Source organism: Muscardinus avellanarius (genome assembly GCF_963383645.1).
Source record: "Muscardinus avellanarius genome assembly, chromosome: 3".
In the NCBI taxonomy this organism is placed as follows: Eukaryota; Metazoa; Chordata; class Mammalia; order Rodentia; family Gliridae; genus Muscardinus; species Muscardinus avellanarius.
Window position 1 is genome coordinate 139,925,361 of NC_137788.1, and position 121,896 is coordinate 140,047,256.

At 47.7% G+C, this 121,896-nt stretch overlaps 3 protein-coding genes across 4 annotated transcripts; 1 reads left to right on the forward strand and 2 right to left on the reverse strand.

Moving 5' to 3' along the window:
* Positions 1 to 38,475: 38,475 nt before the first annotated feature.
* Positions 38,476 to 43,627, forward strand: NEIL1 (nei like DNA glycosylase 1; the record flags this gene model as incomplete). The annotated part of the gene is made up of 9 exons (XM_080691662.1): positions 38,476 to 38,909; positions 41,441 to 41,560; positions 41,642 to 41,705; positions 41,932 to 42,031; positions 42,388 to 42,515; positions 42,885 to 42,912; positions 43,084 to 43,145; positions 43,321 to 43,486; positions 43,584 to 43,627. 9 exons carry the CDS (start codon positions 38,476 to 38,478, stop codon positions 43,625 to 43,627), a joined length of 1,146 nt encoding a protein of 381 aa, XP_080547788.1.
* A 1,028-nt stretch (positions 43,628 to 44,655) lies between these two features.
* Positions 44,656 to 58,263, reverse strand: MAN2C1 (mannosidase alpha class 2C member 1; the record flags this gene model as incomplete). Its single annotated transcript, XM_080691663.1, has 25 exons — positions 44,656 to 44,782; positions 44,857 to 45,196; positions 45,303 to 45,382; positions 45,476 to 45,585; positions 45,943 to 46,086; positions 46,164 to 46,320; positions 46,402 to 46,506; positions 46,658 to 46,752; positions 46,914 to 47,011; positions 47,146 to 47,301; positions 47,400 to 47,485; positions 47,587 to 47,708; positions 48,021 to 48,144; positions 48,461 to 48,606; positions 48,706 to 48,801; positions 49,002 to 49,118; positions 49,229 to 49,321; positions 49,693 to 49,803; positions 49,967 to 50,073; positions 51,914 to 52,103; positions 52,526 to 52,703; positions 55,734 to 55,804; positions 57,264 to 57,387; positions 57,765 to 57,890; positions 58,157 to 58,263. 25 exons carry the CDS (start codon positions 58,261 to 58,263, stop codon positions 44,656 to 44,658), a joined length of 3,210 nt encoding a protein of 1,069 aa, XP_080547789.1.
* Positions 58,264 to 61,320: 3,057 nt separating this feature from the next.
* On the reverse strand, positions 61,321 to 121,626 carry SIN3A (SIN3 transcription regulator family member A; the record flags this gene model as incomplete). Of its 2 annotated transcripts, none has more annotated exons than XM_080691257.1 (20): positions 61,321 to 61,551; positions 65,872 to 66,079; positions 69,053 to 69,147; positions 70,733 to 70,825; positions 72,737 to 72,910; positions 77,622 to 77,791; positions 80,570 to 81,143; positions 83,572 to 83,755; positions 86,402 to 86,640; positions 90,870 to 90,986; positions 91,401 to 91,611; positions 92,619 to 92,737; positions 96,221 to 96,310; positions 100,389 to 100,547; positions 100,663 to 100,815; positions 101,360 to 101,611; positions 103,904 to 104,186; positions 106,197 to 106,303; positions 115,173 to 115,349; positions 121,423 to 121,626. In XM_080691257.1, 20 exons carry the CDS (start codon positions 121,609 to 121,611, stop codon positions 61,321 to 61,323), a joined length of 3,825 nt encoding a protein of 1,274 aa, XP_080547383.1. The 2 variants fall into 2 exon arrangements, with proteins under 2 accessions (XP_080547383.1, XP_080547382.1); XM_080691256.1 differs by having other exon boundaries at positions 70,724 to 70,825; positions 121,423 to 121,611.
* Between the last annotated feature and the right edge of the window lie 270 nt (positions 121,627 to 121,896).

Here is a 121,896-nt window from a genome sequence, read left to right on the forward strand (position 1 = left end):
CCCAGGCAGCAGTGGACTCACCCCCAGCAGTGAGGCTGTTCTCCTCCAGGAGCAGATCCCCCACCAGCCCCCTCCAGGCCTTCACCTTGCGGTACAAAGTCCAGAGCACGGCCTGGGCAGTGGGCACCGGAGCCCGGCCCCCAAACACAAGGGAAGCGTTCACGACTGCAGAGCCAGGCCTGCGGGGGGCGGGGGGTGAGTCCTCACTGGGGCCCTGGGGCCAGCCGTGTCCTGAGGGAGGGACCGCTATAGGGTAAGTCACAGGCTGCACAGAAAAGAGCCTCCCTGTGCAACTCGGAGCCGCTGACGTCACACCGCGGCCTCGGCGGCCTCCTTGGACAAACAGGGAGGACGAGCCCTTTCCTGGAGGGTTATTTTAAGGCCAGGAGAGCACAAAGCAGGTGATCAGTGAGAAGCTCCATCGGACAACCCAACAAGCTGGCTCTTGGGGACACCGGGAATCTGCCCAGAGCTTATACCTCCAGGCTGCGGCTGGCCGTGGACCCTCAGGGTGCTGGTCCGCCTGACACTGGGGTAAGTATGCTCAGTTGCGTCACGAGGAGCAGGGGCTCTGGAGACAGGGAGGTGACGGGCCTGAGAAATTTCTCAAAGCTTGTGGAGGGTGGCCATGAGCTATGGAGGTGGCCTGACCTTAGATCCAAGGAGCTTTCAGGGACGCGCCTCGAAACAAGAAGGCTGGGGACCCACAAGAATCCTTGTCCTTCCCTGAACATTCCAGGGGTGGGAAGAAAATGTCTATTCAGACCCAGAGCTGGGAAGTCATAGAGGTAGACTGCAGTTCATTAAATGGGTAAACTTTCTTTCTTTTTCTTTTTTCTTTTTTTTGTGGTACTGGGGATGGAACCCAGAGGCATTCTACCTCCGAGCTACACCCCTAGCCCTATTTCTTATTCTTTATTTTGTTTTTGTTTTTTGTTTTTGGTGGTACTGGGGTTCCTGAAAACCCTTCTACTTCCAGGCTACACTCCCAGACTTTTTTTTTTTTATTGGAAACAGGGTCTCTTAAGCCAGTGAGGCTGGCTTCTAACCTGCGCGATCTTCCTGTCTCCACCTCCCAAGCGCGGGGATTACAAGCCTGCGCCACCACACCCGGCTTATTCTTTATTTTGAAACAGGGTCTCGCTGAGTTGCAAAGGGCCTCACTAAGTAGTAGCTGAAGCTGTCCTTGAACCGTGATCCTCCTGTCTCAGTGTCCCAAATGCTGGGATTACAAGCGTGTGTCACCGCACCTGGCAAATGGGTAAACTTTCTGACCAGCTGGGACCGTGGCCTGAATAGATAGTGAGTCCCACATCACTGGGGGTATTCGAGCCTCTAAACTCCTGTACTGGGAGGAAGTGACCTACAGGATTCCCCCTAAGCTCACTAGTCAAGCAACGCTGTGATGACTTGACCCTTCGACCTCTCTCATGAAACTGCAGAGCTGATGTCCACTGGCAAATCTGGGCATCAGCTTCCCGGCATCCTCTTCCCCCTGAGGCTCAGAACCAGGAAGAGCCTGACCCCAGGGGAGTGGCATCTATTTATATGTCCCTGTCCCAGGAAGAGGTGGCTTGACGATCTTGCTGCCTGCCCCTACTGTCCCCCAAGCACTCAGGCAGTGGCCAGTAACCCTGTCTGAATCCTGCTGCGGGAATCATGCTCAGAGCAGGCAGACGGTCATCTGAGGTCACACGGCACAGCTAGTGGGCCCCTGTCCCCGAGGGGCTCTGGACATGGTGGGCACACGTCAGGCTGGGCCGCCGGGGATGCTGCTCTGTGGCTGAGAAGCCGCGGGTCAGCTGGGGTGGGGCGCGAGAGCGCGCACACTCACGTGAATGCTAGGACGCCGACGCCCTCGAAGCTGGGGAAGGCCTCGCGGTAGACGGGCTGCAGCTGGGGACAGGCAGACACACAGAGGCTGGCACAGCCCTCCCTGCCTCCCATCACCCCGGCCTGGCCTCCGCAGGGGTCTCCTCGCTGACTGGCCACACTGCCAGCCCTTCCAGAGACCTTCCCAGCACCCTCTGCCGGAACCTCAAGGTGGACCCGCTGTCTTCAGCCTTTCCTCTCTGCTGTTTGTTGTCTTGAAAATCACTCTCCGTCCCAACCCTCCTTGCTCTTACCCTGGTTGCCACTTCAACCTCTCTGGCCTGGATTATAGTCCCTTCTCTGTCTGTCTGTCTGTCTGTCTATCTGCCTGCCTGTCTCTCTGTCTCTCTCTCTGTGTCTCTCTCTCTCTGTTACTGGGGATTGAACCCAGGAGCATTGTACCTCTGAGCTATACCCCCAGCCCTTTTAGTTTGGAAACAGGGTCTCTAAGTTCCTGGCACTGGCCTGGAACCAGAGCACTGGGATCACAGGCGTGCACCGCCACTCCAGCTCAGCCCCTTCCCCTCACCATTCTCCCCTTCAGCCTCTGCCACCCCCGCCCCAAACCCCTCTCCGTAGCGCTCCTCTCCCCGCGCGCCCTGCCCACCCGGCTCCCTTTCCCTCAAGTCCTTGGGCATACTGCTCCTCTGCCTGGGAGGCCCCTGCCTGCTCCACCTGGGGACCTTCTCTCTACCCAAGTGGAAATCTTCTCTCAGAAAGGTGTTCTCTGACCCTGCCTAGCCTGCCCGCTCTCCTCCGCATGGCCACCATGGGCCGTAACCACATCTGTCTTAGTCTGGGCGTTCCCTCTGCCTGTCTGTCCCTGCAGACTGAAGGCTCCCTGAGAGCAGGACCCCGCTCATTTGTGCTTACTGCTTTGCCAGCACTTAGCACGAACAAGTTGGAAACAGAAATGAACTAGTTGAATGAAAAGAGTGAACCAAGGAGCTTGTAAACAGACTCGGAGGCCCTGGGGTGACAGGCAAGAACCGGCGCTCCCATGGTCCCAGAACTGAGGCAGGAGGCGGGCTGTGCTTGGGGCTCAGGTACGAGCCCCACTTCCTAGGTAGGAAAGCCTGTTGGTAAAAACAGCCAGCCCAGAGGTCCTGCTCTGGTCTCTGGTGGGTCAGCTCTCCACTCCTGGCAGGACTGTCTCTCCACCCGCGTCTGCTCCCCAGAGGTGTTCTGCCTGGGCTCTCCTTTTTTTTTTTTTTTTTTTTTTTTTTTTGTGGTACTGGGGGGTGGAATCCAGGGACTTTCAACCTTTGTGCTACACCCCCAGCCCTATTTTTAAATATAATTTATTTGGAAACAGGGTCTTAATAAGTTGCTGAGATCCTCACTAAGTAGCTGAGGCTGGCTTTGAACTTATGCGATCCTCCTGTCTCAGTCTCCGAAGCGCTGGGATTACAAGTGTGCACCACCACGCCTGCCCGGCTGGGCTCCCCTTCTTGCTCCTTCTCCTCCCAGTTCTTCACTTCCTAGGTTCCCGCCTCCCGCACCCAGGGAAGAACAGGGCTGCGCTTATCCATTCCCTGGACGTTCCAGGAGCCCTGGGGGTGCAGCTCTGGGCCCAGCTGCCCTCATGGAACTCGTGGCCTGGACAGAGAGCCCCACACTGGTCCTGGACCCCGTGCTTAGGGGTGGGGGCCCACACCTGGTGGCGGATGTGCTCACTCAGCAGCTGGTGCTCCCGGGACATGGGGTTCCAGAGTGCGGATAAGAAGGCTTTGCTGGCGATCCTGAAGGTCAAGGTCATGGAATGGGTCACGTGATTGGATTCCAGGGAGACTGAGTCCTGGGAAGAAACAGCCTGGCCAGGATGAGGCAGGGCAGAAGACAGGGTGGGGTCAGCAACCCCAGGGACCCTCCGGGAGCCAGAGCCAGTGGGGAGGGAGGGAAGGCCAGGGGAGCCCTGGAAGGAGAGCCCAGCCGTGGGGGTGGGGCTGGCAGGGACCCCTGGCCCAGGCTGCACCCTCTCCTGAAGTGTGGCTGGCTTTGAAACCACCATGGGGGGCAGGGCAGGTGGCGGGCCTGAGGTGCTGAGGACAGGGTCTGTGGCTAAGGGCATGGATGCGGACATGGAGCCGGCAGAAGGGCTTCTGGCTCTGGAGGTGACAGAGGAGAGTGGGGCCAGGAGCAGGGATGGTGATGTTGATGGTGGCAGGGAAAAGGACAGCAATAAAGATGTTGGCGGCAGGGAGGAGTGCAGGGGCCGCACTGCTGAGGACCGTGGAGAGGAGGACCGCGAGGGTGGCCATGAAGATGGCACTATTGAGGACGGCAGCACCGTAGCACCACTGGGCCCCTGGCCCCAAACCACAGCAGGGCTGGGTGGCCCTGAGCCCACCGTGGGGCCAGGGGAGTCCAGCCCCCACCACCCTGGAGCTGTGGGGGCAGGGGGCTCTGTGGCTGCCAGCATGTTAGCCATCGATACTAACTCAGGTCGGCCTGGGGACACTGAGGACTCCACCCTCCCCCGGCCCCTTGGGGCCAATGTCAGAGGCCAGGAGGCTTCTGACCCCAAGAGGCCAGCCCCTGGTGTAGACGGCCTCTGGGTGGGAGGACTGAACGTGTGTCTGGCCAAGAGCCAGGCCAGCAGTTGTGGGAGTCCAAATCTGGATGTAGTGGAGGCCAGGGCCTCTCGGGCTGACTGCTGGGTTGGTCTGGAGGCGACAGACGTCCTCCGGGTCGCAGAGGCAGGAGCGAAGGCTGTCACGGATACCCCAGGGAACTTGCTGCACTTCTCAGACCCATAGACAGGAGATGCCTGTGATGGCGAAGACGCAGCAATCTCCAGAGATCCAGGTGCAGGTCCAGCCACCGAGGATGCCAGCCGGGACCTGGGCAGTGCTGACAGGGCTGGGCCAGGAGTTTCCAAGGGTGCTGGCTGGGGTGGGCGTGGGTCCAACGACAAGATGTGGGAAGCCCCCTGGCTCCTGGCTGCCTCTGGAGAAAGGGATTCTGCGCCCATCCTGGAGGCCTTCGACTCCCCATCAAGCAAAGACAAGACTTCGTCAGTGGTCTTGGTCAAGACCCTCCATGCCGAGACTGGCTGCTGACTGCTGCCTCGCATCGGAGGTGCGCCAGGGCCTGAGGGGGACCGGCCGGGGTCCTTGTGAGCAGAGGGACGGGACAGGGCGGACGCTGATACCGCCAGGAAAGCTGTAAACCATGAGAGGCTGCTGTGCCGGCACCCCAGGCCCCACTCCCTGGCCCCCTCACTAGGAGCCCCGAGGAGATCCAGACCCAAGCCACTGAACCACCCTCTAGGTAAGCTCCTCTGCCTCTAGCCAGCTAGTGACGGAAGCTCTGCACACCTCTCTGGAAGGGACACAGGAGGGAGGCTGAGGGGCTCACCCTAGGGGTCCCCCCCCCCTGCCTCCTGTGGTCATCCACCCCAAGGGGAGATTCCTGGGTCCCAAGCACTCCTTGCAAAATGGGAACTGGGGTCCTAGGCTGGTCTGTTCAAACGACCTGTGAGGTCCAGGCCAGCCCAAGGGTGTTAGAGGTGCAGCCCGGTCCTCCATCACGGTCTTAACATGTCTCTAGCACTCAGCGTGCTTGGGAATGGTGTGTATACACGGGGGTTTTCTACCTATGAGCGTGCACCGAGCCCCACGGAGCCCACCCTGTGCCAGCTTGAGATGAGCCAGCCCAGGTGAGCAGAAGGGAAGGGACGAGGTCCCTTGGGCCAGCCTGCTCCTTCCCTACTCCCTTACCTGCCAGCAAAACTCCAGAAGCCAGAAACCATGGCTTGCCCATTGTGCAGACTCCTGCCCAGGCTGCCAAGGCCTGGTATAGACGTGAAGTCCCCTCTCAGACCTCTGCAAGAAAGGCTTATTTTTTTTTTCTTTTTTTGCAGTACTGGGGATGAAACCCAAGGGCATTCTACCTCTGAGCTACACCCCCAAACCTATTTTTTATTCTTTATTTTGAAACAGGGGCTCGCTAAGTTGCAAAGGGCCTCACTAAATAGCTGAGGCTGTCCACGAACCGTGATCCTCCTGTCTCAGCCTCCCAAATGCTGGGATTACAAGTGTGTGCCACCATGCTCAGGCTACCTGCAACCTTTTTTTTTTTTTTCTTTTCATTTTTAAACAGGGCCTCACACAGAATGCGGTACAGGGTCCTCCCGTTCCATCCCTGCTGCAGTCTGCATGGACCCCCCTGCTTCAGCCAGCCCCCCTCCTCCCCAGTCAAGGAGGAAGCCAGGGCTGACCCAAGAAGCTTCCTGCTGCTCCCGGAGGGCCAGCTAGGAGCCAGCTAGGGCCCATGCAGGATCCCCCTCCACACCCTGCTGGGGCAGGAAATGTGTTTTGGTTTTGTACTGGGGTTTGAACCCTGGGGTACTCTAGCACTGAACTACATTCCCAACTCTCTATTTATTATTTTAAATTTAAATTTAATTTTAATTTATTTGGTACCAGGGATTGAACCCAGGGGTATTTTACCTCTGAGGTACAATCCCAGCCCTTATTATTTTTTGAGGTACTAGGGATTGAACCCAGGGGCAATCTACCTCCGAGCTACACCCCCAGCCTGATTTTTTATTCTTTATTTTGAAACAGGGTCTCACTGAGTTGCAAAGGGCCTCACTAAGTAGCTGAGGCTGTCTGTGAACCATGATCCTCCTGTCTCAGCCTCTCAAATGCTGGGATTACAAGCATGCGCCACCATACCTGGCTTTATTTTTTATTTTGAAATAGGGTCTTACTAAGTTGCATGAGGCTGACCTTGAACCCGAAATACTCCTATCTCAGCTTCTCAAGTACTGGGATTATCGGCGTGCACCACCACACCTGGCTCCTTTTTATTGTTTTATTTTGAAGCAGGGTCTCACTATGTTGCCCAGGCTGGCCTCAAACTTGGGGTCCACCTGTCTCAGGCTCAGGAGTCCCTGGGATCACAGGCCTGTGCCACCTCCCCCGGCCCTGCAGGAACTTTTCAAAGCATCTTCCACCAAGGCTTAGTCACTGGCCTTGAGGGCTGGACTTGTGCAGGTCACCAGAGCTCCCTCCATGGGGAGATAATCACTAGGAACCACGAAATAGGGTCTGTGTTAGGGATCAGGCCCACAGAGCACCCCAGCCCCTGAGCCCCACCAGGCTCCATCCACCCAGACGCATCCCTTCCCCAATTATTTAAGGGGGAATAAACATCCTGCATAGCTGCCCCCACCCCAGTGATTCCAGGATCATAGAAGCCTCCCTCCCAGTCCTCCTCCTGAGGCTTACCCAGAGCCACCATCCCTGGCCCTCTGCCCCAATGGTGGGTGGGTGCTTGGGGCAGGCGCCCTTCAAGGAGGGAGGGAAGTTTTGGCCTCTAACTCCAGTCCTGGTCTCATTGTCCCGTTTTCCCATGAACTCCCCGCCCACCTGTGCCCACAACCTGTCCCCGAAGCCAGCTCACCCACTTTGGCACCCCTTTTCTTCCTGCCTTGCCTGTGCCCCCAAGGATGCTCGGGTCTTACCTGGTGGCCCTGGTCCTCTGACCTCCAAGCCTTTGTCCCCAGAGGCGCTGGCGTCCTGCTGAGGAGGCGTGAGGTTAGTATGAGCACCCTCTGCCACACCCCTGCCGGGCCTGGGGGCCCCAGGAGGATCTGGTTTCCGATGGCTCAGGCCCAGGAGAGGCTGCCCACACCCTAGATGCTGGCTCCTTATCTCCTGACACCTCCAGAGCCCTCCAGGCCAGGCCTGGGCTAGAGCCAGAGCTGAGGGTCGAGCCAGACCTCGGCTGCAGACCCTGGGAAGGCAGGAGTGACCTGAGATGTGTCAAGAAAGAAGGGACAAAGCAAGGATTGGCCGCTCCACACCATCAGATGGATGGCGCGGGTCACACTCCACAGCCCCCGGGGAAGCAGGCAGGGTGCTCTGCTCCCTCCCACCCACCCTCCGGACCACACAGTGCTAGGGAAGACTCAGCCAAGGCGGGTGTGCTGGTGCCTCCCTGTAACCCCAGGCTGGGCATGGGGATGTAGGCTGGAGTTCGAATGCCCCTGGAAAGCACAGCATGGTGGAGCACACTTGTAATCCCAGCATTTGGTTGGCTGAGACAGGAGGATCGTGGTTCTTGGACAGCCCCAGCTACTTAGTGAGGCCCTCCGCAACTCAGCGAGAATGAAAAATAGGGCTGGGGGTGTAGCTCGGAGGTAGAATGCCCCTGGGTTCCATCCCCAATACCGCAAAATAAATAAATAAATAAGTAAAAATAAAAATAGTAGAGATCAGGGCTCAGCCTGTGTCCAGGATCAGGATTCATTCTGTGTGTGTGTGTGTGTGTGTGTGTGTGTGTGTGTGTGTGTAGTGCTAGGGATTGAACCCAGGGGCATTCTACCTCTGAGCTACACCCTCAGCCTTTTTTATTTTGAGATAGCATCCTGCTGAATTGCCAAAGGCTGGCCTTGATCTCGTGATCCTCCTGTCTCAGCCTCCCAAATACTGGGATTACTGGTGTGCACCACTTGCCCAGTTTAAGGTTCGGTCTGTTTATGAGGTGGGCTCCCGTTCTAGGGCGCAGACCATGGCCAGGTTCAGTGCTCACTCTGTGACAGGAGTCGGGGCTCCCTGTGCAGCCGGGGGTGCGGCAAGGCTGGGATAAGAACCTAAGCTGTGCTCACTCGCTATTCACCTACCTGGCCCCTCAGAGGCTGACCATGACCGGAAACCACCCGCTCTAATACCTGGAATAAATTAAGTGGGAATTCTGGCCTCAGAGGAAGAGGATTTCAACAGAAAAAGTGTTTTTGTTTTGTTTTTATGGTTTACGCCACCACGCCCTGCTTCAAAAGAAGTTTTAATTAACGAATTTATTTATTATTAATTAATTAATGTGTGTGTGTGTGTGTGTGTGCGCGCGCGCGCGCAGTACTGGGGATGGAACCCAGAGGTTCCATTCTACCGCAGAGCTATACCCTCGGCCCTAGTTTTATTCTTTATTTTTGAAACCAAGGTCTCATTGAGTTGCAAAGGACCTCACTAAGTAGCTGAGGCTGGCTGAGAGCCATGATCCTCCTGAATGCTGGGATTACAAACATGTGCCACCACGCCCGGCTCCCAGTTTTATTTCTTATTTGAAAACAGGGTCTCACTAGGTTGATGAGAGTCTCACTCCTTGCTGAGGCTGTCCTCAAACCTGCAATCCTCCTGTCTCAGCCTCCCAAGTACAGGATTTACAAGCCTGCACCACCACACCCCGCTAAAAGAAGTTTTAAAATACACGCAACCTCTGGGACAGGACGGGGTCCAGCCCAAGGGTTTGTTGATATGCTTGCAATGGGCCAGCTCCAGCACTGCAGCAAGGACCTCTGAGCTTCTAACTGTGGCGAGGTCCCTTCTCCTTTGGGCTCCATGGCCCTGTCAGGCCTGGCTCCCTACACAGCTGAGTGCAGAGGGGCGCCTCTGCCCCCTACCGCTGGAGCCCGGTGTCCACTGGAGCCCAGCGTGCACGTGTTGTCCCTGCTTGGTGCCCTGGGCGGGAGAAAGGTCACACTGGGCTCACCCTGGGTCTCTGGCCAGAGAGAGAGGAGAATATGAGCACATTCAAAGGGTCCAGAGAGCTGGGTGAGGTGGAACGTGCCTCTAATCTCAGAGCACGGGAGGCTGAGACAGAAGGATGGTGCAGGTTCAAAGCCAGCCTCAGCTACTTAGTGAGGCTCTCAGCAACTTAGTGAGACCCTGTTTCCAAATAAAATATAAAGTAGGTCTGGGAGTGTAGATCCGAGGTAAAAAGCCCCTGGATTCCATCCCCAGTACCACAGGGGGGAAAAAAAAATGCTGGGGATATTGCTCAGAGGTAGAATGTCCGGGGTTAAATCCCCAGTATCACACACAAAAAACATACAAAAACCAAAGGGTCCTGAGAGCAGGCTGGCAGGGGGGCCTCTGTGGCGGAGGAAACAGCTCATCCTGAGGAAGCCACGTGGACATTTGCCTAGACACACGGGAGAGGGCCCAGCGGACGCTCTGCCTAAGCACTTCGGCCTCAGTGATCAGGCACGGAGCTGGGCCCCCTTCCGGCCCCTCTCCCTGGCTCCCAGGCCACGCTCCAGTGGGGGAAGGGTGGCATGGCTTCCGCTCCCCATGCCACCCTTGGCAAGTTCCTGCCAGACCCGGACCTTAATTTCCGTCCTTTACCTTCCTCGTCAGGAGGGCGCTGTGATGGTCTGAAGGTCAGGCCACCTGAGCAGGACAGAACAGGCAACTCACAGGACGGCCAGGAGGGAAAGGCAGGGGTCTGAGAGCCTGCAAGCTTCCTGGATTCTACACGGGGCATCCAAGTCCTGACTTGTGGCTCAGGCCGGCGCCAGCCAGGCTCCCTTCCCGGGCGCTGTCACCACCTCCCCAGATGGGCTCTGAGGAGGGACAGAAGAGAGGACACCCAACACCTTCTCTCTTCCTTGTTTCCAGAACAGGAGTGGTCCAGGCCCAGGGAAGGTGAAGGGTGAGAGACAGAGGCAGCTGGGGCCCAGCCCAGGCTGCCGAGCCTCCCCCAGGGGCTTGGTTATAGTCCTGTCTGCCTCGTTATCATCCAGACAGGGCCAGGATCACCCCGTGAGCCCCCGTCAAGAGCAAGGGCAAGTGACGACCCAGTGAACTTGGAAATGGCCTGCCTCAGCCACTGTCCCCTACCTGGCCTCAGCCCCATGGTGGCCCTACTCCCTGAGAACCTGGCCCCAAGCCCAAGGCCTGCCTTTTCTCTCCAAAGGCTACCATTTCCTCTTCTGCTCCCTCTTCTTCTTCCTGGGCTTTCCTGCCAGAATCATGTCGGTCCTGCTGGATCTTCCGCTAACCCAGCCAAGCTGTGTGCAGTGCTGAAAGATAATTTTATTTTTTGGGGATGGAACTCAGGGGCATTTGACCTCCGAGCTACACTCCCTGCCTTATTTTGTATTTTTATTTTGAAACAGGGTCTCACTAAGTTGCAGAGGGCCTCACTAAGTAGCTGAGGCTGCAAACGATGATCCTCCGGTCTCAGCCTCCCGAATGCTGGGATTACAAGCGTGCGCCACCACGCCTGGCTTAAAAGATCATTTTAAAAAGAAGAAAGGAAAGAAAAGAAAAATCATGACTCTCGTGTAGATAATAAATGAATACGTTAAAGACTGTGGTCAACCGGGCGTGGTGGCGCACACTTGTAATCCCAGCATTTGGGAGGCTGAGACCGGAGGATTGCGGTTCGCGGACAGCCTCTGCTACTTAGTGAAGCCCTCTGCAACTTAGTGAGACCCTGTTTCAAAATAAAGAATAAAAAATTGGCCAGGGGGTGTAGCTCAGAGGTCAAATGCCTCTGGGTTCCATCCCCAAACCCGCAAAAAAAAAAAAAAAAAAAAAAAAGACTGTGGTCAAAGTTAATGAGGCAGCCTGGTAGATATTACACAATGAATTCAAAGGAGTCAAAGAAACATTTAGAAGGAGCAAAGGAAAGTTGAGATAAATTATTTTCTTAATTAATTTATTTATTTTGCGTGTCGAACTGGGAATTGAACCCAGAGGTGTTCTACCTTCAAGCTACACTGCCGTATTAATTTTATTTCTTATTTGGAAACAGGGTCTCCCTAGGTTGATGAGAGTCTTACTACTTGCTGAGGCTGTCCTAGAATCTGCTTGTAGGATTACAAGCCTCCACCACCACACCCCCCAAATATTTACATATAAATATAAAAGTGGAATTTTTGCCCTTCAATTTGACACCCACGGGGAAATTTATTTGCATGATGATCATAGACCTTTGTGGTTTTGCATTGCTATTTGTCATCTACAATGTACAGACTTGTAAAATAACTCACAGGTCAGAAAAGCCTAGAATCTCTAAGGGTGTGCCCTAATCAAAATAATGCATAGAAGCTGGGTGTGTTGGCACTTGCTTGTAATCCCAGTACTTGGGAGGCTGAGACAAAAAGACTACAGGTTCCAGGACAGCCTCCGCAATTTAATGAGAGCCTGTCACAAAATAAAATATCCAGCTATACCACTCCTGGTTTCCCTTGTAATCCCCGTGCTTGGGAGGCAGAGATAAGAGGATCGAGCAGGTTCGAAGCCAGCTGTGCTGGCTTAAGAGACTCTGTTTCCAAAAATAAAAAAATATAAAATAGGTCTGGGAGTGTAGCCCAGAGATAGAAGGGCTTCCAGAAACCCCAATACCACCAAAAAAAAAAAAAGGAAGAAAGAAAGAAAATTACAGCAACATATGCATATGCATGTTCATAGCAGCGTAATTCACAATAGCCAAATTATAAATCCAACCCAGGTGTCCATCCACAGATGTGATAGGTCAGGTGCCTCCCCTCCCCCATGTGACCCCTCGGCGGGGGCAGGAGGCGGAACCCTGAAAGCTAAAAGCAGAGATACCGCGAGAATCCAGGCATCTGGCTCCTGACATCGCTAGAGGATCCGCGTTCCCACGCTTAGCCCTGCCCCAAACCCCCTTAAAAGCAGGGGCACTTCCACCCTGCCACGTGGGTGACTGCCGGCCCATCAGGACTACTGCGACTCTCCAGACGCGGCTCGTCGTCCCTCCCCCCACCAGGCTGACTTTGCTGAACCCCAAAGGTGCCGAGTTCTTTCTGATTAAAGCAGGTTTTTCTGATACCTCGGTTGGTGCTTTCCTCCTTCGCAATTTCCCCAAACTCTATTTTTATTCATTCAGAATGGATTACAAAATTATGGGAAATACACACAATGGAATTCTACTCAGCAATAAAGAAGAACAAAATTATGTCATTTTCAGGAAAATGGATGGACGTGGAGAACATTATGTTAAGTGAGATTAGCCAGTCCCAGAGGGTGAAGGGTCGTGATTTCTCTCATGTGCAGAAAGAAGCTGGGGAGTGATCAGGACGCCAGTGGGACTTCAGATAATGAAGAGAAATGTCAGGGATCAGGGGAGCCAGGGAGGTGGTCAGGGGATGAGGCAGGGGTGGCGAAGGTCAGTGAGGGGGTCACTTCCACTGACATGCTATGCATATGTGAGGATATCAATGGCAATCTCAATACTCTGTCTGGGGAGGGGACTGAGGGAAAGCCCAAGTGCAGTGTGCACACATATCACTGGAACTGTGAACTACATTGTGATGTGTGACTATAATGCACCAATAAAAGTGTAAAAACAAAGTCAGGCGTGGCGGTACACGTCTGCCATCCCAGTGCTTGGGAGGCTGAGACAGGAGGATCACAGGTTCAAAGTCAGCCTCAGCAACTTAGGGAGGCTCTCAGCAACTTAGACAATGTTTCCAAGCAAAAAATAGGGCTGGGGTGTAGCTCAGAGGTAGAATGCCCATGAGTTCAATCCCCAGTATTGCAAAAACAAACAAATACACACAAAAAACAAAACAAAAACCCACAAAAACAAACAAACAAGCAAACAAAAAACAAAACACCCAAGAAAAGCTGGGTGTGGTGGTGCACGCTTGTATTCCCAGCGCTTGGGAGGCTGAGACAGGAGGATCACACAGGTTTGAAGCCAGCCTCAGCTACTGAGTGAGGCTCTCAGCAACTTAGTGAGACCCTGTTTCCAAATAAAGTATAAAATAGGTCTGGGAGTGTAGCCTGGAGGTAGAAAAGCCCCTGAGTCCACCCCCAGTATCACCAAAAAAATAAAAAAAGAAAAGAAAAAAAGAAAAGAAAAGAAAAGAAATGTCAGTCTAGGGATGTAGGGATGTAGGGATGTAGATTGGAGGTTGAATGCCCTTGTGTGAATCCCCAGCACCATACTAAAATGAAATGCAATAAGCCAGGTGTGCTGGTTCATGCTTGTAATCCTAATGCTTGGGATAATGAGAAAGGAGGACCCCATGTTCCAGGCCAGCCTCAGTAACTAGTGAGACCCTGTTTCAAAATAAAGAATAAAAAATAGAGCTGGGGGTGTAGCTCGAAGGCAAAATGCCCCTGGGTTCAATCCTAGGTCTGCCAAAAAAAAAAAAAAAATTCATTAATTAAACGAGGGCTGGAGATGTAGCTTAGAGATAAAATGTCCTTGAGTTAAATTTCCAGTACCACACTCATAAACACACAAAAAAAGCATTAGAGATTCAAAGAAGGTTTCATAGAGGGCAGAGATGACAGGATAGGAGGGGAGGGCACAAAGTAGAGACCACTAGCTGTCTCTCAATCCTTCCATAGGCCCAGAGCTGGGCTGGGGGTGGGCGACCGGGCCTGTTCCCGGGAAGGCAACCCGGGCTGGGGGCAGATGGCCTGGTCCGCTACCAGGAAGGCCCGGTGCTGGGCGGGAGGCTGAGGTGCAGGTACCAAGGAACTTAGTGCTGCTGTGCTGCGCCAGGCCATGGTGCGCTTAGAACAGCAGATCCTGCTCTGCATGGTGAGGCTGTGGGACTCCGCTCTTGGAAGGGAGAAAAAATTTATTGCTACTGAGTGCCTGATCCCACAACCTCTTCAAACATACTGTCTTCTCTTATTCCAAAAGAAAGAAAGAAAAGAAAAGAAAGGAAAAAGAAAAAAGAAAGGAAAAAATATTGGAGAGGGGTTAAGATGGCCGTGGCGGCAGCCAGGATTCTGGAGATGCAGACAAAACATCAACTGACCTGGAACTTTTGGAAAAATTCCCCGCAAAGGGAGACTGCTTCTTCCTTACATGCTTAAGAATCCTGGACATCATCTGTAAGGAGGGAGCTCAGCGTAGACCTAGGAGGAAGGCGGTGTTGACAGCGGCGGCCGCGGTGGCAGTGGAGGCTTGTATTTGGGAGAGGCAGAGACCTGATCCAACCCACCCTGATCGTCTGAAGAAATTGCCCCAAAGGTGGAATGCTACCGTAGCGCATGCTCAGGAATACTGGATAACAAGCAGTGTGGGAAAAGAGTTTGGGAAAGAATTGAGATGGTGGAGGCAGCGGCAAGGGCAGCGGCCAGTACTTAGGAGAGGCAGAGATCTGATGCAACACACCTGGATCTTTGTGTGTGTGTGTGTGTGGTACTAGGGGTGGAACCCAGGAGCTTTCTACCTCCGGGCTATACCCCCAGACCTATTTTATATTTTATTTGGGAACAGGGTCTCACTAAGTTGCTGAGAGCTTCTAGATCTTTTGAGGTGGCAGAACACTACCACCGCGCACGCTTGGGAACTTGGGACAACATGCTGTGTGAAGAGGGTGCTCGGATTGAAGCCTTGCCGAGGGGTGAGGCTGGTCCCGGGGCAAGCGAGGCAAGGATTGGAGCCTGCCGTGAGACAAGGCCGGTGCTAGGGCCTCTGAGGCTGGGATCAGAGCCTGCCGAGGGGTTAGGCTGGTGCTGGGGCCAGCGAGGCCAGGATCAGAGCCTGCCGTGAGGCAAGGTCGGGGCTGGGGCCTCTGAGGCTGGGATCAGAGCCTGCCAAGGGCTTAGAACTGTGCCGTGACCAGCAAGGCTGGGATTGGAGCCCACCATGAGGCAAGGCTGGTGCTGGGGCCTCTGAGGCCGGGATCAGAGCCTGCCAAGGGGTGAGGCTGGTGCCAGGGCCAATGAGGCCAGGATCAAAGCCTGCCATGAGGCAAAACCTGTGCTGGGGCTTCCAAGGCCAGGATTGGAGCCTGCTGAGGGGTTAGGCCGGTGCTGGTGCCAGCGAGGCCGGGATTGGAGCCTGCTGTGAGGCAAGGCTGGAGCTGGGGGCTCTGAGGCCGGGATCGGAGCCTGCTGTGAGGCAAAGCCAGTGCTGTGGCTTCCAAGGCTGGGATCGGAGCCTGCCGTGAGGAAAGGCAGGTGCTGGGGCCTCCGAGGCCGGGATCGAAGCCTGCCAAGGGGTGAGGCTGGTGCCGGGGCCAGCAAGGCCAGGATCAGAGTCTGCGGGGTGACCAGGCCAGTGCTGGGGCCGTCAAGAGCGGGATTGGAACATGCAATGTGGCATACACAGAGAAATATCAGAGAAAATAAAAAACCAGATGCTTTCCCTAATATGCAAAAACTAGGAAGAAACAGGTAATAGGAGGAGATCTAGTTGAAGAAAGGGGCCTATAGAGGAGCAATTAAGGTGTAATCAGAGGGGGTGGGATGGGGGAGGATGGAATCTCTTTAAAACTCATGATGTACATAAACAAATGTATCAAAATTAATCACCAATCAAGCATGGGATCGAGGGAGGAGGAGAGAATGGGATGGGGATTGGATAAACGCTAATTGGATGATGTGTGCTTGTATATATAGCCTCACAAGTTTTGTATTCCATTTTGATGTATGACTACAATGCACCAATAAAATATATATATATATATATATATATATATATATATATCCTCTAAAAAAATAATCCTTCCATTTAAGATAATTAACTGGGACCTGAGCACAGTGGCACACACTTGTAATCCTAGGACTTGGGAGGCTGAGACAGGAAGATTGCAGGTTCAAGGTCAGCCTCAGCAACTTAGTAAGGCCTTCCAAAACTTAACAAGATCATAGCAAAATAAAATAAGGCTGGGGATGTAGCTCAGAGGTAGAATGCCTCTGGGTTCCATCCCCAGTAACTTATACACACACACACACACACAAACACACACACACACACACACACACACTGTGGCCAGGGGTCTGCTTGTTTTGGTAGAGAACTTGCCTACAAACCAAAGCATTCACCCTGGGTTTCATGCCTAGCACAACCCCTCTTCCCCTCAAAAAAATTAACCACTGGTTGTCCCTCAAATAATCCTTTTCCCATTAGGCCCTGGAGCGCATGCCTGTGATCTCAATAATAAGATAGGCCTGGGGGTGTAGCTTGGAGGTAGAATGCCTCTGGTTTCAATCCTCAGAACCAGAAGAGAGAGAGAGAGAGAGAGAGAGAGAGAGAGAGAGAGAGAGAGAGAGAGGTGTCAGTCAGTCTCAGGAGGGTGTAGCAGCACACACCTGTAATCCCAGCACTTGGGAGGCTGTGACAGAAGAATCACAGTTTTCAGACCAGCCTCAGCAACATCGTAGCAAGACTCTCTGAACCCTGTTTCAAAACAAAACAGAAAAACCAGGTCCTGTGGTGCACCCCTATAATCCCACTACTTGGGAGGCTGAGAGGAGGAGGACAGCCTCAGCAAGTAGTGAGACTTCATCAACCTAGTGAGACCTTGTTTCAAAATAAAAATAAAATAGGGCTGGGGGTATAACTCAGAGGTAGAATGCCTCTGGGTTCAATCCCTAGTGCCACAAAAAATGGGGGCAGGGGTGTAATTTGGAGGTAGAATGTTCCTGAGTTCACTCCCCAGTACAAAGAAAGGAAAAGAAAGAAACAGGGTCTCACTAGGTTGCTGAGAGTCTTGCTAAATTGCTGAGACTGACTTCAAACCTGCGATCCTCCTCTCTGAGCCTTCTAAATACTGGGATTATCCATCCATGTGCACCGCAGCTGTGCACCAAGCTCTGTGTTTCAATTTATTCTCTTTCTCCTCCCCCTCCTCCCCTCCCTCCTCCCCCTCCTCCCATCCCTCTTCCTCTCCTCCCCTCCCTCCTCCCCCTCCCTCCTTCCCCTCCTCTCATCCCTCCTCCGCTCCTCCCCTCCCTCCTCCCCCTCCCTCCTTCCCCTCCTCTCATCCCTCCTCCGCTCCTCCCCTCCCTCCTCCCCCTCCCTCCTCCCCCTCCCTCCTTCCCCTCCTCTCATCCCTCCTCCGCTCCTCCCCTCCCTCCTCCCCCTCCCTCCTCCCCCTCCCTCCTCCCCCTCCTCCCATCCCTCTTCCTCTCCTCCCCTCCCTCCTCCCCCTCCCTCCTCCCCCTCCTCCCATCCCTCTTCCTCTCCTCCCCTCCCTCCTCCCCCTCCCTCCTTCCCCTCCTCTCATCCCTCCTCCTCTCCTCCCCTCCCTCCCCTCCCTCTTCCTCTTCTCCCTCCTTTTCCTCCTTTCTCAAGGTACTGGGGATTGAACCCAGGAGCATTCTACCACTGGGTCATACCTCCAGCCCTTTTTATGTTTTTGTTTTGAAACAGTGTCTCCCTAAATTGCTAAGGGCCTCACTGAGTGGCCATAGCTGACCTCAAACCCCCAATCCTCCTGTCTCAACACCCCAAAAGAGGCCGGGCGTGGTGGCGCACGCTTGTAATCCCACACATTTAGCGCTTGGGAGGGTGAGACAGGAGGATCGCACGGGTTCGAAACCAGCCTCAGCTACTTAGGCTTTCCACAACTTAGTGAGACCCTGTTTCCAAATAAAATATAAAAAGGGTTTGGAAGTATAGTCCGGAGGTAGAAAGCCTCTGGGTTCCACCCCCAGTACCACCAAAAAAAGAAAAGAAAAGAAAAGAAAAAAAAGAAAGAAAAAACCACCCCCAAGGTGTGTGCCACCACGCCCATTTCAGGAAGCCCTTGCGGCTATCAGAGGCGCCCGCATTTCCTTCCTTCTGCCTCCTCACTCCCCTCCTCTCTCTGCCCCCCTCTCATTATCTCTCTAACTTACTAGGGTCCATGGGTTTGGTCTCAGGCTGTGCTGCTTTGGGCGACTCTGAATCCAGACAGTATAAAAGTGTCTCTAGCTGGCTATGGTGGCGCACACTTGTAATCCTAGAGCTTGGGAGGCTGAGACAGGAGGATCACACAGGTTCGAAGCCAGCCTCAACTACTTAGTGAGGCTCTCAGCAACTTAGTGAGCTCCTGTTTCCAAATAAAGTATAAAATAGGTCTGGAAGTACAGCAAGGCAGTAGAAAGCCTCTGGGTTCCATCCCCAGTACCACACATAGAAAAAGCGGCTCTGGAGGGCAGCCTCCTAGGACAGGGTTCTGGACCCCATGGTCCGGTGGCAACAGGGCAGAACTGACAACCGGGGAAGCGGTGAGCCCCGCGCAGCCCGGGGCAGCAGGGTCCTGAGGCCGCTGGCCCGCCGTGGGCGGGCGCTATGGTGGACGGGCAGGACCAGCCGGCACAGCAGCTCCAGAGCTCAGGTTGTCCACACCTGCTCCCTGGACCGGCACCACTGCACCGCTTGGCCACTTATCAGACACACAGGTTCTCAGCTGGGCAGGGTGACACACGCCTGTAATCCCAGTACTCCGGTGGCTGAGACAGGATCCCAAGGCAAGGACAGGCTTAGAAACTTAGCAAAACCCTCAGCAACTTAGTAAGACTGTTTTTTTGGTGGTTGTTGTTTTAGTAGTAGGTGTTGGGGTGAACTCTCAGCTCAGGAACTCAGGATCTGCAGGGTCCTTGACTAACGTGACAGAATTTCAGCACGTGCCAGTTAAAGACACGGACAGAGGTTTATTTGGGGCAAAGGGGAGAGTCCAGAGTCACACATTCAAGAGAGAATGCGGGCCGGGTGTGGTGGCGCATGCTTGTAATCCCAGCATTCGGGAGGGGAGACCGGAGGACAGCGATTCGCGGATGGCCTCAGCTACTTAGTGAGACTCTTCGCAATTCAGTGAGATCTCATTTCAAAAAAAACTAAAAAAATAGGGCTTGGGGTGTAGCTTGGAGGTAGAATGCCCCTGGGTTCCATCCCTGGTATCACAAAAAGAGAGGAGACGGGGTGGGGGGCACCTCAAGATGAGGAAGGCATTTTGGGGAGTTCAGGGTTCTCTTCTTATAAGGGACTTTCGTGAAGGGTGGGCTAGAGACGGTATGTGAGGATGAGTTCAGTCCGGTAGTCCCAAGGCAGTTTATGGTGGGCAGGTGGTCTGGCAGCCTTAGGGTAGATGAGCTCAGTCCAGCAGTCCCGAGGCGATTCCCGATGGTCTGTGGTCTGGTCAGCCTTAGGGTGGACGATCTCCGGTTGACTGGGGTCCTCATTAGCTGATTGATGGATAAGCTGTATCATCCTAAATTAGAGGTTTTCTTGGAAATATTGTTAACTCTAGGATCTACAGGTTTCCCAGGAATTTTGGGGAGAGTCAGGCCTGGAAAAAAGAACTGGTTTGTGGACTAGAGGCTGAAGCATTTCAGCTCCAGGTTCTTATATTAAAGTTATATTTTACTTTTCCTTCCTGTCTGTCTCCTTTCTACCTACTTCTTTCTTCTATCCTACATCCGTAGGGATGGAAGCCAGGAGCGCTCTCCCACCAAGCTCCAGACTCAGCCCTTTTTCTTTGTTTGTTTTTCTTACTAGGGTTTGAACCCAGGATTGTTCTACTTCTGAGCCACAACCTCAGCCCTGTTTTATTTTATATTTTTGTGGTATGGGGGATTGACCCCAGGGTCATTATTCCTTCAAGTTACACACTGAGCCCCATTTTATTTTGTTTTGAAGTAAGATCTCACTGGGTTGATTAGAGTCTGGCCACTTGTTGAAGTTGCCCTTGAACATGTGATCATCCCGTCTGAGCCTCCTGAGTACTGGGATTACAGGAGCATGACACCATGCCGGCTTTATTTTGTGTTTTGTTTATTTTGCTTGTTTGTTTGTTTGTGGGATTCGGGATTGAACCCAAGGGTATTCTACCTCCAAGCTATACCCCCAGCCCTATTTTATTTTTTATTTTTTGAGACAGGGTCTCACCACGTTGATGAGTCTCACTACTTGCTCTGATTATCCTTGAACCTTCAATCCTTATTTCAGTCTCCCAAATATTGGGATTATTTTGAAACAGGGTTTCATTAAGTTGCTGAGGCTGGCTTTAAACCTGTGATCCTCCTGTCTCAGCCTCCCAAGGACTGGGATTACAGGTGTGAACCACCGAGCCCGGCTTCATGTGTACATTCCAGCAGTGGGCGAGAGTGCTGGGGTCACTGCCAGGTTATGAGTTCTTAGTCTCATACAGTTTCATGTGCACAGCCAGTTCCCCCCGGTGCAACACTCTAAAGTGTTTTCCTGTCGGGCATGGTGGTGTACGCTTGTAAATCCCAGGGTTTGGGAGGTTGAGATAGGATGATTGTCCCTGGAATCCCCTGGCACCCCCACCGCAGCTGTGAGTGGGGAGCAGCCTCAGGTGCTGCAGGCCCAGGAACTGCCCTCTAGCCCCTCAGGGAGACACCGCCCATGCGGGGTGGCCAGCTGCAGGCCAGAGGATGGAAAGGGGAGGTGGGCCTTGGCATCGGAGGCTGGACCCCACCCCGACCTGTGGGAGAAGAATGGGGCCCCCTGCTAGCCTCCAAGTTCTGGGATCTGGCCGGATGCCCTCCAAGGGCTTGGAGACTTGGGCTGCCCCCACCCTCCCTGAACCTCGTTCCATCAGTGCTGGACCCTCAGGACCTCCAGCGCTGACCTCTGCCTTCTTCCCAGGAGTCAGACAGAGGTGACCCCCTCCACTCTTCACACAGCCCCCCTCTTCCCACCTGTAGGGTCGGTGGGGTTGGGGGTGCTCGCTGTGGGTCTCTGATGCCTCTGTCTCAGGTGATGTGGGTCTACTGGCCAGTGCTCCCAGTGGCTGGTCCACAGCCCTCATCCTCCTGTGTGGCCCTGTCTCTGTCTCTGTCTCTGTCTCTATCTAGTGCTGGGGGCTGGGATGTAGCTCAGTCAGTGGTAGAAAGCTTTCTTAGCGTGGAAGAGGCCCTGGGTTCCATCACCAGAACTGCAAAACAAAAAAACAAAAAACAAAACACTCCCCTACCAGTGCTGGTACCCCGATGACGGGGGAGCTGGGGGTTCTGGCCTGGAGGGCTGTGGGGGCTCCCCGGGGTACATCGCTGGGCGTCCTGCCCTCTGTGCATGGAGGTGGCATGGGGACCTTGGGCTCTGGCCTGCCGGAAACAGAGGCTGGTCTCTCTGCAGCAGGTGAAAGAGGGAGAATGGGGTCACGGCTCTGGAAATGAGCCAATGAAAAGGTGACTCCAGGGACATGGAGGGATGATCCAGGGTGGGGCTTGGTTGGGTGGGGGAGGGCAGCTGGGTAAGAACACACCAGGAGGTAGGAAGGGGAGCTCCCTTGTGGGACCAGCTGCCTGGGCTGAAGGCGGGTGGCTGCCTAGAGTCTGGGGTCCCTCTCCTCACAGAGGACAGGCGTGCAGAACAACTGTCCCCTGCCTTCCGGCCGACAGACAGCCTCTACTTCCAAGTCCAGAGACACGGCAACTATCCGAAGCTCTCTAGAGACAGCTGTGTGGCGACAGCCAGGCTGGGCCAGTCTGCTAGGCCCCACCTCACTCTGACCATGCCAGTGGTCACGGGGACTCTAGGGGCACCAGGGAGGCAGCTTGAGCCGACTTCTCGCAGGTGGAGCAGGTGCCGAGGTCTGGCGTTGGGCTGGAGTGGCTGAGGCTATCCTCTGCCCCGGGGCCTGGATCACAGGTAGGGCAACCCCCACCTCTTCTGACCTCAGCTGGGCCCAGGGCACCTCTGATGCCTTCGGAGTCTTAGGGATACTGGGCAGGAAGTAGGGGCTCTGGGCCTGTAAATCACCAAATGGTACAGAAGCACTTTGAGAGATATCTACAGCACACCAGGAAAGGTGTTTTGAAATGTGTGCTGACTTAGAGTCAAAACTTGATCATGTCTAGTAGGGCAAGAAACTTACAATATTTTGGGGTTATCTTTTTTTTCCTTTCCTTCTCTTTAGTACTGGGGATTGAACTCCCTGGTATTCTACCTCCAAGCTACAGCCCCAGGCCTTTTTATTTATTTACTTTAATTTTGAAGCTGGTTTTGCTGAATTGCTGAGGCTGGCCTCCAACCTGTGATCCTCCTGCCTCGGCCTTCCTGTATTAGCATTACGGGTGTGCTCCACCACACCTGGCTAGGGCTTTTTTTCTACTGAACAGAAATCTGGAAATTAACATATAACTTTTAGCTGAATTTTCCAGTAGTAGTTTTCAAGGTGTGGCCCCCAAACTGTATAAATTGTTATCCCGTAGGAACGTGTTGGAAATGCACATTCTCAGCCCCGCAGAAGAGCAGAAGACGTGCTGAAGCCGGGCGCGGTGGCGCACGTTTGTAATCCCAGCATTCAGGAGGCTGAGGCAGGAGGATCGCAGTTCGTAGACAGCCTCAGCTACTTAGTGAGGCCCTCTGCAACCCAGAGACACCCTCTCCCCTCCAAATGATGTGCTTAAACAGACCTCCAAGGCGGTGGGCTCTCTGTGTCTTAATGAGCCCGCGACCAGCCTGCAGGTGCTTCCGTGCACTCCGTGTTACGGGAAGCACTGTTCCAAACAGTCAAATAATCTTAATTTGTGAAACAAATACCTGTGAGACGAGGCTCTGTCTGACTTGAAAAGAACATGCTGCCATCCACCTTTTTGCCTTAGTTCCAAATTTAAATAATTTGTTTGTCTGATGTTACATTTGCGGATTGCTGTTTTGTTTTTCAAATACTCTATCAGCTGTGACAGTTTTCTTCTACTCCTAATTTCCTTTTTTCTATTTATTTTTTCTTTTGCAGAACTATGGGTTGAACCCAGGGCCATTCTACCTCTGAGCTACACTCCCAGACACATCTTTTATTCCTTATTTTGAAACAGTCTCACTAATTTGTAGAGGGCCTCACTAAGTTGCTGAGGCTGGCTGGGAGCCTGCCATCCTCCTGTTTGGGCCTCCCAAGTACTAGGATTACAAGCATGTACCACCATACATGGCTTCCTTTTTTCTGTTGTTGTTGTTGTTGTTGTTGTTGAATAAAAATGATCTACCCACTTTTTTCTCTTTTTAAGCTATCAATTTGATTAAGTACAAATTGAGCCATTTGAACACTTATAAAATAATTTTCTTTTACCAGGCACAGTGGTGCACGGTTGTAATCCCAGCACTTGGGAGACTGAGACAGGAGGATCGCGGTTCGAGGACAGCCTCAGCTACTTAGTGAGGCTATCTTTGCAACTTAGTGAGACCCTGTTTCAAAATAAAGAATAAAATATAGGGCAGGGGGATGTAGCTCGGAGGTAGAATGCCCCTGGGTTCCATCCCCAGTACAGCCAAAAATAATTTTTTCCTTTCTTTTTCATTTGCTTGTGATACTGGGGTTTGAACCCAGCAGTGTTCTGCCTCTGAGCTCCACCCCAGACTGATCTTTATTTTATATTTGAAAATAGGGTCTCATCGCTAGGAGTGGTGGTGCACGCTTGTAATCCCAGCATTTGGGAGGCTGAGACCAGAGGATCGCGGCTCGAGGACAGCCTCAGCTACTTAGTGAGGCCCTTTGCAACTCAGTGAGACTCGGTTTCAAAATAAAGAATAAAAAATAGCCGGGCGTGGTGGCACACGCTTGTAATCCCCGCGCTTGGGAGGCGGAGACAGTAGGATCGCGTAGGTTAAGAGACCCTGTTTCCAAAAAAATAAAATAGGTCTGGGAGTGTAGCCCGGAGGTAGAAGGGCTTCCAGGAACCCCAGTACTACCCCCCCAAAAAAAAAGAATAAAAAATAGGGCAGGGGGTGTAGCTCGGAGGTCGAATGCCCCTGGGTTCTAGCACCACACCCGCAAAAAATAAATAAATAAATAAATAAATTAATTAATTAAATAAAATAGGGTCTCATTAAGTTGTGGAGTGCCTCATTAACCTGCTGAGGCTGACAAGAACCTGTGATCCTCCTGTCTCAGCCTCCCTAGTACTGAGATTAATCTTCTTTAACATGGTATAATATTAACACATTGTTGCCTTCAAGAGGTTAGTGTTTATGGTTTTTATTATTTTATTTTTTGCGGTATTGAGGATTGAATCCAGGGACATTCTACCTTTAAGCTACACTCCTAGCCCTATTTTATTCTTTATTTTGAAACAGGGTCTTACAAAGTTACAAGGGGCCTCACAAGTTGCTGAGGCTGGCCATGAACCTGGGATCCTCTTGTCTCAACCTCCCAAGTACCAGGATTACAAGTGTGCACCACCATTCCCAGCTGTGTTTGTTATTTATTTATTTATTTATTTATTTATTTATTTATTTTGTGGGTCTGGGGATGGAACCCAGGGGCATTCAACCTCTGAGCTATACCCTCTACCCTATTTTTTATTCTTTATTCTGAAACCAGGTCTCACTGAGTTGCAGAGGGCCTCACTAAGTAGCTGAGGCTGTCCATGGATCCCGATCCTCCAGTCTCAGCCTCCTGAATGCTGGGATTACAAGTGTGTGCCACCACTCCCGGCTTGTGTTTTTGGTTTTTTAAAGAAATTATTAGTGGCTATCATGGTGGTGCATGCCTGTAATCCCACCACTTGGGAGGCTGAGACAAGTTCAAGGATTGCAGATTTTATGACAATCTCAGCAAGTACTGAGACTCTCATCAACCTAGCAAGACCATGTCTCAAAACAAAAGATAAAAAGGGCTGGGGCATAGTTGGAGGTAGAATGCTCCTGGGCTCAACACCCCAGCAACACACACACACACACACACACACACACACACACACACACACACACACAGTGAATGGGGTAAATTTTACATGAACTATGACACTTTTCATTTCTTTCTATTTTAGGAAACAGTTTACCTGTCATTGTGTGTGTGTGTGTGTGCATGTGTGTTTTACTGGGGGTTGAACCCAGGGCATTTAACCTGTGAGCTAAACCCCCAGCCCTTTTTATTTTTTGTTTGGAAACAGGGTCTCCTTAGGTTTGCTAAGAGTTTTGCTAAGTTGCTGGGGCTTGTCTCAAACCTGAAATCCTCCTGTCTCAACCTCCCAAGTACTGTGATTACAGGACTGCAACGCATGCCTGGCTATGATATTTCTTCTTCTTTTTCTCTTTAAATAAAGTGCGGGGAGAGCTGGGATGGTGGCGGACGCTTGTAATCCTAGCACTTGGGAGGCTGAGACAGGAGGATGGCAGTTTGTGGACAGCCTCAGCGACTTAGTGAAGCATTTTGCAACTTAGTGACACCCTGTTTCAAAATAAAGAATAAAAAGTAGGGGTGGGTGTAGCTCGGAGATAGAATGCCCCTGGGTTCCATCCCCAGAACTGCAATAAATAAATAAATAAATAAATAAATAAATAAATAAATAAATAAGCAAGCAAAGTGCTGGGGGTGCGACCTGGGCACTGTGCAGGCGAGGTAACTGCTCTGCTGCTCAGCTGCATCCCCAGCCCTCCTCTGCAAGCTTTAACTGCTGCGACAATAAGGCCGGGAGGCCTGGAAGATAGTGTTAGGGTCCAAGAGTCACCCCTTCCCAAATAGCGAAGAACACACCAAGGATGTAAATCACAAGCAGAGTCTTACTGGCAAGCCAGGGTCAAGTCTCCTTCACAAGCCTAGCTGTCATTCAGAGGAATTGTCCAGCAGCTACCAGAGGAATGCTTCCTTCTGGCCGGGCTAACGTTCAGCCTCTTAGACAGCAAGCAAGTGGTCAGAGCTCTACCCTGAGCACAAAACAGACCTTACATTTATAGCCCCAGAAGGGGCGTTCACATTGGGATACAGCCAATAGGTTTACAAAGTAAACAAGTGCAGCCAATCATCTTCATAGCGCTTTGGAAACATTCTTAACAGGTTTCAAACAAGTTCCAGACACTTTGGGAACAGAAGTTCCAGACACTTTGAAAACATTCTTAACAGAAAAACAAGTTTCAAACAAGTTCCAGACACTTTAACTTACTTCTATATCCTGATATTTTAATTTTATAAGGGGAGTGGGATGGCCCTCTCAATACTCTTACAATAGCGGATGGGCACAGAATTGAGGAGCGGTCTCAAACTACTCTCTTTGTCTGTTCTCTAGTGTATTTTCATTGTTTTGGTTTTTTCATCACCCACCCACCCCCCTTTTTGGTACTGGGGATGGAATCCAGGGGCATTCTACCTCTGAGCTTCACCCCCAGCCCTATTTTTTATTCTTTTTTTTTTTTTTGCGGGTCTGGGGATGGAACCCAGGGGCGTTTGACCTCCGGGCTACACCCCCTGCCCTATTTTTTATTCTTTATTTTGAAACCGGGTCTCACTGAGTTGCAGAGGGCCTCACTAAGTAGCTGAGGCTGTCCGCGAACCGCCTCCCGAATGCTGGGATTACAAGCGTGCGCCACCACGCCCGGCCCTATTTTTTATTCTTTATTTTGAAACAGGATCTCACTGAGTTGCAAAGGGCCTCACTAAGTAGCTGAGGCTGGCTGTTAACTGCGATCCTCCGGTGTCAGCCTCCCAAGTAGTGGGATCACAAGCGTGCACCACCATGCCCGGCTATTATCATCATTATTTTTGGTACCTAGGGGAGGGTGCTGAACCCAGGGACACTCATTCTACCTTCGAGTTAAACTCCCTGCCGTTTTTTTTTTCCCTTTCCTTCCTTCTTTCCTTCCTTTCTTTTTTTCTTGTGCTACTGGGGATTGAACCCAAGGGTGTTGTACCTCTGGGCTACACTCCCAGTTCTATTTTTTGTTTTGAAACAGGGTCTTGCTAAGTTGCTGAGGCTGGCCTTGAACTTGCAATCTTCTTGTCTCAGCCTCCCAAGAACTGGAACTGCCGAGCTGGGCTGGGCTCCTCTGAAGCCACGATTGTTTTCTGGGAAGAGTCCTGGGACCCGGAGGCCGCGGCCGCGCAGTCCGGGCTTCCCGCCTCCCCCCGGCGCCGGTCACGTGACGGCGGGATCAGCTGACCCGCGGCGGAAGGAGACGGGCGGGCTCCAGGCGCGATGGTGAGGCCGGGCGGAGGTGCGCGGCGGGGCGGGGCGGGAGGGCTGGCGCGGTGGCCCCGGCCCTTTTGCAGCCGCCCGTGCGGCGGGGGTCGGGAGGGAAGGGCCCCGCCATGCTTCCCAGCTCGCGAGCGGGGGCGGCCGGCAGCTCGGAGCTCGCTCGGCTTCTCCCGGGACCTGGAGGAAGGGTCCTGCAGGCTCCGCACCTGCACGGCCCAGGGCGGCCTCCCCTCCCCGCGATTCGCTCAAGTACTTGCTAAGGTTCCGTCCGTCCTTGCAGACTATTAGGAAGCCTCTCCGCCCTTCCCTGAGCCAGAAAGTAGTTTTGGGGTTGGAACTTCTCAGCCCACCCAGGCATTGACGTGTTCTGAGCGCCGCGGCTGCAGGCCCTGGGACCTCAGCGCAGGGAGGGAGGGAGGACGGGCAGAGGCCAAGCTGCCCAGCGTTAGGGGCCGGCCGGGGGAAGCCGGCGTGTAGCCCGGCTCCGGGGGCCAGCGTGGGGGCCGGGTCTTCAGAGGGAACAGCTTGTGCAGACTCCAGGGAGAGGGCGAAGCTCTCACCTCCCTGGAGAGCGAGCTGGAGGTTGGTGACAGTGGATGAGGCAGGACAAGTAAAGAAAGATCACATCTTAGTTGGCGCGTTAGCACGTGCCTGCAATCCCAGCGCTTGGGAGGCTGAGAAAGGAGGATCTCTGGTTCCAGCCAGGAAGCGATAATATAGGGAGATCCTGTTTCAGAACAAAAAGGGCTAGGGGTATAGCTCGGAGGTAGAGTGCCCCTTGGTTCTATCCCCAGTACCAAAAGGAAAAAAAAAAAAATCAAAATAAAAAACAAACCAAATCTTAGTGGGGTTCGATGGATCACTATGATCAAGTTAATGAATACACTGCCCTCCCCAAATTTTCTTATGCAAAGGGACATTGTAGAGTTTATGATCAGGTGCCGAGCATGGTGGCGCATGCTCACAGCCAGCCTCAGCTACTTAGACTCTGCAACTTAGACCCCGTTTCAAAATAAAAAATAAAAAAGATAGGGCTGGGAGTGTTGGTCGGAAATGGCATGCCCATGGGTTCAATCCCCAGTACTGCAAAAGAAAAAAAGAAGGCCCCAGAGCTCTAAATGAAACGTGAGAACAAGCCACTAAGGTCCTGGAGGGAGCCCGGGGCCTGTGGCTGGTGTGCTGTGGACAGGGAGCCGCGGGGTGGGCCGAGGGGGGGTCCCTGGGGCTGCTGCGCCCCTGCACGGAGGAGGAGGCGCCCGGCTGATGCCTGCCCAGCGGATGAGTGCCTGGAGCAGACGAGGGCGAGGCCACTGGCTGGGCAGCGGGCAGAGGGGGCCGACCTCTGCAGCCTGACTACCTCCCTCACCCCTGGCAGAGGTTCCGGTTCTGTGGCGATTTGGACTGTCCCGACTGGGTCCTGGCAGAGATCAGCACGCTGGCCAAGATTGTTGAGTGCACGGGGTCCACCTGGGGCTGGAGTGGGGGATGGCTGGGGGGGGCGGTGCTCACTTGTGGGCCTCAGTTCTCACCTGCCCGCCCCCCAGTGTGAGGGTGAGGTCTGCAGTCTGGCTGATGTGCGGACTTCCCTTGCAGTCCTCTGTGAAACTGCGTCTGCTGTGCAGCCAGGTGCTGAAGGAGCTTCTGGGACAGGGGATTGATGTGAGTACAGGGCCCAGCACCCACCATCTTGTGACCCCCTGACCCCAGGGACATGGCCGGTCCAGCCTGTTCCTTTCTCGGGTGCAGGTAGGGTGAGGGACTGGGGAGCGGGCTGTGGCACCCATGGCGGGCCTCCTCTCCCCACAGTATGAAAAGATCCTGAAGCTCACTGCTGATGCCAAGTTCGGTGAGTAACCACTGTGTCGGCGGGGCTTGACCCTGGCACTCAGGCCAGTGCCCGGCCCACGCACAGAAACCACACCTGGCTCACCTGCCTGAGGAGGGGCAGGAGGAAGGCCACACCCCACAGTCCTGCGCGGTCTCTGCCAGCGCCTGTGGCTCCGGGGAACCTGAGCCCTGAGCCCCGGTGACACCCTGTCCCGCCCGCGGGTCCCCAGAGGCCGGCGATGTGAAGGCCACGGTGGCGGTGCTGCGTTTCATCCTCTCCAGCGCGGCCAAGCATAGCGTGGACGGCGAGTCCTTGTCCAGTGAACTACAGCAGCTGGGGCTGCCCAAAGGTACAGGTGCGGGCAGGCAGGCAGGGGACCTGGGGCAGGCTGTGTTGCCAAACCTGCCTTCCAGCAGCCCAGTCCCAGCCCCCAATTGCCACCTCAGCTGGCCTCCCTCCGCCCCCAGAGCACGCAGCCAGCCTGTGCCGCTGTTACGAGGAGAAGCAGAGCCCCCTGCAGGAGCACCTTCGGGGCTGCAGCCTGCGTGGTGAGTGTGGGGCTGGCCAGGGCGATCTAGGGTGGCAGAGCAGGGACCTTGCCCTAGGTGTCCCTCTGCTGCCTCCCGGCCTCTTTCTTTTCTGTGAGGCTAGCGTTGGCTACTGGAGTGCTCACTGATGGAGCACCGCCCCATGCCACACCTGGGTCGGTCAGAGGGAGTACTTCCAGGAGGCCACGGCCTGGAGGGGGTGCAGGCTGAGCCAGGATGTGGACTGAGCACCACCCCACCCCACTCTGCAGTCAACAGGCTGGCAGGCGTGGGCTGGCGGGTGGACTACACCCTTAGCTCCAGCCTGCTACGCTCCGTGGAGGAACCCATGGTGCACCTGCGGCTGGAGGTGGCAGCTGCCCCCGGCACCCCGGCCCAGCCCGTGGCCATGGCCCTCTCTGCAGACAAGTTCCAGCTTCTCCTGGCAGGTGAGGCGCGGCTCTGTCCAAGGGGGGGGGGGCCTCCCGGCTGGCCTTCACCACCTCCTACCACCCTCTTCCTTCCCCTGCAGAACTGAAACAAGCCCAGACCCTGATGAGCTCCCTGGGTTGAAGACGGTCCTGGCCTGTGCAGAGCGGCCTGCCTGTGGCCAGGCTGTCCTCCAAACCTCTCTTCAGGGGTGGCCCCCATGCCCGGATGCTGGAGTCTTGGCCTTCAGGTTCTGTGGCTGCCTGGCTTCTCTCTGGAGACCTTAGCGCAGGCTCCTGCGGACCTTTTCCAGCATGGCCTTCCCTCCCCTTGAAGGCACTTGTCAGCTGTCTTCATGAGCAGGAAGAATAAAGGAAGTGTAAAGGAGTGTGTGGGGGTATCTTCTTGAGTTCCGGTCAGGGTTTCTTGAAGAGGGACCAGGTGACATCCCAACCTCCTGGCCTGACACTCATTCCCACAACGAACAGTTGTCCATAGATGGGAAAGCCAGGAGCCAGTGCCCTCGTGATGCACCGGCTCTGCCCTCTGTGCTGGCCTTGTCCCTCTCAGCAAGTGAGTGACCCTGATACCAAAAGCCCTGTGTAGAGAAAGGAGCGAGCCTGCCTGACGCAGGCCTGTAATCCCCATAATGGGGAGGCCGAGATGAGGATCATGGTTTTCAGCCAGCCTCAGCTATTTAGTGAGGCCCTTGGCAACTCAGACCCTTTTTCAAAATAAAGAATAAAAAATAGGGCTGGGGTGTAGCTCAAAGGAATGCCCCTGGGTTCAATCTCCAGTACTGCAAAAAATAAAAATAGGGCTGGAATTTTTAATTTAAGTTAAAAAATTGAAGGTAGAATGCCCCATGGGTTCTATCCCCAGCACCAAAACTAAGTGAGACCCTGTTTAAAAAAAAATAGATCTGGGGGTGTAGCTCACTGGTAGAGTGTTTACACATCAGAGGCTCTGGCATCAATTCTCAGTACCACAAAAAAAAAAAAAAAAGAAAAGAAAAAAGAAAGCAAACTGACTAATCCTAAATCTGCTTTTAGGAAAATGAAGTATTTTCCTATTCTCCCACTAATAACTATGGACGTCATATATAAAGCAAACTGAAGAGGACTCTGAAAGATGGAGAAAAAGACTGGCTGGGATCCTTGGGACCATAGACAGGGAATTCCCCAGAATTTGGACCCCACAGTGCAAAGTGACACATAGAACTAAAAATCATAGACAACCACAGGACTGTACATCACACTACCTGGTATTCATGCCATAAGCGACCCAAAGGGTGAGGAGGAAGAGGTTGGAACAGAAAAAGAACTCAAAGAAATTCAGCCAGGCTTGATGGCACACACCTGTGATCCCAGAACTTGGAAGACTGAAGGTCAGGAGGGTTGCGGTTCAAGGACAGCCTCAGCAAATGGCGAGACTCTCACAACCTAAGCAAGACCTTGTTTCCAAATAAGAAATGAAATCAGTCTGGGGGTGTAGCTTAGAGGTAGAACACCTCTAGGTTCAATTCCCAGTACACACACAACATAAGACAAAAAAAATTTAAAAAGGGGTTGGAGGTGCAGCTTGAAGGTAGAATGCCTTTGGGTTCAATCTCCTCTGTCTGTCTGTCTGTCTGTCTGTCTGTCTGTCTCTCTCTCTCTCTCTCTCTCTCACACACACACACACACACACACACACACACACACACACACACACAAACATGGTTGAAATTTTCCCAGATATGTCAAAAGATATAAACCTAGGGATTTCAGAACAATCCTTCCCAAGCAGGAAAGCCCAAGTTTCAAAATCCATCCTGATGCACACACAGCATGATCAAACTTCTGGAAACCAAAGAAATAAATATTTTTGTGGTACTGGAAATTGAACCCATTCTACCTCTGAGCTACACCCTATTTTATTCTTTTTACTTTGAAACAGGGTCTTAAGTAGCTGAGTCAGGGCCTCACTAAGTAGCTGTGATCCTCCTGTCTCAGCCTCCCAAGTACTGTGATTACAGGCATGCACCACCACGCCCAGCTAAGCTTGGCCTTTTCTTTTTCTTCCCTTTTTCTGGGAATTTATTATTCATTTGTCTCTTTTGGCAGTGGGAATTGAACTCAGGGTGCTGTACACCAGTGTCACCACTGAGCTATATCTCAACCCTATTTATTTTTGAGACAGGTGTCAAGATTTTAGGGTTTCACTTCCTTGAGCAGGTTGGCCTCAAGCTCCTGGGCTGGAGCCATCCTCCTACTCCAGCCTCCTAAGTAGCTGGGACCACAGTTGTGCACCAGGGGGTCCAGCTCAGACTTAATTTTGAAAAAGGGGACTGGCTAGCTGGGTATGGTAGTGCACACCTGTAATTCCAACACTTGGGTGGCTGAGACAGGAGGATTGCAGATTTGAAGGCAACTTCAGCAATTTAGCAAGACCCTGTGTTTATTATTTATTATTTATTTATATTTGTGGCACTAGGGATGGAACACAGGGGTACCTCCGGGCTACACCCCCAGACCTATTTTCTGTTTTATTTGGAAACGGGCTCACTAAGTTGCCGAGAGCCTCACTCAGTAGCTGAAGCTGGCTTCTAACCTGTGCGACCCTCCTGTCTCAGCCTCCCAAGCGCCAGGATCACAAGGGTGTGCAACATTCCCGGCAAGAGACCTGTTTTAAAATAAAAATAGAAAGGGGCTGGTAGAAAAGCTCAGAGGTAGAACGTCCCTGGGTTTAAGCTCCAGTACAAAAAAAAAAAAAAAAAAAAAAAAAGTACACTGGCTAAGGGATGATCTCTACACAAAAAGGAACTAGTGACTGGGCATGATGGCATACATTTGTAATCCCAGTGCTTGGGAGGCTGAGCCAGGAGGATCACAGGTTCCCAGCTAGCCTCAGTAAAAAAGGAACTGGTAAAGGAAAAAAAGAGTCCTAGAATATTGAACATCAAGTAAGAGGAACAATGGAGCCACACACTTGTAATCCCAGGACTTGGGAGGCTGAGACAGGAAGATCGCAGGTTAACAGCCAGCCTCAGCTACTTAGGTGTTCTGCAACTTAGTGAACCCCTATTTCAAAATATAGAATAAAGCCGGGCGTGTTGGCGCACACTTGTAATCCCTGCGCTTGGGGGGCTGAGACAGGAGGATCGCACAGGTTAGGTTCGAAGCCAGCCTCAGCTACTTAGTGAGGCTCTCAGCAACTTAGGGAGACCCTGTTTCCAAATAAAATATTAAATATGGCTGGGAGTATAGCCCAGATGTAGGAAGCCTTTTGGTTCCACTCCCAGTACCACCAAAATAAAATAAAATAAATAAATAAATAAAAAGAAAGAAAGAAAGAAGGGAAGAAAGAAAGAATAAAAATGGGGCTGGGGGATGTAGCTCAGAGGCAGAAAGCCCCTACCTCTAGTTCAATCCCTAGTACTGCAAAAAAAAAAAATAATAGAGTAAAAATATAAACACACTATAGACTGTCCTCCTCTGGGGTATTAGAAATGATATCTAGTAGGTGAAACAAAATCATACACTATTGGTTAATGTAGGTAGAGGAAAGATTATAAACAGGAAAGCATACATTTTCCTCAAACTGATCAAATGTCAACACTAGTGAATTGTGGCATTACATATATTATCCTAGAGCAACACTACACAAACTGTAATATACTAAAAAATAGTGTAGATAAGCCACACTGGTAGTCTAAAAATACATTCAACTAACCCACAGGAGGACATGTAAAAACAAAAATAAAAATAAACCAAAAAGCAGTAGTCAAAAATAAGTCCCCCAGAAAGTTCTAGTCTCAGATGCATTAGCCTGGTTCCCCAGGAAGCATTTCCTCTGTGTGTATTCATAGGGTTCCTGATACATCTATTGTTTGCTCCTGTACTATTACACTGTAATTTTATTTTATTTATTTGCCTCTATTACCAGCCTGAGTTTCTAAAAGATTGGAATAGTCTTCCCATGTTTATGTAGCCCCAGGGCCTAGTAAAATATTCTTTCAATAGGGAGCTGTCCTGGGGTAAAAGATGTTGAATGTGAAAGAAATCCATGAATCTGTGTGATAGGCTCACGAGAAAAAGCTCTCCCCTAAAAGCAAACCCATCCAAACTTGTCACCATCAGGTGTAATCATTGCGCCAAAATCTTAGTCTGAAAGTTGATAAAGGGAGCCAGCTCAGGGGACACGCGCCTGTAATCCCCGCTCTTGGGAGGCTGAGACAGGAGGATTCCAAGTTCCAGACCAGCCTCGGCAGCTTAGTGAGACTGTTTCAAAATAAAAACTGAAAAGGACTGGGGGTGTCGCTCCGAGGTAATATACAAAAATTGATAAAGGGAAGAAATTAAGTATTTATCCTACCCTTTTAGTATTTCAGGACAACCAAAGAGTCAATAAAGTAAAGCTATTTGCTTTTGTTTGTATTATATTTTTATTTTTGGTACTGGGAATCGCATCTAGGGGCATTCTATCTCTGTGCTACACCCTCAGCCTTTTTGAGTTTTCATACTAAAATAAGGTCTTCCTAAATTACCATGAAATGGCCTTTAACCTTTGATCCTCCTTTCTCAGCCTCCCAAGTACTGGAGATTAAGTTTTTTATAGAAGAATTCCATCTAACATATAAAGAATGACAGAATTTTTTTTTTTTTTTTTTTTTTTTTTTTAGTTTTTTGGTGGTACTGGGGTTCCTGGAAACTCTTCTACCTCTGGGCTACACTCCCAGACCTATTTTTTAAAATATATTTTTTCATTTGGAAACAGGGTCTCTTAAGCCAGCGAGGCTGTGCCACCATGCCCAGCTAAGATTTCTGATTTTAGAACCATATTTTTCTTTTCTTCCCAATCTTTCTCCTTTCTGCCCAAATTATTATTATTATTATTATTATTATTATTATTATTATTATTATTATTTTGTGGTGCTGGGGATGGAACCCAGGGGCATTCTACCTCCAAGTTACACCCCCAGCCATATTTTTTATTCTTTATTTTGAAACAGGGTCTCACTGAGTTTCTGAGGCCTCACTAAGTTGCTGAGGCTGTGAACTGCGATCCTCCTGTCTCAGCCTCCTGAATGCTGGGATTACAAGTGTGTGCCATCACACCAGGCTCCCAAATTATTATTATTATTATTAATTATTATTATTATTATTATTATTATTATATTTTGCAGTACTGGGGATGGAACTCGGGGGCATTCTAACATTGAGTTACAACACCTTCAGCCCTATTTTTTATTCTTTATTTTGAAACAGGGTTTCACTAAATTGCAGAGGGCCTCACTGTGTAACTAGAGGTTGTCCTCAAACCTGCAATCCTCCTGTCTCAGCTTCCCAAGTACTGGGATTATAAACATGTGGCCACCACGCCCAGCTTTCTACCCAAATTTTTATCTCTTCTATTCTACCTCATCACCCCCAGCCCTATTTTACTGTCTATTTTGAAACAAATTTTCACTAAATTGCAGAGGGGGCCTTCCTAACTTGCTGGGGCTGGCTGTGAACCTGCGGTCCTCCTGTCTCAGCCTCCCACGCCCTGGGCTTACAGGCGTGCACCACCAGCCGGGCTGGGCAAGTTGTTTCCGAAGTCCACACAGCACTTTTGCAGGTTCTCCAGCCGTCTCCAGGCCTCTGCGCGGACCCTTCCTTTTGCCTGGAGTCTTATCTTGGCCAACACTTTTTGCACCGAGGCTCTGAGAGCCAGACAGACATGGCTTTGGCCTCGCGCCTAGAGCTTCTGACTTAGGCTAACCGAGGCGGCTGAGACCCTCCCCCAGACCCATGAAAGTGGGCTCCGCTTCTGAGCTTGTTTTTTGTTTTTGTTGCTTGACTGCACCCCGCCCCCCAGGGGTGGTGTTTTGTTTGTGTGTTACGGATGACCTGCCACCCGCTCCCCAGGGCCTATTTGTCGTGCACCTGTGCAGCCCCGCGAGCTGCAGGTGGCCCTGCCTGGGACGTCGGCGCTGCTTCCTGCCGGGATGGCAGCCAGCTGGGGACCTCCCCAACTGCCGCACAGCTGCTGCAGAGCTGACCCCGGACCTCCCGGCGTCGGGCTGCCCCAAAGTCAGCCCCACCCTGCAGTCCCCAGCGCGGGGACCCGGCCCGCGTGCCGCCTCCCTGAGGAACTACACTTCCCGGCGGCCACCCCGGCTCCCGGCGAGCTCCTAGGCGCCGCCGCGGCCCGGCGGGCGGAGCGCGGGTAGGCGCGGGCGAGCGGGCACCGCGGGCTGGAGCCGGCGGCGGGCCACCTGGGAGGAGGGTGGTGCCGCCCGCTCCCCAGAATCCGAGTCGGAAGGCTTCCCCTTTCGGCCCGCGGCGAGGCGGGCAGGGCGAGGTGAAGGCGGTCCGCCCGGCCCTGGCGGAGTGCTCCTCGGAGTGCTCCCGGGCCCCTCGCGCGCCTTCGCCTCCCGTCCTGGTGGTGCCCGGCGTGGTGGCGCAGGCTTGTCATCCCAGCACTTGGGGGGCTGAGACAGGAGGATCGCGGTTCGCGGACAGCCTCCGCTACTTAGTGAGGCCCTCTGCAACCTAGTGGGACCCTGTTTCAAAGTAAAGAATAAAAAATAGGGCCGGAAGGTGTAGCTCAGAGGTAGAGTGCCCCTGGGTTCCATCCCCAGTACCACGAAAAAAGAAGAAAGAAAAAGTCCTGGTGGCAGAGGAAAGCGGCCATGCCAGGCAGAGCGTGAGGTAGGTGGACATCCCTGCAGACCATTGAGAACCTGGCTCCGTGCAGCGAGCTGCCCTGCGCCTGGTGGCTCCTGGCCTGGCCCACCTCTGCCCGGCCTGGCTGGTTCCCCGTGTGCTCTGGGCAGGCGCAGGTGGAGGCCGGGTGGGACCAGGGGCCTTTAGATCGGGAATCCAGGAGCGGCACTATTCAAATTGGGGTGGCAGAGGGCCTCCTTCGCGTGTCCCAGGCACAGGGAGCAGGAGCGAAGGCAGGGAGGTGGGGAGGGGAGCAGGCCCTGGAGGAGCGGGGAGGACATGCTGTGACAGGTCTGGACTTTGTTATGGTTGTAATGGTGCTGTGGGCTTTTTCCCTCTAGTCAACTAGAATTTGTTGAACAGGTAAATTAAAACCAATAGCTTGGTGCAGCTTCAACAAGTCTTATTACAAAATCAGTAGGATATAGAAAGGGAAGAGGGGAAAAGGGGGGGGGGCACACTGGAGAGCCTGTGATTGGAACTCTGCCACCCTCTCCATCCCCAGCCTTTAGGTAGATTTTGTAGTGGTATCAGCATTACCAAGGCAATGGGCTAGTAACATTTCTTTTCCTTCTTTCTCTCTCTCTCTTTCTCTCTCTCTCTCTCTCTTTTTTTTTTTTTTTTTGTACTGGGGGTGGAATCCAGGGGCTTTCTTCCACCGGGCTACACTTCCAGACCAATTTTATATTTTATTTGGAAACAGGGTCTCACTAAGTTGCTGTGAGCCTAAGTAGCTGAGGCTGGCTTTGAACCTGTGCGATCCTCCTGTCTCAGCCTCCCAAGCCTAACAAGTGTGCGGCACCACGCCCGCCTCGTAACTTACTTAAGCAGGTGGTGCCTCTTTGTCTGGACAGTGAATCTGGACAGTGCACTTACTAAGTGCGGGTTCCATAATCTACCTGCTTTCCACCGCTATTGTTTTGGGCTGTATTGGTTGCTCATCAACTATGGGTGCTTTGAAGCAGCACAGAGTTTACCTTTCCTATACCCCGGGCCAGGTCACAAAGAGGAAGTAAACAGAGACACTGAGTGTCTACATAAGTATTTTTTTCTTTTATTTTTTGCAGTACTGGGGATGGAACCCAGGGGGATTCTATCTTCCAATAACACCCGCAGCCCTATATTTTTATTCTTTATTTTGAAACAGGGTCTCACTGAGTTGCAAAGGGCCTCACTAAATAGCTGAGGCTGTTCTCGAACTCAGATCCTCCTGTCTCAACTTCCCAAATGCTGGGATTACAAGCATGTGCCACTACGTCCAGCTGCCTCTACATATTTTTAAGGCTAAAAGCCTCAATTGTCTCTAGGGCTTTTAAGTCTCAAGGCCTTAATTTCCTTTACATTCTCTCTGTAGGTTAGTCATTAGAATGAAGGGCGGGGTGGGGGGGGCTTTCAGTGTAACAACCCCGCCCCTCCGTGCCCCAGCACTCGCCCAGCACCCAGGCTCTGACTGCCTTTTACGTTCTGGAAATTATTGCCAGAGCAATTTTCCAATACCATCACAGACTTCCTTCTGAAAGGAGCAATGAAAGCCCATGGAAGGAAGCAAGAGTCCTGCCGCCTTCCCAGCCCAAGCGCCCTAGTGCCCTGGCTTTCCCAACATGGCATGGGGTCAGGGACTATGACCAGGCCAGTACTTCCTGCATATCACAATTGGTCAGGCCCTCAGACATCTAAGATGGGTGACAATTCCCACTGCACCAGGTGCCACTGGCCCCTCCTGTTCTCCTCACCCTATAGGGTCCAGCCACAGAATGCCTGAAGGCCCTGAGCTGCACCTGGCCAGCCTCTTTGTGAATGAGGCCTGCAGAGGGCTGGTGTTTGGCGGGTGCGTGGAGAAGTCTGCCGTCAGCCGCAACCCTGAGGTGACCTTTGAGAGCAGCGCCTACCACATCTCAGCCTCAGCCCGGGGCAAGGAACTGCGCCTGACACTGAGCCCCCTGCCCGGGGCCCAGCCCCCTCGGGAGCCGCTGGCCCTTGTCTTCCGCTTCGGCATGTCGGGCTCCTTCCAGCTGTCGCCTGCTGATGCACTGCCACCCCACGCCCATCTGCGCTTTTACACGGCCCCCCCTGGTCCCCGGCTCGCCCTGTGCTTTGTGGACATCCGCCGCTTTGGCCGCTGGGACCCCGGGGGTGAATGGCAGCCAGGCCGTGGGCCCTGCGTCCTGCTGGAGTATGAACAGTTCAGGTAGGACGGTACGGTGATGACGGTCCTGGGCTCCAGGCCTGGCTCTGCTCGAGAGCTCACTGGCACTTTGAGTCCCAGCCTCCATGGGGCCTCGGTCCCCTCAACTGTGGACCAAGATAGTGTCCCTGCCCTGTCTCTCAGCTCCCTGAGCCACTGGATATGGAAACCCAAAGCCCATGTGGGAGGAGAGGGCAGCCAGAGAAGGAGGGGAGGCGCACTCTGAGCCTCAGGCGCCGTGGCTCCGGGAGTCCCACTCCGCTTCTTGGTGTTCCTAGGAGGCTGGGAGCGGGGGTGGGGGGCTTTCAGCATGGTCAGGAGTGAGGCTGCGCGGGATGCCTCAGCAGGGGCGAGAACACAGCCTGCCTGTGGGGCCACCGCTGTGCTTGCCCACTGGCCTGTGCCCTGAGGACGCCTTTGTGACTGTCCCCATCACTGATGATGACATGCATTAGCTGGGTGTGGTGGCACACCTTGAGCCTGGTACTTGGGAGGCTGAGGCAGAGGAGTGCAGGTGCAGAGCTGGACTCAGCAGCTTGTGAGGCCCTCAACAACTTACTGACCCATGCTTGTGTTTTTGTTTTGTTTTTGTGGTACTGGGGATGGAACCCAGGGGCCTTCTACCTATGAGCTGCACCCCCAGCCCTATTTTTTATTTTTTATTTTGAAACAGGACCTCATGAAATAGCTAACTAGGGAGTGGCTTTTGGCCAAATGAGGGGAACATATTAGGAATGGCCAGGCGTGGTGGCGCACGCTTGTAATCCCAGCATTCTGGAGGCGGAAACCAGAGGATCTCGGTTCGCTGACAGTCTCAGCTACCTAGCAAGCCCCTTCACAACTCAGTGAGACCCTGTTTCAAAAAAAGAAAGACTAGGAGGCTGAAATAGGAGGACTGTGGTTCATAGACAGCCTCAACTACTTAGTGAGGCCCTTTGCAACTCAGTGAGACCCTGTTTCAAAATAAAGAATAAAAAATAGGACTAGGGGGTATAGCTCAAAGGTAGAATCCTCTGGGTTCTATCCCTAGTACCGCAATAAATAAATAGACTAAAAATTAGGGCTGGGGGTGTAGCTCAGAGGTACAATACCCCTGGGTTCCATCCCCAGTACTGGGGAAAAAAAAAAAAAAAAAAAAAAAGGAATGGCCACTCTAAACCAGTCATGGTGGCACATGCTTGTAATCCCAGTACTTGAGAGGCTGAGACTGGAGGATCACAGGTTCGCAGCTGGCCTCAGCTTCTTAGTGAGGCCCTCTGCAATTTAGAGAGACCCTGTTTCAAAATAAAGAATAAGCTGGGCGTGGTGGCGCACACTTGTAATCCCAGCATTTGGGAGGCTGAAACAGGATCATAGGTTCACGGCCAGCCTCAGCTACCTCCAAGCTACATTCCAGCCTCATTTTTTTTTTTTTTTATTCTTTATTTTGAAACAGGGTCCCACTAGATTGCTAGGAGTTTCACTAAATTGCTGAGGCTGTCCTCAAACCTGAGATCATCCTGTCTCAGCCTCCCAAGTCCTAGGATTATAAGCATGTGGCACCATGCCTGGCTCCCCAGCACTTTTTATTTGAAACAGGGTCTTATTAAATTCCTGAGGCTGGCCTTCAACCTGAAACCTTCTGTCTCAGCCTCCCAAGTACTGGGATTACAGGCATGCACCACCATCCCTGACTTAACTTTCCACTTTTAACCTCTACATTCGGACTTCTGGACTCCTTGACACTCTCCTTGTGTCCACCACCCAGTCAATCTTCCTTGACCCTTTCCATAAAGAAACAAGACACATTTCTTCTTTGTGGACAAGGAGACTTCTGGCCCTTAGAGGAAGGCCACTGGGCATTCACTGGCCAGGACCTGTCCTCGCACACCTGCTGCACATGGCCAACCTCCAGAGTTTTGAGAAGAGTGAAACTCAAAAATGTCAGATCCGCACATGAGCCGGGCGCGGTGGCGCACACTTGCAATCCTAGCATTCCAGAGGCTGAGACTGGAGGATCACAGTTCGCAGACAGCCTCAGCTACTTAGTGAGGCCCTCCGTAACTCAGACCCTGTTTCAAAGTAAAGAATAAAAATAGGGCAAGGGGTGTCGCTCGGAGGTCGACTGCCTCTGGGTTCCATTCCCCAGACCTGCAAACAAAACAAAACAAAACAAAAAAACCAAATCCACACATGGCCTCTACCCCACCAGGAGTCCTAGACGGGGAGTTCCAGATTACCGATACACCTGAGATCACCTCAGACCAGGAGTCTGAGGCACTGGAGACAGACACATAACCAGACAGACTGGTGTGTGTCCTTCGCACATGTTGCTTTCAGTTGGTTCTTTTCACTTTTCACAATAAATGAAATCCCATATTGTTCCCATTTAACAAGTAGGAAAGCTGAAAGCTACCCAAACTGCACTGGGGCAGGAAGAGGAACTGGGACACCCAGTTTCCTTCCCCTGCACCCAGAGCAGGTTCTCCTAGCCCCTTTAGCCTGTGCGAGGGGCGTGCTGATGGGTCTCATGCATCCAGGCTGTGCCCCTCCAGGGAGAATGTGCTGCAAAACCTGTCAGACAAGGCCTTCGACAGGCCCATCTGCGAAGCTCTCCTGGACCAGCGGTTCTTTAATGGAATTGGCAACTATCTGCGAGCAGAGATTCTGTACCGGTCAGTAAGCAAGCTATGGGTACAGGGCTGGGGGCCAGGTGCGCCCATGTTTGCTGCTCAGCACCCCGCACCCCCCTCCAGGCTGAGGATCCCCCCCTTTGAGAAGGCCCGCACCGTCCTGGAGGCCCTGCAGCAGCGCCAACCGGTGAGGGTACAGGAGCGGGCTAGCACAGAAGCACCCGTGTGCTGCCTCCTGCTGGCGCGGGCAGTAAGTGTGTGCGTGCGTGCGTGCGTGCGTGCGTGCGTGCGTGCGTGCGTGCGTGTGTGTGTGTGTGTCCCCACCTCAAAAGTCCTGCCAAGTCCAGAGGGGAGGTCTGCCTTCGCACTGGCCCTGTCCCATGCTGACAGTCGGGTCCTGCCTGCCCCTTCAGAGCCCAGAGCTGACCCTGAGCAAGAAGATCAGGGCCAAGCTGCAGAACCCGGACCTGCTGGAACTGTGTCACTCCGTGCCCAAGGAAGTGGTCCAGCTGGGTGAGGCCCGGTAGGCCAAGATGGCCGGTGACCTCTGCTCAGCACACTGCGTGACCCATGCAGCTGTCCTCTAGGCATGGTTCCCTCACGGGAGATGGGAGTTTATGGACTCATCTAGGGCTCCCCTTGGTAAGAGTCTGTTTCCTCCATGTCACCCACATGGCAGGCAGGGCAAGGACTCTAAGCCCCACTCCAAGAGGCGGGTGCCAGAGTGATACCTGTCAAGGTCACGCAGTGGGAGGTTTTGGCCCTGACTAAGTCCATCAGCTCGTGCAGCTGAGGCCTGAGCCAGGTTGATGCAGGCTCTCCACTTCTCTCCCTGAGTCTGACCTCTGCCTGGTTCCTCTGTCCCACAGGGGGCAAAGGCTACGGGCCAGAGCGCGGGGAGGAAGACTTTGCCGCCTTTCGAGCCTGGCTGCGGTGCTATGGCGTGCCCGGCATGAGCTCCCTGCGGGACCGGCATGGCCGCACCATCTGGTTTCAGGTTTGGGCTGTACTGCTCACAACAGGCAAGCAGGGGTGGGGTGGAGACCCGGGGTCACAGCAGGGCAGGAACTGGGGTCTCCCCCATGCGGAGATGCCTAGGACTGTAGGGTCTCGCAAGGATAGCACTGTTCTTGAGGGCCTAATCCCTTCCCAGGTGATGCCCCCTTCTTTGAGCCCCAGGGTCCAGCTAGTGGGACTGCCCGAGCACAGGACAGCTTTGTTGAAGTGGCCTGACATGGGAGAGGTCAGAGGCTTCCTAGACAAGGAGGGTACGCTGATCTGGAAGGATGCCAGTCCTGCTTCTCCAAAGAATACTGCCCCTGCTCCAGCCCAGGTTGGTTCTAGAATTATCTTCTTTCCATTTTAGGGAGACCCCGGGTCCCTGGCACCTAAAGGTAAGCAACTCCTCCTGTAACAGGCTGAGAGGGCAGCAAGGACTCCTTGTCTGCAGGGGCCCAGCACCTTCCCTACCCATCCCTCTCTAAACCTGGAGTCACCGAGAGTGGGAGTCTAGGGAAGGGACTGAGGTCACAGGGACCCTTCAACCCCAGCACAGTGTTCTGCAGGGGGCAAGGCCCGTAAAAAGAAATCCCAGGAAACACAGTCTGGGCCGGAGGACAGAATGGAGGTATGGTTGCCAGCTCCTGTCTCTTCCCTGTGCTCCTTGCCCTGGTTGCACCGCTAGGCCAGGTTCCTCCCCCTAACAAAGGTGGCAGAGTGCCAGTGGGTCCTAGCCAGCCTCCAGACTGCTCTGAGGAAAGCCCTCCAGGGACCTTCCGGGGGCCTGTGTCTCCTCTACTCAGGACCCTCCACCCCCAAGAAAGGCCCCTTCCAGAACACAGAGGGCCCAGAGACACCTTCCTGTGAAGACACCGGGCCAGCAGCCTGATGGAACAAGCCTCCAACAGGACCCAGAAGCCCCCACGGTCTCTGAGAAAAGGAGGAGGAAGGGGAGACAGGCACCTGCAGGTGGGCTTCCCTCAGCACCCTTTGGGGAGGGAGGCTGTCGGGGTAGGCCTGGCAACAGGGTCTCAGTTAACCATTTCACCTATTTCCCCAACCCCAGTCCGCCGCAGACCCCAGAAGAGTAAGGCTGGCACCCCACCCTAGGGCCTGAGGGGACCACAGCCTCTTGGCAGGGCTGCTCCTTGCTTGCACCCATTCCTGCCATCTTGCCAGGAACGAGGCCCTGTCTGAAATCCCAGAAGCAGCACTTGAAGGACTGTATGCCCAGGTGCCCTTGGCTGTTCCCTGCACAGCTGTGGTGTTTTTAATTTTACCTGAAAACTTGTATTTTCTAATAAATTTTAACTTCTTGGCACTTCTTGGGGGCAAGTCCTGATGGCCAGGTTGGAAGAGCCAGCTGCCTGGCCCTGGGGACGAAGCTACCTCCTGAGCAAGGCACACTGAGCCCTCATCCCAGTAACTAGGCTCCTATCTGTCCAAGGACAGGCTGCGGCTGAGGGCCAGCTCCTCAGAAGGGGTACAGAGAAGGCCGGGCGTGGTGGCACACACTTGTAATCCCTGCGCTTGGGAGGCTGAGACAGGAGGATCACACAGATTTGAAGCCAGCCTCAGCTACTTAGTGAGGCTCTCAGCAACTTAGACCCTGTTTCCAAATAAAATATAAAATGGTCTGGGAGTATAGCCTGGAGGTAGAAAGCCTCTGGGTTCCACCCCCAGTACCACCAAAAAAAAAAAAAAGAAGAAGAAGGGGTACAGAGAACCTGGCCCCCAGGGTCTACAGCCCTTAGCTTCAGGACTGCTCCCCAGCCTGGCCCTGGCTAGTCTCAGCTTCTCCAGCAGGGCCAGCCAGAACCTCTGCCGGCACAGGGGAGAAGCTTCTTGTCTCATGGGATCTTGGCTTAGGGTCATCTAAGGTCCCCAGTCTCTCTCCTGGGGGCTGCAGCCTAGACCTTGTGAATACAGGCAACCTTAGCTCTTGCCCTTGCCTCCAAATATGTAGGCAGATACCCTCCTGTCCTCCCTCAAAGCCTGCGGTAGACCAGTAGAAGCTATCAGCAGGCTGCTTGCTGATGCAAGGGTTTATTTTAAGAGGTTGACCAATCCTTGCTTCAGGTGAGGGAGGGGGAAAGGGCCCCCAAAGCTTCCAACAAACAAAACAACATTCCCAGTACTCAGTTTGGAGGCGGCTGAAGCACAAGCAACAAGGACCTCACTTGAAAGGGAGAAAAGGTGAGCTTCAGGCGAGAATCCCGAAGGGGCAGGTGGCCAGCAGGGTCTCTCTGCTCCAGGAGGTTGCAGCTGGAGAATAGGAAGGCTGTGAGGGCCTGGTGGGGCGGGATCCCACCTCCACCCCATCCTGCGCCTCCACTCACAGGAAGGCCTCCTGAACCGGCAAGGATGTGTGCAGCCAGCAGTCCACGTGGCTGCCATGAGCCTCATACAGCCTCAGGACCAGCTCCCGGCTCTGGGCCGTGGCCTCAGCCTGGAGGGCGGGAATTAGCAAGTGGTGGGCGGGGAGGGGCGTGCCCAGGCAGGGCCCGCCTCCAGGTCGCCCCACCCTTGCCTGCTTGACGGTCTCCAACACCACAGCTGGTGAAGAGAGGGAAAAGGCGCTCCAGGTGGTGGCGGGCGCGGGTCCTGACACCGGCAGCGCCAGCAGCGGGAAGTTGAGATTGTAGGCAGCGGGGATAACACCAGCATCCTGGAAGGAGCCTGGAGCAGAGCCGGGAAGGGAATGCGTGGTGGAAAACCGCTTCCTCCTTGCAGGAGAGGGTGCTGGGCTGGGCTCAGGGCAGAGGCTCCAGGGCCCCACACTCACCCTTGTGTGGCATCAGCGCGTAGGTGAACTCGTGGCGCCCCATGTCCGCGGTGGCGTCTGGGGCCTTCGGTGCCCGCAAGCTGGGTGGAGGAGGGGGTTGGGCCAGGCTGGAGCTGCTGGGGTCCCAGCTTGGGAAGACACTCCTCCCCTCCCCACGCGAGTTCCCCACTCACAGCGAGAGGCTGAGGACGTTGCCTCGCACCGACCCTCCGTACTTGCAGTCATTGAGCAGGGCCAGCCCGAAGCCATGCTCTGACAGATCCATCCAGCGGTGGGCCCACACCTGAGGGGCAGACCCAAGCCCCCACTGGGCGACCCTGTTCCCCTCTCTGTGCCCCAGTCCTCAGACCTCCTATCACTAGGGTGATCCTGAGCTCTGGAACCACGACAGAATCCTAGTTTCCACTCTAGGAGGCCCTTGGGCACGCCACCCAACCGGCCTCAGTCTCAGTTTCATCATCTGTGAAGTGGGGCTAAATGCCATGAGTATCCTACTAAATGTTAAGCCTTTGGTACAGCGTCCGGCATGTTAGGAAGCAGCAGACGGTCCTCCTCCTCCTCCTCCCCCTACACCACACAACTAGCACCTCCTCAGCCAGGGCATCCAAGCCCTCCTTTCCCCACATCCCCCATGTCAGACCTCAAATCGAGCCCAGTCCCAAGAGGTGTTGCAGTGGGTGGGCCGCTGCAGGTGCCCAAACTGAATCTCATAGGTAGCCTGGGGACTCCGCACACGGGCAGGGAACTCCACCTTCAGGAACTTGTGGGTCTCGTGCCAGTGTACCTGGGCATGGTGGGAGGGGAGTTACATACTGGCCAGGGCTGGCTCTCCTTGCCAGCCACTGCCCTGCGCCCTGGTACCTCAGTGTGGAAGCGGACGTAGGGGCAACCAACGTCGAGCACGACCTCCTGGCTGAGCCGACTGTTGGGGCTGATCTGCAGCAGGAACCAGGCACTGCCCCGGAGGCCGCCCTCGGTGCCAACCACCAGGGTCCCTGCCTGGCCCAGCACAGGTTTCCTGCAGAACGGGGTGGCAGCGCTGAGCCAGGGCAGCCTGTATTCCCACCGCCGCCACTCCCACGTCTGGCCCGGCCTGTACCGTGTCTCGAGGTGGTAGTCCATGACGTCCCACGCATCCCAGTATAAGGGGACATCATCGAATAGCACAAACTGGTTCCCCAGAGCACCCTCAGCAATGGCCTCCCTGGAAGGCCACAGGACTGGGGTTACGCCCCCGTATAGCTCTGCCCTCTCCAGCTGCACTCGTGGGGAGGGGCAGGGTAAGGAAGCCCAGGGGACACAGCAGTCTGGGATCCACATGCCAGGCATGGGGAAAGGACGTGAGGGGTTGGCACCTGCCAGAGGCCACCAGGACCAGGGACGTCAGGCGGCCTGTCGGATCCAGCCTCACCCGGAGGATGCCATTGTCCAGAGTCACGGAGCCATCGGTCTTGGGTGGGAGAAGCCTTGAGGCTGAGTCTGTAGGGGCTCCTGAGACCAAGTCCCCCACCCCAGCCCCGGCCCCTCGCTCCAGGCCGGGGAGCTCAGAACCCCCAGTGTTTAGGGAGTATCCCAGGATGGCCTCAGCCCAGCAGGAGTTCCAGGACTTACCTCTTGCACCACAAACACGGGCTGCTGGGGCAGCAAGGGCTGCAGTGAGGTGGGGGTGGGAACAGGGGCATAGCCCATGCTGGGCACCGTCACTAGGGCTGGGGATGAGGCCTGGGCATCAGAGCAGCCCTCTGAGCTTCCAGAAACCTTGCTCAGGTAGGGCTGGGGTGGCCACCCTCTCCAGCTGTCTGGCCTTGGCCCCTCCTGCCAGGCAGCCCTCCCCAGCTCATACCTAGGCTGTGGGCCCCACCGGGCTTGGGCAGGGACAGCACTTCTGTGCGCTTCCAGGGCAGCGTGTTGACAATAAGGAAGCCCTCAGGACCTGGCTCCCCAGCACACAGGGCTGCAGCTGCTGCGCTGAGCAGCGTATTGGCATGAGAACGGATGTCTGAGGAGAGACTGTCTGGTCACAGGAGACACCAAGTGCCCCAGGCCACTCTGTACCCAGCCCTGGGTTGGAGAGTGGCAGCCTCCTGTCAGCCTCACCGTCATAATACTTCATGGCGTCCTCAGCTACCAGCTGGATGCAGCTTCCAGTAACTACATCATGGAACTGGTTCAGGAGCAGGAGCCTGCACAGGCCGAGGGGACGGATGGGAAGTTGGGAGGGGAAGCCGCAGAGGTGTCGGGGTGCGAGGTCAGCTGGGCAGCAGGGTGCGGGTGCCAGACTGACCTCCAGAGGTGCTGTAGCTGGACTGATGGGTACAGGAACTGGGCACTGCGGGCCAGGGCCAGGCTGCTGAGCAGCTCCACATCATGCAGGATCCGCTCGCATTCCCGGTTCCCCTTCTTGATCTGTGCCCAGAGTGGGGAATCAGTATGGAGTCAGCACAAGCATCCCAAGACACCTCCCAAAGCCCTCCCTTGCTGAGAACCCCGATGGTCCCCAGAGACTCTGCTGATTAGGCATCCTGCCCCCAATGCCTCCCCTCTACCAAACCCTCCCCCTTCTCCAGGGAGGCTCAGTTTCACCTCCTGCAGGCCTTCCTGAGGACGCAGCTCTCGCCCTGTCCCCCAAGCCTCTCCTTGGAACAGTAGCCTGCCCTTCCCCCCACAGTGCAGACCGAGGGCACACCCTGCCTGCTGGCCCTGCGGCCTGGCCCTGACCTGGGCATGGGTGGTATAGGTGCCGTTGTGCAGTTCCAGGAAGAGCTCCCCAACCCACGTGCACAGCTTCCCGGAGTCACCCTCCAGCATCTCGAAGAGTTGCCCCGGAGAAGACAGCTGCACCCTGAGGGAGACCACGAGCCCGGGGCCATTCGCCCACCCTTCCCCACTCCAGAGAGGACTGAGAGGTCCAGTCCCAACAGGGGCGCCACTCCACGCATCACTCCAGAATGCTCCCTGTCCCTACAGGGCCGGCTCTGAATAACCCAGAGAGCCCCTCCACCCTCGGCATTTCCCCACCCTATCCCCAGGGTGGGTTTTGGAGGAGTGCCTGGGCCAGGACTGGGGCAGGACAAGGCCCAGGGCGAGGTGGAGCCAGTGTGTGAGCAGGGAGGCTCAATGTGAGGCTTGGGGGGGCCTACAGGAGGCCCAGGTCTGACCTGGGCAGCCCATCGGTATTGCCCAGCCGCTTCAGGCGGTCCAGCATGGTCTGAGTGGGACCACCACCTCCATCCCCAAAGCCAAAGAGGAAGGCACTGTGGTTGGCCCGCCCCTTGTCCCGGTTGTTGGTCACAGTCTTCAGCACCTGGACAGGTGGGACAGGACAGGACAGCCATGGGTCAGCCTATGAGAGGACACCCAGCCCTGTCAACCCGCCCCCACCTGGCCACAGGTGTCCCCTTACCTCCTCCACGCTGCCCTGCATTCCATACGAGTCGCCAGGTGGGAAGTGGACGAGCACGCGGGAGCCATCCAGTCCCTCCCAGAAAAAGGTGTGGTGCTGCCACCAGGAGGCAGGCAGGGGAGGCCAGAGTCAGGGTAGAGGCTGAGTGGCCTTCCCCTCGTTCTGCTCCTGCCCCTGCCTGCTATGCAATCCTGCTGGAGACCTACCTGCTCTGGGTGAGGACATGGGCATCTACCCAGGGTCTAACCAGCCTGGGCAGATGTAAACGGGCCTGATCACCCCTGGGGCGTGCTCACCGGGAACGAGTTCACCAAGTTCCAGCTCAATTTCTGTGTCAGGAAGCGCGTGATGCCACAGCCCCGCATGATCTGGGGGAGCTGCGCAGAGTAGCCGAAGGTGTCTGGCAGCCAGAACTGTGAGGAGACAGGCTCTGGACCTCCTGGCGGGGCCATGCCCGCCTCAGCCCTCCGGCTCTGGGCCACGCCCTCCACCTGTGCACAGCCAGCGACAGCTCCCAACCTACCTCAGAGCACATCTTTCCAAACTCCTGCAGAAAGAAGTTCTGGCCCTGCAGGAACTGCCTGACCATGGCCTCTCCACTGGGAAGGTTCCCATCCTGGCGGCGAGGGGGAGGGAAGCAGCTGTAGCCAGAGCCAGGTGGGAAACAGGCAGGCACTCAGGCCAACCGCACACGCTGTAGGAGAAGCTGGAGCTGCTCCGATGCAGGGCTACAGCCAGGCCAAACACGTCTACCTCCACGCTTCAGGCCTGGCTGCCCATCAGCTCGAGGGTAGTGCTGGGCGTTCAGACAGCCTGGCCCCTCTGGAGTTCCACCTTGGAGCCCCAGGTCTTGGGGCTCTAGGGATAACGAGAACTGCCACGGAGGCAGCATAGGTGGCTTGCAGAAAACCATCAGAAAAGCCGGAGGGTGCTCGGGCCAGCGGAGGGCAGTCCAGGGCCACACAGATCCAGGCTGAGTGCACTTACCATTTCCACCCAGGTGCCCCCTACGGGCACAAACTGCCCTCGGCAGGCAAACTCCTGGAGCCGGGCATGCAGGCCAGGGTAGTGGTTCTTTACCCACTCGAGCTGCTGAGCCTGTGAGGCAGATGGGTGGCAACTAGGCCAGGAGTGCCAAGAACCCCAGCAGGGCCTAGGATCTAGAGCTCGGGGACTGCTCGAGGAGCAGCCGCAGGCTTAAGAGCCCCCAGAGCCTCGGGAGCTGCAGGACCCACCCTGCCTTGCAGAGCTGCCCTCTGACCTGGGAGCAGGCAAAGACGAACTCGGCGTTCTGCTCCATGAGCTGCACAGTCGTCACCCAGCTCCGGGCACATTTCCGCACCGTCTCCTTGAAGGGCCAAAGCCAGGCTGGAGAGGAAGCAGAGGACGGGTGGAGGGAGCGGCCAAGTCCCCAGCTTCTCACAGGTCTCCAGCTCTTCCCCGAGCAGCCCAGGCCCTTCACCCTGGGAAGCCCTGTGCTGTCCCTGGTGGGCTGTCGCTTCAAATCACTCCTGCCGGTGAGAGCAGAGGTGGGGAAAGGAGGCTGCAAGGCTGAGGTCCATTTTGTAGGGCAGGAAATGGAGCCCCAAGCCCCAGAATAGTCTCAGACATCCTGAGAAGATCCTCTAAGAGAGAACAGAGATTACCTCGGCCTGGCACTGCTGGCGGCTATGCCAAATCGAGAGTGTACCACCCAGGACAGGCCCGTACGGCCAGCTGTCCACGTAGGCACCACAGCCACTTATTCTCTAGGCCTCAGTTCCAGCCCTACCGGCTCAGAACGCCGCATGCTACCCACACTGTGGCACAGCAAGAGAGCCGTTGTCCTGCAATTCGCAAAACTTAACTGGGGCTGAGCATGGTGGCACATGCTTGTGATCCCAGTGCTGGAGGCTGAGACAGGAGGATGGCAAGTTTGTGGCCATCCCTGGCTACTTAGTGTGGCCCTCTGCAACTTAGACTGTTTCAAAATAATGAATAAGAAATAGGGCTGGGATAGCCGGGCATGGTGGTACACGCTTGTAATCCCCGCGCTTGGGAAGTGGAGACAGGAGGATCACGCAGGTTCGAAGCCAGCCTTGCTGGCTTAAGAGACCCTGTTTCCAAATAAAATATAAAATAGGTCTGGGAGTGTAGCCTGGAGGTAGAAGGGTTCCATCCCCAGTACCACCAAAAAAAAAAAAAAAAAAAAAAAAAGAAAAGAAAAGAAAAGAAAAAAAGAAATAGGGCTGGGGTGTAGCTCAAAGGTAAAATGCCCCTGGTTTCCATCCCAGTACCACCACACACACACACAAAAAAAAAAAAAAAGGAGAAGAAGAATTAGAATTAGAAGATGAAGAAGAAGAAGAAGGAGGAGGAGGAGGAAAAAACTGCGTCAGAATCAATATTGTGGAGAGTTTCCTAAAAATACGGACTTTCAGTCGGGCATGGTAATGCACACCTATAACTCCAATACTTGGGAGGCTGAGACAGGAGAATTGCAGGTTCAAAGCCTGTTTCAAAATAATGAATAAAAAATAGGGCAGGGGGTGTAGCTCAGATTGAATGCCCCTGGGTTCCATCCCCAGACCTGCAAAAACAAACAAACAAAAAACAATAGGGCTGCAGGTATAGTTCAGAGGTAGAATGCCCCTGAGTTCAATTACCAATACCAAAAAAAAAAAAAAAAAAGTAGACTTCCCATAAGCCTCCTAAACACTGCTCCAAACTCATCAGGTTCAAAGCTGGATTCCCATCCTCCCTGGACACCTCCTCCCATGCTCCAGACTCCGTCTCAATTATTTTCACATCCCCTTTCTCTGAGCACTTGGGCACCTTGTCAAACTTCCTCATTCTCAATTTAAAGGTTACCTCTGGGAATGCTCTGTGGCTCCACTCAACCCAGCTGGGTTTAAGTGCCTTTCTGTGCCCTCTGGCCACTATAGTTCTCCACACTACTGTGCCAGCCTACTCTGTGATCACCAGCCTCTGTAATACCACCCCTGGTGTCTGGCATCAGGCCTCATAAGGAATTAGGTTTTGTTGAAAGAAAAAAGAAGCCACAACTAGCAGAGCGCACAGTCCAGTACCTCTGCTCCATGTTACAGACAGGGAAAACTATGGTACAGGAAGGGCAAGAAATTGCTAAAGATTACACGGTGCTGCTGGGGTCTCGCCAGGGCTTCCAGGGCGCTTCTGCCTCCCGCCAACACCAACAGCTGCAGCCTACCTGTATCAATGTGGCAGTGCCCCATGGCATGGACGGTGTGCTGGCTTTCACCTCCACGTTGGCCAAAGAACCTAGAGGCCAGGGCCTGGGCTGCTGGGAAGGTCTCAGGCTGGGTGGGATCACACACATTCACCATCTGGTTGGCTGTGTACAGGGCCTGGAAGCTTCGCTGGTTGTCCTTCCCGAGGCCCTGCAGCAGGGTTCTGCCCTTAATCCTCCTCTCAAGCACAACTCCAAAACTAGCCCTAGCTAATGTCCCAAAGTCTCAGGAGAGCACCCACACCTCGAACCTTTGCTCCTGTTGGTGTCCCCACTCGGCATCATCTCCCTTTACATGAAAAAACTCTCTTCCTTCTCTGGATTCCAGAGACCCAGGGATCTGACTCAAGAACAACTTGCCTAGAGCGGGGTTCCAGTAGACATCCCCAAACTCACATGGCTTTACTGCCCCCTTTTCAGAAAAAAAAAAAAATTACTCAGAAATCCACCCCTTTAAGCAAATAAACAGAAAGATGTGGTGACAGATTTGGATTCTTTTATGTATCTAGTTCGTTCCCTAAAAGGCATCACTCACTTTGGGAATGTATGCTCTAGGGGGTGGGGTGTCAGTACCTTGGCGATGCCCAGCAGCAGCTCCAGATCCACCAGGAGCTTGTGGACATCCCGGTGGAACACAGCCAGCTCGGCCCGGCTCAGCTGGAAAGTCTTCTCGGGGTCAGGAGCTGCAATCATGCCTCCCTTCCCGGCACCCAGAAGCCCATTGCAGGCGACTTCCACATAGAGGGTCAGGCTACAGGAGTGGGGTGGCAGCCTCAGGCCAAGTCCCAGAGAACTCTGGGAGTTGGGGAGGGGACATGCAGGAGGCATTCAGCTGAGCCCTCCCAATTCACCCTGAGGTCCCCATGCTGGTCCGGTGTGTGTGGATGGTAGTAAACACCATGGCACCCAATGTCCTGCTGACCAGTATTCTGCCTCCATCGGGGGGAACAGTGGCCAAGTTCGCAACCCTGTGGATTTAGCTTTGTATTTCCAAAGCTGTGAGCAAAGCACTGCCTTAGTCTCAGATTCTCTTTACAAACTGAAGGGGTTTGGATCTCCCAAGGCTCTGTTCAGCTCAAGCTCCATAAGGCAGCACAGGTAGCCATTCCTGAGCGTAGCACCTGGGCTGCGGTGCTGTGCTCTCAAGCTTCAGAAAGCAAGCTTAGCTGCTGCTGCTTCTTTCTTTTCTTTTCTTTTTTTCTTTTCTTTTTCTTTTTTTTTTTTTTTTTTTTGTGTGTGTATGTGGTACTGGGGATGGAACCCAGGGCATTTTACTTCCTAGCTACATCCCCAGCTCTATTTTTTTTTTTTTTTTTTTTTTTTTTTTTTTTTTTTTTTTGCGGGTCTGGGGATGGAACCCAGGGGCATCTGACCTCCGAGCTACACCCTCTGCCCTATTTTTCTTTATTTTGAAACCAGGTCTCACTGAGTTGCAAAGGGCCTAAGTAGCTGAGGCTGTCCATGAACTGTGATCCTCTGGTCTCAGCCTTCATGCGCCACCACGCCCGGCTCTATTCTTTATTTTAAAACAGGGTCTCACAGAGTTGCAAAGGGTCTTGCTAAGTAGCTGAGGCTGTCCGCAAACAGATCATCCTGTCTCAGCCTCCCAAATGCTGAGATTATAAGCGCGCGCCTCCACACCCAGCTGTGTTCTTTTCTTTTTTATACTGGAGATTAAAACAGGGACATTCTACCACTGAGCTATACTCCCAGTCTTATTTTATTTTTTATTTTGAAACAGGGTCTTGCTAAACTGCTGAAGCTGGCCAGGAACCTATGATCCTCCTTAGCCTCCCAAATACTAGGAGTACACGTGTGTGCCACCAAAACCAGCTGCAAACTCAGCTTCTTGAGGAAAGCCTTCCTGATGCTCCTCCTCTCTACCTAGAGCAGGACAGGTTCCCTATTGATTCCCCAGTGGTTCTATTTCAGAGCCAGCACTGATTTTGCAGTTGAGTACTTCTGTCTCCCTTTGCTGTCAAGGACTATTTATTCGGCACCATTCCCAGTGTTTGGAAGTATCTGAAATACAGTTTTCAACAAATATCAACTATGATAATAATGCCTAAGAAGCTTTTTAGATAGTATTGATACAACGTCCACTTTATATACAGAACCTAAAAAATAAGGATGCAAACTATCAGAGCAGGGCTGGGATGCGGCTCAGTGGTAGAGCACTTGTTTAGCATGTGTTAAAGCCCTGGGTCTGCCGGGCGCGGTGGCGCACGCTTGTAATCCCCGTGCTTGGGAGGCGGAGACAGGAGGATCGCGCAGGTTCGAAGCCAGCCGCGTTGGCTTAGGAGACCCTGTTTCCAAATAAAATATAAAATAGGTCTGGGAGTGTAGCCCAGAGGTAGAAGGGTTCCATCTTCAGTACCACCAAAACAAACAAACAAAGTCCTGGGTCTGATCCTTATTTCCACAATAAACAACAAACAACAACAACATCCCAAGATTTTTTTTTTAATGGGTCTGGGATGGAACCCAGGGGCATTTGACTTCTGAGCTACATCCCAGCTCTATTTTTATTCTTCATTTTTGAAACAGGGTCTCACTAAGTTGCGGAGGTCCTCACTAAGTAGCTGAGGCTGTTCGCGAACTGCAATTCTCCAGTCTCAGTCTCCTGAATGCTGGGATTTGTAAAAGCGTGTGCCACCACGCTCGGCTCCCAAGTTTGTAAAAATCAAAACAATATAATTTCAAAATGGTAAAAATATGTCAAAATGTTATCTCTAGGCTAATGGGAGTTATTTCTTTGTGCTTATGCTGGGCATAGTGGCGCACGTTTGTAATCCCAGCGCTTGGGAGGCTGAGACAGGAGGATTGTACAGGTTCAAAGCCAGCCTCAGCTACTTAGTGAGGCTCTCAGCAACTTAGTGAGACCCTGTTTCCAAATAAAGTATAAAATAGGTCTGAGAGTGTACCCCAAAGGTAGAAAGCCTCTGGGTTCCATCCCCAGCAACACACACACACACAAAAAAATTTCTTTGTGCTTTTCTATCTTTCATAAGACAAAGATTAAGAGCCGGGTGTGGTGGCGCACACTTGTAATCCCCGCACTTGGGAGGCTGAGACAGAAGGATCGCACAGGTTCAAAGCCAGCCTCAGCTACTTAGTGAGACCCTGTTTCCAAATAAAGTATAGCCCGGAGGTAGAAAAGCCCCTGGGTTCCACCCCTAGTACCCCCCTCCCACACACACACACAGACAAAGCTCATTTTTATAGTAGGAAAAAGTAATACTTTCTCCTTTTTTTTTTTTTTTTTTTTTGCAGTACTAGGGGGCATTCTACCTCCGAGCTACAACCCCAGCCCTATTTTTTATTCTTTTTTTTTTTTTTTTTTTTTGTGGTACTGGGGGTGGAACTCAGGGGCTTTTCTACCTCTGGGCTATACTAACGGACCTATTTTATACTTTATTTGGAAACAGGGTCTCACTAAGTTGCTGAGAGCCTCACTAAGTAGCTGAGGCTGGCTTCGAACCTGTGCAAGTGTGCGCCACCACGCCCAACCTTTATTCTTTATTTTGAAACAGAGTCTCACTGAGTTCCAAGGGGCCTCACTAAGTAGTAGCTGAGGCTGTCCTCGAATTATCTTCCTGTCTCAGCCTCCCACATGCTGGGATTACAAGCATGGGTCACCATGCCTGGTGGGGAAAAAAGTAATACTTTTAAAAACCAAACAATATGAAAATGGTGTGTGCTGGAGGTGGGGTGCATCTGGAGGTGGGTGCATGTGAGGTTATTTGGGCCTCAGATCCTCCACCAGGGCACAGGAACTCACCTCCGGGGATCTCCTTTTCCCAGCCTTTCAGTCAGGACATAACTGGTCTTTTCACCCTCTTTGGTCAAACCCTGGTAAGGAGGGGAGAAAAGAGTTAGGGCTTGAGGCCTCTGGATAGTTCATGTGAAGCATAAAACCAAGGTAGGCTAGAAGCCCCTCCACTTGGTCCTCAACTCTGGTTATTATTTATTTATTTATTTATTTATTTTTGTGTGTGGTAATGGGGATTGAACCCAGAAGCATTCTACCTCTGAGTTATTTTGAAACCAGGTCTTACTAAGTTGCTAAGAGTCTTGGTAAGTTGCCAAGGCTGGCTTTGAACCTGTGATTCTCCCATCTTAGCCTCACAAGTACTGGGATTACAGATGTGTGCCACTGTGCTTGGCTTGGTCCCCATCAATGTGTCTTTTCTCCCAGGCAGGGCCAAGACTGACAAATCCGTGACTCCTGGCAGCAGATGCTCTACAACTAATACCATGACCACCAAAAAATACCTGTTTATTAGCAGAAAAGCCCATGGACTTATGGGAAGGTTCCTGAGCAGGGGTTGTGAGGCTTGAGCGTTGCTCTGATGGCCTCTGCACCCCTAAATAAATATCAGGAGGGAAGCCTCATAAAGTCAGGGACAGGTTTTCCTTATTCCTTCTTACCCCTCAGTGCTTAGCAGAGTGCACCAGGAGAGATCTGCTGTACCCAGCAAAGGGAAGGGGAGGGAGGGTGGGCCTCTGCATTGTTTTAGGCCAGTTTGAATCCTAGGCTCGGAATCTAATTTGGAAGGAACTCCTGTGAACCAGTGAGCAAACTTTTATATATTTCAGTTTCTTTCTTCATGTGTATGGTACTGGGGATTGGACCCAGGGACATTCTACCTCTGAGTTATATCCCCAGCCTGATATTACTTTTATTTTGAAACAAGGTCTTGCTAGGTTGATGAGAGTCTCAGTACTAGCTGAGGCTGTTATTTTAGTTTCTTAATCTGTAAATGGACATAAAGGCCTACCACACAGGATTACAAAGATTAAACTGATGTAACACCTCACAGTGGTTATAACTGGGGAATGGATGGGGTGATAATGATTTGAATGTCTTATTTGATTCTATTTATAACTGGTGAAAATTTCCTACATAAACATGCACTGCACATTACAGAAACTAGTTTATTGAAAACTAGGGTCTTAGCTGGCATAGTGGTACATACTTGTAATCCCAGTACTTGGGAGGCTGACACAGTAAGATCACAGGTACATGGCCAGCCTCGGCAACTTAGTGAGACCCTATTTCAAAGTTAAAAAGAAAAAAAAAATTGGGCAATTGGGCTGGGGATGTAGCTCAGAGGTAGAATGCCCCTGGGTTGATTCCCCAGGAACACACACACACACACACACACACACACGAAAACACAGGTACCAAGCAGCAACTTCCCAAATCCTGAAATCCTGAAACCATCTTACAGATAAAGTCACTCAGTTGTGGCTTCTCTATAGTCCAGGGTTAAAATGTGGCCATACCTGCCCCAACAAGGCCCCTTACCTGAACAGGTTCCCCATCACGCCAGACCAGGCCTTCTCCATCACTTTCCCAGCGAAGGTGAACTTCCTGGCCCACCCATGCTTCTGGTATGACCAACTCTACCCGGAACCAGCAGGTCCACCATCTGCAAGAGTCACTGTGATGGTCCCAAGGTTTGGAAGCCCTATCCTGCATACTTCCTTGGATTAAGTGTCAGCAGGGTCTTAAGATTTCCTCTAAGCCTCTGAAGAATCACCAGCTACTAAGCTCTGAGCCAGAAGAAATGGGTGGGCAGCAAGAACAGAGAAAGAGGCAGGGGAATCAGGGGTTCACCTCAGGGTTGTCTGGAGGTAGTGATAGGATTCATGAAGACTCCCAAGATTCTGAGGGACCCAAGAGCTGTTCCCAGCAGGGGGCGCTGCTGTCCTACTTAGCGCAAGGCCGGGGACAATGGGGGCGTGGCCCTTGGAGGTGGCGAGCAAGCCTGGAGAGGAGGGCTTTGCATAGGCGGGTGTTACACACGTGGGTCCGAAGCTGTAGCCGACCTCGGCGGGGGTGAAGTCCTGCTGGACTGCGTCCTGGTAGGGAAGCCTCTCTGGCGTCAGGAAGCTGGAGAGAGCGGCCACTGGGACGCTGTCCCCGAAGAGCCTGGGCGGGAGGGGCCGGTGGGCATACGCTGGAGGCCGCCCCCGTTCTGGCCGAGGTGGGGCCAGCCGGGCCGGCGGCGATGAGCTCTCCCCAGCCCCCTCCCACTCGGCGAGGCCTCGCAGCACATCCCACCAGCCCAGGCCCGTGTCCTGCCCGCGGCAGGCACTCAGTCCCACGGTCCAGGTGGCCACAGCCTGGCTTCCCCCGGAAGGGAAGGCTGAAGCGCGCGGAAGCAGCCAGCTGGCTGCCCAGGCAAGGGGCCACACCTGCCGCGGAGGTTACAGTCGGTGAAGTAGAGGGGCGACACGAACTTCTCCACTCGCTCCAGCGAGGTGCGCCAGTGTTTCAGAGCCGGCGCAGCCGCCGTCGCCATCGCCGTGCGCCTGCTGCCTCCTCCGGAAGACTCTAGGTGCTGCGCTGCAGTCCGCGGCCTGGAACCAAAGGTTCCGGCATCTGACGGCGCCTTCCAGCCCCGGGCAGCTTTTCGTGGAACACAGGCTGCTCTCGAAGCCCAGCGGCTGCCTGAATTTTGGACCAGGAACTTGAAAGCTAGAAGCTGCACTTTGACGGCTTTCCCCTCTCGTCTGAGCCTAAATATAATGGGAAGTTTGACGAAAGTTCTGGAAAACCTTGGGATAGACAAAACCCTTAATCTGACGCGACAGATGGGAGCCTCGGCTGCCGTGGACCTAGGATTCTGACTCCGGAACCAGTAGTTCCCTCGTCCTCCAGCCCACCACCAATACTAGCTTAGTTATTTCCGCTAACAAGAACCTACTTTGCTTAGTCCTAGGTGGTTTCATGCTGATTTGTGGACATTGTTAAGGGGGGCTTTGCACCAGCTTAACAAGCTTCCTCTATGGAACACTATATAGTGCCAACACTTAACATCACCAAAACTCGACAGATCTTGAAATTGCAGGCCGTAGCATTATCCCAGTAATATATTTGACCATATAGGACTGTAGTGTGTGTGGGGGGAGCAGACCTCCAATTTCATTCTTAGTTCTACTCCACTGACAGCTCTTATTTTCTTCCTCCTGGGGCTTCCAGTCTTCCTTGTCTTACAAAATCATTAGGAAGAAAAAATACATACACAGCCCTGATATTTTAATGGAAATACTGAACAAGTTTACAACATTTCAAATGCAAGTCACATGGAAAGGTGACCAAGTACAGATTATCAAATATAATTTAAAATAAAGGCAGCCTTTTGCTATAAACAATACAGGTTGGGTTTAGAGCATGGAGCTCGGACGCTAGACAGCAAAGATAAAAATGCTGCTCTGAAAACTCTGGCTCCAGTTAGGTATGGGTCCAAGTATTTTTTAACTACTGGGGATTGACTTCAAGGTGTTCTACCACTAAGCTACATCCTGAACCTTTTTGGGGAGCGGGGGGTGCTTAGGGGTACTGGGAAATGGAATCCAGGAACATTCTACCTGAGTTATACCCTAGCCCTATTTTATTATTTTGAACCAGCCTTGAAATTTTATCTTGACCTGCAGAAAAATGTTCTAGATATAATATTGTGCAGGGGTCTGTCCCTCGTCAGGTCCTAATTTCTCCCAGAGCTCCAAGTCAGTGGGATCTTTTTTGAGGGAGCAGAGGGACAGGTGAATTTTTGCTGAGAAAACCTCAAGGTCTTTCAGTATGCCCCAAGCCAAGCATTCCCCCAAGCACTGCTCTAGAATCTCCTCACACGAGGCTTTTAGATTTGCAGTCTGTTGTCCTCTCCAACATAAAAGCATAATAACAGAAGTCCACTTGTATTTTGAAAATCCAGGAGCCAAACTTTTTTTCCTTATGGTGGTATTGGGGACTTTTAATTAAAAAGCAAACAAAAAACACACAAGACACTGTTGATTACAAAAAAACTACAGTGATGGTTACTGGAGAAAAGTCCACCAGAGTAATGAGGGGGTTAGTTGGTCTTTGTTCAGGGAGTCCAAGCTAACCACAAATAAAAATCCTAACCATTTATGTTTAAACATATGCCAGTTTAAATTTATGTAATTAAAAAAATGTATGTGTATACATATATATATTTCTCCCACTTGCAATTGCTAAGGAAATATATCAAATTATCTTCCTACCAACCCCACTTACGCCTCACACCATATATACACTTCTTTCAAATACTGGTTTGGTATTTTAAGTGGTTCACTCACTCCTAATAAGGATAAGAAAAAATATATAGAAATACAATCTACATAGCTTGACAACTTACCCAAATATAAAATATTTCAAATAGCTGAACAAGAGAAAAGTATTCTATTTTAAAATTTTAGGATATTCTGATTTGGGACAAGTGCAAGTGATTAACAACTTAAAGCAAAATGCTGTCTGTACCCTGGAGAAGGAACTGCAGAATCCCTGCTTCATAGCAGCTCTCTGGCGAGCACGAGGGACTTGGGTTGAGAGTTTATTCCTTAAGTAAGAACCAAGCTTTATTTATTTACAAAAAAAAAAAAGAAAAAGTTGAGGGTGAAGGGGGAAGACAAGTTTTACACAAAAGTACTACAATGGTAACTCCCTTTGGTAAAAAGTGTAATAAATGTCTTGTACATCTGTTCATAGGTACTAAATCTGAAGCCACATAGTACTATGGTACACAAGAAGCTAGAGCAGTTATGCTAGCACATCAAAGCATATTTCTTTTAATAAAAAATTGACAGTATGTACATTATTTACAAAAAAAAAAAAACAAAATTGTGTGTGTGTGTGTGTGTGTGTGTGTGTGTGTGTGTGTGCTGGTGGATGGCACTAGGGTAGACTAGTAAAGAAGCAAGTACAAAACAGTTCCACGGGAGCCAAAAAGGACGACTCATTTAAACTTGCTGAGGTTGAGAACCAGAAGAGAGAAAGGTGGGCAGCAAGGGACTGGTGAGGAATCAAATTCACCAGATGATCAACCCCAAAGCCCAACTGCAGGTTCCAAATAAAACCTAATGGGTGATCTTAGATGTGCTTGAGTGACCAGGAAAAAAAAAATTAAATCCAGCCTTTCTTCCTTTTTGGAGGGAGGGGACGGGAGCAGTGGTCGTCAGTTACAATCCATCTGATCGTTTCGCCCTTCCCCAGTCTGTTTTGTAAATGCACTTTCATCCAAGGGGTGAATAGCATCCGTTTTCCTCAGGGTCAGGAGACTCCAGTCTTAGCTCTGCTGGTGTGTGCAAGCAAGCTGCATGTCTCTGTGCTTGCGTGGACTTCCTTCCTTTCCAAGGCAAGCTAAGAACCAAAGCTCCCCTGGGAGAGTGCCAGTTCCAGCTTTGTAAGGTATCCGCATTCCTCGTGTGGTTCCCACTTGGTGCTAGGCTGTGCTGGTGGCCACGTCCCAGCGAGGCTCGGTGAGGCTTGAAAGGCATTATCCTTGCTTCTTCAGTGTATGTGCACACACACCCTCGCGTTCTCTGCTCTGGCTTTGCAGTTAAGGGGCTTTGAACACTGTGCCGTATTTGACACGATACTTGTTAATGCTCACAAAGTGCAGGGTCTCTGTGTCACAGGTGGTAGTGCAGGGCACCAGGCCCTCCAGCCCCTCACCCATGAGCCACTTGCTGGTCTCCGCTGCCATTTCACGGGGCACATGCTCCTTGGTCCATTTATCTACCCAGGCCTGGAACCTCTGATGTAGGCGCTTGCTCACACGCTCATGAGACTACAAAACAGAAAAGAAGGGGGGCAGAAATGAAGTACAACAACAAAACTCCTTCAAATAGACAGCTCAATTTTGCCTAAAATATCAGAGAAAAGATGTGGGCCCAACTCTAATATATTACTGGTTAAAAAAAATGGCAACAGGGATTCTCTGTCTAAAAAGAACTGGCCGGGCATATACTTATAATCCCAGTACTTGGGAGCTGAGACAGGAGGATCATAGGTCCACAGCCAGCCTCAGCTACTTAGTGAGGACCTCCACAACTTAGGCCCTGTTTCAAAATGAAGAATAAAAAATAAGGTTGAGAGTAGAGCTTGGAGGTATATAAAATGCCCCTGGGTTCAATCTCCAGTACCACAAAAAATAAATAGCCCTTAAAGAGATGCCAATACAGCTGGGTGTTGCAATGCATGCCTATAATCCCAATACTTGGGAGACTGAGACAGAGGATCACAGGTTCAAGGACAGCCTTAGCATCTTATCTTAAAATAAAATAGGGTTGGGGTACTATAGCTCAAAGGTATCATGACCCTGGGGTTCTACCCTCAGTACAGCCCTACACACCAACCCCCCACCCCCAATAAAAAGCCAACACAGGATGCAGGCAGATCAAGTACAGTACTACTCAATTTTAGTATGCATTAGAATCACCTGAGGATTTTTTTTCCCCAGTACTGGGATGGAATCCAGGGGCATTCTACCTCCGAGGTACACCCTCAGCCCTATTTTTGATTCTTTATTTTGAAACATGGGCTCACTGAGTTACTGAGTCGCAAAGGGCCTCACTAAGTAGCTGAGGCAGTCCTCAAACCACATCCTCCTATTTCAGCCTCCCAAAAGCTGGAATTACAAGGGTGCACCTCCATGCCTGGTTGGATTTTTTTTTTTTTTTTTGGTGGTACTGGGGTTCCTGGAAGTCCTTCTACCTCCGGGCTACACTCCCAGACCTATTTTTACATTTTTTTTTATTTGGAAACAGGGTCTCCTAAGCCAGCGCGCGCTGGCTTCAAACCTGTGCGATCCTATCTCTGCCTCCCAAGTGCAGGGATTACAAGCATGTGCCACCACGGGCCTCCTGGCTGGAATTTAAAATATGTATTTAAGGCTGGGCGTGGTGGCGCATGCTTGTAATCCCCCCCCCCCACGCACTTGCACTTGGGAGGCGGAGACAGGAGGAAGCGCAGGTTCCCTGTTTCTAAATAAAAAAGTATAAAATAGGTCTGGGAGTTTAGCCCGGAGGTAGAAGGGCTTCCAGGAACCCCAGTACCACCACCACAAAAAAAAGCATATACTTGGTTTCAGATTTGCTTTGTTCTCCACGATGATGATATTTGAACCCAAAATCTCGCAGATGCTAGTTTCCTTAGCTCTATCACTGATCTACATTCTATGGCCACACATCTCCTTTTTAAACCAGATTGATTCTAATGTACCACAAGTGAGAAGTGAGAAGCCATGAGCTGCAGCTGCTAGGTCATTTCTATCAGCATGGAGATCCATTTCGAAGTCAGACAATGCCAAGCAAAAGAGCTTAAACCTCCTCTCCCTTCACCATCATTAACCCAACCTGGCCAGCAGATCTTTAGAGGAAGTTATGTTCTTACTTATGTACTTGTACGTAATTACTGGTGCCATCTGTAAAGAGGAGCAAGGAGTACAAAAATGATACTGCTGTTGCCCAGCTCCCTAAAGTACTTGAATCAGAGACCTACCGGAACACAATCGCTACTCTACTCAATGCCATGAGAAATATGTTCAAACTGCTCACTCAGCATCTCTACTTTCAATATTTTATAGTCCTTTCAAATTTAACCAGTTGAAAACAGAGTGCTTCTTCTGACGCCCGAACCTAGTAATTCCATTAAACACAAACCCCAAGAGCTGGCACACACTTGTGTAATCTCAGCATTTGGGAGGCTGAGACAGGAGGATCGTGGTTCATGGACAGCCTCAGATTCTTAGTGAGAACCTTTGCAACTTAGTGAGATCCTGTTTTAAAATAAAGAATAAAAAATAGGGCTGGGGGTGTAGCTTGGAGGCAGAATGCCTGTGGGTTCCATGCCCAGTACCGGAAAAAACAAAAAAGCAGAAAAACAAAAACCCAGAACCAACCAGGCATCACCTCTGAGGAATTCTCACTACCTACCTCCATGTTTGATTTAGCTTTGTATCCTGTTAATTGTATCTCCAAATTTTTACCTACATCTTTTTTTTTTTTTTTTTTTTTTGGTGGTACTGGGGTTCCTAAAATCCCTTCTACCTCTGGGTTACACTCCCAGACCTATTTTTTTTATATACTTTTTGATTTGGAAACAGGGTCTCTTAAGCCAGCGCGGCTGGCTTCGAACCTGCGCAATCCTCCTGTCTCCACCTCCCAAGCGCGGGGATTACAAGCCTGCGCCACCACGCCCGGCTCAAATTTTATCTACATATAATTTTCACGATTCCACTGCTATCCTAGTAATCTAGGTGGCCATCACATCTCATTTGGACAAAGAAAGACTCCGTCCCCTTTCCTCACACTGGAGACCAAACCCAGGAGAGCTCCATCACTGAACTATATCCCTAGACCTATTTTTGAGATACGATCTGGCTAAATTGTTCTGGTTGCCTTCAAACTTGCAATCCTCTGCCTCAGCCTTCCCAGTTACAGTGACTGCAGGCACACAGCACTGTACATCTCTGCCCTTCCAACCTCATACCCACACCCACCCTCATTACCATCACAGCAATCAAGCCATGTTTATTAAAAAAAAAAAATTCCTGATGCAAACTCAGACAAAAGCCAAATCTGACACAAAAGTAACATGGCCTTTCCCTGCCCCCCCAATTACATATTTCCCACTTTTTCCGTAGCTTTACACTTAAACATCTGCCATTTTCTTCAAAGAGAAAACAACTCCCCCTCAACTCTTCACCACACTGGCTCCATTTTTGTTCATGCCTTAAGTATCACCTCCTTAAGAGAAGCTTCCACCACCAACAGCAAGGTCTGCATGCCAGTTATCCTTGATACCTTTCCCTAGTTTGTTTCCCTGGTAGCACAAAGCTCAGTATCTCATTTGCTCTACTTCAGGATTGTATCCCCAGGGCCAACTACAACACTCAGTACAAAACTGCATCAGGAAAGTTTCACAATTGGGATAAGACATAAAAGCAGGAAGGACTTGTACAAATAAAACATCAGATATCACTTGAAATGTAAATATTCGAAATAGCTTTACAAGCTTTTACCTATTCTTACGGGTTAAAATGTATACCCCAAAATTCTTTTTTTTTTTTTTTTTGTGGTACTGGGATGGAACCTAGGGGCATTCTACCTCCAAACTACACCCCCAGCCCTAATTTTTTTTTTATTATTTTGAAATAGGGTCTGAGTTGCCAAGGGCATAAGTAGCTGAGGCTGTCCACAATCACCACGATCCCCCTGTCTCAGCCTCCCAAATGCTGGAATTACAAGTATGCACCAAACCCGGTTTACCCCAAAATTCTTATGTTTAAATCTTAACCTCCAGTACCTTAGAATGTGACCTTATTTGGACACAGGTATGTCAAAAGGGAGATACACCTATAAAGACCCAGGATTATCCAAGATTACCAGCAAAGAACCAGAAGCTATTCTCCTTATCAGATCTCAGAAGGAAATAACCCCGCTAACACACTAGCCTTGGACTACCAAGCCTCCCAAACATGAAGGCAATAAATTTCTCTTCTATAAAATATGTAGCTAGAGCTGAGCGTGGTGGCGTATACTTGTAATCCCCACGCATGGGAGACAGAGACAGGAGGAATGCACAGGTTCGAAGTCAGCCTCAGCTACTTAGGCTCTCAGCAACTTAGTGAGACGCTGTTTCCAAATAAAATATAAAAATAGGTCTGGGAGTATAGCCCGGAGGTAGAAAGCCCCTGGGTTCCACCCCCAATACCACCAAAAAAAAAAAAAAAAAAAAGTAGCTAATGGTAGTTACAAAATCCTTATCAAAGAAATATGCCAACAATTCTTAGTTCCAAGAACAGGTTTTTATTCTTAGTTTTTTTTGGTGGCAAACCAAGAGGTATTCTACATCTGAACTATACCCTCAGCCCTATTTTTATATTTTATTTTGAAAAGGGTCTCACTAAGTTACAGAGGGCCTCAATAAATTGCTGAGTCTGGCCACAAAACTGCAATCCTGTCTCAGCCTCCCAAGTACTGAATTATAGGTGTGTGCCACCATGCCTGGCTCCAAGAACAGAATTTTAAAAAGAGAAATAATCATAACACTCTGGGCCTGGCTAGAAAGGAAGACACGGAGAGAAGTCCCAGTTATTAGTTCTCACCTGATGAGCCCGGAGCAAGGCAGTCCTGCGATACATATAGTCCTCTGACTTGATCACATATACCATCTTATAGGAATTAAGCTTGAATCTACATTCCAGCTTATCCAAGCTATCCACATTCTCCATGGTCTTCTTGCTATTTCCTTCTTTTCCTTCCTTTTCCTGCTGTTCCCGACCACGCTGACACTTCCGGATCCGCCGCAGATTCCTACAAAGCAGAAAAGCCACACAGGATGAGAGTTCATCCAGATGAAGATTCCCATGACTCCTTCCAAATGAGTTTCCCTTACTATATGCTGTTAGAGTACTTCTTCCAATTTCAGTTGGTTACGTATATTAAAAAATCAGCCAGGTGTGGTGGTGCATACTTGTAACCCCAGCATTTGGGAGACTGAGACTGGAGGATCGTGGAAAGCCCCAGCTACTTAGTGAGCCCCTCTACAACTTAGTGAAACCCTGTTTCAAAATAAAGAATAAAATTACAGCTGGGAATGTAGCTAGGAGGGAGAATGCCCTTGGATTCCATCCCTACACCCGCAAAAAAGAAAAAAAAAAAAAAAAAAAAAAGAGTAGGCAGGTGTGGTGGCGCACGTTTGCAATCCCTGTGCTTGGGAGGCTGAGACAGGAGGATTGCACAGGTTTGAAGCCGGCTCTCAGCAATTTAATGAGACCCTGTTCCCAAATAAAGTATAGCCCGGAGGTAGAAAAGACCCTGGGTTCCAACCCCAGTACACCAAAAAAATCAATGGTTTCATTGTAAAAATATACATATAAACAACAAAAATACAGAGTAGCCAGGAATGGTGGCCCACACTTGTAATCCCAGTACTTGGAAGGCTAAGAGAGGAGGATCCTAGGTTCACAGCCAGCCTCTGAAATTTAGCGAGAGCCTGTTTCACAATAAACAATAGAGGCGAGAGAAGCCAGGCATGGTGGCACACGCTTGTAATCCCAGCATTCAGGAGGCAGAGACAGGAGGATCACAGTTTGTGGACAGCCTCAGTTACTTAGTGAGACCCTGTTTCAAAAAATAAGAAGACTGAGCTGAGCGTGGTGGCGCATGCTTGTAATCCCTGAGCTTGGGAGGCGGAGACTAGAGGATTGGGCAGGTTCAAAGCCAGCTGTGCTGGCTCGAGAGACCCTGTTTCCAAATAAAAAAGTATAAAACAGGTCTGGGGAGTTTAGCCCAGAGGTAGAAGCGCTTCCAGGAACCCCAGTACCACCCCCCACACACACACACACACACGCACACTGAAAAATAGGGTGGGGGTGGGGGTGGCTTGGAGGTAGAATGCCCCTGGGTTCTAACCCCAGTACCACACACATGCACGTGCGTGCACACACAGACAGACACACACACACTGAATATTGTCGTGCACACCTGTAATCCAGTACTTAGGAGGCTGAGGCAGGAATCACAAGTTCAAGGACACCCGAGACAACTTAATAATGAGACCCTCAGCAACCTAGAAAGACTCTGTTTCAAAACAAAAAATACGACAGGGCTGGGGGTGTAGCTCAAAGGCAGAAATATCCCTGGGTTTAATCTCTAGTACCATAAAATTACTTGTTTATAAAATGACAAAGCGTGGGGCACACTTGTAATCCCCGCGCTTGGGAGGCTGAGACAGGAGGATCGCACAGGTTCGAGGCCAGCCTCAGCTACTTAGTGAGGCTCTCAGAAACTTAGTGAGACCCTGTTTCCAAATAAAGTATAAACTAGGTCTGGGAGTGTAGCCTGGAGGTAGAAAAGCCCCTGGGTTCCACAGAATAAAAAGACAAAGTAAACTGATTATAGGTCAAACAGCAAATATATAATATAGTCAGTTAGCAAATGGAGTCATAGGGTTATGCATCACTTTCCATGTAACATCTTGGTTCCCCCCAAACATAAAAGATTATTTTGAACTAGATCTATTAACTGTCTCAATTCATATTTCCATCTGAAATTAATATTTGAGGAGCATCTGTTATTAGTTCATACAGCAGCTGCAGAAAACAGTCGTTAACACAGCAGCTCTACTGCCATCCTTTAAAGACCCATTCAGAAGTTTCTGGAGTGTTAAAGTCTAGATTTAAGCAGACTTTTCAGTGTTCCCAAAGTCAAGAAAAGGGCTCATTTTACCTATTCTTTATACAAATGATATGATTTATACCAAAAACCACTTTTCTTCCAAGTCTGGAATTTTTGGTACATGCTTAGAGGGTGCCTATATGAGTAGCACTTGGGGAAGGGGGACCCACTGACACCATGTATCTAAATGGGCTTCCCTGGTAGATAGTATTACACACACACACGCGCGTGCACACACTTTTTTTTGGCAACACTGGGGATGGAATCCAGGGGCAATCTACCTTCGAGCTATACCCCCAACCCTATTTTTTATTCTGTATTTTGAAGCAGGGTCTCACCGAGATACAGAGGGCCTCACTAAGTAGCTGAGGCTGTCCCTGAAACCACACTCCTCCTGTCTCAGCCTCCCAAATATTGGGCACGGTGAGCCACCACGCCCACCTCATTTCACACATATTGACTCCACTGGGAAAGGACTTCTGGAAGATGTTGCTTCCTTCTCAACTCTGTCACAGGCATCTTTTCTTTTGGCTGATTTTACTTTTTTTTTTTTTTTTCTGTAATAAATTCTATTTAGCCGGGCGTTGTGGTGCACGCTTGTAATCCCCGTGCTTGGGAGGCAGAGACAGGAGGATCGCGCAGGTTCGAAGCCAGCCGCACACACGTGCTGGCTTAGGAGACCCTGTTTCCAAATAAAAATGTAAAAATAGGTCTGGGAGTGTAGCCCGGAGGTAGAAGGGCTTCCAGGAACCCCAGTACCACCAAAAAAAAAAAAAAAAAAAAAAATTCTATTTATAAGTATACATGACTGTGTGCTGAGTCCTGTGAGTCTACCTAGTGAATCCTCAAACCTTGGAGACCCCCAACATTCCCATCCAATGCAGGAAAAAATTACTGCTGCTTCTCAAAAACCTCTAACCTTCCCTAATACTTTGAAGCATGCTCCAGGTAAGCATAGGTAGGAAGAGTCACATAAACCTCAAGTTTAGCATTCTCAACAGACAGAACAAATGAAAAAAGGTGAAAACTAAGAATCTGAAAGTCACTCTTTATGCCTCAATTGTACATAAATAACATACACTGCCAAAGGTAACTTGGTGCACTGACCTTGGGAGAAATACTGGCTTCTGTGCCAGATGTTCACGAAGCTCAGGGGAGGTTGTATCAGAATTCATGTATCGCTCCACATAGTCTGACCAGCGCTAGGATGAGAAACACAAAACGGAAGCTGGACTGTAAAAGCTGAGTACCATTCCCATCAGGTGTTCAAAATATGTACATTTTAATGTAAGAACAAATCCTTTTCCTAGTGATGTGTTTGTTACTAGGTACTACCATACAGATTAAAAAATTCTGAAGTGTGTGCCCAGCAGCATATACCTGTAATACAAGCTACTCAAGAGGTGGAAGCAGGAGGATGGTAACTATGTTTGAGGGCAGCCTGGGAAACTTAGCCAAACCTTGTCTCAAAATAATAGAAACATACAAAGGGCTGGGGATCTAGCTAGTAGTAAAACACTTGTCCATCATGTGTAAGACCCTGGGATCAACTCCCAATGCCACCAAAAATAAAAGTCGCCAGGCATGGTGGCACATGCTTGTAATCCCAGCACTCGGGAGCTGAGACCAGAGGATCGTGGTTTGCGAACAGCCTCAGCTACTTAGTGAGGCTCTTTGCAACTCAGTGAGACCCTGTTTCAAAATAAAGAATAAAAAATAGAGCTGGAGTATAGCTTGGAGGTAGAATGCCCCTGGGTTCCATCCCCGGTACCACAAAAGTAAATAAATAAATTAATAAAATAAAAGTCTGCTAGTCAGCAGCAAGATGGCAAGTTTTTCAGAGATGCTTAAGTTATCAGTAGTCATAAATGGGCAAACGTTGGCTCACTGTCAAGTTTTATTTCCATATAAAGGGTTTTGTTAGGAAACAATGTATAGGGACAAATATCTGAAAATTAGTATTCACACATTAAAATTGGCATTTCCAGTGCCTCTTTATTTAAAGAAGAAAGGAATAAGGATGAAGAAAAAAGGAGGAGGGCAGGTGTGGTGGCACACGCTTGTAATATCAGCATTTGGGAGGCAGAGACTGGAAGATCACGGTTTGTGACCAGCCTCAGCTACTTAGCGAGGCCCTTCGCAACTCAGTGAGACCCTGTTTCAAAAAATAAAGACTGAAGAAAAAAATAGGGCTAAGGGTATAGCTCGGAGGGTTGATGTCCCTGGGTTCCATCCCCAGTACCACCAAAAAAAAAAAAAAAAGAGGAAAGAAGTAAGATTTGGTAACCAAAGCACACAAGTGAATATTCCCACCCAACGAGTTTCCCCATATATTTACCAACATCCTCAATGCGGCCTGTGCCTCAAAATTACATGACCTGCCCTGCCAGACAGGATAATCCCATTATTATGTGAGTTGGGAATTCTTGGCCTCATTGAGCCCAATAAAAAGTAAACATGACATGGAGTCAAGATGACACCACCAAAACTGGCACATCATTTGTTGTCTTTATAATTTAAGAAAAAGAGGAAAATTGTCAGCCATGAAATCTTAGGGGAGATGGTTTTATTGAGGGCAAGATGAGACTGCCATCAACCAACCCTAAACATCTATAACCAGGCAGCCTTTCTCTTTAGTTCAAGACATGGTTGGAATGACCTACACATTCAGAGTTCTGACTCTTAAAACAGGCCTAGAAACCTTGACTCTCTAGAAGACAAGGCTACTAGTCACTCAGGGCGTGCCAGCTCAGCTTGGCACGAGACCTATAATATACTTGCCCATACCTCTGCTTCCACAGGGTCATCTGAGTTCTCCTCTTCTGTGTCCAAAAGCTCAATGGTTAGCTGAACCTGGCCTTGGCTCTGAATGAACATAAGCTGCAAATAAGAAGCCAGAGTATGAACAAACAAAAATCTCCAAGCTACAACCTATTTTCTCAAGCTGTGGAAGATGGGAAGCAATAAAAAAGACCCATAAAAGCCTGAGGCCAGTGATCAAAAACCTCAAAGTCCAACCTTGCTACCAGAAAAACAAAATAGGTACTTTTAGAAATAGGGACCGAATGCAGGGGCACTGTATCTCTAGGCTACACTACTGGCCCTTTTTAAGGGGAAAAAAAAATATTTTTTTTTTTTGGGTGGTCCTGGGGATGGAACCCAGGGGCATTCTACCTCCAACCTAAACTCCCAGCACTATTTTTTATTGTTTGTTTATTTACTTTTTTTTGAAGGTCTGGGGATGGAAACCAGGGGCATTCTACCTCCGAGCTACACCCTCTGCCCTATTTTTTTTTTTTTTATTTTGAAACAAGGTCTCACTAAGTTGTGAAGGGCCTCACTAAGTAGCTGAGGCTATCTGCGAACCACAATTTTATGGTCTCAGCCTCCTGAATGCTGGGATTTTAAGTGTGCGCCACCACACCAGACTTATTTTATATTCTTTATTTTGAAACAGGTCTCTTACTGAGTTGCAGAGGGCCTCACTAAGTAGCTGAAGGGGTCCTCGAACCTGTGATCCTCCTGTCTCAGCCTCCAGAATGCTAGGATTGGCAAGTGTGCCCGACCATGCCCAGCATGATGTGTATTTGAAGTTCTGAAAGTTTCATACTTTTTTTAAATTTGGAAACAGGGTTTTTTAAGCCAGCGTGCTGGCTTCCAACCTGTGTGATCCTCCTGCCTCCGCCTCCCAAGTGCAGGGATTACAAGCGTGCGCCACCACGCCCGGCGTGAAGTTCTGAAAGTTTTAAGTTCTGCTAACTTTATGTGGTTTTAATTTAGAAAATCCATATTTAAAAGCAAAACATTAATAAAAGCAAACAGATGTGAGGTTTTATATAAAACAATGATCAATGGTGATTGGCACATGAATCTCCTCTTTCAGTACCCCAAGATTCCCCATGCTTTGTCCCTAAGTGTTGCTGCAGACAATGAACAAAATCACTCAGAGCTAGATGCTGTGGCTCATACATGTAAGAATCCCAGTACTCTGGAGAATGACACAAGGGGATCATGGGTCCAAGGTAGCCTCAGCCACAGAGTCTCAGCAACCTAGCGAGACCCTGTTTCAAAGAAAAAGTTTTTATAAAGGGCAGGGGGTGTAACTCAGAGGTAGAATGTCCCTGAATTCAATCCCCACCACTATTTTTAAAGTTGGGTGTGGTGACACTTACTTGTAATCCCAGCATTTGGGAGGCTGAGATAGGATCGCGGTTTGAGGACAGCCTCAGCTACTATTTAGTGAGGCCCTTTGCAATTCAGTGAGACCTTGTTTCAAAATAAAGAGTAAAAAATAGGGCTGGGGGTATAGCTCAAAAGTAGAATACCCTCAGGTTCCATCTCCAGTACCAAAGGAAAAAAGATTAAAAAAAGAAAAGAAAAAACCCAGAAAGCCTAAAATACAAAACAATAAAAATATATAACTAATTTGTGTGTCTGTGTGGTACTGGAAAAAAGGAACCCAAGGGCATTCTACCTCTGAGCTACACTTCCCACAGCCCTATTTTTTTTTTGGAACACAGTCTCACTAAGTTGCTGAGGCTGACTGCGAACCTGTGATTCTCCTGTCTCAGCTTTCCAAGTACTGGGATTACAGGCACAGGAACAATGCCCAGCCCCAATTTTTTAAAAACATAAGAAAGCATTCACAGTAGCTGTCTAGAGAAGACGGCCACTCTCCTTCCCATGTTCTTTTATTTCCTTGGCTGGGAATCGGGAACTTTGAAGAACTCCTGATCAGCCAGTTTTGACTCGGCAGTCCTAGTACCTTCACTGCCACACGCGCAACCTCACCTTGAAGCAATTCTCATCTGACATGAGCTGCTCTGCCTTCCGCTGATATGCTGACTCAAGGAGGCTCCTGGACGCCTGCGTGCTGAGTTGGCCTCCAGTGGCCCCATTGCTGTTTTCTGCCAGGTAAAGGTCAGTCACCTGCACACAGATCTCGTCACTGACAATGTGCTGCAGCTGCAATCAAGCAAAGTCATCAGCGAACCAATAAAACATTTCTCCCTGTTATCTGGTACCTCGACTCAAGAAGCAGGGGTTTCAGTTGGTAAATTGAGAAAATTAACCACAAAAAGCACTGTTATCTTTTTCTTGGAGAGTAACCAAGTCAAAGTCTTCAACCCTCCTATCAGTGGTTCATGAGTAAAACTTTCATATTTATTTAAAAGTAAAACCAATCCCAGTGTGGTGGTAAGCCTGTAATCCCAGTACCTGGGAGGCTTGAGACAGAAGAATAGCAGGCTTGCTGACAGCCTCAGCAACTCAAGTGAGACCGTTTCAAAATAAAATAAGGCTGAGGTTTTGCTTAGAGGTATAAATGTCCCTGGGTTCAATCCTCAGTGCCAAAACAAAAAACTGTAATACGTAAATTGCACATGTTAATTCTTGTGTGTGTTTGTTTTCTAGGGAATCAAATTCAGGGCCTTGCTCAACCTTCTCATTCATTCATTTTTCAATTCAGTCTGATTATAATTCACAACTTCAACAATCCTATTATACTAATATTTAGAAGTTTGCACTTTTCAGAATTATTTTCTGAGGTCATAAGCAGTTTCTAGTGTATGTGTGATGCTGGAGAATGAACCCAGGGTTTCATGCATGGCAGGCATGCATTCTACCTCTGAGCTACCTTCTCTGCCTCTTTCTTTCTTTAGTTCTTCCTTCCTTTTTTTTTTTTTTTTTTTTTTGTGGTACTGGGGGTGGAACCCAGAGGCTTTCTACCTCCGGGCTATACTCCCAGACCTATTTTTGGAAACAGGGTCTCACTAAGTTACGGAGAACCTCACTAAGTAGCTGAGGCTGGCTTCGAAACTGTTTGATCCTCCTGTCTCGGCCTCCCAAGCGCTGGGATTACAAGTGTGCACCACCACGCCCGGCTTCTGCTATTCCTATTTTGAAACAAGAATTCCACTCAAACAAAAATTTATCCCTCAAAATATCAGAGAATATAAAAAAGAGATAAGTAAAATGTTAATTTTAATGTCAATTCATCTACTTTATCTGTTTTTGGTGTGTGTGTGTGTGTGTGTGTGTGTGTGTGTGTGTGTGTGTGTACTACAGATTAAACCCGGGGCAGTCTACCTCCTGCTCTGTTTTAATTTATTATTATTATTTTTTTATTTATTTATTTTTTTGGTGGTACTGAGGTTCCTGGAAGCCCTTCTACCTCCGGGCTACTCTCCCAGACCTATTTTTACATTTTTATTTGGAAACAGGGTCTCCTTAGCCAGCGCGCGAGGCTGGCTTCGAACCTGCGCGATCCTCCTGTCTCTGCCTCCCAAGCGCGGGGATTACAAGCGTGCACCACCACGCCCGGCTTATTATTATTATTATTATTATTATTATTATTATTAATTTTTGGGATTGTGTGTCACCAAGGATTGAACCCAGGTGCTATCTACCTCCAGCTACACATACCCCAGCTCATTTACTTTTATTTTGAAACAGGATCTTGCTGGATTGATGAGAGTCTTGCTACTTGCTGAGGCTGTCCTTGAACCTGCAATCCTCCTGTCTCAGCCTCCCAAGTATTAAGATTACAAGTGTGGGCCACCATGCCCAGCTTGCTTTAAATACACACAAACGCGCACACGCACACACACACACACTTTTTTTTTTTTTTTTTAATTAAGTGGTACCAGGGATGGAACCCAGGGGTATTCTACCTCTGAGCTATAACCCTAGACCTATTTTGTTCTCTGAGCTAAACCCCCAGCCCTATTTTTTTATTATTTATTTATTTGGTGGTACTGGGGGTGGAACCCAGGGGCTTTTCTACCTCTGGGCTATACTCCCAGACCTACCTTATACTTTATTTGGAAATAGGGTCTCACTAAGTTGCTGAGAGCCTCACTCAATAGCTGAGGCTGGCTTCGAACCTGTGCGATCCTCCTGTCTCAGTCTCCCAAGTGCGGGGATTACAAGCGTGCGCCACCACGCCCAGCTTTATTCTTTATTTTAAAACAGGGTCTCACTGAGTTGCAAAGGGCCTCACTAAGTAGCTGAGGTTGTCTCCAAACCTCAATCCTGTCTCAGCCTCCCAAGTACAGGGATTATATATATGCCTGTGCCACCACGCCCAGCTTAAAATAATGCTTATTATGATTTGAAAACATATTAAGAAGCTTAAAAATAAACAGGGTGAAAAAGTATGTTCATGGTGTCTACCTACCACACAGATAATTGTGATTTATTATTTCCTTGTTGAAATAGACTATAGCACTGACTCCCTACCCACACCCTCTTTTACAGACACCTGGTCTCTCCTCAAATCTTCGGAAAGGGTTAACACTACAAATCCAGAGACAATTAGGAACCTCTACCTTTTTTCAATCTTCAAGGCTGGTCAGATTCTCTCTCCTGGTAATTTTTATGGTACTAGGGCTCTTCCACTACAGGGCCACATCCCCATACCTATTTTATTTTAGGAAACGGCCTCACTGAGTTGCTGAGGCTGGCTGTGAACCTGTAATCCTCCTGTCTCAGCCTCCCAAGTACTGGGATTACAAGTGTGTATCTTCATGCCCACCTCTCCTCGAAATTCCAAATGCCACATGGAGAGTATTCGGTATATTTTTTACAGAGAAGCATCTGCATGAAAGGCTGTGTAACATGGGGTGAGAGGTGCTGTCCTGGCAAGACAGTCTCTGAGAACTAGAGAAGCCTGGAGTACAAGCTGAATGTCCATCTGCGGAGACTACATATATCCAGGATGAAGAGATGCAGAAGAGAAGAAAACCTGTGAGGCCGATCTTCATGTGGTGTGGCCATATTCTGAGTTTTGTACTTAGATGTCTATGAGACTGCATACTTTCACTTACAAATGATTCCTCTCAAGCTAGCCTGGAAAGGGTAAGAAAAGTGTATGGCTTGACCTTGTACACACGTTCTACCTTCAGGTAGCAATGAGCTCTGGGGAAACACCGAGAAAGGGAGATGCCTCAAACTGAAGAGTTGAGATGAGAGGCATGAACTCCTGTCTTAAACACTCACTGATCTGGGGTGTTCAGAGGAAACCTGTTTCTATAAAGAAAGGATTGAGACAGTACGTGTTACTGACTCAAAATCATAACCAGATGCTTCTAGTAAATGGGCCAATTGTACCTATGTTTCAAAAACTAACTTCAGTCTTATAAAAAGTTTTATTGGCTTTCTTTTAAAGTTGTGCTGGTTGGTGTGATTCCTAGATGTAGCAACAACATGCTTATACAAGAAAAAAACAGCTCAGAGTAACTAGTTATTTTATATAAATTTAGGGGATAACACAGATTTGTCTCTCAAAAATTATGAGCATAGCTTACCATATCCATATAAAGATTTTAGTTAATCACCATTATAAGTGGGTGACTAAAATCAACTTTTAGGAATAAGCTACCTGCCTGACAACCTTCTCTAAGATCCAAGATTCAGTTGTGTGAAGCTCTCTTCTCCAATCTCTGATACTGTGTGGGAAGGGTACAAAGGCATGCATCTTTCAAAAACCAAGGCAAAAACATGGGTAATTTTGCAAAGGATTCCGTATTTCATTCTAGGAGGAAACTGAGGAATAGGCCTTTTCCTTCTATTGTAGCACTGGATGCTCTGGGATTAGAATTCGCTAATTACAAGAGTTGTGTGCCCACTGATTCGGACCCTAGGGGAGAGCAGAATTAAAGGCCAAGGTGTAGAAAATCTATCGCTACAAGCATCACTGTTGTAAAGAACCACATCTAGCTGGGCAATGTGCTGCACGCCTATAGTCCCAGTACTGGGAGGCTGAGACAGAAGGATTAAAGGTTTGAGGAAAGTCTTAAGTAGTGAGACTCTCAGCAACCTAGTGAGACCCTGTTTAAAAATAATAAAACAGGGTTGTGGTGTAGCTTGGAGGGAGAATGCCCCTGGGTTCAATTCCCAGTGACCCCCCCCCCAAAAAAAAAGAACCACATATTTACAAGTTTCATAATCAAAACCAACCATAATCCTAACTTAGAGAGAAACCTGGATGAGGAAGGTGGGCAGAATACTGTTATTTTACATGAAACACTCCATGTAAAAAGAACTTACAATACCATATGAAGCAAGTACACAGATTTTTGGGGTGGTGGTGGAGCTAGGGATTGAACTCAGGGGCAGTCTACCTCTGAGCTACAACCCCAGTCCTATTTTATTTTTATTTTGGAACAGGGTCTTACTAGGTTGATGAGAGTCTCACTACTTGCTAAGGTTGTCCTTGAACCTGCGATCCTCTTGTCTCAGTTTCCAAGTACTGGGATTACAAGCATGTGCCACCATGCCTGGCTAAGTACACAGAATTATTATTAACATCAATAGAAGAATTACACACTGAGCTCAAACCTCAAAGACAAGAGATGAGCCAGTAAGGGTAGGAAGCTGGTGTCAGGACCTGGTACTCTCTATGGCCAGCAAGAAAGTCTGAGAAGGGCTTATAGTACTGCAAGGTCACACTGGGAACAATAAAGGAAGCAAATCTGTGGCTAAAATAACCAGACTTTGTTAACATGAGAAATTACACTTTTAACCTTACCATTCCCATTTCAAAACCACATGTTTACAAACACTGTTAGGTGAGCAAACTGCATTTCCTTTCCCCCATAGAAATCCTGTCTCTTCTCTTGGCCTAGCCTACCTTTAGGTAAAGACGTCTTCACTCACCTTCCCCGGCCACCCTCACCTGTCTGACGATGCTCTGGATCAGTTTGTCCATAGTGAAGGCGATGTAGGCATGAATGGTGAACATCTCTCTCAGTGAATCTTCATACTGTGATGAGTCTATGTTGCCATCGAGCAGACTCCGCACCATATCCAAGAAAGCTGGGTAATAATCTTCTACATCAACATCCACTGTGGGAGAAACGGAATAGTAAGGTTTTGGCCTGCTAAGAAAATATCAAGGGGAGAGGGCAGGGCAAACCCCACAGCTGGACTAAATAGTATCTGAAAGGACAAACACTAGATAATCAAAACTTATCTACAGATATCACTGCAAACAGATGAAATGTAATGGGACTGAAATTGTTGGTGCTAGCTAATCAGAGGAGAGTAACTGCAACTTCAACAGCAGCTTCTAATGTCCTGACTGACCAGGCCCTCAAGATTCTTTACAGAACTGCTGGGCTCTGCACGACAGGAGAAGGAAACATTCCACGGAAGAAGATCCTTCAAAGGTGCCAGCTCTCAGGCCTACACAGGAGCATTCCCCACAGGGGTCATCTGATCAAAATGCTCTTTCTTCTTTAGATTTTTATTTGTTCATTTCCCTCAAACCTGTTCCCCCAAAACTACTCCAATGAAGCACAAAGTGCAGACAAGAAGGCCAACACAGCCATACACTAGCACTGCGAACCCTTCTGAGAATAGGAGCCCAAATTAAATACTCTATGAATAATGAAGTCATCTGCATCTGTCCAAGTCCTTTTGTTTAAAATGGATCTGCAACACTGCACTTCACACACTGCACTAAATGATCTGTACTTGCTGCATATGAACCACGTCAACTACTAGCTAGAATGAATGTTATCATAGTTCAAGAGACATCTGGTAACTGGCAGAGGGCACAAGGACAGGAAAATCTTCAGCTAACTAGAGTAAGACCTAGTATGCGCGGTTCAAGGCCTAATCTTTAATGTTGGAAGACAAGGCAATGGCACAAGGAGGCTACCGGGCCTTGCTTGTATGTTCTCTCTCTTTTTAATAAATAGGCTTTTGTACCTCTTTTTGGGAGGATTTTGTATGACTGGGGATTGAACCCATAGGCATTCTACCTCTGACCTACACCTCTGGCCCTTTTTATTTTGAAACAAGATTTTACTAAGTTGCTGAGGCTGGCCTCAAACCTGCCATATTCCTGTTTCATCTTCCCTGGAACTAGGATTATAGGAATGTGTCACGGTGCCTGGCTTATTATTTGTGGTAGTGGTAATCAAACCCAAGTGCATTCTATTCTATCTCCAAATTATACCCCAGCCCCATTTTATTGCTGATTTTGAAACGGGGTCTCACTAACTTGCGGAGGCTGGCCTTGAATCTGTGATTCTTTATCTCAGCCTCCCAAGTACTAGGATCACAGGTGTGCACCACCAGGTGGACCACATGTCTACTATGTGCCATGCAGACCATTTACAACAGAACAACTCAATTATGTCCCTTTTTAAAAATGCACAGGTGTTCACTAAAGAAATTCACCAAGATGTATAATTCTGATTTGTATATTTCTCTGTGTACATGTTTCCTTTCAATAAAAAGTCGACTAAAATGGAAAAAAAAATACTCTTCAATGACTAATCAATTACCCATTTATAGCAACCCCCCCCCCCCAAGTACTGGGGGATGGAACACAGGGGCATTCTACCTCCGAGCTACACTCCCAGCCATTTTTTTTTTTTTTTTTTTTGTGGTTCTGGGGATGGAACCCAGTGGCATTCTACCTCCAAGCTACAACCCCTGCCCTATTTTTAATTCTTTATTTTGAAACCAGGTCTCACTGAGTTGCAGAGAGCCTCACTAAGTAGCTGAGGCTGTCCGCGAAACGTGATCCTCTGGTCTCAGCCTCCGGAATGCTAGGATTACAAGCGTATACCACCACACCTGGCTTCCAGCCCTGTTTTTCAGTCTTTTATTTTTTTGAAACAGGGTCTCACTGAGTTGGCAAAGGGCCTCGCTAAGTAGCTGAGGCTGTCCGAGAACGGCAATCCTGTCTCTGAGTCCCAAATGCTGGGATTAAAATTGTGCGCCACCACACCTAGCCTTATAGCAATTTTTTTTAGGGAAAAAGATAAAAGTTTTTAGAATTCCCGGTGTGATTAGCTCTTCAACACACAGAAAAATAGGGCTATACATAGAATCTGTATGATAGTAAGACCTTTTAAAATAGAACTCAGTCCTCAGGCTTGATATTCCTGAAGAGCCCAGAGAAGTCCTCATAAAAAAAACTTTTGGCTCAAGTACCTAATTTATGAACTGAACTGTTATCTAGAAGCAAGCAGCACAGAAATATTTAAAGCACTGGTGGCTTCCTTAGTTCTCCTTTATTGTCCTTTCCCCAAATTCTCTCAAACTCAAATTCCAATTCTGCTATGCCTCATACCATCTCATGAGTTCATCTTTTCAGAAACTATTATCATTTCTTTTCAGAAACTATTGCGTATTAGGAATAAGCCATGAATTCTACTAAAGAGAAATCTACTGACACACATCTGAGAAAATTCCTATGTGTCTTAGGCATGAATAATCAGAAATTTATGTTCTGACATTGAGTGAAATCAACTGTGATATTTTAGTTTCTCTCTGTTCTGCCATCTGGGCAATGGATGGCATTTGATTTCCTATCCCCAGTGTGTCCATGAGACCAATCACTGACTATTTATGATCTAAGCAGAGTGCAGAGCACAGAGCACTACGGGTATTTCCCAATTCCCTTAGTAACCCAACGAAGTAACAGCCCCTCCACTTTACAAATGGGTTCATTGGGTTTAAGTATGGTCACACAACCAGTAAATTGCAGACAGGGTTAGAACTCAAATTCACATTTAAGGCCTAAAGCCTGTGATCTGTGCACAAGAGAAAACAATCTGGAGTCTAATAAGGCCCTGACGTCCCCACCCCACCAGTATAAACACTCACTAGGTTCTTTGAGACGTAACTGGATGGCAGGGCTATCACTTTTTTCTCTCTTTATGCCTAGCACCTCACGTTCCCACTCTCTTTCTCGATTTTCTTCCTCAATTTGCCGTTCAGCTTGGGAACAAATCCTCAGCAGCCTTAAGCAGAGAATCTGGTGCAGTCGCATAAAAATATACCAGTTGTTATTGACATAGAAGAGGTTGTACACTTCATCCATCCCTCTTAACTTTTGACCTGTTGTGTTACTAAACAGTAGTTTGGATTTAGGGGGACTGCCCCCAACACCATTGTGCTTCTTGGCTGCCCCTGTGGCTTCATCTACATCCATCTCCTCTTCTTCTTCTTCTTCTACATCCGAGAGATCACCTCTCTGGGCAAAGAGAAGATCTGGAATGAAATGATGCATGATTTGCTTGATTTTATACTTGTCCTCCTTCTGAATGCCTGTTTGTCTCTTCACATGATGGATAATCAGAGCAGCAGCATCTTCCAGTATCTGTTTATCTTCATAGGCAAGCGAGAGGTGTGGGCCCACAGGTACACCAGCATTCTCTTCTGTAGCCTGCTCTTGCCTCTGATGAGAGAGACACAAAATTATTGTGTCACATGTCTATAACAACAATGAACCTGCAAGGCTACACCAGCAGTACAATTTTTTTGAAGGTCTGAGGATGAAACCCAGTGGCATTTGACCTCTGAGCTACACCCCCTGCCCTATTTTTTATTCCCTATTTTAAAACAGGGTCTCACTAAGTTGCAGAGGGCCTCACTAAGTAGCTGAGGCTGTCCTTGAACTGCGACTCTCTGGTCTCAGCCTCCCGAATGCAGGGATTACAGGCCTGTGCCACCACGCCTTTTTTTTTTTTTTTTTTTTTTTTTTTTTTTTTTTTTGCTGTACTGGAGATTGAACCCAGGGGCATTCTAACTAGAGTTATATCCCCAACCCTACTTTTTCTTCTTTATTTTGAAACATGATCTAAGTTGTGGAGGGCCTTACTAAGTAGCTGAGGCTAGCTACAAACCTGTGATCCTCCTGTCTCAGCCTCTCAAGTACTGGGATTACAAGCATGCACTACCAAGTTCAGCTAGCAGTACATTATTATTAATCATAACCTATCTAACCCAAAACTTAATGACTGACCTGAAGCTGGCACGTGCTTGCAATCCTAGTACTTGGGAGGTTAAGACAGAAGGATCGCAGGTTCATGGCCAGCCTCAGTTACCTAGTGAGGCACTCTACAACTTAGACCCTGTTTCAAAATAAAGAGTCAAAAAAAAAAAAAAAAGGGCTAGGGGTGTAGCTCAGAGGTATAACGCCCTTGGGTTCAATCCCTAGTACCTCACACACAGACACACAAAAAAAGACTGACCTGAACAATAATTTTTGTGCCTCTTCCAGAAGCAAATAGTTAATACAAACGATGTTTTTATTTTTTGTTTTATTGTTTTTCAAAAAATTTGAAATAGGGTCTCACTCAGTTGTTGAAAGCCTTGCTAAGTTGCTGAGGCTGGCCTTGAACATGCAATCTGTCTCAGCCTCCAAGTACTGGGATTACAGGTATATGCCACCATACCCAGTGGAAGATCTGATTTAATGTAAAAAACAAACCAACAAACCAAAAAAAAAAAAAAAAAAAAAACAAGTACCTTCTAGACTTTTGATGACTTACTGGAACAATATCACAGAATTAGTTCTATTTCTTAAACTTCTCCCTGGGCGTGGTAACTCACGCTTGTAATCCGAGCGCTTGAGAGGCTGAGACAGGAGGATCACAAAAGTTCAAAACAGCCTCAGCAACTTTAGTGAGACCCTGATTCCAAATAAAATATAAAATAGGTCTGGGAGTATAGCTCGGAAGTAGAAAAGCCCCTGGATTTAAATGCAGATGGATAAAGTTCATGCAAAAACTATTATTTACCATTATTACTTTTTTTATTTAGAAACACACCACTTCTAGAAATTTCCAATTGCCCTGCATTTATGTTTTTATCCATCTCCTAAGACTGTGAAATCAGAAAGCAGAATTTCTTTTTTTGTGTGTGTTACTGGGGATGGAACCCAGGAGCATTCTACCTCCGAGCTATACCCCATCCCTATTTTTTCTTTTTAATTCTTTATTTTGTAATCCAAGTACTTGGGAGGCAGAGACAGGAGGATTGCAGGTTTGCAGCCAGCCTCAGGTACTTAGTAAGGCATCTGCCATTTAGTGAGACAGTTTTAAAATTAAAAAAAAAAAAAAAAAAAAAGTGCTGGGGTGTAGCATGGAGGTAGAATACCCCTGGGTTCAACCCCCAGTACTACAATAAATAAATAAATAAAATCTTATTAATCTTTGCATCTTAGCTTCTAGTACTATTTACATTTCTGGCTAAGTGTGCTGAGGAGTGAGCAAGGATTACAAAGAGTTTGGGGATCAACGGGAGATTGTTTTGTGGTGAGGTGAGGTGGTCTCTATGAATATAAGGCTCAATGAACACTCAGAGAATATTGTTTGAGAGAAACAGATGGTGGGACAAGTTGGAGGGGGAGGAATGAACTGTGAACAGGATGTTAATTCATAACTTAGGAAACTAGAGAAATGGGGTAGGTGTAAGGTAAGGCTTAGGTTTAAAATGGTGGGAGTAGGAATAGAAAAGGCTATGAAAGCCAGGGGTGGTGGCGCACCCCTTATTCCCCGCACTTGGGAGGCTGAGACAGAAGGATTGCGGGGGTTCAAAGCCAGCATCAGCTACTTAGTGAGCTCTCAGCACCTTAAGTGAGACCCTGTTTCCAAATGCAAATGTAAAATATGTCTGGGAGTATAGCCCAGGGGTAGAAAGCCCCTGGGTTCCATCCCCAGTAACCCCCCCACACACACAAAGGCTATGACAAGATAGTTATGAAGCAAGAATCAGCGGATCTTAGAGGGTCTCACTTTCCTCTACAAAGATAATTTCCAGGAAACAAAGTTATACCGAATGCAAAGAATGAAGTGCTCTCAGATGTGGAACCCCCAGCTTACCTCATCATAAATGCTCTCAATTTCGTTGAGTAAACTCTTAGACCTCAGGACCTTGGTGTCATTCTGTTTGAAGTTAATGCCCTGATGGTCCAGAGACTTCAAGTAGTACTTCTCATTTTGCTCTCGCCACACCTTGTTAAAGCCCCTCTGAGCTTCCCGCCACTCTTCCTCTTTCATCTTCAACCTGGTAGGGGATGGAGGGAAGGTGAACAGAAAAAGCATGTGAGAATTCAGAGGTTTACAGTAAGACACGCCAGGCTGAGCCGGGCGTGGTGGTGCACACTTGTAATCCCAGCACTTGGGAGGATCGCATAGGTTTGAAGCCAGCCTCAGCTACTTAGTGAGGCTCTCAGAAACTAGTGAAACCCTGTTTCCAAATAAAATATAAAATAGGTCTGGGAGTATAGCTCAGAAGTAGAAAAGCCCCTGGGTTTCATCCCTAGGAAAACACACGCACACACACACACGCACGCACGCATGCACGCACGATATGCCAGGCTTATTTTATTTAAAAAGTCAAGACATCGCTGGGTGTGGTGGCGCACGCTTGTAATCCCCGCGCTTGGGAGGCAGAGACAGGAGGATCGCGCAGGTTCGAAGCCAGCCGCACGTGCACTGGCTTAGGAGACCCTGTTTCCAAATAAAAATGTAAAAATAGGTCTGGGAGTGTAGCCCGGAGGTAGAAGGGCTTCCAGGAACCCCAGTACCACCAAAAAAAAAAAAAAAAAAAAAGTCAAGACATGCAAGGGCAGTTGAGATTATTGGTACTTGAGATAAACTATCATACTGGTTTTGAACTGTTATTATAGTAGAAAAGTGCTAACTCAGAACTTACTTTGAGGAAAGTAATTTGTCCCAAGGTCAGAAATCTCACTTAGAAGTCAATCCTAAGAGAGCACTTCGGGGACTGGGGTACAGCTTGGCGGCAGACACCTGCCTAACCCACACAAAGTCTAGGGTTCAGTCCTTGGCAGCAAAATAAAAATTTTTTGTGGTACATAAATGGCACCCAGGAGCTTTCTACCTCTGAGCTACACCTCCAGCCCTATTTTTCATTCTTTATTTGGAAACAGGGGCTCACTGAGTTGCAAAGAGCCTCAATAAGTAGCTGAGGCTGCCTGCGAACCCGGATCCTCCTGTCTCAGCCTCCCAAATGCTGGGATTACAAGCATGCACCACCACACCCACCTCCAAAAAAATTTTAAAAAGCACTCAGCCAGGTATGGTGGTATATGCCTTTGTAATCCCAGTATACTTAAAAGGCTAAGGCAGGAGGATCAAAGGTTCAAGGACAACTTCAGCAATCTAAAAAGACCCTGTTTCAAAAATGAAAAGAGTTGGGGTGTAGCTTAGAGGTAGAATGCCTTGGGTTCAATCCCCACCACCATACATACACATACAAAAACTGTTTATCTGCTGTATCTTTGAGAATGTTTACTATGCTAACAAAAATGCAAAGTCCAAGGACAAAGAACTTGCACAAAAATGTCTGCAAAGTTCTGATCAGAACTTATCTAATGCTCCAGAATAGAAAATAAAACTAAAAACAACACTAAAAGTAAACAATAACTTACATAAAAGGCCAGAAGTTAAATACTACTGGCAAGAATATCCATCAGTCTGTGCTAGCTCTGGAGCAGACCACCAAGGGAGAAAAGGGAGCTGAGCATTTGTGAACTGTGCAGCAAACAAGAATTAATTCTCACCAGGTAAAACTGCCAAAGGAACCCAACTCTTGGCAAAAAATTCACAGTACAGACAAGATTGTCATAAACTTAGGATACTGAGGCACAGCCCAATTTCTTACTTCCTGCATGATTCTTAGACTTGGATGGAACCAATCGCCCCTTTATTACGAAGCCTGATAAGAAAGCTTATTAGCTGAACGTCAGACATTCTTGGTAAAAATGGCAGACAGACTTTCTTTTAATAAGAAATATGTATCAGATTTTACAAAGACAATTAGTGATTTTACTTATTAAAATTAAACCGGGCATGGTGGCACATGCCTGTAATTCCAGTATTGGGAGGCTGAGCCGATAGGATTGCAGGTTCACAGCCAGTCTCAGCAACTTAACAAGGCCCTCCACAAACTTAGTGAGAGCCTGTTTTAAAATAAAAGGATAAAAATTAAAATAAGATGCTAATGACAATACTGAGTTGCAGGAACATGAGTGATTTGTTTTTTTGTTCTTATATTTTAAAAATACCCCCTCAGCTGGGCGTGATGGTGCACGCTTGTAATCCCAGTATTCAGGAGGCTGAGGTAGGAGGAGTGCGGTTCGTGGACAGCCTCAGCTACTTAGTGAGGCCCTCTGCAACTCAGTAAGACCCTGTTTCAAAATAAAGAATAAAAAATAGGTAAGGGGGTATAGCTCAGAGCTCGGAGATCAAATGCCCCTGGGTTCCATCCCCAGACCGGCTAAAAAAGAAAAAAGAAAAAAATACGTCCTCAAGGCAGGCAAGAAGCATGCCTGTAGCCCTAGAGGAGGCTGAGGCATGAGGATCACTTGAGCCCAGAAGTTTAAGGCAGCCTGGGCAACATAGTAAGGCCCCATTTGTTCAAAATAATTAATAAAAAATATGTAAAGTCCTTCAAGCAAACACACAAAACATTCCATTATTAATTTTTAAGGTTTCTTCTCTAATGTTGGTTACACAAAAGCCCCAGAAGTTCCACATCCTACTTTGTACCTGGATTTTCAAACACCAGAGCTGGGGAGAATTGGGTCTCATGGGACAACCAGGTTGAAAACGAGAGACTTATTTAATGAGAAACTTAATCTATCATGAAGCACACTGAACATAAAGGGCACTTTTGCTTGGATACCTTTTAAGGACAATTGGAACAGCAATAGAGGGATTCTTCCTCAGCCCATCGATGATATCAGCTGCTTTATCAGCATATATCCTCTGGAGTGCTTTTCTATGGATGACTTCTGACGTGCCCCCAAGGGTGTTATCCAAACGAAATTTGGCTTGTTCCTCAGCAGATAAGCGGGAAAGCTTTTTTTGTATTGCTTCCAGAACCCGGATTGTTGCCAGGTTGGTTTCTAAAACTACATCAAGCTAAAGAGAAAGACAAAGAAGGGTATTCAGGATCCAAACTAGAATAGAGCAGTGGTTGGGAGAAAAAAGTAGGGAGTCAAACTCTCTGTATTTGAATACTGGATCTACCGTATTAGCCATGTAATATTTTCACTATTGGTAAAATATGGAATAACAGCACCTGCTACTCTTATAAGGTTGTTTTCTGGATTAAATTATTTGATTCACATTAACTGTTTAGCACAATGCCTATAACACATAAACACCCAATAAAGATGAACTAGTAGCTGTCATTCCTATCACTGCCACTGCTAACTTTGGATGAGAAGAACCTAACAGAAAGCTAATTATGAATACTTTGCCCTGAACTTTCTCATGTTACTAAGACTTGTTACAAGCAGTAATAAAACAACTCCAAAGACCACTCCCCTCAATCAGTTGTGAGAGCTAAGTTTTCTGGGTATAACTTGAACATTTAAATATGCTCAAAATATTAAGTATTCAGTGGCCTTGATGGTCTACACACAGCAATAAAGCTCAGTGACTATCCTTTCTTAAGGAGCTCAATGTTGTGCCTGTGGATAAAGATTTAAATTTTTCTTACTTTTTGGTGCTGGGTATTGAACCCAGGGGCAATCTACCTCTGAATTATACCACCAGGTCTTATCCCCCCCCCCCCCGTGGTACTGGGGGTGGAACCCAGAGGCTTTCTACCTCCGGGCTATACTCCCAGACCTATTTTATATTTTATTTGGAAACAGGGTCTCACTAAGTTGCTGAGAGCCTCACTAAGTAGCTGACGTTGGCTTCTAACCTGTGCAATCCTCCTGTCTCAGCCTCCCAAGCGCGGAGATTACAAGCATGCATGCGCCACCACGCCCGGCCACCAGGTCTTATGTTAAAAAATAATTTCACTAAGTTGCTGAAGCTGGTCTTGAACCTGTGATCCTCTTGTCTCAGCCTCACAAATACTGAGAATAGGCCTATGCCGCCACACCTGGATACCATTTAAATTCTTACTGAACCCGGGCATGGTGGTGCACGTTTGTAATCCCAGCACTTGGGAGGCTAAGACAGGAGGATCGCACAGGTTCGAAGCCAGCCTCAGCTACTTAGTGAGGCTCTTAGAAACTTAGTGAGACCCTGTTTCCAAATAAAGTATAAAATAGGTCTGGGATTATATAACCCTGAGGTAGAAAAGCCCCTGGCTTCCACCCTAGTGCCACCAAAAATAAATAAATAAATTAATTAATTCTTACTGAACACCATTTATTTGCTGGCCACAGGCCAGCCTCTTCTGGTTAAAGACGGAAAGGGCAACATTTGAGTACCTTTCCCCTAAGCTTAACATTGTCTAAATGAGAGATAAAAAAAAACAAAAAAACAAAGCCAGGTGTGGTGGCATCTGTAATAACAGTACATAGGGAGCTAAGAAAGAAGGATCACATATCGAGGACAGCCTTAGCAATGTTGTGAGACTGTCAGCAACCTTAGTGAGACTGTTTCAGAAATGAAAAATAAAGATGAGTATGTTGGTACATGCCTGCAATCCCTGTACCTGGGAGGCTAAGACAGGCAGATTGCAGGTTTGAGGACAGTCTCAGCAACCTAATGAGATATTATTTCAAAATAAAAGGGCTGAGGGTGTAGCTCAGAGACAAAATGTCCTTGGGTTCAATCCCCAGTAGTACAGAGGGAAAAAAGGGCACACACACAAAAAAGACGTTACAGAGTAAACGAGTAGTCTTGAGGGCCTATAACGAAATGTCTGTTAGTCTCCTTAAATCTGCTTATTTTGGGGCTGCTGTTGGCATTTATCAAATACTGTTTTCTGCCCCCACTCTTAAATGCCCTGACTCCCATACAATTGGAGAGGGCCATGTAACTAGCTCTAGCAAATAGGTCATGATGAGACGAGGAGAAATATTTATTATTTCTATTCTGGAGCATTTAGAAGTATGTGATCCTTCTGAGCTCTCTTTCTTCTACAGACTAGCAATATTCAATATAGTAGCACCATCAGCAGGGGCACCCAAGTAAATATGATAAGCAAAATTCCTGCTAAACATCACTGTACAAGTAGCATAATAAATAAGCTTTTTGTTTTTACAAGTCACTGAGCTCAGAGAAATATATACACTGCAGTATTAATAACCTACTTTGATTGATAAATATTCCTTCAAATTAGCACATCTTACCAAATCCTAAGTGTACACACAAATACATACTTCTTTCCCCTTTGCCCTTGTGTAACAAACTGAGTATGACAAAAGAAACATCCTATAAAAAAGAGACACTCAGGCCATAGTGGTGGCTTATAATCCCAGTACTTGGGGGGCTGAGACAGGAGGACTGCAGGTTCATAGCCAGCCTCCTTAATTTGTCAAGGCCCTCTGCAACTTAGTGAGACTCTGTTTCAAAATAAAGAATAAAAAACAAGGCTGAAGGTGTAGCTTGGAGGCAGAATGCCCCTGGGTTCAATCCCTAGTACTATAAAACAAACGAAAGAGAGAGAGAGAGAGAGAGACAGGGAAAGGGAGATGGAGAGGGAGACTCAGCTAAGTGTCGGCGCATGCATGTAAGCCTGGTGGCATGTATGTATAATCCCATTACTTGGGAGGTTGAAGGACAGCCTTAGAAACTTAGTGAAGCCATCAGTAACTTAGATCTTGCTTCAAAATAAAAAAATAAAATAGGCCTGGGAGTGTAGCTCAGAAGTAGAATGTTTCTGTGTTCAATCCCCAGCCCGCCTCCCAAAAATCTAAATGATTACTACTCAGGCATTAATAGATAATTTCAGTTAAAAAAGCTTAAGGTGATCGCCGGATGTGGTGGCGCACACTTGTAATCCCCGCACTTGGGAGGCAGAGACAGGAGGATCACGCAGGTTCGAAGCCAGCCTCGCTGGCGTAAGGGACCCTGTTTCCAAATAAAAGTATAAAATAGGTCTGGGAGTGTAGCCTGGAAGTAGAAGGGTTTCTAGGAACCCCAGTACCACCACCACAAAAAAAAAAAAAAAAAAAAAAAAAAGCTAAAGTGATCTAGATAAGCTACTTTTTTTTTTTGGTGGTGGTACTGGGAGTGGAACCCAGAGGCTTTCTACCTCCGGGCTATACTCCTAGACCTATTTTATATTTTATTTGGAAACAGGGTCTCATTAAGTTGCTGAGAGCCTCACTAAGTAGCTGAGGCTGGCTTCAAATCTACGTGATCCTCCTGTCTCAGCCTCCCAAGCGCGGGGATTACAAGCGTGCGCCACCACGCCCAGCTAGATAAGCTACTTTTGCCATAAAAATGTTACTAATACATTTGACAAGCATAAAGCATAGCAATACCATTGTAAGCATTTACCACAGAAGAATGTAAGACTCTGGCTCTTCAGTCTTAAAAACTAGCCCTGCCGGGCATGGTGGTGCACGCTTGTAATCCCTGTACTTGAGGGCTGAGACAGGAGGATCAGGCAGGTTCGAAGCCAGCCAGTCTCATGAGGCTCTCAGCAACTTAGTGAGATCCTGTTTCCAAATAAAATATAAAAATAGGGCTGGGAGTATAGCCGGAGGTAGAAAGCCTCTGGGTTCCACCTATAATGCCCCTACCCCAAAATCTAGCCCTCACAGCCAGTCATGGGGGCACGGAAGCATTTGGGGGGCTGAGACCAGATATTGCGGTTCGAGGACAACCTCAGCTACTTAGTGAGGCCCTCGGCAACTTAGTGAGACCCTATTTCAAAATAAAGAATAAAAAATAGGGCAGGGAGTATAGCTCAGAGGCCAAATGCCTCTGGGTTTCATCCCCAGACCCCCCCCCCCAAAATAAAAAAATAATAATTAGTCAGGCATGGTGGCACATGCTTGTAATCCCCGCGCTTGGGACGCAGAGACAGGAGGATCGCGCAGGTTCGAAGCCAGCCGCACACGCTGGCTTAGGAGACCCTGTTTCCAAATAAAAATGTAAAAATAGGTCTGGGAGTGTAGCCCGGAGGTAGAAGGGCTTCCAGGAACCCCAGTACCACCAAAAAAAAAAAAAAAAAAATAATAATAATAATAATAATAATAATAATAATAAATAAGTAAATAAATAAATAAATAAATAAAGACTAAAATGTAGGGCTGGGGGTGTAGTTCAGAAGTAGACTGCCCCTGGGTTCCATGCCCAATACTAAATAAGAATAAAAAATACGGCTGGAGGCGCTCACAAGTAGAATGTCCCTGGGTTCAGTCCCTAGTACTGAAAAATAAATAAGTTTGTACCTCAAAGCGTTCATCTTCACACCGATATATATGTTCTTCATACTGAGTCTTCTTCGAACTAACAAAGGTGGAGTCCTCAGACCATGACGGGAAGGAAACCCAAGTATCATTTAAAACCTTTGGGTAGAAAAAGGGAGATTGAAACAAAGACCTAAAAAAGTTTTCCACTGATTAAGCATTCTCAATAAAAAGACAAAACATTTTCTTTTGAAAAAGTTCTTGATTTTATCATTTATATAAATTCTTTTTTTTTTTCTTTTTTCTTTTTTGTGGTGCTGGGGATGGAACCCAGAGGCTTTCTACCTTCGGGCTACACTCCCAGATCTACTTTATATTTTACTTGGAAACAAGGTCTCATCAAGTCTGAGAGCCTTGCAGCTGAGACTGGCTTTGAACTTGCACAATCCTCCTGCCTCAGCCTCCCAAGTACTGAAATTACAAGCGTGCACCACCACACCTGGCTACATAAATTCTTGAACCCTGGTATCACTACCACCTGAAGAAAGGTGCGAATTAAAGGCTGAGTCTTACCTCTTTACAGAGAGGAGTCCGCCCTGTACACTTGGGCTGCTGGTAACTCTTGGGTAGGGCTCGATAGCTGGAGCCCAGCCGTTTACAAGAGGCATAATCTATTTCCATGGCAATCCCCTCTGTGGCTCGTTCCTTTGGAAAAGTTTCCAAATGTACAGATTCCTTATAGCCCAGAAAGTTTTTAAACCAATTAAACAATTCAGGAAATTTCCTGAAAAATCAAACCAAAAACTCGTAAGCAATGAGAGGTATGATGTGTTATCCTGAGGTATGACTATCAACAGTCAGTGCTGGGTCAGAACTTTGCTACCAGGAACAAATTCCAGTGACAATTATTTCCTTAAGCACTGCTTCTAAGCCTTTGGTTTCTCCTTTCCTCACAGAATGTTCTCAGATCAGTTAAAGTGGTGATGGAAAAGATGCACCAAAACTAGGCAATCACCAACTATTGCATTGATCAAGAATATTGCTTCAGTGTTCACATAATTCTTAGGTTGTCAAATACAGTCAAGATTCTAGAACTCTGGAAGAGATTTGTCTGCAGTAGTCAGAGGATCTGGAGACAAGCCTCGGCCATTAATAGACTGATACTTCAGCCACTCTCTATTTTTCTCATCCCTAATGTCAGACAAGGTGACTTTTATGATGATGATGATGTGTGTCGGTGCACACGTGTGCTGGGGATTGAACCCAGAAACATTCTACCTCAAGCTATATCGCCAGCTCTATTTTATATATATATATATATTTTTTTTTTTGGGGGGGGGGTTTGAGGATGGAACCCAGGGGTATTTGCCCTCCAAGCTACACCTCCTGCCCTATTTTTCATTCTTTATTTTGAAACCGGGTCTCACTGAGTTGCAGAGGGCCTCACTAAGTGGCCGAGGCTGTCCGCGAACCGCGATCCTCCAGGTCTCAGCCTCCCGAATGCTGGGATTACAAGCGTGCGCCACCACACCCGGCTCCATTTTATATTTTGAAAGAGGGTCTCACTAAGTTGCTAAGAGTCTATGTTGCTGAGGCTGGCTTTGAACCTGCAATCTTCCTGCCTCAGCCTCCCATGTATTGGGATTATAGGCGCAGGCAACCACACCCAGCTCTACGACATTTTGAGTCAACTGATTTACCTCAGTTAACTTTACACAACATACTCTCACAAATCAAATGCCACCTCAACTCCAAATCACAACTAGTAACTAAACCCCTGGCTTCACTTACCCCAGAAAAGGAGAGACTAGTTGCACCAGCTCAGCCCGAGAAATCACCTCCTGGTTAAAGATAACAAGACAGCGCAGAAAATTTTCATAGGCCTCTGCACTCCGCAAAGCCTTTCGGACCTTATGGACACAACCAGAAGAAAAATGATTACATAGGGAATGAAGACTTTATATTACTTTTTTTAAAGGTGGGGGAATCTGATATGATAGTCAATAATACTAAAAAATATTAGTTTTTTGAGATGCGATTATTACATTTGAACAAGAAACTTACTAAGATATTTATTGATAAATTAACTGGGATTTGTCTCCAAATAATCTAGAGTGGGTGAGGATACATATGAACGAACTAGGAACTGCTGGAGATGGAGAGTCTGAGGGATCACTGCAGTGTGTGTGTGTGTGTGTGTGTGTGTGTGTGTGTGTGTGTGTCTGGGGATAGAGCCCAGGGGCATTGGACCTCCGAGCTACTCCTCTTACCCTGTTTTATATTCGTTATTTTAAAACAGGATCTAAGTTGCAGAGGGCCTCACTAAGTAGCTGAGAATTCAAGTGTGTACCACTACGCCTGGCTTTTTTTTGTGTGTGGGTCTCAGGATGGAACCCAGCGGCATTCTACCTCTGAGCCCTAATTTTTATTCCTTATTTTGAAACCGGGCCTCACTGAGTTGCGGAGGGCCTCACTAAGTAGCTGAGGCTGTCCGCAAAACACAACCCTCCTGTCTCAGCCTCCCAAATGCTGGGATTACAAGCGTGCCCCACCATGCCCGGATTTCCACTCTTCTCTTTACTTTTACATGTTTAAAATTTTCAATAATAAGCTGGGCATGGTGGCGCACGCTTGTAATTCCTGTGCTTAGGAGGCTGAGACAGGAGGATCACACGGGTTCGAAGCTAGCCTCAGCTACTTAGTGAGGTTCTCAGCAACTGAGACCCTGTTTCCAAATTTCCAAATAAAATATTTAAAAAACAGGTCTAGGAGTATAGCTGAGAGGTAGAAAGCCCCTGGGTTCCACTCCTAGTACCACAAAAAAAAAAAAAAAAAAAAAAAAAATTTTTTTTCATAATAGAGCTGGACGTGGTGGCGCACACTTGTAATCCCAGTACTTGGGAGGCTGAGATAGGAGGACTGAACAGATTCAAAGCCAGTCTCAGCTACTTATAGTGAGACCTTGTTGCTAATAAAATATATAATAGGTCTGGGAGTATAGCCTGGAAGTAGAAAGTTCCTGGGTTCCGCCCCAGTAACTAACACACACATTCCATAATAAAAAGTTTAAAAGTAAGATCCTGGAGTATACCTTTAGAAAGCCCCTAGGTTCAATCCCCAGTACCACAAAAGGGGGAAAATATATACATATATATAAAATGTATTTTTATACATATATAAATACTTCTATCTTCTGAGCTAATCCTTTTTTCTACAACGCTCTTTTAATACCCCCAAACCTAGAAATGTTCAAGGGCATAATCAAAGGAAAACTAACCTAAGTAGATGACTAATCAGAAGTTTTAGTTGCAAAAGAAATAGCATTGTGGTCCACTTGTAGGATTGTAGAATGTTACCAAGTAGTTTGCTTATGAACAAGTCCAAATCTAGACTTGCAAACCCTATTTCCTCATTCAGCCTCAATGATCAATATGTGCTAAATTTTGTTTCCTCTACATCCATTTCTTCTACCAATGAATTTTATTTATTTGTTTTATTTTTGTGGTACTGGGGGTGGAACCCAGGGGCTTTTCTACTTCTGGGCCATCCTCCCAGACCTATTTTACACTTTATTTGGAAACAGGGTCTCTCACTAAGTTGCTGAGAGCTTCACTAAGTAGTTGAGGCTGGCCTCGAACCTGCACTATCCTGTCTCAGCCTCCTAAGCACTGGGATCACAAGCATGTGCCGCCACGCCCGGCTTACTAATGAATTTTTAAAACAAACTTTATTTTTGTTTTTTCCTTTACTCTGTGTGTGTGTGTGTGTGTGTGTGTGTGTGTGTGTGTGTGTGGTACTAGGGATTGAACCCAGAGGCATTTTACCTTTCAGCCACACCCCTAGCCCAATTTTATTTATTAGGAAATAGGGTCTCACTAGGTTGCTAAGAGTCTCACTACTTGCTGAGGCTGTCCTTGAACCTGTGATCCTCCTGTCTCAGCCTGGCAAATGCTGGGAGTGTGCACCACCACACCCAGCCATTTCATGTACATTAGTTCAGTAGTCATCAAAACAAAAACATTACTTTTTTGGGGGTGGCACTGGAGTTCCTGGAAACCCTTCTACCTCCGGGCTATACTCCCTTTTTATTTGGAAACAGGGTCTCTTAAGCCAGAGAGGCTGGCTTCGAACCTGCGTGATCCTCCTGTCTCCGCCTCCCAAGCACAGGGATTACAAGCCTGCGCCACCACACCCGGCTAACACACTACTCTTTTGCAAGAATGAGCTTGCAGAGGCACACAGACAGACAGACAAACAGATCTGGAGGTACCAATAATGAAGTTAGGTCATTTGTCTTTCTGCAAAACCCCACAGGTGAAGACAGGATAAATCACCACCAGATCAACTCAGGCTGGTTCCTGCCAGTAAGAAGCTCAACAGCTGCCAGCTACCCTGATGAAAGTTGCCTGCGAATCACCTAAATGATTCCAAGGAGGAAGTCAGTTGCAAAAGTGCCAAACTAAGACACCACTTGGAGCAGGCTGTGTGTGGCCACTAGCCTGTAATCCCAGTACCTGAGAGGCAGAGAAAGAAAGATTGCAGGTTGTTGGCCAGCACTGCTAACTTATAGTGAGACCCTCTGAAACTTAGTGAGATTTTGTTTAAAAAAAAAAAAAAAAAAAGAGCTGGGGGTGTAGCTCAGAGGTAGAATCCCCCAGGGTTTAAACCCCAGTACCCTCTCTCAAAAAAGACACCACACAACACTGTTTACAACAGTAATCGCCACTCCAGCTGCTCATTAGAAACACCTGGGGATCTTTGAAATCTCCAATTAAATCAGAATCCCCACCAACACTCTGTATACTCGAAGTAAGTACCACAGCAATTAGAAGATTGCAAATCATCTTAGACTGGGTGAGTAACTAAGTGGCAGAGCCCATGCCTAGCACGTGTGAGGCCCTGGGTTCAATTCCCCAGCACTTCAAGGGGAGGAGGGGAGAGTGATCTTAAGTCCTCAACAGTTGGTACAGACACCAGGACTTCCAATTGCACTGACCCGGACACCTCCAAGGAGGAACATCAAACATCTTTTGAGAGGAACACAATGCATTTCTTAAAAGGTTCTTTTCCATTGTAGGAAATGTTATATTTTGCCACAAACTATTCACAAAACCAAAGCAGATAAAGCTATTTCTCTAGCTATGCTAAAAGTTAAGTGCAAACAGAAAGAACCCATGACATGGAATTATGTTAAAAAAATATAAAGTCCTAGGGCTGGGTAGGTTTAGCTCAGTGGTAGAGTGCTTGCCTAGCATGAGCAAGACTCTGGATTCAAACCCCAACACTGCAAAAACAAAAACAACCGCAAAGTCGTAATCAGCTTGATGTCTTTGAAAAAAAGCCTTCTTGGGAAATAGGCTTCTTTGTCATTGATAGCTACTGATATCACTCACCTTATCAAAAAATAATGATTCAGTTCCAACACCATGCTTGCTGGCATCTGCCATAGAAGAATCCTTAAGGCTAAGCAGTTTGGGTTTCTTCTGCAAAAAAGAAAAAATATAGCCATGTAAGATTCAAAGTTCTCAAAATTTTATTTTTACCTCTTAAAGAGTTCCACAACTGAAACCACTGATGAATGATGATTTGGAACAAATGAGAATTCAAGTCACTAACTCACTTAAGAGTTCTAGTTCTACACATCTTCTTTACTTGAGTTTGCCTGTCATCACTTTTTTCCACCAGATACTCATTCTACTCCCCAAGTAGTCTCTCCAGAAATGACATTACTGTGACAAACTTTTAAAACTAATAGTCTTCCTTTTTCCAGAAGTTAAAATCAACTTTCTTTCTAATCTAATGCAATTGTTTTCTTTCCTACTAATTGAAGAAATATATTGTTTATAAAAAAAGAACTACCATACCCAGGGTTGACAAAAGTCAGCTTTAATCTTTTTTAAAAAAACATAGCTTAAACTCGGTGTGGAGGCGCACGCTTGTAATCCCAGTACTTGGGAGGCTGAGACAAGGAGGATCATGGTTCACAGTCAGCCTCAGCTACTTAGTAAGAGCCTGTTTCAAAATAAAGAATAAAATATAGGGCTAGGGGTGTAACTTGGAGGTAGAACACCTCCGGGTTCAATTCCCAGTTCTGAAAATAAATAAATAAGCAAACATAGTTCATTTTCCTGATAGAAATAACTACTTTGTCAGCAATATCCACCTGGACTAATTTAATATTGTTTTAAAGGGAAGCAGCAGAGCCTATGTATAGGCAATCCTAATACCTGAAAGGCTGTGAAAGGATTATTTGAAGCCAGCCTCAGCAACTTAAAGGGAACGAACTGGCCATGATATAAACCTGTCAGGCAAAAATTTATTTTTGTTTTTTTGAGTGCCTACGCCTCACTCGTGCTAGGGAAGCATTCTACCACTAAGCTTTACCCATAGCTGAGGAATTTACTTTAAACAATCCACGTCTCACCACCTTTGAAGAAATGCACAAACTTTGGGAGAAGTAGCACATTTACCATGACCATCTCACAGAGCACACTTTGTGAGGGGCAACAGCCTCTGCTCGCACTGCCTAGGAAAATTAGCTGGGGAACTATAAGCCCCAACACACTGTTTTCACCTGTGGGTCCAATCAGGTAGGGGAGGAAATAAATCCAAGAGTTGAGCCTATCTACTGAGTTGCTTTTTTTTCCTTCTCTTTTTTGCAGGTCTGGGGATGGAACCCAGGGGTATTCTACCTCCAAGCTACACCCCCTGCCCTTATTTTTTTATATTCTTTTTAACTTGAGACAGGGTCTCACTAAGTTGCGGAGGGCCTAAGTGGCTCAGGCTGTCTGCGAACAGCAATCCTCCAGTCTCAGCCTCCCAAATGCTGGGATCACAAGCATGCACAATCATGCCCAGCCTGAGTTGATTCTTGCTAGCTACATAAACTAATACCATTTAATGCAATGAAGAATAGAGAGCACAGATTTCAAGAGAAGCCATAGCCAGGCGTAGTGGTGCATGCCTGTAATCCCAATACTTGGAAGGCAGAGATAGAAGGATCATGGGTTTGAGGACAGTTTCCCCAAGTAGTCATACTCTTGTCAACGTGGTGAGAACGAGTTTCAAAATAAAAGAGAATCAGCCAGGCGTGGTGGCGCACACTTGTAATCCCAGCATTTGGGAGGCTGAGACCTGAGGATCGCGGTTCATGGACAGCCTCAGCTACTTAGTAAGGTCCTCCGCAACTTAGTGAGACCCTGTTTCAAAATAAAAAATAAAAAATAGGGCAGGGGGTATAGATTGGAGGTCAAATGCCCCAGGGTTTCATCTCCAGACCCCTCCAAAAAAAACTAAGTGAGACCCGGTTTCAAAATACACAATAGAGCCTGGCATGGTGGCGCACGTTTATAATCCCCGCGCTTGGGAAGCAGAGACAGGAGGATCACGCAGGTTCGAAGCCAGCCACGCGTGCTGGCTTAAGAGACCCTGTTTCTAAATAAAAATGTAAAAATAGGTCTGGGAGTGTAGCCCGGAGGTAGAAGGGCTTCCAGGAACCCCAGTACCACCAAAAAAAAAAAAAAGAATAAAAAATTGGGCAGGTGTGTAGCTTGGAGGTCAAATGCCTCTGGGTTCCATCCCCAGACCCGCAAAACAAACAAATAAACAAAAAAAGAGTCCAGGGTGTAGCTCAGAGGTAGAATACCTCTGGGTTGGTTCAATCCCCAGTGTCTGTCTGTGTCTGTCTGTCTGTCTGTCTGTCTCTCTCTCTCTCTCTCACACACACACACACACACACACACACACACACACACACACACACCATCTTAAGTTCTATAAAACGATGGGTTCTTCAAAAGTGTTGGGGATACCTAATTTGTCAGTCCTTGGAGTCATTTCCTTGTTCACCAATCACTTTCCCTTCTTTTTTATCTGTGTACTGGGGATTGAAGCCCGGGGCATTCTGCCTCTGAGCTACATCCCAACCCTGTTCTATTTACCTTGCAAAAGGGCTTCACCCAGACATAGTGGTGCACACCTGTAATCCCAGTTCTTGGGTGGCTGAGACAGGAGTGCAAGTAACTTCTCACAACTTAGTGAGGCCCTCCACAACATAGTGAGATCCTGTTTCAAAAATAAAATAGCCGGGCTGGTGGTGCACGCTTGTAATCCCCGCACTTGGGAGGCTGAGACAAGAGGACCACACGGGTTCGAAGCCAGCCTCAGCTACTTAGTGAGGCTCTCAGCAACTTAGTGAGACCCTGTTTCCAAATAAAATATAAAAAAGGTCTGGGAGTATAGCCCATAGGTAGAAACCCTCTGGGTTCCACCCCCAGTACCACCAAAAAAAAAAAAAAAAGAATAAAATAGGTCTGGAGATATAGCTTGTAGGTAGAATGCCTCTGAGTGCCACTTTTAGTACCAAAAAAAGATAATCTCAAAAAGCACCTACACTATACTCACAAGTCGACCCCAGATACCATTCACTTTTTCTTGAAACTAATTACTAAGCTCAAGGATTTTCTTTCTTAGCACAAAACAGGCTTAAAGTATCAAATCAGAAAAAAGAAAAATTAGTTAAGTCTTGGAGAGCGTTGGCAACAAAAAAAGAAGAAATGAGCTGGTAGCTCATAGCAGAGAAGAGATACAAGAAGAAGAAAGAAAATCAGTAAGAACTCAGAAGAGCACAGTAATCCAAGCAATAGGTTTTATCGGTTACTTTTGGCACTGAGAATTGAACACAAGGGGTCTTCTATCTCTGAGCCACATCCCAACCCTATTTTGTATATTTATTTATTGGGTGGTACTAGGGATGGAATCCAGAGGCTTTCTACATCCATGCTACACTCCAAGACCTATTTCTTATTTATTTTGTGGTTCTGGGGATGGAACCCAGGGGCATTCAACCTCCGAGCTACACCCCCGGCCCTATTTTTTATTCTTTATTTTGAAACTGGGTCTCACTGAGTTGCAGAGGGCCTCACTAAGTAGCTGAGGCTGTCCGCGAACCACGATTATCTGGTCTCAGTCTCCCGAATGCTGGGATTACAAGTGTGTGCCACCACGCCCGGCTCTATTATATATATATATATATATATATATATATATATATATATATATATATATGTGTGTGTGTGTGTGTGTGTGTGTGTGTGTGTGTGTGTGTATGTATGTATGTATGTATGTATGTATGTAATTTGGAAACAGGGTCTCACTAAGTAGCTGAGGCTGGCTTTGAACCTGTGCGATCCTCCTGTCTCAGCCTCTGAAGTGTGGGGATTACAAATGTGCGCCACCACGCCTGGCTTATTTTTTAATTTAAAACAGGGCTTCACTAAGTTGCTGAGACTAGCCTAAACACGATCCTCCTGTCTCAGCCTCCCAAGTACTGGAATTACAGGTATGTGCCACCATGCCTGGCCTCAACAGGTGTTATTCTAACATTCTTTTGCAAAGCCAGATAAGAAGCTTTGCATCAAGTCTCTGTGACCTATACCAACTTACTGCAAATATCCAAGATCCAACTGTCACCCTTAGGGTAAGAACAAGTGACCATCCTTAGAATGGACATACACTGTACTGCTTGTGGAACTAAAAGTAACAGCTCCTGCCTACCATTACCTTCACTGGAGGGGTGGCTCCTGTTCCAGAGTGCCTTCGGATCTGGCAGCCATTCTGGCTGGGCCTCTGTGGCTTGTTGTTTAGCTGGGGCTTCTTGACAGTGCCTCCATGGTCATTTCTCACAGAATCAACCTTCTCTGCAGTTGTTTTGCTTAGAAGCTAATTAAGACACATAAAAGTGGTTAACGCTCTGATCAAAGCAAGTATCCTCTAGAAACCACCACCTTCTGATCGTAGCTTTCCAACTTATCTAATAATTCTAAATGACACATACCACAGAGCTGTTGGCATCTGGTAGAAACTGCCCAAACTCAGACAATAGATCTTCCTGGTTTTTAAAGAGTCGCGCCACCTGGGCATATACCTCCTGCTCAGTCAAAGCAGGAGTATAGTTTCCTCCAGCTTCCTTGGCATTGCGCTGCTCTTTCTATGGAATTGCAAATAGAAAGAGATACTAGTAAGGAGCCACCAATCACATACCACTGAACATTTTCTGTAATGTTTGATATATGTTATATTATTTACTTAGGCTGCACTAAAGAAAGTTTATGTTCTTAATACCAGTATTCACTACAGGCTTTTTAGTTGAAAAAAGAAAAGATGGTAGATTGTGACAATTCCTTTAAAACTAGGGAAGTAAATATGAATGTGGAGTGGGAGGTGGAAAGGTCATATAATTGATAAGACACAATACATTAGAGAAATTTCTCTTTCACCTACTGTATATTAACTGGTCTATACAACTTGGCCTCTATAAACTCAGATAATAAAAGGTGTCCTGGGGCCAATGATTTTGAAAATCCTAAGAAACTACAGGGAATTCAAGATAGGCAAATAAAATTGGCTTCATAAACAGACATTATAGTTTCTAATTGGTTAAATTAGTGGGCACAATGATGTTTCTTCAATTTCTTAGACTAGCACTCAGAGGGTAGCCTGGATAAGACAGGCAGAAAGGGCAAACTTCTTACCTGATATGTGTGCAAAATCTCCAGGAATGCTTTGTAGATGTCGGGTTGGCCTTGGAATCTGTTCTTGATCTTATTAACATAGTTGATGGCATGATTAAACTCCACAGGCTGATTGTTCTGCAAGGATGGAGCCGTTCCCAAAGAGATTGTCACTGGTGTATGAGGCTGGACGGGTGGAGAACGTGGTGATGCATATGGTGGGAGTGGAGGAGTCTGCTGGCTGGCTGGAGTATGTGCTTGTAGTTGGGAAGGCTAAAAGAAAAAATTATTTTATTTTTCTCAACAGCACAGATGGTTTGAAATTTCTAAAACTAAGAACAAACTAAAAACAAACAAGATGTATGGTCAACTGATGTTCTTTACTCAGGCCAGTACTTTAACTCAACTAAAACCATACTAGAAAGGAGTGAGAGATGTAGAGGGTGCATACATTCTGATACAAACATCTTCAGTTTCAAATTTTTAAAATATAACCTTAATACTGGAGCCATCTCCAATTTTTTGTGTGCAATTTTTAAGCTTATTAGCTCAATAGTTACAAATAGAGGGGATAGAGCACCTCATTCTGTATGGATCTTTAACGTCAAAGAGGACAATACCATAATTGTTGCAGCAACTCCATAGAAAAATGTTTTCTAGACCCACTCTATCCAATAAAACTCTGAGATGATGAAAAATTCTTTATTTGCACCATCCTGTAAGAGAGTCATTGCCACATGCGGTTACAGACCACTTGAAATGTGAACAACCAAAAGCTGAATTTGATGTTTTGCTTTTTTTTTGCAGCACTGGTGATGGAACCCAGGGGCATTCTACCATCGAGCTACATCCCCAGCCCTATTTTTTATTCTTTATTTTGAAACAGGGTCTCACTGACTAGCTGATGCTGGCACTACCCCGGATTCTCCTGTCTCAGCCTCCCAAACGCTGGAATTACAAGCATGTATCACCACGCCTGGCTTGAATTTAACTAATTTAAATATAAGCTGGGTGTGGTGGCACACACATGTAATCCCAGTGCTTGGGAGCTTGAGACAGAAGAATCTCAGGTTGAAGCCACTCTGAGCAATTTATTGAGACCCTCTGCAACCTAGCAAGATCCTGTTTTCAAATAAGAAATAAAATGGGACTGGGAGTAGATCTAAGAAGTAGAATGCCTCTGGGTTCAATCCCCAGTAACACAAAAAAAAAAAAAACAGCCGAGCGTGGTGACACATGCTTGTAATCCCAGCGCTTGGTAGGCTGAGACAGGAGGATCGCACAGGTTTAAAGCCAGCCTCAGCTACTTCGTGAGACCCTGTTTCCAAATAACATATAAAATAGATCTGGGAGTATAGCCCAGAGGTAGAAAAGCCCCTGGGTTCCACCCCTAGTAGTACCACCAAAAGAGAAAAAAATAAAATTTTATTTTGGGGGGGTGGTACTGGGGTTCTTGGAAATCCTTCTACCTCCGGGCTACACTCCCAGACCTATTTTATATACATATTTTTTATTTGTAAGCAAGGTCTCTTAAGCCAGCGAGGCTGGCTTCGAACCTGCGCTATACTCCTGTCTCAACCTCCCAAGAGTGGGGATTACAAGCATGCGCCACCACGCCCGACTCAAATGAAATAATTTTAAGTGGCTAATGACTACTGTATCAGACAGTGCAGTTCTACACCAAAAGTACTCCATCAAACGCTGGGTGTGGCGGCACACACTTGTAATCTCAGTACTTGGGAGGCTGAGACAGGAGGATCACAGTTCTCAGCCTAAGCTACTCTGAGGCCCTTCACAACTTAGTGAGATTTTGTTTCAAAATAAATAAAAAATAGAGCTGGATGGTGGCACATGCTTGTAATCCCAGTACTTGGGAGGCTGAGACAGGAGGATCACACAGGTTAGAAGCCAGCCGTAGCTACTTAGACTCTTAGCAATTTAGTGAAACCCTGTTCCCGAATAAAATATAAAATAGGTCTGGGAGTATAGTCCAGAGGTAGAAAGCCCCTGGGTTCCATCCCCAGTACCACAAGAAATAAAATAAATAAAATATAAAAAATTTTAAAAATTGGGCTGGAGGTGTAGCTCAGAGGTGGCATGGCCGAGTTCCATCCCCAGTTTGTGTTCCCTCCCTCCCTCCCCACCACACACACACACACACACACACACACACACACACACACTCCATCATACTCATTTAAGGTCTTCTTAGTTTGACAAGACCTAATCTGTCAATGGAATACCTTCTGTAAATTGATAACCATGTGAGATGTAGTTCAATTTGACCATTTCCGAGTTAGGCACAGTGACACATTTGTAAATCCCAGCTACTCAGGAGGCTGAAGTAAATCACTTGGGTCCTTATTGGTTGCTGATGTGTTCATTTAAATAGATATCTAAATATGTGGTGTATAAACATGAACCATTTGATAGTGATGTGATATACTCATCTTCTCTGATGAAATCTCTGTAACTTGTGTAACCAAGTTTCATAAGGGGAAGTGTAAGGGAGGGTGCTTTCCAGGGGATGCATTTCACACAATGCAGTATTTTCCAAGTGCTCACCTTGCTGACTTTGGCAGGTGGGGGCTGAGGAGCTGGCTGGGCTGGAGCTGGGGCTGACTGGGCTGAAGGCTGAGAAGGATGTTGGGGTGGTGGCTGAGGCTGGGGCTGGATGCCATGGGTGGGGATCTGATGAACCTGGCCAGGAGTTGTCACGTTCACCATGTCATTGGTCTGCACCTCAATTTTGTAGCCAGGAGGCAAGAAGGTGTTGAAGCCCATGATCAGGTCAGGGTGGCCTTTAAACAGCTGGGACACACGACTAATCACTCCTGGAGTGTCGATGCTGATAAGAACCAAAAAGAAAAGTGATGAATGGCAGGTTTGACAAATAACCTAGTAAGAAAAAAAAAAAGTCCACTTAACTTTCCACTATATTGTCTCTAAACAGAAAAGGCAAGTAAAATCAATCTGCATGTTATAATAATTAACAACACACAAAGTATTCCATCCAGTATCCCCTCCACACACACACAACCCCAAAAATCCCAAATCCAGAGCCATTTTAACTTTAGACCCAAAGAGGTTTGGTCACAAATTTCAACAGAATATACACTCGTGGCAACAACACTATCAAACAGGTAGTCAATGAATCTAAAGTTGCAATTCCCAAGCAAGATCTCCCCCTATTTTAAGGTACTGGGTATTGAATCCGTGGGGTTCTACTTCTGAGCTACACACCCAGCCCTTTTTATTTTTTATCTATCTATCTATCTATCTATCTACCTATTTTTGCAGTTCTGGGGATTGAACCCAGGGGCAGTCTACCTCCAAGCTACACCCCCAGCCTTATTCTTTATTCTTTGTTTTGAAACAGGTCTCACCACATTACAGGGCCTCACTAAAGTGGCTGAAGATGACCTCAAATCTGCAATTCTTCTGTCTCAGGCTTTAAATACTGGTATTACAAGCACGTACAACCACGTCCAGCTTTATTTTTATTTTGAGCCAGCATCTTGCAAAGTTGTTTAGGGTAGCCTCAAACTTGCAATTCTCTTGTCTCAGCCTCCCAAGTACTGAGATTACAAGTGTGCACCACACCTGTCAAGATCCAATCATCTTTTTGTTTAATAACTAGGGATTGGACCCAGGGACACTTTACCTCTGAGCTTTATCCCCAGCTCCATTTTTCTTTTGAAACAGGGTCTCACTAAGTTGTCCAGGCTGTCCACAAATCTGCGATGCTCCTGTCTCAAACTCCCCAAATACTGGGATTACAGGCATGCATCACCACGCCCTGCTAAGATCCAACCTTTGATACAACAGTATAAATTATTTACTGGGCATTATGTCTACGTTGTTTAGATAACTTACTCTCTTATTATAGTGATCCATGCTATAGTATCAGGGTACCTTAAACTAATTAAAATCAAAGTCTCTAAATAATTACCAGTAAGAAAGCATTAAAAGCCAGGCATGGTGGCGCACACTTGTAATACCTGCACTTGAGAGGTGGAGATAGTAGGATCACGCAGGTTCAAAGCCAGACTTGATAGCTTAAGAGACCCTGTTTCCAAATAAAAATATAAAAAAATAGAGCCAGGCGTGGTGGCGCACGCTTGTAAACCCAGCATTCGGGAAGCTGAGACCTGGAGGATCACGGTTCACGGATAGCCTCAGCTACTTAGTGAGGCCCTCTGCAACTCAGTGAGACCCGGTTTCAAAATAAAGAATAAAAAATAGGGCAGGGGGTGTAGCTTGGAGGTCAAATGCCCCTGGGTTCCATCCCCAGACCCACAAAAATTAAAAAAAATTAAAAATAAGTGTCTGGGAGTGTAGCCTGGAGGTAGAAGGGTTTCCAGAAACCCCAGTACCACCGAAAAAAAAAAAAAAGCATTAAAAAAATTTTAAGAAAAATGTATCACTATGAAAAATCTAGTGGCTGTAATTCCTATCAATAAAACAATACATAAATACATAAAATAAAGGTGCAATCCTAGCTGGGCGTGGTGGCGCACACTTGTAATCCCCACGCTTGGGAGGCTGAGACAGGAGGATCTCACAGGTTCGAAGCCAGCCTCAGCTACTTAGTGAGGCTCTCGGAACATAGTGAGACCCTGTTTCCAAATAAAGTATAAAAAATAGGGCTGGAAATATAACCTGGAGGTAGAAAGCCCCTGGGTTCCACCCCCAGTACTGCCAAAAAAACAAAAAAACAAAACAAAACAAAAAAAACAGGTGCGATCCTGAAAATTTAGCTTCCAGAAGGGGACATTCAACATATAAGAATTAGCTCTGGTCTCCCTCTAAAATTAACATCCCAAGCACAAACTTAAGTACAAACACACATTTTTACCTCTGAGATTTAAATTCCTTCATGATGTCTAGGAAATCATTGTAGACCTGAGGCTGACTACCAAACTGTAGCTTCACCTGGTCAAGATAGGACAGTGCATCCTCCACCTGAGGCAGAAATAAATCTCAAGGTTATTAAATAACGTGAGCCACAAATTAGTATGGGTTCTACCAATAAAGTTCAATCATAAAAAGAATCAAGTTAAAAACCTATAGCCTTGCCTTGGATATTCTGGAGAGAATAATCAAGAATTAATAACATTAATATACCATTCATTTTTCTACTTTATAAGCACCTACTAAGGTTAAACATGGAAGGCTCAATGCAGGGACGAAGAATTCAATGATAAGTAAGTCATAGCTTTCCTAACATCTGGGAATGATAACCAAGTGGAGCGGATGGGTACCCACTGAATACCTGGAGAGCATACAGAAACAGCACTGCTCTCCCCTCAACAAAGTGGATACAATCCATTAGGTGATGTGTAACAAAACTAAGGATGAGTACAAGTGAGCAAAAGTGAAGACCAGGGGAGAGAGCCAAAGGAGGCAGCATGGGCAAAATCCCAGATGGAACACCATGTGATGCATTTGAAAAACTGCAAACAGTACAGCTCTGCTGGAGGAGAAGGAATGGTAGGAAGAGTAACACAAAGTGAGAAAGGAGAAGCAGGCTCTAGATCCTGAAAGAATTTATAAATCTTGTTTAAAAGTAATTTAGATTTCCTTATCACCTGCATTTGGGTATACTCAATTTTACCTGGGTTGAAGAAAAAAATGGCATAAGACTGGTAGAGATTGAAAGGAGGTAAGAAGACCAGTTATGCTGTAAAAATAATTCATGGAATACTGGCTTGAATTACAGTATTGGCCAAAAGAACATAGAAAACTACACAGATTCAAAAGTTTTTATAAGCAAGGAGTGGTGTATACCTAAAATTCCAGGACTTGTGAAGCTGAGACAGGAAGTTTGCAGGTTCCAAGCCAGCCTTAGCAGCTTAGCAAGACTCCTGGCAACCTAGCAAGACTCCGCATCAAAATTAAAAATGGAGCCGGGCGTGGTGGCGCACGCTTGTAATCCCCGCGCTTGGGAGGCAGAGACAGGAGGATCGCGCAGGTTTGAAGACAGCCGCACGCGCTGGCTTAGGAGACCCTGTTTCCAAATAAAAATGTAAAAAGTAGGTCTGGGAGTATAGCCCGGAGGTAGAAGGGCTTCCAGGAACCCCAGTACCACCAAAAAAATAAATAAATAAATAAATAAAAATAAAATAAAATAAAATAAAAATGGGCTGAGAGTATAGCTTGAAAGTAGAATGCCTCTGAATTCAATGCCCAGTACAAATTATGAGTCTGATTCAAGACAACTTAATTTTTACTTGAGATATCCAATGGAAACATCCACTAGCTGATTCCTATATACTCTGGAACAAACATTTTAAATTATACAAAATAATAGGCTTAAAAAAAGTTTTAGATAGCTGGGCGTGGTGGCGCACGCTTGTAATCCCAGCATTCAGGAGGCTGAGATAGGAGGATCGTGGTTCGCAGACAGCCTCGACTACTTAGTAAGACCCTGTTTCAAAATAAAGAATAAAAAATAGGGCAGGGGGTGTAGCTCATAGGTTGAATGACCCTGGGTTCCATCCCCACACCCGCCAAAAAAAAAAAAAAAAAATTAGAAATAAATCTGACTTGATATAAGCCACACTTAGATATATTATAAAATGGAACATTTATGTTCAAATAAACCATTAAATGGTGCTACGGTATGAATGTTTCCCCAAATTTCCATGTTGAAACATAATCAGCATTGTAACAGTATTAGCTGGGCCTTTCACAGCAGAATGATGAAGCAGAGCCCTTGTGAGGTTGGTGACATGGAGGGCACTGGGTACTGACCCTCCCTGCCCTTCCACCTTTTGCCATGAAGTCTTTGTTTGTGGTGCTGGGGACTGAACCCAGGGACATTCAAGCTACACTCTCAGCCTGATTTATTTTGAAATGGGATCTCACAAAGTTGCAGAGGGCCTAAGTAGCTGAAGCTGCCTACAAACCTGCGATCCCCCTATTTCAGCCTCCCAAATACTGGGATTACAAGCATGTGCCACCATGCCTAGCTTGTCATGAAGTTTTTTTGTCTTGTTTTTTGGGGGTTTTTTTTGGTGGTAGTGGGGTTCCTGGAAACCCTTCTACCTCTGGGCTATGCTCCCAGACCTATTTTTATACTTTTTTATTTGTAAACAGGGTCTCTTAAGCCAGCGAGGCTGGCTTCGAACCTGTGCGATCCTCCTGTCTCCGCCTCCCAAGCGCGGGGATTACAAGCATGGGCCACCACGCCTGGCTGTCATGAAGTTTTTTTTTTGGTGGTACTGGGGGTGGAACCCAGAGGCTTTCTACCTCCGGGTTATACTCCCAGACCTTTTATTTGGAAACAGGGTCTCACTAAGTTGCTGAAAGCCTCAGTAAGTAGCTGAGGCTGGCTTCGAACCCATGCGATCCTCCTGTCTCAGCCTCCCAAGTGTGGGGATTACACGCGCGCGCCATCACACCCGGCTTGTCATGAAGTATTTTAAGGCACCACCCTGAAAACAAAAACTAGACCCACACTAGACAATGAACCTTGTAGACACCTTGATCTTGTTTTTTTTTTTTTCAGCCTCCAGATCAGATATAAAATTTTTATTATTTATAAATTACCCAGTCTCAGGTCGTTTATTAAACTGCCCGTATTTCAGTATTATATCACAGGTCACACACTTGGTCAATTTCTACAAGTGTGTGTGATTTAGAATTGAACCGTGGAGTAGCATTCTACCTCCAAACTACATCCCAGCCCATTTTTATCTTATTTCTGTTTTTTGCAATACTAAAGATTGAACCCGGGGCATTCTACCTCTGAGCTACACCCCCCAGCCTATATTTTATTCTTTATTTTGAAACAGGGACTCATTACATTGCAGAGGGCCTTACTAAGTAGCTGAAGCTGGCTGCAAACCTGCGATCCCCCATCTGTCTCCCAAGTACTGAATTTACAAATGTGTGCCGCCACACCTGACTTATTTTTTGCAATTCTGGGGATGGAACCCAGAGGCATTCTACCTCAAAGCTACACCCCAGCCCTATTTCTGATTCTTTATTTTGAAAGCGTGTCTCACTGAGTTGCAAAGGGCCTCACTAAGTAGCTGAGGCTGTCCGCAAACCGCTATCCTCAGGTCTCAGCCTCCCAAATGCTGGGATTACAAGCATGCGCTACCACGCCCGGCTTAATTTTTTTGTTTTTAAACAGGATAGATTGCTGAGTCTCACTAGTTGCTGAAGCTGGCCTTGAACCTGGGATCCTCCTGTCCTGCCTCTCCCAAGTACTAGGATTAGAGGTACCACCATACCTGGCAATTCCTACTTGTTTCATGGTTGGTTTTTCATACATAAATGACAGTTTCTGTTGACATTCAGTGGACTATTTATTTTCAGAACCTTCCTTGTTGAAATGTTTCATTAATGACCAATTATTGGAATATAAAGCTCAAAACATATAGCAGGATCAAACTTTGGAAGACATTTCAGAATAGTCTTCACCATTAAAATGACAAAAAAGAATTACCAAAAATAAACAAATACAGTCAGGTGTGGTGGTGCATGCCTATAATTCCAATACTTGAGAGACTGAGAAAGGAAGATCACAGGTTCAAGACTACCATGCTGCCGGGCGTGGTGGCACACGCTTATAATCCCCAAGCTTGGCAGACGGAGACGGAAGGATCGCACAGGTTCGAAGCCAGCCTCGCTGGCTTAAGAGACCCTGTTTACAAATAAAATATAAAATAGGTCTGGGAGTGTAGCCTGGAGGTAGAAGGGCTTCCAGGAGCCCCAGTACCACCAAATAAACAAACAAACAAAGATTACCATGCAGTAACATAGTGAGACACAGTTTCAAAATAAAATAATATACAAAAGGCTGGGGGATGTAACTAAGAGGTAGAATACCCCTAGGTTCAATCCCTAGTACTACAAAAATTAAACAAATATGATAAGCTATATAACTACAGTAGATATAAAAGTATAGAAACCAAAAGAAAAAAAAATCAAATATAACATGAATGTTTGGAAGAAAAAAGAAAATAGAAGGTCCTAATAAGACAGTTTAAAAAATTAGTTATAAGAACCAAGTGTGGTGGCGCACACTTGTAATCCCAACATTTGGGAGGTGGAATCAGGAGGACTGTGGTTCGAGCCAGCCTCAGCTACTTATTGAGGCCCTTTGCAACTCAGAAAGACCCTGTTTCAAAAATAAAGAATAAAAAATAGGGCTGGGGATATAGCTCGGATATAGAATGCCCCTGGGTTTCATCCCCAGACTCATAAAAATAAACAAACAAACAAACAAACAAACAAGATACTTACACTTTTTTTTGCAGGTAGCAATCAGTTTTAATTTATACTGTAATACCTATCTCAAATATGAACATAAACAAATCTTCTGGCCCCTTCATACTAGTTGTAAAAAAAATTCCACTGCAATTACTTACTTCCTACACTGAGTTTCTATTGACAAAACATATTTTTGATTGGAAATGTTTATCTAGGAACTTTCCTCTGATACAGACATAGATATTATAGGGAGTAATGGTGTGTTTTATCATTCCCAAGTTTTTTCTGCCCTTCTCTATCAGACCTTTTTGTGCTGGGAAGATACTTGCATTTAACAATAGTGAAAAAGTTATCTATAGTCCAAGTCTTATTAAGAAAAAAAAGTTCTACTGGAAGTAGTGGCACACGCTTGTAATCCCAGCATTTGGTCGACTGAGATAGGAGGATTGTAATTCGTGGCCAGCTTCAGCTACTTAATGAGGCCCTCTGCAACTCAGTGAGGCCCTGTTTCAAAATAAAGAATAAAAAATAGGGTTGGGAGCATAGTTCAGAGGTAGAATGCCTCTGGGTTCTATCCCCATACCGCAAAAAAAAAAAAAAAAAAAAAAAAAAGTTCTTTTACGTGATACTGGAGCTTGAACCTTGTGACACCTTATCACTTACCTACATCCCTAGTCCTTTTTATTTTGAAACGATATCTCACTGAATTGCCCAGCCAGGCCTCGAACTTGTGATCCTCCTGCCTAAGCCTCCCAAGTAGCTGGATTACAGGTGTGTACCACACCACACCAACCTAATCTAACTCTTTTTTTGTGTTTGATACCAGGGAATTAACCTAGGAGCATTCTACTTCTGAAATAAACCCCTGGCCGTATTTACTTTTTTATTTGGAAACAGAGTCTCTCCAGGTTGCTCAGAGTCTCAATATATTACTGAGGTTATACTCAAACCTATGATCCTCCAGGTACTGGGATTATAGACATGTGCCACCACACTTGGCTCAGGCTAGTCTAACTCCTCTTAGTATGTATACAGTTCCAAGAACCACAATGTAGAATTAAACAATTCCCACTAGAAAGCAGTTATTTAGAAGCTATAGATTTAAGCCAGCAATTGGGGAGCCCTTTAGACTCTGCTAATGAATTCTCCTAGCTCATTTCAACAGGGATTTATTATTAAGGTCCTGAACCTCCTGAAGTTTGCTGTCATGTTGGCAAGACAAATAGGAGCAAGTGTAAAGAGAACTTGTTAAATGTGTGCCAAATATCTGTACTGCTGGCAATTCAAAAAATAGCTAATCACACTATGCATGACTCAAATTATTCAAATCCCTGGTCACCTATCTGCTAAAGACAAAAAAGAAAGTATAAACAATGCTGATGACTGAAATAACCTAAAAATTGAAATAACCTAAGCAGTCTTATGGAATACTCCCCCCCCCTTTTTTTTGGCAGCTCTGGGGATGGAACCCAAGGGCCTTCTACCGCAGAGCTATACCCTCAGCCCTATATTTTTTTTATTCTTTATTTTGAAACAGAGTCTACTGAGTTACAAAGGGCCTCACTACATAGCTGAGGTACCACGCCTGGCCTGGAATACTTCCTTATTAAAGAGTATAAATCATGTACTAAAGTTGATTAAAATGCTTAGAAAGCATTTTAAGACTGACCCCAAAATGGCAGGCAATATGAGAATACTTCAGTTAAATTACATAAGTCAAACCAAGTGTGATGGTGCATGCTTGTAATCTCAGTTACTTGGGGAGCTGAGACAGGAGGATCACAGGTTTGTAGCCAGCCTCAGCTACTTAGTGAGGCCTTCTAAAACTTAGTAAAACCCCCTTAGGAATACAGTCAAGGCTGTAACTAAAAGAACAGATCAGGAAACTCTACATGAGACTCACTCCATAGCCCCAAATCCAAAGGACTCCCTTGTCCTTTTTTTTTTTTTTGGGGGGGGGTACTGAGGATTATACGCAGGAGCATCCTACATCCAAGCTGCACTCCTCCCACTCCTTTTTTTTTCTTTTTGCAGGTCTGGGGATAAAACCCAAGGGCATTCAACCTCCAAGCTACACCTCCTGCCCTATTTTTTTTCTTTATTTTGAAGCAGGGTCTCACTAAGTTTCAGAGGGCCTTAGCTGAGGTTGTCCGCCAACCATGGTCTCCACCTCCCAAATGCTGGGATTACAAGCGTGCACCACCATGCCCAGCCCTCCCAGGCCTTTTTTATGTCTTGTTTTGGAACAAGGTCTAGCTAGGTTGCTGAGAGTATTACTAAGTTGCTGAAACTGGACTTGAACCTTCGATCCTTTTCTCTCCGCCTCCCAAGTACTGGAATTACAGGCATGTACCACCACTCCTGGCTCACCCTTGTCAGTCTTTATAAAACAAAGCATAGCCCACATACTTATACTCTTAACTCCTGTGAGGAAGCTGAGTATAACAGTTGTTGTGCTTTGGTAGGGATGGCTGAAAAATGTTACAGAATTAATATATTTTTGTTAGTTTAAGAGAAAGTTTATAAGTTTTCCTAGAACATTAAAATATTATCTGCAGAATATAGTATTGATACAGCATTAAATTACAGTAAGCTTAGTTTTTAAAAAGTTTTCAGGACTTGGTGAAGTGCTAAGTTCACAGCAGTACAATATTTTGCAACGCAGCCAGCTGAGAAAAAGTATTATGGAAAAAAAAAAAAACTTTCCTCAAAGGGCCCCAATAATTTGTACTCTTTACTTTAGTCAACTCTTCATCTTTCCACTTACAAGAAACACTTTATAGCTTCTCTTCTGCATTATCTGAACTGCCAGCATCACTATTCTTGTACTTTGGGGCCATTATTAAATAAAATGCAGTTACTTGAATGGAACAACTTGTGGTAGCATGACAGATCTGATGGTGTGATAACCAAGAGGGCTGCTAAGTGTCTAACAGGTCACCTTGGTCTATAGTGTAGACACTGCGGATAAAGCCGGGTGTGTTGGTGCATGCTTATAATCCCAGTAACTGAGAGGCTGAGACAAGAGGATTGCGGGTACAAGAACAGCCTCAGGAAATAATGAGACTGTCATTAATCTAGTAAGACTGGTTTAAAAGAAAAATAAAATAGGGCTGGGGGTATAGCTTGGAGATAGAATGCCCCTAGATTCAATACCCAGTTCCACAAAAATAAGTAGATACTGTGAATAAAGGGATAATTCACATCGCATTTTGGAATAGTTGAGATTTCACCATACTCCACAGAATGATATAGGATTTAATATTTAAGTGTGCGTGGTGGCGCACGCTTGTAATCCCCGCGCTTGGGAGGCAGAGACAGGAGGATCGCGCAGGTTCGAAGCCAGCCTCGCGCGCTGGCTTAGGAGACCCTGTTTCCAAAAATAAAAATAGGTCTGGGAGTGTAGCCTGGAGGTAGAAGGGCTTCCAGAAACCCCAGTACCCAAATAAATAAATAAATAAATAAATAAATAAATAAATAAATAAATAGAAAATTTATGAATTATTTCTGAAATTTTCCATTTAATATTTCCAGACCACAGTTTACTGCAGCTAAGGGAAGAGGACTACTGTACCAGGGAAAACAGAAGGTGGAAATATGTGCTAACACATGAAAATGTCCTTCAAAGGTATATTTATAACTGCAAGCAATTTGGTATAATTAGGCTGTTAGGACCAAATGAAAATCTAACATTTTTGCAGTTGTATATTTCCTACTCATGATTTTAAATTTTAAAGTGTAAAATTAGAAAAATTAAAAGCTGCTGGGCATGATGTGACAAACCTGTAATCCCAGTACTTGGGAAGTTGACACAGGAGGATATTAGGTTTGAGGACAGCCTCAGCAACTTGGTGAGACTTTCAGCAACCTACCAAAACCATATTTCAAAACAAAGAACAAAAATTTCACTGGGGGATGTAGCTCAAAGGTAGAATGCCCCTAGATCAGTAGGTAGGCAGGTAGGCAAGCTGGCTGGCTGACTGCAGCAATCAGACATTTTGGAAGTAACACTCAAGTACACAGAGAAAAGGTTAGCTGGGAACACAAGCTTGACTTCTCCACAGATGTTTCATGCATTTCAAAGCACTGAACATCTACAACACATACTCAGCAGAAGAAATAAAAACAAGGACCCTTCATGCACAATGATAGTTTCCAAAGGAAACATTTTCCCAAAAAGAATAAATTTTACTAAGGACAGCAAAGTCAGCTATCCATAAACAGGAATAAGATTAAATTTTAAGATATATTACCAGGATGATTTACTGTACTGGCCTGAAGCCACTTGTGTACTCAATAAACACTTTTATGATACTAAGAACTATGTATAAGTTAAAAAAAAATCCAAAACTGGACTTCAAAGTATAGATTGTATGAAATAGTCCTTCAATCCCGACATGTCTGAATACTATAAATTAACACATTTCACAAACATTTCTTAAGTGTATTCTTCTCTGAATCAGATGTTAGTCCCAAAATGGGAAATAGAGATTTCAAAATAAAAACAATCTTGTGATTCAATCCCTAAGTATCTTGTGTTAAAAGTTTTAACATCATACTAGTAGGCTGAAGATAAAATTTTTGACACAAAAAAGGAACTGAATACCACCTTGAGCCTCTGAAATTGCTGTTGTCCCTGCACTGGTGCAACTGGTGGGGCTGGATGGGCATGACTCTGAACCACCTGGCCTCCATGGGGCTGGACAGCTGTTGGGTGATGATGGCTGCTATGAACCGCTGCTATGGTGGGCCCATGACTGCCAGAGCTCTGTGGCACAGCTGAAACCTGGGATGGACAAAATACAGACAAGAAATTTATGGCTTATGCATTCTCCCTGCAAACATGTCAATTAAATGCACAAAGTGTACCATGTATCTCTGTACACACAAAGGTAACTAATTAAAAACCCAATTTCCCACTCCTGGTGTGGCCCAAGCTTGTAATACCAGCACTTGGGAGGCAGAGACAGGAGGATCATGCAGGTTTGCAGCCAGCTGAGGCTGGCTTAAGAGACCCTGTTCCCAAATAAAATATACAATGTCTGGGAGTGCAACCCTTAAGAGACCCTGTTTCCAAATAAAATATAAAATAGGTCTGGTAGTGTAGCCCGGAGGTATAAGGGTTCCATTCCCCAGTACCACAAAAAAAAAAAAAAAAAAAAAAGCAGCCGGGCGTGGTGGCGCACGCTTGTAATCCCCGCACTTGGGAGGCAGAGACAGGAGGATCATGCAGGTTCGAAGCCAGCTGTGCAAGCTGGTTTAGGAGACCCTGTTTCCAAATAAAAATGTAAAAATAAGTCTGGGAGTATAGCCCGGAGGTAGAAGGGCTTCCAGGAATCCCAGTACCACCAAACAAAAAACAATACCACCAATTTCCCACAAAAGAAAATTAGTGAAATAAATTATTAGCCCATCTACAAATTAACAACTTTTATAGCTATTAAGCATATTAGGAATAAGAAAAAACTATGTGAATGATTCTATAAGCTGTAAGGTATGTCTCACAGAAAGGACTATAATTCTAAAGCTCTATATTCCAACATGTTGTTTTATAGTTTTTCAAAGTTTACACATCTTTCCAAGACTTCAGAGTTTATGAATATTTGAGATGCCCGATTTTATACAAGCACATTACATGCAACTACCCGAGTATAGGAAATAGTCATGAACCTGTATAGATAATAAAAGTAATCACCCAAGGAAAACAACATTTTTTTCCGAAGTCCAAACCTAAGGTTTAATTTGTCAGCACTTTTCCAACTGTGGCCACAGCTCCATATGCACATGCTATAGTGCTTCAAAAGGGAAGACTCAACCAGGCTTGGTGGTGCACACTTGTAATTCCAGCATTCGGGAAGCTGAGATTGAAGGATCGTGGTTCACTGACAGCCTCAGTTACTTAGTGAGGCCCTTTGCAACTCAGTGAGACCCTGTTTCAAAATAAAGAATGAAAACTAGCGCTGGGGATGTAGCTCAGAGGTCAAATGCCCCTGGGTTCTATTCCTAGACCTACAAAAACAAAGGGTGGGGGTCTCAGGAGAGTGGGTGGCACCTAAGGAAATACAGTTTCCTTCTTTACCTGGACTTTTTCTTCTTTGATTGTTTCCTCATACTAAATTTCTAGATATCGAATTGTTAGGTTGACAAGTAACTAAGAAGCCGGGCGTGGTAGCGCACGCTTGTAATCCCAGCATTTGCGAGGCTGAGACAGAAGGATCAGGGTTTGCAGCCATCCTCAGCTACTTAGTGAGGCCCTTTGCAACTAAATGAGACCCTGTTTTAAAATAAAGAATCAGCCGGGCGTGGTGGCGCACGCTTGTAATCCCCATGCTTGGGAGGTGGAGACAGGAGGATTGCGCAGGTTCGAAGCCAGCCGCGCACACTGGCTTAGGAGACCCTGTTTCCAAAAATGAAAATGTAAAAATAGGTCTGGGAGTGTAGCCCGGAGGTAGAAGGGCTTCCAGGAACCCCAGTACCACCAAAAAATAAAAAATAAATAAAATAAATAAAATAAAATAAAATAAAGAATCAGCTGGGTGTGGTGGCAAATGCTTGTAATCCCAGCATTCAGGAGGTTGAGACCAGAGGATCACGGTTCGCGGACAGCCTCAGCTGCTTAGTGAGGCCCTTCGCAATTCAGTGAGACCCTGTTTCAAAATAGAGAATAAAAAATTGGGCAGGGGGTGTAGCTCAGAGGTCAAAATCTTCTGGCTTCCATCCCCAGACCCACAAAATTAATTAATTAATTAATCAAAAATAGGGCTGGGGGTGTAGCTGAGTAGTAGAATACCCCTGGGTTCCATTCCCAGTACCCCTAAAAAAAAAAGTAACTAAGAATCTGCTACGGAGCTGGAGGTATAGCTCAGTGGTAGACTACTTGCCTAGCATGCGTAAGGCCCTGGGTTCCATCCTCAGTACCTCAAAACAATAACAATGATAATAAAAATCTGACATAAGCCGGGCGTGGTGGTGCATGCTTGTAATCCCCGCGCTTGTGAGGCGGAGACAGAAGGATCACGCTGGTTCAAAGCCAGCCTCGCTGGCTTAAGAGACCCTGTTTCCAAATAAAAATATAAAATAGGTCTGGGAACGTAGCCCAGAGGTAGAAGGGTTTCCAGGAACCCCAGTACCACCAAAAAAAAAAAAAAAAAAACCACAACACCCTGACATAAATGACTACTTCCAGCCATATCACAGGGTCTCACTAAGTTGCTGAGGCTGGTCTTGAACCTGGGATCCTCCTGTCTCAGTCTTCCAAGTACTGGGATTATAGGCATATACCACCACACCTGCTCAGCCATACTTTTTTTGTGTGCGTGTGTGGTACTGGGGATGAAACCCAGGGACACTGGAATTACAAGCATGCGCCAACATGCCAAACTCCCTTTTTTTAATTTTTATTTTGGACCTGGGATTGAACCCAGGGGCATTCTACCTCCAAGCTATACCCTCTGCCCTATTTTTTTATTCTTTATTTTGAAACAGGGTCTAAGTTACAGAGGGCCTCACTAAGTAGCTGAAGCAGGCTATGAAGCTGTGATCCTCTTGTCTCAGCCTCCCAAGTACTGGGATTACAAGTATGTGCCATCATACCTGGTTTAGTCAAGCCTTTTTTATTTATTTTTATTTTTTTGGTGGTACTGGGGGTTCCTGGAATTCCTTCTACCTGGGTTCCATTCCCAGACCCGCAAAAAGAAAAAAATATATATATTTAAAAAAAAATAGCAGTAGAGATGTGGCTCAGCAGTAGAATGCTCCAGGGTTCAATCCCTAGTACCACACACACAAGAATGTATAAGAGCCGGGTGTGGTGGCGCACGCTTATAATCCCCATGCTTGGGAGGCTGAGACAGGAGGATCACACGGGTTCGAAACCAGCCTCAGCTACTTAGTAAGGCTCTCAGCAACTTAGTGAGACCCTGTTTCCAAATTAAATATAAAAAAGGTCTGGGAGTATGGCCCAGAGGTAGAAAGCCTCTGGGTTTCCACCAAAAAAAAAAAAAAAATGTATGAGATATCAAAAAACAGTCACCTTATATTTATTTTTTAAAAACATAGTGATAGAGTGTATTCATTTCGAGTCATCCCCCCATGCCATTTTGGCATGGGGCTGTATTTCTATCTTTCTAATAAACTTCTTTAAATCTTTAAAAAAAAAAAAAAAAACAGTAGTAATAGCCGAGCGTGGTCACGCATGCTTGTAATCTCCATGCTTGGGAGGTGGAGACAGGAGGATGGCGCAGGTTCAAAGCCAGCCTCACTGGCTTAAGAGACCCTGTTTCCAAATAAAATATAAAATAGGTCTGAGAGTGTAGCCAGGGTTCCGTCCCCTGTACCACCAAAAAAACAAAAAATAAAACAAACAAAAAAACGTGGTGATAAATCAGGTATGGGGGTGCATGCTTGTAATCCCAGTTGTTGGAAGGCAGAGACAGAAAGAACTTAAGATTCATGGCCAGCCACAGATACTTAGTAAGGGTCTCTGAAACTTAGTGAGACCCTGTTTCAAATTAAAATAGAATAAAATTGCCAGGCGTGGTGGCGCACGCTTGTAATCCCCGCGCTTGGGAGGCGGAGACAGGAGGATCGCGCAGGTTCGAAGCCAGCCGCGCGCGCTGGCTTAGGAGACCCTGTTTCTAAATAAAAATATAAAAATAGGTCTGGGAGTGTAGCCCAGAGGTAGAAGGGCTTCCAGGAACCCCAGTACCACCAAAAAAAAAAATAAAAAAAAATAAAAAAATAGAATAAAATTGAGCTAAGAGTGTGGCTTGAGTAGTTTCATCCTCCATAGTGCACAAGTACATACACACACAAACACACACAGTGGTGATATATTACTTTCATAATGAAAAAGGATATGGTGGGTATATGCCTGTAATCCCAGTACTTGGGTGGCTAAGACAGGCTATTGCAGGTTCAAAGACAGTCAAAATAACTTAGCAAGATCTTGTTTAAAAAAAAAAAAAAAAAAAAGCCTGGCGTGGTGGCACATGTTTGTAATCCCGGGAGACTGAGACCAGAAGATCACGGTTGGAGGACAGCCTCAGCTACTTAGTGAGGCCCTTTGCAACTCAGTGAGACCTAGTTTCAAAATACATTAAAAAAAAAAAATAGGGCTGGGGGTGCAGCTTGGAGGTACAATGTCCCTGGATTCCATCCCCAGTGCCGCAAAAAAACTTAAAAAAATAGGGCTGGGGGTACAGCTCAGAGGTAGGATGCCCGTGAGTTCAATTCCCAGTACCCAAACCCTTACACACACACACACAGACAAGAAACAAATTTCTTCCATTCTTTATTTTGAATCACGGCCTAAGCTACAGAGAGCCTCACTAAGTAGCTGGGGCTGGCTACAAAGGTATAATCATCCTGTCTCAGCCTCCTAAGTACTGATTTTTTTTTTTTTGGTGGTACTAGGGGTGGAACCCAGGAACTTTCTAACCTCTGGGGTATACTCCCAGACCTATTTTATATTTTATAGTTGCTGAGAGCCTCACTAAGTAGCTGAGGCTGGCCTCGAAACTGTGTGATCCTCCTGTCTCAGCATCCCAAGCAGGAGGATTACAAGCATATGCCACCACACCCAGCTGGGTTTTTGTTTTTAATTTGGTACAGGGGCATTCTACTTCCAAGCCACATCTCCAGCTCTATTTTTATTTTTCATTTTGAAACAGGATCTTACAAGGTTATTGAGGTTTTCACTAAGTTGCTGAAATTGGCCTCAAACCTGTGATCCTTCTTTCTCATCCTCCTAAATAATGGGATTATAGGCATGTACCACCACACTTGGCACGACAACATGATTATTTGTGTGTGTGTGTGTGGGGGGGCTACTGGAGCTTGAACCCAGAGGCATTCTACCTCCGAGCTACATCCCAAGCCCTACTTTTAATTCTTTATTTTAAAACAAGGTCTTAGTAAATTGCAGAAGGCCTAAGTAGCTGAGCTTGTCCACGAACCGCAATCCTCCTGTCTCAGCCTACCAAATACTGGGATTACAAGTGTACACCACCACGCCCGGCTTCTGACATGATTTTGAAGGACTTTATGTGGTGGTATGTTCAAAGTTTTAAGTGTAAACTAGTTTGTTATTTTTTATACCTTACACTTATTCTGTGAAATTTTTGCCCCCCCCCCCAGGACTCAGGATTAAACCTAAGGGCCTTGCACATTGAACTAAACCCCACCTGTTTTATTTTGTGGCATGGTCTCCCTAAGTTGCCTAAACTGGCATGGAACTTGCCATCCTCCTGCCTCAGCCTCCCAAGAAGCTAAGGTTATAGATAAGCACCACAAAATCCAAATTCAAAAAAACCTTTTTTACATCTTACTTAATATGCAATAGAAAATGTTTATTTCTTTTGGCGGTACTGGGGATTGAAGCCAGAGGCATTCTACCTTCAAGTTATACCCCAGCCCAATTTTATTTATTATTTGGAAAGAGGTCTCACTAGGTTGCTGAGAGCCTCCCTAAGTTACCGAGGCTGACTTTGAACCTGTGATCCTCCTGTCTCAGCCTCCCAACTACTAGGATTACCACCACACCTGGCAACAAATGCTTTTTGTTGGTGGTTGATTTTACAGTATTGGGGATGGAACCCAGGGGCATTCTACCTCTGAGCTATGACCCCAGCCCTACTTTTTTTATTCTTTATTTTGAAACAGGGTTTCACTGAGTTGCAAAGGGCCTCACTAAGTAGCTGAGGCTGTCCACGAACCCAGATCCTCCTGTCTCAGTCTCCCAAATGCTGAGATGACAAGTGCACACCACCACACCTGGCTTACAAAAATGCTTTAATTAGATGATATCACTGTCCCTTCTCCCTTACTCCTAGTCCTCTCCTTGGCTGGCTCCAGCTTACCTGGTAACTGGGTGTCACTGAGTACTGAATTCCAGTAGCTGACTGCATGGTTTCAGATACAGCTTCATATACAGGTGGTGCAGGGGCAAGCACCCGGTGCTGGTGGGGAAATGCCTCTGTGCTCCCAGGGATCCGACGCTGCTGGGCCGCATACACCGGTGACTCCTGGTCATCCAAACGCCGCTTCATTCTGCACTCATGCTCAGGGATGCACTATAAAACCTGCAGAAACCAAAAAACAATGATATTCAAGCAAATTCTCACTCCAGTATGATGTGCACACCTTAGAATGAATCGTTCAGGTTTACTTCGGAGAATTAATTATCTTATTTACTTCACTTTAGAGATGACTACTACTAGGTAATCCAAGTATACACACTCATACACATATACCCTACAATGAACAAGTTCTAATTGGAAAAATCTTGTGTGTGTGTGTGGTACTGGGGATTGAACCAAGGAGTATTCTATCTC